Raw genomic sequence first — 144,179 nt, 5'->3', positions numbered from 1 at the left:
AGATGGTTTCAAACTTAACTCATTCAGCATTTGCCAAGTATTAAAACCTATACTAGCCAAGGGCGAGTCTCTTTAGGGCTAGGACTTAGGTTGATTAAGACCATTTATATGGCCAATTTATTTCAATATTAGTAAAGGAAATAAGTCCTTGGAAGAGATTCACGGTATAAAAGAAGTCATGGAAGAGACTGTCCTTCGTGCTTATTTAATAGATTTTTTTGCCTATAAATTTCATCTACAATCCCGGTTGATATCCCAGGTTTAACAATAACATCCAAATAGTACTGTGAATGATTCCCTCTCACAACTAAAGCCTAAATGAATGACGCCCACAAAAATAAAATCAAAACCATGAAAGCTACAATAAATAAATAAATAAATAACAATTCAAAATCCTGAAACAGAATCTCACAGTTCTTTCCATGGAAGAATGTCTTCTCTAGTCACTCCACCATAAGCCAAATAATTGCACATCAGTGGTGAATTATTTCATAGGTGTGCAAAGACCTCTATTATACAATTCCTCCTTATAAATATTCTAAAACATGCACACTGATTGGCCAGCCCAACCAGCGTGCCCGTTGTAACTCCCACAATATACCAATGGAAAAAGGTCCGGTCGCCCAGACTTTTTTCCGTTGGTATAAACTGCCCCAAAACATTTTTTTTTACAATTAAAAAAAAAAAAAGAGAGAGAGAGAGAGAGAGAAAACAGAGCAACGGAGACTTTCTTTTCTCCACTGCTTCTGTTTCAAAGCCTTGATGTACTGGGTATGCGTGGGAACGCAAGTCCCATACGCATGCGCAATACATCAAAAAGCAGACTCGGTATATCACAACCGGCGGAAGAACAGCAATCCGCCGTTATACAAACACATTATTTAAGAAAAGTATTTTTTTTCTTAAATAATGTCATTGTATAATAGCAATAACTGACTCCATGGTTGTGGTATACTGAAGATTTACCCACGGTTGCCTTTGTTTAATCACTTGGGCTTCGCCCTCGTGATTAAACTACACCAAACGTGGGTAAATCTTCAATATACCACACCACGTCGTCGGTTATTGTTTAAGTATTTGAGTGTCACTGAAAATTAAGTTCATGATGGTCTTTTATTTATATTTATTTATTTATTTATTGGCATTTGTTTACCAGGATGGTTCACTAGGCCAAGCAGATTCCATTTTCTGTGGAGGCCTGAGGTGAAAGCTCCACAAAAACATGATTAGAATATAACATGTACAAAAACTAAACAGATTAGAGATGTACAATTGGATATACACAGCACTCACTAGAGGCACAACATGGAAGCCACACCTGTACCAAGAAAAGTCTGGACACAACTGCCTTGGTGGTGGCATCTGATGTACTGATGGTAAATGCAGCATTGGAGATCTGAAGTAATGATGCACAATTATCACAATTTTTAAACATGCAGTTAAGGAGTAAGTGTTTTGCTCTCTGATAAAATAAATCTGTTTTGACACTACAGAGGAAGAAAAGGATTTGCGTATTGAACTAAAACAAAAGATAATCTCGTTTGCTGCTAATGGTCGGGTTGGAGGATAAAGCTCAACAAAGAAATTGTGTGTGACTAGAGTAAAAGAAAAAGGGGACTGTTTGAGTTTTTATTCAGAAAGTCTTATATATTTGTGAAGTATATGACATTAGATTTTACTTATATGGTATATGCACCATTATTAGGTCTTACAGCTGGTTGTCTGTGGAACAATCATGGTTTGGTAATAAAGTGCATTTCCATTTGTAGAGAAATGGTAAAGTGCTTTTGTTGTGGAATAACAAGGGTAGTTTTTCATACTGACTGTTGAATATTGAACCACTGTTTTGAGGTTATGAAAGAGTGTAAAAAGAACAAGTCGCAAATTGTATACTATTACCCTGACTTTAGTAACTAGGCTTCGGCAGTAAAATTAAGCAATGTTTCTCTAGCCACCTAAGCAAGTGCATGCATTGCACACACCGGAATGGTATGTATCAAGCACACAATCTAATACAGTGGGAGCAGCACAGGGATACATATTATGCCTGCAACTTTGCAATATCTAAAACAGCAAGCAGTCATATACCCAACAAAAATCATTCAATATGCTGATGAAGCAGCACTGTTCTAATCAGTCCCAGTCATTAATCAGCTACAAACTAGTCCACAAATCGGCATCAATCCCCTTTTCCCTCACTTTGTACATAGGGTCAGGCTGTCATATCAATAGTGACCATCACTTAGAGCCAATGTTGGAAGAGCTGGGTGGCTTGCAATACCTCATCTGCAAATGTCCTCTCAAATACTGAAATATGGCTAGAACAATCCGTATTGTTTCTAAATCCAAGAAAAAAAAATATTGCTTATTCAAGTACATCACAACCAAGTTCTAGCAACAAATAAAAGCACAACTGAAGTAGTACACAGCACAAAACTACTAGCTGTAAACATTGATCAACACCTAATATTCAGCGATCAAATTAAACTGTAGTGCAGAAGACATCAAAAGCAAGGAATGTCTCATAAAGCCAAACCCTAACTGACCAAGCATACGTCACTATAGCACAAACCTTTCTGCTCCCAACCCCCATGCATGCTTCACTTCTACTTCTAAATCTACAGACCTGTTAACTAATCAAATTTGTACAAATAATTAAATTGTAAAATTAGTAGTCCATCACTGCTTAGCTGAAAACACCAATACTGGATAGAGCCAACAAATATTGATACATATATATACACACATGCGCGCACGCACACACACACACGCATGCACACACACACACACACACACACACACACACACACACACACACACACACACACACACACACACACACACACACACATCTCAAAACGAACCATACCATCCTCTACAAACTTGAACAGTATCAGCAAAAAGCAAAACATTAAAAAGATGCATGCCACTCATGAACTCAAACAAATATGTAGTCCAAACAGAAAGATTAAATAACCAGACAGGAAATTCTCTATATGTCATACATGTAACATTATGGACCACAACTGCAACTTGCAGAAGAAAAAAATCATCCTGTAATCACTTCAGAACATCCTTAAAGGAGTACCTAACAAGGAAATGGAACAGTCAATGCTCTTAATCTTTACTCTAAATACACTACACAGAAATTACCATAAATTATTTACATACAAACACACACATTTCTGGCTATGAATTGTCAATTTGCTTCCTGTAGTCAAGGGCATAGGGTTTGATTCATTCTACCATCAGCTGCCTACTGTGCAACTCTAAGCAAGTCACTTAACCAGACTGTTACTCTAGGTCGCTTTTGAAAATGGACACTCGTGTCCAGCGCTGTTACCTAGTTAACTAAAAAAATATACTATTACTCCAGCCCAGTCTCACTAACTGATGCTACAGCCCTTTCCATATAACATACAAGTCTGCTAACTGCATACCCTACCAATCCCCATCTAACAAATTCTTTGTAAACCACATTAACTATAACCAGTTAAACTTAAATTCAAAGGTTGATGGGTTCATACTAGGCTGTTGAACCAGTGGAACGATTGTAGTCTAACAATCGCTCCCCTTTACCAAAACATGAATTAATACCAGACCCTGAGCTAGTTTTGGCCCCTTTCCATGAGGACTAAAGAGGCTAATCTGGGTATGTACACTCATGATTCCTCATCCAGGTTCCATTTAAAAAGGGTCATGGAACTACTCTGCTTAACACCTAAGGGGAGAGTATTCCGTAAAAGAGATATTCTCTGTGAAAGACATATATCCTGCCAACAGGTACTGTTGTGTTTCAGTGGAAGTTTAGGTCTCCTGATCTCATGCTTAGGGTGGTATTATGTGTATAGAGTTACACAGAACCAGATATTTTGAGACTCTACAGATAATGAAGAGATGTTCTCTGAATATCTGGTAAATTTATGGAAAAGAGCAACAGCACTTTCAGGTGGTCAGTGTAACTCAAGGAGGACATGCCCTTGTTTTTTTTTTTTTTTGCTAAGGAAATGTTGTGGTCTCTTGAGCTGGGTCATATGCTTAGGCAAGTACATACCAAATGGGGGCAAGTGTATTTTATTTCTGGTCTGATAAGGGGGAAGAAGATGAGGGCTATGATTTCCTTGGATCTAGAAAATATGCCCCTGGCAATATGTCTAGCTCTATAAAAGGATTTCCTAACAGTGGTAACAGGGTGATCAAAGGATAGATTATTGTCAAAGAAGATATCCAAGTCTCTAATGATACAGTCAGTTTTCACGGGGAGGTGTCACCTATGTGGCAGGAGTAGAAGTTTTTTGGCATTAAGTTTGAGGCAATGGTCCAAACAATACTTGTTAGCATGTGTTATGGGTTAGGACCTGCTAAAGAATACATAGGTCATCTGGAGTACTTATGACAGCTCCAAGTTTTCAGCTATCGTGAAACTTCTTCAGGCACAGGCCTTTGGTGTCTGCTTTAACATCAGAGAAGTAGACACCAAAGAGGAGTGGTCCCAGGGCAGTTCACCAAGAGGCACTACTAGCAACCACTCAGTCGAAATTGTACTTGCAACAGTAACAAAATAAGTTCTGTCACTGAACCTGTTTTCTATCCAGGGAGAAATATAGGTGTTTACATTTAATTGGGTTAGCTTATCAATGATGCCTGAGTGTGGAATTGGAATGGTATCAAAGACTTGGCCAAGTCCAGGTATGCAGAGTGAACTGACTTACCAGAGTCTAATGTTTTAATGACTTGTTCAAAAAAATCCACCGAGTTCAAGACACACATCTGCCTTTAACAAACCCAGTCTGAGGTCCATTGCATTACAGATAAGGTTAGTGAGACAGATTAAGTCTATAATTGCCCAAGTTAGTCACTGGTCCCCCACTGTGGAGTGGGATGACCGCAGCAGTTCTCAATACTTTTGATGCAAGTCTAGTGGAGAGGCTAACAGTGAACAGATATAATAACGGGGAACAATAATAGGCACCAGAATAGCTAACTTCACCTCTGCATTTTGTGCGTCTAACTAAGGAGTCACCTAGAACTAGAACATTGCCAGATTAACTAGCTTGGTCTTGCTGCCTTAAGGGCTTCCTTATGCTAGTTATGTAACCTCTGTTAGTGCCTTTACTTACTATAATGTCAGAGTGAGCTGTATATTGGATATGAGCCACTGATGATGGGTTGTGGGCAGAGGTAAATTTGAGGGTTTAGGCTGATGCCTAGTCTTTGGAGTTCTAGAAGACTTAGGTAAAAGATTTTTTAATGGCATCAGCATAAGAAGGCTTAGAGTTTGCAGTCAGTGGACATCACATAGGTGTGGGTGGGAGTAAGACAGTGTTGAGCTCACTGCATGCAGTAGGCTGAGACAGGGATGCTGCAGTTGAGTTAAATATTTACACCTCAAAGCAGTCCTTTGGGTTTGGTATAAATTTATCAGTAAATATGAGGCAGTTCATACTTACCAACAGGATTCCAAGTGCTATAACACTGGTAACAGAAGAAGGGTTTGTCTGCTGACTATCTAGGATGATGACTGCTGACAGATTTAAGATATGTGAGAATCTACATTGGAGCTGGGGAAAAAGTGTAGATGTGAAGGTTTATTGTGATATGTTCAGCATAAGCCTGTGCTGTATGTGCTCATCAATGCAGCTAATGAAGCTTGCACAACTCAATGTAAGCAGTTTAGAAAGAATAAGTAAACCACCGATGCTATAAGGTACCCTTCTTGTAGTACAAGAAGAGACAATTATACTTGCAAGTACTACACTCTATGGTAATAATACTATCACAGTAACATGCAGGAAATACAAGAGAAGACAACAACATGACAAATGAAAATTATGTGAAATCTGAGGCCCAACTCCTGTAAATGCAAACAGTAAACAAAAGCAAACACACACACACATTCTACAGTCCATCACACATATCAGCACACTCACATACACTCAAACTCCCACCCAAAACCCTTACAAAACACTCACTTACCTGACATAACACCTAAATCTACACATGGCACTGCACACCATCCACAAACAATCCTGGACATTACGTTGCATAAAGTCATAACCGCGAATTTGAGATATTCGAATTCACGATTATGACTTTCGCTATTTTCAAACTTCAACTTTATAGTCTCGAGATACTGAAATTCGACATTTCAGTATTTCAAGATTATAAAGTGTTTCCCTGCCAACTCATTACACTCCCAAAATATATGTTCCCAATTACTTCTTTCTTTCTCATCACACCTACATTTACATTCTACCTGAGGAAGAATTCTTTGGAGTCTGCTTGGAGTATAAAAATACCTATGCAAACACTTCCAAGCAAAGATCCTAAATCTTTTAGACTTTGTTGTATATTTGGGAGTCATAAATATATCCATTATATGTCCCCCATTGTTTCTTGTGAATTACTTATCTAATCTATCTTCCCAATCCTTTCCAACATCCTCTGATTCATCCTTAATAATTATCCCCTTTTTAACAGCAGCCTCTGTTCTACATTCTACTAAAAACTCTTCCAATGCTGGTCTTTCATTCAGTATCCCCCTACATCTTTCCCTTTGCCTATATTCTTGATATCAAGCCTTGATAGGGAAGGCAATCTTTAGCCTGCAGTCCAAATCAGTTCTTGGCCTCTTCCCATTCTTTAGCCTGCAGTCCAAATCAGTTCTTGGCCTCTTCCCATTCTATTATCTTTCCCTCTCTAATTATTTGCTCCTTGGCAAAAGACTTAAATTCTTTGCATGTGAAGTGAGGACCACTATCATACATAACCTGCTCTGGTATATCATTTTTAACAAAGACTGATTTCATTATAGTGATCACGGTTGTACTGCCTTGAATGAATCACTTCTATATATTTGTGTAGTATGTAACACAATAAAACATGAGTTTACTGTACCAAAATAAGTCAACATCTAGCTTTAAATAGTGCAATACACATATAACCACACTTGAGATTATCATGATTTGGCTTGTGCAGCATTTTTGACCATTATCCTTCTGCATTTAGCTTTGTCTCACTTAAAATTAATATAGAATAGCTAATGTTTTACTTATGCAACCTATTCAAGCTTGCATGGGCCACCACTGTCCAGACTTCCAAAGCAGACTGGGCTACTATAAAAGAACTACTAATCTAAGTAAAGCAGAGCACCACAGTAGTATGCATAATATACACTGAATGTCATACAAATATTTGTCCTTAGGAATGTACAAAAGAATGGAATATGTATCAGCAGTGAACTTAGGTATTTCACTCGGTTAAAAAAAAAAAATTCAAATAGACAAAATTTGCCCAGTGACAGCGGTATTGGGGTAAGGGATACTTATTAAAGTACAAGACAGCAGCCCTTTTTATTAAAAAGAAAAGAAAAACATCCACAGCTAATACTGATGTTCCAAATACCTAGTTCTATGTTAAAATATTAAGTAGCCCATACTTTGGCCCAGTGTTGCACATATAGGATGTCTGACCAGAGTTTAGGAATAGACTCATGTCAGTTCGGCCAAATGGGGGTAGGTGGCAAGGATGAAGTGTCCAACAGTCAGCTCTCCTATCCTAAGTAGTGCGTTTGGGGAAGTTCCATTGCCTATATGACTTCTGGTGGAGACCCAGAGTCTCATAAGTCATATTTTTAGACTATAGGGGCAGTGGCACCATCTCTGATGTCACTGCACTAGCCAGCCCCTAAGGTAAGGACTTTGACCAGCCACCCATAAAGATGATGGCTCCATGTTCTGTGAATATAGCTCCTTGATGCTTACAAGTGAGTTACTGCGAATGCAGACTTCCCAAGAAGTTAGTAGGCTTACAGAACAAATGTTCACACTTGGGAGTACCCAGACGTCACAATCAGGGAATCTGGGATTTAGATGGGCAAGGACATCAGAACAGCAGCTGAAGGTCAATATTGCACTGGCAGAGGAGAGGGATGCAAAAAAAAAAATCTAAGTCCCAATTCTGGGATAAATTTGTCACGCACCACTTTACTCATCTGTGGAACAAGCTTTCCCTGGATATTAGTGTAAAAATGTAGCATTATTCAAGCTTCAATTAGTTGAATGGATGGAATTCCAAAAATGTATATCAGGATTCACTGTCTACAGACTTCTAACTATACAACTAAACATTATTAGATCTCATCTGTTTTTCTATTCTTTCTCTGCTGCACTTTTTCCTTCATTTTCTCCAACTCTTCCCCATCTTCATTTCCTCTAAAATAATGCAAGCTGAAATTATTATTACATTTCTCAGATTATATCCTATTATCCTCTAAACTATTAGCTCATATTCCAGAGTTCATCATCTATGGCACTGTTGGCTAGGCGTGTAGTGGTTGACATACCACTGACTTAGTATAAACCTATGATCACTTATAAAGTTGATGTACCTTGTTGACAGGGAAGGCTGTGTACTCGAAAGCAAATAAGAATCTCAAGTCAACTAATCTAACATCCAACAGACTTTATAGAAAGAAATAAAAAAGACAGCTGGGTGTACAAGTCCCAGCATAAAAAAGTGTCCAATCCTGATAGGCGCAGTGGTACCAGGACTGAAAAAAAAGGCAGTGTACAATCTTCAAGACAGAGAACCATTCCTACAACTGGGTTAGACAACGCTCAGGGGGAGGATGACCCCCCCCCTGTTATAGAAGGAAGCAGTAGTCCACAAAAACAGAAAAAGTAACAAAAATGAGACATAAAGATGATACAATGGACTATTGAGGATAAGAAAGAAATTGGGTATTGTGAGTATTATGCAAGAAGTCCAGTACTTCCAGACACACACCTTCTTTATCATGGAAACTGGATATCCTTGTTCTTGAAACATGTTTCTTGTGCAGCTATTGCCAAGAGTTTGGTTTATATTATGTTCTTGTGAATGATTTTATTACTAATAGTAAATACATATTTTAGTAAGGTCAATGTGAGTTGTATGCAAATAAAATTATTGTAATGAGTTTTACTTCTGCTTCTTTAAATGACAGACTATTTAAAATTTAAAATCTGTTACAGTGATTTTATTGGTTATAAGTAACTATATAAGCACACAATGACATTTTTAACAGATTCTGATGAAGTCTGCAGTTTGCAGACAAAAGGGCTTAATGTGTGACTATTAAAGATTCTTATTAGTGGTGCTGCAGTAGCATTGTCACCTCACAGCAAGACGTTGTCCCGTTCGATTCTCAGCTAGAGCGTCTTCTGTGTGGAGGCATGCTTGAATGAGTGTGCCTTTGTTGAAGGTTGTGCGTCAGGGCTGGTAACTCAGCATGTAAAAATCCACTACCAAACATTAGCGGACCAGAGTTCCGCTGTGGTGACCCCTAACCGGGATAAGCCGAAAAACACAACAACAACAACAACATTTGCATAGTGAGTTTTGTTCACTTTGTTCAGGATTGCTGCAGAGGAGTACAGGTGCTATCTGCGTGGACGCAAAATTGTTTTATCTTGGTTTAGTTGTTTGGGAGCACAACATTATTTGTGTACTTTAGTAACTTTTGAGCACCATGGATTCCCTTGATGATATTCCTTCCATGTTTTCTCCTGTAAGGAAGGAGGATTTCAACAGGCTACATTCAGAGGTGGCCATTCTCAAAGGAGAACTGACAAGATTGATTGAGGTCTTTAGCCAACCAGAGATGCAGGCTGGATCCCAGCAATGGCGAATGAGGGTAGGTAATGCCTCAGTCGGAAGCGGAACCTTAGAGGAAGGAACAGTGCAGCAGGATAATGGCGTTCAGTGTGCTAGTCTAGGGACTAGCTTACTTTCTGTTAATCTTGGAGCTGCTGCTGTTGATTTACACAGTACTCTGGAGACAAACAACATTTTGGTTGGATTGGATAATATGAAGGTTAAAGAATATGAAAAATATGGGGCTAAGCCAAAAAGAACAGTCCCAAAGAAAACTTGTGCAGCTGTTGCTGATAAGGAGACTATTACTACAGGTACTGTTTCTAACTCTGTAAATATGCAATGTACATGTAAACGGAGTGTAGGTAAAGAAATGAAAAATAGCACACATGTTGCTATTGAGAAATATTTGGACAATATTTTTTTTGTTTTTTATTAATCCTGATGTACATAATAATAAGAAATAGCTCGAACATAATGAATCTTGTACTCTGAAGGACATGATTTATTTAATGGAAAAGAAATTAGATAAAATCAAATGTTTGCAAATTAACAACACTTACTTAAATTGTTGTACTGAGCTTGGGATAGTACCTGTGGGATTAAGGTTCTTTAAGGAACCATTGGGAATTAAACTAATTGAGGAAATTTGAAATGAATGTAACAAAATGTTTGATGGCTTTGGTTTTGAGTACATGAAATTTTTAATAAGACGTAATGATTTAAAGCTATGTACACAAACTGAAGAAGTGGAAAAGTTAAATGTTTCTATTACTAATGATTTATTATTTCCTGAATGGGAAAGAAGGTACAGGAATCAATTAGAATATATTGAGAAGAAATGTGACAAGATTATGCTGAAGAAGTGTAAAAAATTGATAGAGATTTAGGGCACTATAAAACAAATAATGCTTACCCCTGGAAGAAGGGGAATTTCACGGGGAATGATAGCAATAACAGCAAAAATAGTAAAAACAACTATAAGCAATATTATAGGAAAGACGACCAAAATGAAAATCAGGCTTTATATGACCAACAAAGAAGATATAGTGCTAACAATATATTTTTTTTGGCAGGGAGATCAAAGAAGGGGGAATTACCATCAGGACAGGAGAAGGTCAGGAAAGGAAATAAATTATTGAGATAAACAAGGCCCAGGATGGAAGCCGAGGTATTAGGGCAGGTACTGAGTGAGCAGCAAAATGAAGAAATAATACAAAAACAAGGGGTCATATATACCCTGTGTCGTTTTAATATTTACAATTATACTTCACTGAAGTTTGAAAAAGGAACACTTTGACCTATTTTCCATGGGTATGAAATATGTACTAGCCACTGAATTTAATTTACCAGACACTTTGGTGAAACTGAAACTGTATTTATGGAAGCTTAACTTAGCTATTTACTTCAAGGAACAGTCAAACCATAACACAAGTGTTGGGTTAAAGAATAAAAGTAAGTTTGACCCTCCTTTACATTCGAATTTGGTAACACTGGAAAGGGTTATTTCTAAAGAATTGTATGAATTACAGAAAAAGCATAAATATAACAGGTATAGGAATAACTTGAGCAACAATGAATGGAAGATTTTGAAACACGTTAGTAATGATAGTAATATACTTGTTATGAAACCAGATAAGGGTGGGGGGGGGTAGTGTTATATGACAGTGGAGAATATTATAATAAAATGTATGAAATTTTGAACAGTACAGGGACCTATGAAGTAATCTCAAAAAATGAGGTCAACATTGCTCATCATTGGATTGATTTACATCTGGAAGAGTTCTTATTGGAAAACAGAATTACGCAGGACATATATAATTTTGTGAAGGTAGAACATCCAATATTGGCCACTATCGTAGGTATACCTAAAATACATTAAAATGTAACAGATCCCCCACTTAGGCTCATTATATCTGGTAGTAAATCAAAAACTTGATCCCCCACTTAGGCTTATTATATCTGGTAGTAAATCAAAAACTTTTCCACTAGGGGTAATGATAGATAGGTCCTTGAAATATATTTATAGCAAGTACAATACTTAATCAAGGACTCTTGGGATTTCCTAAGTAGACTGAAAACTGAAATTTGGAATACGAATTTAATGTTTCTCACCACAGATGTCATAGACGTATTCTCCTGCATTCCGAAGGATGAAGGGCTTGAAAGCTTTTGCAACAGTATAAGAAAATATAGAGGTTTGGAATGGGAGAAAATTCAACTTCTAGTGGAATTCATGTCCTTGGTATTAGACAATAATTTTATTTTTTTTGAAGGCGAACTATATAAGCAAACAAAAGGTGTGGCGCCCCCATATTTACCAACCTTGTATTATTGGACTGGGAAGACAAGCTATTTTTAGTAATAGATTTATGCCTAATATTAGATGCTACATCCGGTTTTTGGACGATATTTTTGTCTTGTGGGATGGTACTAGTGATGGCATAGAACAATTTGTGAGCTATTTAACAAGTCCAGTATGTACTTAAAATTTATACACACCCACAGTGAAGAGGGTATAGCTTATTTAGACACCTATGGAGAACATTCTGGAACTGGATTTCAATCTAAAATTTATAAGAAAACTACATTTAGCAACTCCTATTTGGAGTACTCCAGCTGCCATCCATGGAAACAAAAAAAGAGCATCTTAAAAGGTCAATGCATAAGGGCAGCACGAATGACCTCAGAGAGTATGAGGATATGAAGAAAGAAATAGAATTTATAGGTAAAATGTTTCAAGAACGGGGATATCCAGTTTCCATGATAAAGGAGGTGTCTGAATACATTACTAGGGAGTGGGGTATTAAATATAAACCCCTACTAGGTGATGGTATGGATTACATACATGAAGGCACAAACAATAACAACTCATAACAGTCATCAAGCAGAGAAATTATGCTAGCAAATCCTTTTTTGCCAGCACCATTGCCAAAAAAAGGAGCAGTCTCCCAAGCCAAACAACCTCTACCACCTCCGCTCCTCAGTTTAAAAGACTCCTGAAAAAAATTTTCAGAATAATTGGCTATGCTCATGCCATTTACCAGGCTAACCCTTAAAAAGATAATACCTCTGTACCGCAGCTACTCACAGTCTGTCTCCTGAATACTAAAAGCTGCCGCTTTGATACTCTGTACCTCAATGTTTGATTATTGTATGAATTGTTAATTTAATTTATTCCACACTGTATGTTTCATCTCCTTTTTGTATATGCAATGAAAGTTCTCATGAAATGAAACGAATGTTCCATATAATTACCGTGTATTCTATGTGTTTTTGGAGCTCATCTCCCTGGGCCTCCGCTGAAAATGGACCTGCGTCCAGTCAGACTTTCCCGGTTAACAAATGTAAAATAAAAAAATGGGAGGGCCTTCATACTGGAATACAATCAGTCTGCTGAAGCCATAAAGAGTATTGTTCATCAAAACTGGGTATTGCTAAAGGGGGATATGGAAGTGTATAAGATCTTGGGAAAGAAGCCCACTTTTCTGTATAAAACAGGACGGAATTTAAAGCACAGATTTGAATACAAAGGAAACATTATAGATTATAGTAATAACTTGCAAGGAACTAAAAAATTTGGCAGCTGCAACCAATGCTATGCAATAAATGAGGATATAACATTGGTATTAGACAACATCCACAGAACAAGGGTACATTTTAGGAGAGGAAATTGCAACACCATGAGGGTGATATACTTGGCAAAATGTTGCAGCTGTTCCGCATTTTATGTAGTGCAAACTAACAGAGCTCTTAAGAATATAATCTATGAGCATTATTATTGTATTAGGAAAAAAGACAAAAATAATGCACTGTATGGGCATTTAGATTCTAGTAATGGATGTTCCAATTTTAAGTTTGCCATTCTGGAATGTGTTTATGTGAATCCCAGAGGAGGAGACATTAAATGCATTTTAAAAGAAAGAGAAGTCAGATGGCAGTTATTGTTAAATGCAGCTAGTTATCCAGGTATGAATTACAGTGTTACTATAACCCCAGTCTTAGAAATGAGACAATAGAAGATACAAAAGTCATATCCTTATCAGAATTATTTTTGTGGCTCAGAGGATAGAGCATTAGATTTTAGATCTGAGAACCAGGGTTCTATCCTGGGTTATGCCTTTTATGGAAATTTGCCATTTTACGCACTTTTTCATGTTTCTTGTGCAGATATTGGCAAGAGTTTGGTTTATATTATGTTCTTGTGAACAATTTTATTACTAACAGCAATACCCCTACCAGACTGCAACGGTATTTTGCCGGTATGTGCTGCATTTTCAGTATCCATCTGAGTAGTTCATGTTGAACAGTCTGTAACCATTATTCAAAGGAATATTTTTTGAACATGGTGTAGCTGTGATGGCTGGTTTTAGGGAAAGTAAAACAAGAAGCGCACACATAGCTGCAGCCGGCGCTGAACATTCTATTTACAATAATTTACAGTAAAACATGACTACGTGTTCTAAAGCTTTATTTTCCGCTTTTCCTGTCAGTTTAGAAGGGCATGAAACACTACTAGTGACATCTGCCCTTTTTTTTTGTCCCTGTAATATCACCTCTCCAAGTTATGCCTGACATGGACATAACCCTCTGGGACTTACCAGTAGATGAGCAGGCGGCTCTTACTTTCCTGCAGCAGAAAGGCATTGTGCACAAAGTCCGACTGTGCTCTCGAAATCACCAGATGAGGTTGAAATTCTCCAGTAACCCCAAGTGGTTATGTAGTCGTCAGCCCTGCCGGGAGGAGAAAGGTGTCCGGACAAACACCTGGTTTTACAGATCCCGGATCCCTTTCCTAACTGCTGTTCGGTTTATTTATCTGTGGACTTTGGAGTTAACATCTGTGCAGTTCTGTGAAGCACAGCTGTAGCTTAAGCATAACACAACTGTTGACTGGAGCAATACCTGAGAGAGGTATGTGCCCATGCCTTACTATCTCGTCCCAATGAAAAAATCGGTGGGCCAGACAGAGTGGTGGAGATAGTTGAGAGCCTGTTCACCCGAAGAAAGTCCAATGTAGGTCAGTTTCTGCCCCCACAGTGGGTGTTTGGCTGTGTGTGTCGTGAATCCAATAAGTGCTTCCTTGTGGCCATCCCTGACCGCTCTGCCAAAACTTTACTATCTGCAATCCAGGAACATGTGAAGGATGGAAGCACTATCCTCTCTGACTGCTGGAGAAGATATCAGTCAGAAGAGTTGGGGTTGGCAGGATACTGACATCTGACTGTCAATCATTCCTATAACTTTGTAGATCCTGACACTGGCTGCCATACCCAGAAAGTGGAGCGCCTGTGGGGTACTGCCAAGTGGCGCAATAAACGCCAAAGAGGGACTGCCCGACAGCATCTACAATCCTATCTGATTGAGTTTATGTGGCGCTGCATACATGACAAGAGAGAAATGTTCAGTAGCATCCTAAATGACATTGGGAGTTTCATGCTTGCTGAATAGAGTACTTCATGTGCCTTAAGCCGTTTTGAAAGTATTACAAGTGTTGTAAATATCTTCAGTATTCCTGTTGCATTCCTGCCACTTACAGTTCTTTGTGTTAATGATCCCTGTTCCTTCCACTGCATGTACTAAAAGTGTAAAAACTGCTGTTTTGTTTTCAACATCATTAAACCTGTTTACATGCACGAGAAGCATAGCATTCTGTTCTTTCGGTACTTCCTTGCACTACACACACTGTCAGTCCTCACGACTTACACAGTCAGCAAAGCAAACACATGGTAGGGGTTTAATGCATTTAAAAAAGCATGACACACATCCTCAATTTTTCCGTTATACACCTACCAGTCTGCAGTGCTGTAATTTGCCAGTGTTTCCTCACACAAGCAAGGAGTTGTATATCTGTCTCTTTTGCCGGTATTTCCTCACAAAATGAAAGAAGTTAGCATTTGTTCTGTATGTCATGCTTTCTTTAAATACGTTAAAATGTGATGAAATACCGGCAAAACAGACATGATATACAACTCCTTGCTTGTGTGAGGAAACACCGGCAAATTACAACACGACGGACAGCACACGCAGACTGGTAGGGGTATAATGGAACAGTACCCATATTTTAGTAAGGTCAATGTGAGTTGTATGCAAAGAAAATTATTGTAATGAGTTTTACTTCTGTTTCTTTAAAGAACAAAATATTTAAAATTTTAAATATAATTGTTAGAATTATTTTATTAGTTGTAAGTAACTATATAAGCACACTTAATGACATTTTTTAACAGATTCTGATGAAGTCTGCAGTTTGCAGATGAAAGCGCTTAAACTGTGTGTGACTATTAAAGATTCTTATCTGCATAGTGAGTTTGTTCACTTTGTTCAGGATTGTTGCAGGGGAGTACAGGTGCTATCTGCGTGGACCCTAAACTGTTTTATCTTGGTTTAGTTGTTTGGGAGCGTAAAGTGAAGAATTTAGTGCAGAAAGTCTAACAGAGGTTATATCACAGCATAATGGAACGAGTCCTCCAAGTAAGGAAAAACAAGACAAGTGTGAGACATCTGAAGAAGAAATATGGACATTGGAAAGAAAAAAAGATTTGACATGGTGCAATATTTATGCAAAGGAGAAAGCAAAACTAATCAATACAAAAAAGCAGCATCAAAGATATTTGAACAGAAATACAGTCAAGGCATTCGAATATGGACAATTTTAGAATACAAAAATACGAAAACAAAGAGGAACGTAGAAAAGAGGATTAGTAAAGTTAAAGAATTAGAAACTGAAGTTATGAGTTACCTGTGAAGTGAAGGATTTAGTGTAGAAAATCCAACTCTGGCAACATCACAGTATGACAGAACAATGAGTCCCCAAATAAGGAGAAACCGGTGGAATAGGAAGCATCTGATCAGTTGCCATATGAAAATACTTTGGAGCCTCTAGTAGGAAACCAGTGTAGAAGTTCAATTGCAGTTGCACAGCAAGGGAAGGAGCAGGAAACAGTGGCAACGATGATGCAGTCAATGTTGTGGAGTGATAGGCCAGTGAGTTCCCATATGAAACAGCAACAGGTGATTTAGGATGAAGCTGAAGAGCATATGTCAGAAGATGATGTTCTGGAACTTTCTGTAGAATGCTCACAGGAAAGACAGAAAGTACAGTTGTGTACCTACCATAAATGTAGATGTTCAAGTGTATTCACTGTTGCAGTCATTACACTTGGGTTATCCTGCTGGCAGGCTACCCGCAATCGTCCTGAATTCCAAAGTCCTGGTCCGGTGTCGGTTGCTGTCGCCTCTTCCCTGACGTCTGTGCACCAGGGGTATAAAAGATGCAGCCGACGCCATTTTCTTCAGTTTTTCTTGCCCCAGATGTCAGGTGCCCCCAAAAGTGTAGGCGTCTGGAGCATTTCTCCCCGGGCCTCCGCTGAAAACAGGATCTGTGGAACCTAGTCGGACTTTCCCGGTCAACAAATGTTAAATAAAAATAAATAAAATAAATAAACATTTCTGATCATAAAAAACATGCACATAACCTTCATCTACAAGCAAATACACCACATAGGTTGCATAGAATAGAGAAGTACAGATAAGTCCCAGCAATGAAAGGGGGATGGTGGGAGGGTAACCTGGACTGCAACAGTGAATACACTCGAACAGCTACATTTATGGTAGGTACACAACTGTACTATGTTCATCATGTTTCACTGTTGCAGTCATTACACTTAGGGTGAATCCCAAAGCAGAGGTTGGGTGGCTGGGCCTAAACAGAATTAAGAGTGGCTATGAGGCCCTGCAGAACTGCAGTGGCAAAGCCTGCTCTGGATTTAGAGTAAAGAGGTAAGTGGTAGTGCTTGGTAAAAGTTTGCACTGAAGTCCAGGTTGCAACCTCCAAAATGTCCTTGGTTGGTACTCCTCTGAGGAAGGCTGCTGAAGTGGCTGCTGCTCTGGTAGAATGTGGCCTAATGCCCTTAGGCACTGATTTGTCATGTTGTGAATAGCAGAAACGAATGCAGTGGCCTATCCATTTTGAAATAGTCTGCTTTGAAACAGCTTTTCCTTGCGATCCTGCAGCATATGCCACTAAGAGTTGCTCAGTCTTTCTGAAATCTTTAGTTTTGTCCAAGTAAAAGTGTAGCTGTCTGTGTATGTCCAAAGAATGCAGAAGTCTCTCCCCCTTATTCCGCGGGTTTGGATAAAAGGTAGGCAAATGTATGGTTTGGTTAAGAGCCACACTGGACACTACCTTAGGCATAAATGTTGGGTTTGTCCTTAGAGAAACCCTGTCAGGATGGAAAATAATAAAAGGTTCCACAGCCATTAGTGCCTGCAACTATGCGACTCTTCTTGCTGTAGTTATTTCTAGGAGGAGAGCTGTTTTCCATTATAAGTATTTTATCTCAGCTGTATTGGCTGGCTCAAAAGGAGGCAGTGTGAGTTTTTCCAAGACAAAATTGAGGTCCCATGCCGGTATTGGAGCTCTCCTTGGAGGTCTTATGTTTTTGGCCCCTCTGAGATACTGCCTTAGCAGTGGATGAGAAAAAATAGGTGGGTCCATATTGTAATGAGCTGAAATGGCAGAGCCATGGATCTTAATTGATGAGAAGGATAGGCCTTTGTCCAGCATCTCAGTTAGGTATTGTAAAATCTGAGGAATGTTTGGTACAAGCATGTCAATTCCTTGTGCCTGGTTCCAAGCACAGAATCTCTTCCATTTTTCTGCATAAGATTTTCTGGTGCTGGGCCTCCTGGCCTCCAAAATAACATCCATAACTGCTTTAGAGAGGTGTGTTCTGAATGGTTACATTATCCGCCATGCAGCCAGATTTAGGGTTCTGAGTTGGCTGTGTAGGATCTGATTGTTTTGTTGGGTCAGCAAATGAGGAATTTGAGGTAATGTCCAGGCTGGGCCTTGAGACAAGCTCTTTAGGATTGGGTACCAGTGCTGGCGTGGCCAGTCTGGGGCAATCAGGATCGTTTTTGGCTTCTCTTGTCTGACCTTTAGGAGTACCTTGGGGAGGAGAGGCAGAGGAGGGAAGGCATATACTGTGAGAGCTTTCCAGCTGAATGAAAGGGCATCCACTTTCCATGCTTGTTCGTGATAAGTCCGAGTGCAAAATCTCTGTAGCTGGCAGTTGTGACAGGAGGCAAATAGATCTATGTCTGGGCATCCCCATTTCCCTGTTATCAATCTAAAGATTTGTAGATCTAGTTTCCACTCGTGAGGATACATGAGGTTTCTGCTTAGTTTGTCTGCCAAAGTATTTGTCTTTCCTGGCAGGAATTGTGCTTGCAGGTGTACTTGATAAGTCAATGCTGCGTTCCACAAAGTCATGGCTTGTCTGCAGAGGGGGTAGGAATGTGTGCCTCCTTGCTTGTTTATGTACCACATGACTGTAGTATTGTCCGTCTTTATCAGCAATTGCCCTGGATGAAGTAGGTCCTTGAAGGCTGTCAGGGCATTCTGTACAGCTAGCATCTCTTTTTGATTGAAATGAAGATGCATTTGGCTTGTGGGCCATGTGCCCTGAATACCTTTTCCTGCCATATGTGCCCCCCTCAGGCATAATCTGATGCATCTGTTGTTAGTGTCTGCCTGGCTGTGGGTAAAGCGAATGACTGTCCCTTGTTGTGGTGACAGGCCTGTGCCCACCATCGAAACTCCTGTTGCAGGCAGGGAATGAGAGCAATTAATGTTTTCAGGCTGTAGCAATGTTGAGTCCAAACACTTTTTAGATACCATTGTAGTTTCCTCATATGCAGTCTTGCATATGGAATTAGTAGAATGCAGGATGCAATGTAGCCCAGAGCCTGCAGAATTTTTCTTGCAGAAAACTGGGTCTTTGTTGCCATGTTTTCGAAGTAAAAAGTCAGTTGCCTTTGTTTGTCTGGCATGAGATAAGCCATCTGGGCAGTTGTATTTAAGCTTGCACCCAGGAATATTATCTCTTGAGAGGGTAATAGTTTTGATTTATTTTCGTTTACTGTGTACCCTAGGCAAATTAGTAATCTTTTTACAAATGCCAGATGCTTTAGTAGAATGTCTTTGGTCTCTGCTTGAATAAGGCAGTTGTCCAAGTAGGGAAATATTTGAATTCCTCTTTGTCTGCAAAATGCAATTACTGGTGCCAGGCATTTTGTGAAGACCCTGGACGCAGTAGATAAGCCAAAGGGCAGTGCAGATAATTGGTAGTGCATTGAGCCAGCTATGAATCTGAGGTATCTTCTGCAAGATTGTCTGATTGGGACATGCAGGTATGCCTCTTTGAGGTCCAAAGTTATAAGCCAAGCCCTCTTGCCCAGCATGGGCAGAAGCTGTTGTAGAGTCAACATTTTGAATTTTGGAACATCCAGAAAAGTATTTAGAATAGACAGGTCCAGAACTGGTCTCCAGGCTTTGTCCTTTCTTGGTACTAAGAAAAGTCTTGAGTAAAATCCTTGTCCCTGCTCTTGTTGTGGCACTGGCTGAATAGCCCTCATGTCCCTGAGAGATGAAACTTGTTTTTGTGCCTCTGCCCATTGATTGTGTGGTAGGTCTGGCATACTTGTCGCCTTTGGAAGGGTGTGAAAGTGGAACCTGTAGCCCTGAGAGAATATATTTAAGACCCATTTGTCCTGGGTAATCTTGTGCCAATTTTGTGAAAAAAGTGCTAGCTTTCCCCCTAAGGGAGCTGCCAAAAGATAAGTGCTTGGCACTGACAGAGGGAAGTCATTGGGACTGTTTCCTATAAGGCTGTGATTTGTCTTCTCCGCTTTTGGAGGTAGAAGCACCCCATTGTTTGGGCCTGTATGAGCCCTGTGGCTGTTGCCTGCCTCTAGGGCATCGGAATCTGCCTCTTTGTGGCCTGTCTGACACTGGAAAGGACCAATTCTTAGAAGGCCAGGTCCTGCTAAATCTAGGTGGCTGTACCTGTAAGAAATCCTTTACGGTCTGCATAGATTTAGCTTTATCCTCCATTTTCTTCAACACCTCTTCTGCCTTAACACCAAACAAAATATCTTGCTGTAATGGAGCACGCAATAATTTTGCTTTAACATGATCAGGCAGAGTCTGTTCCTTTAACCAAGCATGCCTTCTAATAACAGAACCTGTAACAGCGGCCCTGCACGAGGCCTCCAGTGAATCATAACCACATTGCAAAATATGTTTTCCCACTTGTTCAACTGCATGCAATAAATCCTGCAAATCTTTGTTTTCAGAACATTCAGAATTTGTCAACATTTTTTGTTTTAACAAAGACATTAAGTATTGCTGATATTTGAGCATATGAAACTGACAATTTAAAGTCCTTATAGCCAAGGTGGCAGAAGTGTAGACTTTTTTCCCCCCATCTGTCCAGAGCCCTAGAATCTCTATCTGAGGGGGCAGTGTTTTTAGCAGTAGCATCCTTGACTCTTTGGGACCCTATGAGATAGTTTCTGGGTCCTCAGCGGGGTTTTTATATAAAAATATATGGGAATCTGGAACTCTGTAGTATCTGTCCGGCTTAACCGGTGCAGGAGGTAGAGAGTCTGGAGACAAGCCGGACTCTGAAAATAAATCATCTACTATGTCTAGAACAGGAGGGATTGCAAGAGATCTGTGCTGAGGAAGTAAAAGAAAGTCTCTAAGCCTTTTCTTAGAATCTGAATAATCTTGGCTCTCCCAGTGGAAATGCTCCCTCAAGGTATAGTACAGTTTTGTACCTACCATAAATGTAGATGTCCGATAGGAATGCATCTGCAGTCCTTACAAATGGGTTGTCCTGTCGTCAGGCAGCCCTTCGGTCGGCCGGATTCCAAAGTCTGGGTCTGGCTTCGGCTGGTGTCGCACTTCACCCGACGTCATAGCTGCAGTTCTTCGGGTATAAAGGCATCAGCCGACGCCATTTTCCTCAGTGTTTCTTGCCCCAGATGCCAGGTGCCCTCTTGGAAGGCTAAATTTGGATAAATGCCAATGTTTCCAAATAGTAGAGAGCAAACACAAAAAATAAGCATGTATGTACATATATACAAACAAATACACCATGAAAGATCCCCAGCTAGCTATAAGATGGGCAAATACCCTAGGAGTACCACAGAGGGAAGGCGGTGGTAATCCTGACTGCAGATGCATTCCTATCGGACATCTACATTTATGGTAGGTACAAAACTGTACTATGTCCTTCAAGGATGCATCTGCAGTCCTTACAAATGGGTAGAATACCATAGCCAAACTAGGGAGGAGAAAAGAGATAGATTATGGTGTAGTTAGGATCCCTTGCAAAACAGCAGTGGCAAAACCTGCTCGGGATCTAGAATATAAAGGTAAATTATAATGCTTGGCAAATGTATGCACGGAGGTCCAAGTAGCAGCCTCTATAATGTCCTTGGTGGCCACTCCTCGAAGAAAGCTGTGGTAGTGGCTGTAGCCCTTGTAGAGTGAGGCCTGATGTTCACTGGAGTTTTCTTTCCATGGTAGGAGTAACAAAATCTAATGCAATTTCCTATCCACTTGGAGATTGTTTGTTTTGAAATTGCTTTTCCTTCCCTTCCTGTTGCATATGCTACCAGTAGCTGGTCAGTTTTTCTATTGCCCTTGGTCCTGTCCAGGTAGTAGCGTAACTGTCTATGTACATCCAAGGTATGCAACAGTCTTTCTCCCCTGTTCTGTGGGTTTGGGAAGAATGTAGGTAGGTGGATAGCCTGATTTAAAGACACTCTGGATACCACCTTAGGCATAAATGTCAGATTTGTTCTCATGGACACTCTATCTTGATGGAAGATCAGGAAGGGTTGCACTGCCATTAATGCCTGTAGTTCAGAAACCCTTCTTGCTGAAGTGATTGCCAGCAGGAAAGCAGTCTTCCATGATAAGTATTGTAATTCTGCTGTTGCTGCTGGTTCGAAAGGGGGAAGTGTCAATTTTTCTAGCACATAGTTCAAGTCCCATGCTGGCAATGGTGGTTTCCTAGGAGGCTTTACATTTTTGATTCCTCTCAGAAACTGCCTGAGCAGCGGATGTGAGAAGACAGGAGGATCCAAGCTGTATTCTGCTGAAATGGCTGATGCATGTATCTTGATGGAGGAATAGGACAGGCCTGAGTGGAAGAGCTCTGCCAAGTATTCCAGGATGTTGGCTATGTTTACCCGTGACACATCTTCTCCCTTTGCAGTACTCCAAATGAGATATCTTTTCCATTTTGCTGCATAATTTTTCCTTGTAGAGGGTCTGCGAGCCTCAAGGATAATGTCTTTAACCCTTTGGGATAAATTTGGGTTAATTGATCTTATGTAATGTTCCAGGCAGTCAGCTGCAGAGTTTTCAGGTTTGGATGCAGGATGTTGTAATTGTTCTGTGTTAACAGCAGTGGAACCAGGGTAGTGTCCATATTTGTTCCCGAGACATGCTCCTTAGTAATGGGTACCAATGTTGCCTTGGCCAGTCTGGAGCTATCAGAATGATCCTTGGACGGTCCTCTTTGATCTTCAATAGCACCTTGTGCATCAAAGGAAGTGGTGGGAATGCATATGCTGTCAGGTTTTTCCAACTGAAGGATAGGGAGTCCACCTTCCAAGCAAGTGGGTGGTACGTCCTTGTGCAGAATTTCTTTAGCTGGTGATTGCGTGGGGATGCAAATAAGTCTATTTCTGGAAGGCCCCATTTTCTTGTGATGGCTTTGAATATGTCCGGATGCAGCATCCATTCGTGGGCATCGGTGGTAGTTCTGCTTAATATATCTGCTAGAATGTTTTGTTTTCCCGGTACAAAAATTGCTTGTAACTGAATGTTGTAGCTCAGAGCCACATTCCATAGGTCCAGTGCCATCCGGCATAGAGGGTATGAATGTGTGCCTCCCTGTTTGTTGATGTACCACATAACTGTGGTGTTGTCTGTTCTTATCATCAACTGCCCTTCTCGGAGAAATGGTCTGAATGTCTGGATTGCCAATTTTACTGCCAGCATTTCCTTTAGATTTATGTGCAGGTGCAGCTGGTCTTGAGTCCATAAGCCTTGTATGCACTTGTCCAGCATGTGGGCCCCCCAACCGAGGTCTGAGGCATCCGTAGTGATGGTTTGACTTGGTTGAATGCTGTAGAAGGGCAATCCTGTGTTTGATTGACAGGCCTGAGCCCACCATAGGAACTCTTGCTTCAGGCATGGGATTAGTGGAATTTTGGCTTCTAGGCTGTGTTTGTGTTGAGACCATAAATTCTTCAGGTACCACTGTAGCTTTCTCATATGCAGTCTGGCATGAGGGACCAGTATTATGCAGGATGCCATGAAGCCCAGGGCTTGCAGTACTTTTCGTGCTGTTAGATGGTTCTGCTTTGTTAATGCCAAGAAGTAGAGAGGAAGTTGTTCTTGCTTTTCTACAGTTAGGAATGCCATCTGCTTTGATGTGTCCAGCTCTGCACCCAAAAAGGTTATTCTTTGGGATGGTATTAGCCTTGACTTTTTTATATTGACTGTATATCCCAGGGCTTGCAGCAAGTAAATGACTCTTTGTAAGTCTTCTATTAGCTTGTTTTTGTTGTCCACTTGTATGAGGCAGTCGTCCAGGTAGGGATAAATTTGGATTCCCTGAAGTCTGCAATGAGCAATTACTGATGCCAGGCATTTCGTGAACACTCTGGGTGCAGTAGATAAGCCAAAGGGCAATGCTGAGAATTGATAATGCTCTGATCCTGCAAGAAATCTGAGGTATCTTCTGCAATTTGATCGTATGGGGACGTGCAGGTATGCCTCCTTGAGATCTAGAGTTACCAGCCAAGACTCCTTGCCCAGCATGGGAAGAAGCTGCTGTAGAGTCAGCATTTTGAATTTTGGAACAATGAGGAATGTGTTTAAAGCGGACAGGTCGAGAATAGGCCTCCATTTTTTCTCTTTTCTTGGTACCAGGAAGAGTCTGGAGTAAAATCCCTTTCCTTGTTCCATAGATGGTACCTTTTCCACAGCTCTCATCCTTACTAATTGAGCTATCTGTTTTAGAGCTTCTGCCTTTTGATTTGGTGGTAGGTTTGGCATTCCTCTTTTTCCTGGTAGAGTATGGAAATGAAACCTTGGTCTATAGTTTGCAAAATCCATTTGTCCCTTGTGATGTAATGCCAGTTCTTTGAAAATAAGGCTAGCTTTCCGCCTAAGGGTGCTTCTAGTTGTTCCCTGGTAGGCGGTGCCAGAGCCAAGTCACTGTGATTGTGCTGTTGCAGTGGTGGTGGCTGCGTCTGTGCCACGCTGGTTGTTGCCCTGCCACTGGCGTCCCCTGTAGGCACCCCTGGATTGGTTTCTGCCTCTTGAATGCCTATTCCTGTCTCTCTGTGCTTTGGAGGAGTCTGGAAAGGACCAATTTTTGGAGGGCCAATTCCTGCTAAACCTTGGAGGTTGGACCTGTAAGAAGTCTTTCACTGTTTGTACAGATTTTGCCTTCTCTTCCATTTTCTTCAGTACCTGCTGTGCAGGAGAACCAAATAAATTGACCTTGTCCATGGGAGCATCTAATAGTTTTGATTTGACATGGTCCGGTAAGGCCTGCTCTTTCAACCATGCATGCCTTCTGATAACTGTGCCAGTCATGGCTGATCTTAAGGAAGCCTCCAGTGCATCATAGCCGCATTTTAAAGAATGGTTACTAACTTGCTGAATGTTATGTACCATTTCCTGAACATATTTCTTATCTAAAGGTTCATCAGAGGACAGTTTTTTAGTTAACTGATCTAGCATAAACTCTTGATATTGGATCATATGAAATTGACAGTTCAAGGCCCTAGCTGACAGAGTAGCAGAGGTGTAAACTTTTTTACCCCATCTCTCTAAGGACCTGGATTCCCTTTCAGAGGGGAGGGGATTTTTAGCAGAGGTAGATGCTACAGCCTTAGGCCCCTGGGAGATAGTCTCGGGATCTGCAAAAGGAGCCTTGTATAAATGGTGATGTGTGTCCGGGACCCTGTAGAACCTATCGGGCTTAGCAGGGGCCGGAGGTAATGAATCAGGAGCAGTACAAGCATCATTAAATGCATCATCTACAACAGAAAGAACTGGAGGTATAGCTAAAGGCCTATGTTGTGGTAAATGCAAAAGGTTCTAAGCCTTTTCCTGGAGTCTGAGAAATCTTGGCCCTGCCACTGAAATTGTTCCCTCATAGCATGCAAGGTTTCCCCAAAGGAAAATTCCTCAGGAGGAGAGGCAGAAGGGATGGACTCTTCAGCATCAGAGTCTTCGTAAGGGGAATAAGGAGCCTCTGGAGGGTCTGTATTGTCTGAATCATCAGAAGAATCATTTGTGGACACTGGCTCAGGGGGCTCTGCTCTAGGTCTCTTCTCTGGAGGTGGATGAGAGGCCCTGTCTGGATGAGGTTGGGATCCCCTGATTAAAGAAATGAGATCCTCTGCCAGAGAAAGCATTTGGGAACTGGAGCTGGGCCTGTGAGAGGGGGTCTTAACAGGCACAGTCTTAGTAGCTTTAGCTGCTTTAGCCCTGGCAAAAGCCTTAATGGACATGGCTGCAGGAGGCCTAGCAGCTCCACGTGCAGGGGTTGAAATATCCAAGGGAATAGTGTCAGATAATTCCTGAGAAACCGCAACTGCAGGTTGGATTTCAGAAGCCGATTCTAGCAGGTTAGAAGAGGCCTCGGTAGAAGGCATGTTTTCGGCTGAAGAAAGAACCGCTTGCTCGGTTTTGGCCGAAACCGAGACACTCGTGGTTTGCTTAACCGCGGTTTCAGCCGAAACCACGGACTGCGAGTGTCGGTCCTTTTCCTTGTGTTTTTTGGATATTTGTGTAGTCGGAGGATCCGACGGCATAATATAAGCAAAATCAGAGCCGAAAAACTGCTCAGCAAATTCCGACCGACGTCTAAGCGTCCGTCGGTTAAAAGAAGCACAGGCTAGACAAGCTGCTACGTCGTGGTCTGGGCCTAAACAAGGTAAGCAGTAAGAGTGGAAATCTTTATGAGGTATTTGTTTCCCACAAGTTAAACAGTTATTCACTTTTTCTGACATCGGCTGAGGCAAGAAAGAGTCCCCAACGGGGTACTTAGCTTTTTAGAAGTCTTTGAAGTAGTATTCGGTAGTAGTAATCTCTGGTTCTGACCGACCGGCACTTGCGAACAGCTTCTGCTTCGGGCGCTACGCGGCAAGAAAGACTGAGGAAAACGGCGTCGGCTGATGCCTTTATACCCGAAGAACTGCAGCTATGACGTCGGGTGAAGTGCGACACCAGCCGAAGCCAGACCCAGACTTTGGAATCCGGCCGACCGAAGGGCTGCCTGACGACAGGACAACCCATTTGTAAGGACTGCAGATGCATCCTTGAAGGACATGCAGGGTTTCCCCAAATGAGTAATCCTCAGGAGGAGAAGCTGAAGGAATATAATCTTCAGCATCAGAATCCTCATAGGGAGGAATAGAATATCCCTGTTCTGAAGAGGAAATGGAAACCTGATCAGAGGAATCATATTCAGCATCTTGCCTAGGCCTCTTATCAGGAGGGGGATGGGAACCCCTGATCAAAGTAATTAGGCCTTCGGCCATTTTGAGCATCTGTTTCTTAGGCATAGAAGCTTGTCCTGGAGAATGCTGTACTTGTTTCCTTGTCTTTAAAACTGCTTTAGACTTTGTCTTGGATGCTGAAGTAGGCTTTATATAAAGTTGTGTAGGTCTGAAAACACCCTCAGAAGCCGATGCCTGCTCAGCGGCTCCGGACCCATCTGAGGGATTAATTTCCGAAGGGCCAATACCTTGAGTATCCATAGGCCTAGTTGTCTCCACGTGGGAATCGGAGGCGGCCTGTGGCTCTGAGGTAGTGGGAGTCAGGGGCTGCGAAAGCACCTCACTGAGCACCGGCGACTGGCCTAGAAGAAGCTTCATCATCGGTTTTGGACCTCAGATGCCTGTCCTTTTCTTTATCCTTGCGCTTTTTATGAATTCCGGTCGTCGGTTGTTCCGACAGCATTATATAGTTAAACCTTCGGCCAAAGTAATGAAAAGCAAAATCATAGCGACGCTTTATCGTGCGTTGGTTAAATCTAGCACAAAACCGACAACTAGCAATGTCGTGGTCAGGGCCTAGGCAAGGAATACAGTAAGAATGAAAATCCTTATGAGGTATTTGCTTCCCACAAGAAATACAATTGTTAACTTTTTCTGACATTGGTCTGGAGCAAGAAAAAAAGTTTCCCCAATGGGGTACTTAGCTTTATTGAAGACTTCGGGTCTGAAATTCAATTTCGAAAATCTCAGGAGTCGGCCGACCGGCACTTGCGAACTGCTTTTGCTTCGGGCACTGCGTGGCAAGAAAGACTGAAGAAAATGGCGTCAGCTGCATCTTTTATACCCCTGGCACACTGACGTCAGGGAAGAGGCGACCGCAACTGACGCCGGACCAGGACTTTGGAATTCGGGCAGACTGCGGGTAGCCTGCCAGCAGGATAACCCAAGTGTAATGACTGCAACAGTGAAACACGATGAACATCAAGAAAGGTGCCCTCAGTTTAGAAGAAAATGACGTAAGGGGGGAGTTGCTTGATTTAATAGGGGTAGATAGACATATTAAGATCAATGAAAGAAATAGATCAGAGAAAGTCAATTTGTTTGTGTCTTTCAGCTTTTCCCAGTTAGGGGTCGCCACAGCGGAACTCCGGTCCGCTAATGATTGGCAGTTGATTTTTACATACCGGCTTGCCAGGCCTGACGCACAACCTTCAACGAAGGTACGCCCATTCACGCATGTCTCCACGCAGAAGGCGCTCTAGCTGAGAATCGAACCGGACAGCGTCTTACTGTGAGGCAACAACGCTACCGCAGCACCACCACCACGGGTAGATCAGAGAAAGTCAATAAGACCCAAAAATTTAGAAGTCTGTTAAAACAAATGCACACAGTAATCAAGCCTACTCTCAGAAATTCATGTGACATAACAGAAGTAAATGGGATATATTAGTGTGCAGCTAGGACAGGAAGGAAAGAAATCAAATGCCATCATGGAAGTATCAAATAAAGAAAACTATAAAGCAATTAAAACAAGTGTCACTGTTAGAAGAGTACAAAAAAAGGAAAGAGATAAACAAAAGTACTTAGAAAGATGGACGTGATAAAAGCAACGTGCAGTATCAGAACAGATTGCTATCATACACTATTGCAAATAATAAAAGATATCAGCACAGGAAGAAAATCTTAGAAGATACGCAGATAAATATAGAGGAAAAGTACCAAATAAGCAATACACCGATGACCCAAAAAGTTTTATACACAACTGGGAAACAAGGCAAAAGGAAAAGGAATACCACCAAAGAAGAAGAAATAGATATATTTTGGAGAAATATCTACATAGACATTGTGGAACACAGCAATGATGCTGAATGGCTAGAAGTAAAAGAAACAGGAAGAAGTTCAAATGTACAAGATATGAAATGGAATGAAGTAATGGCTAGAGAAATAGAAACAAAATTAAGAAAAACTCTTAATTGGAAAAACCGCAGACCCAGATGCAATACCCAACATCTGGCTAAAAGTATTATTAGCATCTTTATACAAAGACTTAGCTCTGAACAGGAACTATTTATATGTGCATCCTGAACAGACACCAATCTGGTTAAAACAAGAAAAAACACAGTCTTCTTTAAGAGTGAACCAACAAGATATCCTAAAAAGTACAGACCAGTAACATGCCTTCCAGTGATGCATAAACTATTTATTTTATTTATTTTTATTTTACATTTGTTGACCGGGCTAGTCTAGCTGGATACATTTCCATTTTCAGTAGAGGCCCGGGGAGAAAAGCTCCACATAAATTTGAACAAAAAACGTTACAATAGACAAGCAAATGGACAAAATCATCATAGATGAAAAGACAAATAAAAAATATAGTACCCAATAACAGATATATACAAAGAGAGGATCACATTTCTAAAAATAACATTAAGTTGCTGAAATAACATCAAGAACAAGGCACAAAACAGAGAGCAAAATTGATTAATAATATTATAAAGAACTAATCTTAGTAACAGAAGGAGAAAGAGAAGCACTAAAATAGGAGAGGAGGAAGGAAGCAGTATAAGAAAAGAGAAGGGAAAGTTGTGAGAGATTAGCATAGAGGAAAGAAGAAACAAAATACTCTAAAAGGAGGTAGACTGAAGCAGATACAGTAAAGAGAGAGGGAAAGTAAAGTAGTAGGAAAGTGCAGAGTAGTAGGAAAGCAGAGGAGGTAAATGATTAGTCAGGTTTTGAACAGGAACAGAGCCAGTGGCTTTGGAAGTAATCTTTGATTTTGTGTTTAAAGAGAGGCAGAGATGTAGTAAGTGTTATGTCGCTAGGAAGCAGATTCCAGTTCCTTCCTACAGTATTATTGAAGAGAGAGTCACCGGCAGAATTATAAGTCTTTGTTATAGTAGCCATAAGTTTACTGGATGAGCGATGGGAGTTTAGGTTGTTATAAGGGATTAAAAGTTTAGAAAGAATAGGGTTTTGTTTGGTTGGTATAAGATTTTATGGGCAATAGTGAGTTGAGGGATTAACAGAAGGTTTTGTAGTTCAAGCCAGCCTAGAAGTTTCAGGTTAATACAGTGATGAGTTCTAAAAGGGTTACTAGTGGCAAAACGGGCAATGTTGTTGTAGCAAGTAGCCAGTTTGTTAAGGTTGGCTTTCTTAAGGTTAGTAAAAATTGGTGAGGCATAAAGAAGAGTAGACAAAAGATGAGAGTGGGCAATCTTGGCTCTGGATGATGATGTTAGGAAAGGTTTAATTCTATATAGGCTTCCTATTTTTCTATTGACTGTTTTAATGGTGTTGTTGATTGATGACAGTAGAGCTTATAATCATTTAGAAGGTTAATAAAAGAAAGTCATATGGAACAAATGATCACTTGTTGCTAAATAAAGTCATAATGGAAAACTGTAAAAAGGGGAAGAATTTAAGTACTGCATGGATATAATATAAAAAAAGCATTTGACAGCATCTCACATTACTGAATAAAGGAGTGCTTACAGATGTATACGATATACCCTACACTGATTGATTACATTACAGCAACCATGAAACAGTGGCAAACCACTCTGCAGTTAATCCATGATAAAGGACAAATTATTATCCCAGGGAGAGGGATATTCCAGGATGACTCTGTCACTGCTGCTCTGTTGTCCTGCCCTTAACTCTTTAAGCTGTCTACTTAATCGATTAGGTCATGGTTACAGTTTGGCTTCCAGAAAACAACAAAGTATAAAGGCTTTCCTTTTTGTGAAAGATTTATAACTGCATAGTTTAGCAAATGTGCAGCTGAAAGCACAACTGCAAGTGGTCAAGATTTTCTCAGATGATATAAGAATGTCATATAGTCTTGATAAATAAGCAAAATCAAACTTTAAAGAAGGAAAGTTGAAGCACCAAGAAAATATCAGTCTGGGACAGGAATGTGGTATAAAGGAACTTGAGCAAGAGGGAGTATATAAATATCTGGGAACTGATGAAAGATCAACAATAAAACATGAACATACATGAATAAAACTTAGTAAGGAATATTTTAGAAGACTAAAATTAATATTGAAAACAGCCTGGCATCTAGGAACAAAGTCCAAGCTAGAAACCAATTTTCTCTTCCTGTTCTAACTTACAGTTTTTTGGTGACTGACTGGCCCCAAAACGTACTGGATCAGTTAGACAGGAAAACAAGAAAAATACTTCACTCTTATCAAATGATATATAAAAATCAATGTATACCAATATTATACAATGCCCGTTCTGAAGGAGGTATAGGCCTCTTTGAAACTGATTTTATATATATATATATATATATATATATATATATATATATATATATATATATATATATATATATAGATCTGCAATTGCAGGACTGCATATGGATCTGCTGAGCTCACAAGATCCAAACACAGTAAATTTTTTAAAACATGAGGAAAACAAGTTAAGATGACTTCCCTGCTTAGTTTAGCAAATGCATATCGGTGTCAAGCGGAAATAAAAATCAAACCAGAAGTAGACAAAAATCAGGCAGCAACTGATGTGCCAAAAAACAAAAGAAAATAAGGTAAAGAATCAGAAAAGAAGGCAAGAGATGTGGAAAAGACATAAATGTCATTGCGAGGTTGGAAAAATGGAACCACCTCATGTTGATCAGGATCTGAAGCAGGAATGGTTAAGGAGAGGTGAATTTAAACCAAAAGACTAAAGGTTTCTACTGGTAGCCCGGGACAGTGGACTACATACACAGTTTACAAAGTCCATTGAACATGCTGGAGAAACAGACAAATGCAGATTCTGTAAAACAGAATTGGAAATATTTGCATATCTTGTTGCTGGATACAATACACTAACGGCAGAGGACTTGTATACTGAAAGGCACAATAATGTGGCAAGACAGTTGCATTGGGGATTATGCAAACCTTACAATACTGAAGCAGCTGAGAAGCATTGGCAACACGAGCCACAAAGCATTATAGAAAATAATGAAGTTTATATCACATGAGCTCATCCATTACCTACAGTTCAAAAAAACAGATGTGGAAACCAGATACAGTAGTCCATGAAAAGAAGAAAAAAACTAACATTGATCACTGAAATTGCTACCCCTCAAGAATGTATGTTAAAAATAGTTTATTCTATCATTTTACTTAAGCACACACTACTATTGGAGTCTTGTCTTTCTGTCTAACGGTAGGTGATGTAATTGGAATTAAGTCAGCAGTGGATCAATGACGTCAGTACCTTCCCTTACAAATCCTCTGTTGAGTACATTAGTCAGCAAACCAGTATTAGCTTGGTGATCTTCAAACAATTAAAGTCTAGACAAGTAAGTTTGCTTAATGCTTCAAAATAAAGTATGTAATCCTCTTACAGGCTGCCTCAAGTATGTATCTAGTTGGTGAGGTTATTTAGTAAATGGGAAGGACGTCAAAGTCTGAATAGAAAATCATGCTCTGCAGCTGTTTTACTAAACTTTGTTACAACAGCTTTTCCCTGTACATCTTGACATGTCCTAGAATACCTTCTGTTAGGATAGACTTTATACTGAGGTCATACTTGATTACGCTCTAAGATGACCTCAGGGAATTATGAAGATTTTGCAACCTGACTGGATAAGTGCTACAAGTAACAACCAACTCACAAATAGCTGTTGAAGATGTGTGTGTGTATGTATATGTATGTACGTATGTATATATATATATATATATATATATATATATATATATATATATATATAAAATGTATTATGCAGACATTAAGGTACATATCAGAGTTTGTCAATCAGACTTGGCCATAGTTAAATTCATGCTGAAACACACTGCCTGCACAGCAGACAGTCAGGATGAACAGAGAACACTAATGAATCATTGGGGTAGTGGTTTAAACTGGCAGCACCACAGTACCTACATATGTCATTCACAAAGACTGGAGAAATAAGAGGTCCAAGCAAATAGCCCTGTAGAATACTCAAAGTGACTAGCAGATGGGGGAGGTTATGTTATTCCATCTAACAGCTTGATAACTGCCTTCATGTTAGGTACTGGCCCATTTCACAGTATCAGCAGATAGCCCATTGTCTGATAAACCTGTTTAGAAGGAGTTGTTGTTTGACAGTATTAAGTGCCTTTGATGGGTCAGGTAGCAAAGCACAGAATTAAAGCTGTTATAGTTAACTTCAGTATGTATTTGTCATTGATTACTGGAAAAGTCCAATTGGGCAAAGCCCTTTTGCAATGAAGACCATGGGAAAAAAGTTCCACATTACATACATTGGCATGAGCTAACAGTAAAAATGTACTATAAAGCTTAATAGCTGATCACCACGTTGCATAAATTATATAGTATATGTAGCATTTACAGAATGTTAAGCAGAGACACGTCCTTAGAACATAGTATATGTAACGTGTTAAGGTCACACACATCAAAAGAACATTCTGCATTATTTTATAATGTATGCATGTACACCCATTGTAATTTTAGCACACGGACAACACAAGGCACACACATATTTTATCCAAACAGTTAAATTCAACTGAGACCTTAACCAGGTTAGCACAAATGTGAGAATTTTGAGACATTTGTTTAAACTGAATGTATGATGAGGGTGCTAAGTAACGGAGATGACACAAAAGCAGCTCTTTTTTACTGAGAAGTATACTTGTATATTATAGACAGGATAATATTTAGATTAAGAAGGGGGTCTTAATAATGGAATTGTTACAAGTGCAAGACTATTTTCTTGAGAGGTACATCTTAAAAAAAAGAAATTTTAAATTGTAGATAAGGTGAGATATTTCTGAAATCTGTAAGGATCATGCTCTACAGTTTAACAATGTATACAGTTTTAGATTTTTTTAAAGTGTACTAGGTGTTGATTTAGTGAAAGTAGTTCTCTGTAGGGTGTGTACTAGTTTAATAACTGGTTAATGACAGAGCATCTGTCTGGTTCTACAGGATGTTGTGGACAGTCTTAATATTACATGCGGTTAGAAGATTAAGGGAGAGACATGCCAGAAAGTGATGCATTCAGTTAATGTGGCTACTTGCAAATTTACAAATTTTATTATAAGATTGCGCCAGTTTGGCTAGCTTAGAGGACTGCAGGTTAGTAAAAAAATGATAAGGCATACAGAAGACTAGGGAGTACACAAGGTTAAGCTATAGTCTTGTGTGCATATTCTGTTAAAAAGTATTTCAAGATGGTTTCCAGAGCCTGGGAACTATACCTTCTTTGAGTGAGAGATTTCCAAGTACAGATGTAGGGTATGCAATGCCTTTTGCAGCTGTTTTGAGTGATTCTTCTAGTAGGTTATCAGCTACAAAAGGGGGAGTTTAAGTTTATTGTGGTGGTAGGAGTTGTGGTAAATTAGTGTCCATGTCTCTATGTGTTGGGTGCATTAGGGTTATTAAGTGAGTTAGCAATATTTATTATTCCTTAGCCTTTAGGATGGTATTTTTATTTAGGATTTGTAAATGTCAGCATTGTTGTTTATTTATTTATTTATTTATTTACATTTGCTTACCAGGAAAGTCTGACTGGGCCACGCAAAACCACTTTCAGTGGAGGCCCGGGAAGAAAGCTCCAGCAATACACACTAAATACAAAACATTACAGAAATAATAACAATACACAAATTTATCAAATAATAAAAAATAAGCAATTACTAAAAAATACACAGCAATATGGTAGAGTAGTAAGAATGAAATGAGTTGTATACAAAAAGGAGTTAAATAGTGAATAGAAAGGACAATTGGAAAATAGGTTAGGTTAGGCTACCGGGAGGATTAGCAAAAATGTAGCCTGAAATGAGTGTTGGGAGTTATGGAGAGAAATGGAAGACAATAGAAGATGTTAGGAAAGAAGTATGAGAGGGGAGGAGAGATTAGATGTGCATATTAATGGAGTTATTGTTAACAATTATGAGAGAGAGTAGGATGGGAGTCATAAGCAGATACAGTTATATACAGAGAAAGGAAGTGATGAAGGGGAAATACAGTGGATATAAAAAGTTTACACACCTCTGTTAAAATGCCAGGTTTTTGTGATATAAAAAATGAGACCACAATAAATCATTTCAAAACTTTTCCCACCTTTAATGTGACCTATAACCTGTACAATTCAATTGAAAAACAAACCAGTCTTAGTGGAAAAAAATATAAAAAGTAAAAAACATAGAATAAGCTGGTTGCATAAGTGTGCACGCTCTTAAACTAATACTTTTGTTGAAGCACCTTTTGATTTAATTACAAAATTCAGTCTTCTTGGGTAGGAGTCTATCAGCATGGCACATCTTGACTTGGCAATATTTGCTCACTCTTCCTTGCAAAAGTGCTCCAAATCTGTTAGATTGCAAGGGCATCTCTTGTGCACAGCCCTCTTCAGGCCACCCACAGATTTTTTAATGGATTTAGGTCTGGCTGCTGGCTAGGACATTTCAAAACTTTAATTTACTTCGGGTCAAGACATTTTTTTGTTGATTTGGATGTATGCTTGGGGTCATTGTTGTGTTGAAAGGTGAAATTCCTTTTCATCTTCAGATTTCTAGCAGATGCCTGAAGGTTTTGGGCCAAAAGTGACTGGTATTTGGAACTGTTCATAATTCCCTCCACCTTGACTAAAGCCCCATTTCCAGCTGAAGAAAAGCAACCCCAAAGCTTGATTTTGCCACCACCATGCTTCACCATGGGGATGGTGTTCTTTTGATGATGTGAAGTGTTGTTTTTGCGCCAAATGTACCTTTTGGAATTGTGGCCAAAAAGTTTAACCTTGGGCTCATCAGACCATAACACATTTTCCCACATGCTTTTGGGAGACTCTATGTATTATTTTGCAAATTTTAGCAGGGCCTGGATGTTTTTCTGTGTAAGAAAAGGCTTCCATCTTGTAACCCCACCCCATAGCCCCGACATATAGAGAATATGGGAGAATGTCTCATGTAGTACACAACCAGTACTTGCCAGAAATTCTTGCAGCTCCTTCAGTGTTGTTGTAGGTCTCTTGGCATCCTCCCTGATCATTTTTCATCTTGTCTTTTCATCAATTTTGGAAGGACGTCCAGTTCTTTGCAACGTCACTGTTGTCCATATTTTCTCCACTTTTTGATGACGGTCTTCACTGTGTTCCATGGTATATCCAATGCTGCGGAAATTTTTTTGTACCCTTCTCCTGACTGATACCTTTCAACAATGAGATCCCACTGATGCTTTGTAAGCTCTCTGCATACCATGACATTTGCTGTAGCAGGCAACTGAGTACATGTCAGGGAAATCCTGCTAGGACAGCTGAACTTTATTTGGGGTTAATCAGAGTCTCTTTAATTGATGGCTGGTGTGTACCCAAGAAGACTGAATCTGTAGTTAAATCAAAAGGTGCTTCAACAAAGTATTAGTTTAAGGGTGTGCACACTTATGCAACCAGCTTATTGTACATTTTCTATTTTTTACCCTAAAAGATTTGTTTGTTTTTCAATTGAATTGTACAGGTTACAGGTCACACTAAAGGTGGGAAACGTTTTTAAATGGTTTAATGTGGTCTCAGTTTTTTTATATCACAAAAACCTGGCATTTTAACAGGGGTGTGTAAACTTTTTGGGTCTATATTAGAACACCGAAGTCTTAAAACCTGGAATGTTCTAATATCGACCCCCTATTCAGTGCACGCTTAAAATATCGAACATGCAGAACAGCAATTTTTTTCCCAGGGAAAAAAATTTGCTGTTCCGAAACACATACAAACAACACAAGCACACCAAAAAAACAGCAATCCACACACATACACTTAAAATCCTACATCTAAATCTACACTAAACTATACATACACTACTATCTATCCACTTACCTTAACCCAAACCCTAACCCTAATTTCCGTCACTATCGCACACTCACCTCTCCCGCTCCCTAACCCTAACTCACCTACCCCACACCCTAACCCAAACATCTTTCAAAATCACACACTTATCTGACCCATGCCCTAACCCTAACTCGCCTATCTCGCCCTAACCCTCACGTCCACACAATCGCACACTTACCTAAACCCGACTCGTAACTTTCCACCACATTGCTGAAAATAGCGAAGTGGCAGAAATGGACAACGGAATTCTTTCCCTAGGAAACAATTCGGTGTTCTGCAGCTTTGCTATTTTTAGCGTTCGCTGAATAAGGCTCGATATTAGAACATTCGAAGTTTCAAGACTTCGATGTTCTAATATAGACCCAACTTTTTATATCCACTGTATATAGAGATGTACACATGACTGAAAAGATACAAGTGAGTAGCGTTTCAAAGAGGTGGTTATGGAAAAGAAAGTTAGCCTGGTGAGAGGAACATGGACAAAGCCAGTAATAGAATAAATAATCCTTTAGCTGAACTTTAAAATTAATAGTGGATGAAATTTCTCTAATATGAATTGGGAGAGAATATCATATGTTAAATATGTAGGAGTATAAGAAGTTATGTGATTTGTTTACAAGACTTGCATCTAATATGTATAAAGCTCTAGGAGATAAATACCAACATAGTAATTTATTCAGGGATGGACATTCTTCAGTAAAGTCGAGCAGGTTGAGAATATGTGTTAAAAAAACAAAAAATAACAGCCACAGACCCAATATAAAAACAAAAAGCTCCTTGAAGTAAACTTGCTGAGGCACTAGAGAGGTGATTAAAAGCATTTTGTTATTATATTGGGTCTGTGGCTGTTATTTATTTTTTACTTTCTTTTTTGAGTGCGGTTTTGAGAACAAGTATTAGTTGAGAATGGCTTGAACTACCAAATTACCTCATCCTGTTTGATTTTTTGAAGGCTAGGCAATGATGAGTTTGAAGAAGCATCTTAGTAGTGAACTTAGCAATTTTATTATAACATCAGTCTGACTGCTTTTATTTGTAATGTATAATACTTGTAAGAACTGGACATTCCTAGAGTAGACTAGGTAGTATGAAGGATGTTGCTGTAGTTTTATAAGAATATTTAGTTAGAAAGGAGGATACCCCATGAAAGAGTACCAACTTTTGATTTTTTAACTGCATGTTGTATGTTTGTCATGCCTGAGCTGATCATCAAGAGTAATGCATAGAAGTTTTCTATCAGAGACTAGTTCTAACTGAATAGTTTGAGTGGAGAAGATTGTGCAAATAATACTTTGGGGTAAAGAACATTAATTTACCTTTTATTTGGATTTAGAAGAGGACTACAGTTAGACAGCCACATCTTGATGGCAATAAAAGATGTTTTGTGTGACAGACTGTATTGCCGGTAATATTGATGCTGAGCAGATGAGAGCAGAATCATTTGCATTTTGAATGACAGTAACATAGGTTGATCACTGGATGCATCACTTCCTACTCAACAGGGAAGCAACTGAATGAAGACCTACTAAGAATCATTATCATATCAAAGATGTTGTCTTGTGACAGATTAACCTTTACAAATGTCAGAAAAGTGACATCGCAGGACTACATCTCAATTCCTAAAGATGCATTTATTAGCTAGCAACAGTATCAAAACTAACATAACAAGGCACATCCATCAAGCTTTAGTAATCTGATGTCAAGAGTAATTTATGGACAAATTAAATAGCAGAGGATCAAGTACAGAGCTTTGTGGGACATCAGTGGAAACTGGAAGGTAAGTAGAGAAGTCAAAGTTCCACTTCACTATTCTGTATGATCTTTAAGATAGCTAAAGAACAGTTACGGGAAGAAAACAAGAAGCATAAATATAAGAGTGTATGATGTAGTTTAGTGTGAGAGAAAGTATCAAAAAATTTTCAGAGTTCTAGAAAGACAGATTAAACAAGTCTTGTTTGCATTTCTACTTGTATTGATTTATTGAGGAAGGATACTAGGACTGTGTTGTACTTCGTTTAGGGCAAAAACCATGTTATGGACGACCAGATCACAGATGCATCCTTCCAAGATCCTGGATAGTGAAAAGAGTGCAATGATGATACTTAGACATTTCTAGGGCTCTACCTCACTTATGCAAGAGAAGAATAAAAGCTTGTTTCCATAATGTACGAATTCTGGCTGAAGATTATCCCCTTCTACAGTATGCATATATCGTGAGCATGAAGATGGGGAATAATACAACCCAGCATGTTATATCTTGGCTATTACTCTGACATTTAATGCTGTTATTTCTGTCTGCTTTGTACAAGTGACTGCATGAAGGATTCAGAGTATGGGAGTGGCTGAACTGGGATAAATAAGGCAACAACTCAGAATATACTTTGGTTCAAAATTAAAGGTACTATTGGAGGCCCATGGTTAAGCAAAGGAAATGTATTTAACAGAAGTCACAAAGTCTGTAAAGCTTTTTATTAATGTACTGCAACCCTGTGGAAAGCGATACTAGACTCACAAGGATGCAACCTTTCTCTGGCAGACTATCTCCAAACATATCTACTTTTATAGAAAAGGCTCTTGTGCTTATAATCATGAAGAGCAGAAGCAATGTTAATTAGTCATTAGTGCTGTGAGGGGGGGAAGGGATCAGGTTTGGCATGATATAAAAGCCTTCTCAGTAGCATGAGGACCCTAGGGGATCCTGCCACGCAGTACTTGCCTAATGAGGAAATGAATAAAACTCTGCAGGCATGTAAGGCAGCAGAATGAGAGGTAGGTAAGCAAGAAGAAAACATGCAAGAGCAAAATCTGATATTCATTATAATAAATGTACTTTTATATCAATGATTCTGATGTAATTTCTAGACAGCTTTTGCAGAGTTCACAATTAAGTATAAGATCTTATTTAGATTAAAACACAGGTTTTGAAACTGATAATGGGGTATTTTTAACAGTGAAGGGATTACTGGGAATTTTAGATCTAACAATGCAAACTACAGAATGCCAGGCAAGAAGTATATGTTGTCTTTAAGTGACAGCTAAAATCCATTTACATATTTGACAATGATCTGACTGAAACACAGGCCTGTAGATTTAACTTGAATGGGCTGACCCAAGAAAGCCTTCTACAACATACACAAATGTACACAAAAATATTACTCCAGTTAACTAAGAAAACAGAGACGTGAGTTTAAGAAGGGAAATACACTCAAAAGTATATAAGGAAGCATATGTTGAACTGCATCTTTACAAAGGTAAATTATTAATTTCATTTCAAGAGAAAGTACAGTTTTGTACCTACCATAAATGTAGATGTCCGATAGGTATGCATCTGCAGTCATCACATATGGGTTGTCCTGCCTCAGGCAGCCCTTTGGTCGGCCGGATTCCAAAGTCTGGGTCTGGCGTCGGCTGACGTCGCCCCTTCCCCGACGTCAGAGCACCTGGGGTATAAAAGCGTCAGCCGACGCCATCTTCCTCAGTGTTTCTTGCCCCAGATGCCAGGTGCCCTCAAAGGAAGGCTAATTTTGGATAAATGCAATAAATTCCAAACATGCACAGAAATATATATATATATATATATATATATATATATATATATATATATACAACAAATACACCATACTAGATATCCCCAGGTAGCTATGAGAGGGAAAAATACCCAATAAATACCAAAGAGGGGAAGGAGGGAGGGTAAACCTGACTGCAGATGCATACCTATCGGACATCTACATTTATGGTAGGTACAAAACTGTACTATGTCCTTCAAGGATGCATCTGCAGTCATCACATATGGGTAGAATACCATAGCCAATCTGGGGGTGGAGGATCTATGTAAAGGATGGTGTAGCTAAAATGCCCTGCAGGACTGCCGTAGCAAAGCCTGCTCTGGATCTGGAATACAAAGGTAAATTGTAATGCTTGGAAAATGTATGCACGGAGCTCCATGTAGCAGCTTCTAAAATGTCCTTGGTAGCCACCCCTCTTAAGAAGGCTGTGGAGGTGGCTGTGGCTCTGGTGGAATGAGGTCTAATGTTAGCTGGCACAGTTTTTCCATGGAAGGAATAACAGAAATGAATGCAATTCCCTATCCATTTTGAAATTGTCTGTTTGGAAATTGCTTTTCCTTGTGCACCAGCAGCATATGCTACCAACAGCTGGTCAGTTTTTCTGTAGCTTTTCGTTCTGTCCAAGTAGTAGCAACTGTCTGTGTATGTCCAGAGTGTGCAGAAGTTTCTCCCCTTTGTTTTGTGGATTTGGAAAGAAGGTAGGCAGGTGAATAGCTTGGTTTAATGAGACCCTGGATACCACCTTTGGCATAAATGAAGGATTGGTTCTCAATGAGACTCTGTCCTGATGAAAAATAAGAAATGGCTGTACTGCCATGAGGGCCTGTAACTCAGATACTCTTCTTGCTGAGGTTATGGCCAGAAGGAAGGCGGTCTTCCAAGACAGGAACTGTAGTTCTGCAGATGCTGCTGGTTCAAAGGGAGGGAGAGTTAGTTTTTCCAACACGAAGTTAAGGTCCCAAGTAGGCACTGGAGGTTTCCTTGGAGGATTGATGTTTTTAATTCCTCTTAGAAACTGTCTTAGGAGAGGATGAGAAAAAACAGGTGGATCAGTATTGTACTCTGCTGAAATTGCTGAAGCATGAATTTTAATGGAAGAGTAAGACAGGCCATTGTGGAGCATTTCTGCCAAGTATTCCAGGATATGTAGCATGTTCATCACTGTCGCATCTAGGCCCTTTGTGGTGTTCCAAATGTGAAATCTTTTCCATTTTGCTGAATATGCCTTTCTTGTGGAAGGCCTGCGAGCGTCCATGATGATATCCTTCACTCTCTTGGATAGTTTATCCTGAGGAGGAGTCAAAGTATTTTCCAGGCTGTTAGTCGCAAGGGTTTCAGGTTGGAATGCAGAGTTTTGTAATTGTGCTGTGTCAGGAGAAGTGGCCATTGAGGCAGAGGCCATGGTTTCGTGTGTGACATGCTCTTTAACAGTGGGTACCAGTGCTGTCTTGGCCAGTCTGGAGCTATCAGAATCACTTTTGGCTGCTCTGTCCTGATCTTCAGTAAGACCTTGGTTATTAATGGAAGAGGTGGAAATGCATAAACTGTTAGGGTTCTCCATCTGAAAGATAGGGCGTCCACTTTCCATGCTTGTGGGTGGTATGTCCTTGAGCAGAATTTCTTCAGCTGATGATTGTGGGGGGAGGCAAAAAGATCTTTGTCTGGCCTTCCCCATGATTGTGTTATCTGTAGGAAGATGTCTGGGTGCAACATCCATTCGTGTGCATCCATGATATTTCTGCTTAAGCTGTCCGCCAGTATATTGTCTTTTCCTGGCACAAACTGGGATTGCAGGTCTATATGGAGTTTCAAGGAAAGTTCCCATAGATTCATTGCCAGTCTGCAAAGAGGATAGGAATGGGTGCCTCCTTGCTTGCTTATGTACCACATAACTGTGGTGTTGTCTGTCCTTATTAACAAGTGGCCTTGATGCAGAAAAAGTTTGAAGGCCTCGATTGCATGTATCACTGCCAGCATTTCCTTTTGGTTTATGTGCATGCGTAGCTCCTTTTGTGACCATAGTCCTTGAATACATCTGCCCTCCATGTGTGCTCCCCAACCGTGGTCTGAAGCGTCCGTTGTAATAGTTTGGCTGGCTATTGGCTTGCTGAAGGGCAGACCCCTGTTTGATTGGCTTGCTTGAGCCCACCACAGAAATTCCTTTTGGAGACATGGAATGAGTGGGATCAAAGTTTCTAAGCTGTGGCTGTGCTGAGCCCATAAACTCCTTAGGTACCATTGTAGTTTCCTCATATGCAGCCTTGCTTGGGGAATGAGAAGAATGCAAGATGCCATGTAACCCAGGGCCTGCAGGATTTTCCTTGCAGTCAGCTGAGTTTGTCTTGTCAGATTCTTGAAGTAAGCCGGTAGTTGTCTTTGTTTTTCTTCTGTGAAAAAAGCCATTTGGGTGGTTGTGTCTAAATCCGCACCCAGAAAAGTTATTCTTTGGGATGGAACAAGTCTTGATTTGTGAAAGTTGACTGTATATCCCAATGCCAGCAGTATGTGGATGGCATAATTTAAGTCCTTTACCAAAGTTTGTTGGCTATCTGCTTGTATAAGGCAGTCGTCCAGATATGGGTATATTTGAATCCCCTGAAGTCTGCAGTGTGCAATTACTGATGCCAGGCATTTCGTGATTACTCCGGGCGCAGTAGATAAGCCAAAGGGCAATGCTGAGAATTGATAATGCTCTGAGCCTGCAAGAAATCTGAGGTGTCTTCTGCAACTTTGTCTGATAGGGACATGCAGGTATGCCTCCTTGAGGTCTAGAGTCACCAGCCAAGACCCCTTGCCCAGCATGGGAAGGAGTTGCTGTAGAGTCAGCATTTTGAATTTTGGCACAATGAGATAAGTATTCAGTGCGGACAAGTCGAGAATAGACCTCCATTGATTTTCTTTTCATGGAACAAGGAAAAGTCTGGAATAAAATCCTTGGCCTTGTTCTGAAAGAGGAACCTTTTCTATAGCTTTCATTTGCATTAAGTTGGAGATTTGTTTCAAAGCCTCTGCCCTTTGATTTGGTGGCAGGTCTGGCATGCCTTTTCTTTTTGGCAATGTATGAAAATGGAACCTGTATCCTCTGTCTATTATTTGCAGTGTCCATTTGTCTCTTGTAATAGTGTGCCAATTGTCTGAGAATAAAGAAAGCTTTCCGCCCAAAGGTGCTTCTAATTGAGCCCTGGTTGGCGGAATCAAAGCAAAGTCATTGAGTCTGTCCTTGTGCAGCAGTTGTAGGTCCTGCACTACCTCTCTGGTTGGGAGGCTGCCATTGACACCCTCTGTAGGAGCCTCTAGCTTGCCCTCTACCTCTGGCACGCCTGTTCTTGCCTCTCTGAAATCTTTCTGTGTCCGGAAAGGACCAATTCTTGGCAGACCAATTTCTGCTGAATCTTGGTGGTTGGACTTGTAGAAAATCTTTAACTGTTTGTACAGATTTTGCCTTTTCCTCAACCTTCCTTAAGACCTCCTGAGCAGTGGAGCCAAATAACGTTTGCTTTTCCAGGGGAGCATCCAGAAGCTTAGCTTTAACATGGTCTGGCAGAGATTGTTCCTTCAGCCAAGCATGCCTACGTATGACTGCACCTGTCATAGCTGACCTACATGAAGCTTCCAATGCATCATAACCACATTGTAAGAAATGGTTACTAACCTGCTGGGAGTTATGTACCAGATCCTGTAGTGATTTGCGATCTAGGGGTTCAGGTGAAGACAGTTTCTTATGCAATTCATCTAACAAATACTCTTGGTACTGTATCATATGAAATTGACAATTTAATGCCCTCATAGAAAGAGTAGCAAAAGTATACACTTTTTTACCCCATCTCTCTAAAGCCCTGGACTCCCTTTCAGAGGGGAGTGGATTTTTAGGTGGCAGCCGCAACCCCTTTAGGGCCCTAGGAAATAGTTTCTGGATCAGCAGAGTGGGCCTTGTAAAGAAAATGATGTGAGTCCGGGACCCTGTAGTACCTATCGGGTTTGACAGTGGCCGGGAGAAGTATCAGGGGTTATGCTAGACTCAAGAGTACACATCATCAATGACATTCAAAACAGGAGGAATAGCCAAAGGTCTATGCTGAGGTAAATGCAGAAAGGTTCTTAATCTTTTCCTGGAATCAGAAAATTCCTGGCCCTGCCATTTGAAATGCTCTCTCATAGTGTGAAGGGTCTCACCGAAGGATAGCTCTTCAGGAGGGGAGGCCGAGGGGATGGATTCCTCTGCATCAGAATCCTCGTAGGCCGAAACAGCCTTCTCCTGGTAGTCCGAGAGAGCAGAGCCATCAGAGGCCTCCTCTGAGGAGTGGGGATCAGAGGGCTCAACCCTGGGCCTTTTGTCTAGAGCCCCTGTCCGGATGAGGTTGAGATCCCCTAATCAAGGAAATAAGGTCCTCTGCTAAAGTAAGAATCTGTGAACTTGTAGAGGGTCCCTGAGGAATAACCCTGGGAGGCATAGCTTTTGTATGTTTAGCAACGTTAGCCCTGGTGAATGCCTTTATGGACATGGATACAGGAGGCCTAGCTGCACCACGTGCTGGAGTAGTTTTGTCTAGAGGAATGGTGTCGGAAGTTTCCAAAACACCAGTTTCTGAAGGAAATTCAATAACCGACTCAGCAGGGGCCTCCGGGGCCGAGGTTGTCGGTTGAGCGGTTTCGGGTGTCGGAACTATCAAGGACTCGGTTTCAGCCGAGACCGAGACACTCGCGGTAGGCCTGGCCGTGGTTTCAGCCAAAACCGCGGCCCGTGTGTGTCAGTCCTTGTCCTTCCGTTTCTTTATTAAATGTGAAGTTGGAGTCTCCGACGGCATTTTGTATGAAAAACTAGCCCCAAAAAATTCCTCTGCGAACTCCGCCCGATGTCTAAGAGTGCGTCGGTTGAAGGAAGCACAGGCTGAACAGGCCGAGACGTCGTGGTCTGGGCCTAGACAGAGGAGGCAGTAAGAGTGGAAATCCTTACGAGGTATTTGTTTCCCACAAGTTAAACAATTATTAACTTTATCTGACATCGGCTGAGGCAAGAAAGAGTCCCCAACTGGGTACTTAGCTTTTGAAGTCTTTGGTAGCTGAATTACAGGAGCTGGCCGACCGGCACTTGCGAACTGCTTCTGCTTCGGGCACCACGCGGCAAGAAAGACTGAGGAAGATGGCGTCGGCTGACGCTTTTATACCCCAGGCGCTCTGACGTTGGGGAAGGGGCGACGTCAGCCGACGCCAGACCCAGACTTTGGAATCCGGCCAACCGAAGGGCTGCCTGAGGCAGGACAACCCATATGTGATGACTGCAGATGCATCCTTGAAGGACATCAATTGTGATATTAGTATGACTGCTTTAATGAGTTGTGATACTTTTTCTTATGGCTTTCAAAATTCTTTTTCTGACTGTTCATACTATTCTTATGATCTTTCTCGGCTATTGTACAAAAACAACTTACTCCGTCTAGACCAAATTAGACAATGTAATTGTAAATCAAGTAAACAAAGTAATTGTGTTAGTTCTTAAGATCTGATTTTCTTCGAAAGATAGATCAAAGGCAAACCACAACACAATAGCTAAAAGTGTGACTTCATTTTTAATCATCATCTTCTTCTTCTTTCGGCTGTTCCCGTTACGGGTCGCGACAGCAGATCACCTGTTTCCATTTCTTCCTGTCCTCTGCATCTTGCTCTGTCACACCAACCACCTGCATGTCCTCTCTCACCACATCTATAAACCTTACCTTAGGCCTTCCTCTTTTCCTGTTACCTGGTAGCTTCATCCTTAGCATCTTTTTCCCCAATATACTCAGCATCACTCCTCAGCACATGTCCAAACCAACGTAATCGTGCCTCTCTGGCTTTGTCTCCAAACCTTCCAACCTGGGCTGACCCTATAATATACTTATTCCTAATCCTGTCCACCCTCGTCACACCCAGTGCAAACATCTTTAATTCTGCCATATCCAGCTCAAACTCCTGCCTTTTTGTCAATGCCACTGTCTCCAACCCATATAACATAGCTGGTCTCACTACCTTCTTGTAGACCTTCCCTTTCACTCTTACAGGTACTCGTCTGTCACAAATCACTCCTGACACTCTTCTCCACCCACTCCGTCCTGTCTGTACTCTCTTCTTCACCTCTCTTCCACACTCACCGTTACTCTGAACTATTGACCCCAAGTATTTAAACTCATCCACCTTTGCCACCTCTACTCCTTGCATCCTCACCATTCCTCTATCCTCCCTCTCATTCACACACATATATTCTGTCTTAGTCCTGCTGACCTTCATTCCTCTTCTCTATAGAGCATATCTCCATCTCTCCAGGGTCTCCTCCACCTGTTCCCTACTCTCACTACAGATCAGTTATAAAATACGAAGTAAGAGTTTTCATTACTATTTTCAATTTGGCATAGGTATCCCACGCAACAACTCTAGTTGTTGCTTGTAACAGCTAACCTACTACAAAACATTAGTGCTGCCACTCAGAGAGCTGTGAAATGGTTTTATAAGAAATTATAGATACAGGGGCTAAACAGACAGAAAATCAAGGCAGAATGTTCAATACACTTTTCCAGACAGGGCAATAATTATTACCAGGAGCAGCAGTGCATGCACAGCAGGAAGAGCACTGCTGGGAGGACCTATAGCTGCTGTGCATGTGATCATGCAAAAAGTGTACATGCAAACTGCTTCCTCTGAAAGAAGAGATTTCAGAGTATCAGTAATAAAGGTACTCAGTGTCTCTAACATATGCTGACACAGCTGGATGCATCACTTCCTACTCAACAGGGAAGCAGTTGAATGAAGACCTACTAAGAATCATTATCATAACAAAAATGTTGTCTTGTGACAGATTAACCTTTACAAATGTCAGACAAGTGACATTGCAGGACTACATGCCAACTGCTAAAGAGGCATTTACTAGCTAGCAACAACATTAAAACTAACATAACAAGGCACATCCATCTAGCTTTAGTACTCTGACGTCAAAAAGAAGCAAAATGAATAATGTTAAGGCAGAATGGCTACCACACCTACATTCCACTTAATTTTATGACACTAACATGGGTGGAGAACTTAATGCAAGCTACAGCTATGGAAAATATGGACTTAACCTGGATTTAGATATACAGAACATAAAGACCATCATTTAGATCTAAAGTACAGGCTCAGTAACTGATAATAAACTACTTTAACTGAAGAAGTATACTTCTATACAGAAGTTTACATCAAACAATGCTCATTAAAGGATGCCAAGAAATAAAGTGAAGTCACTTCACATAGCACAATATCCTTAATAGTTGAAACTCCACCCTGCTTTATACAACATAAAAAATAAATATCTTTGTTAAAAATAAATATCTTTGTTAACATGGGAAAGTCAGTAATTAGTCACTGCAACACAGGTAACACAAGGGCAACAAAAAAAAGGAGGCATCTAGTCACATTAGCTTTAGTAAAAATGAGAGCATTCTGACTCACTATTACAGGCCTGCCTAGCTGCATACACGCACATGCTGCCTCAAATAATATACTTTTCATTCTCAATAAACTTTGGAACATAACAGCAAAAGAAAAGAAGTCATGTACCTGCCATAATGTTACATGTTTTTTGTCCTTCTTGCCCTTCTTTTTTACTGGATGGGTTCCGAGCCGATCCTCAGCTCCGACTCGGCCAAATATACTAGCTCGAAGTCTTTCTCTTGGCTAATGGCTGAATACCTATCCCATCATGCATTGGACTAATCCCAGATCTTGTTTGCTGCTAGTCATAAATGTATGTATATTTCTTTACACATAACATGAAATATATATATATATACATATACATAAGAGGAAAAACAACCAATTTCAGAGGGACTCTCTCAGTAGGAGGAAAGAAAACTCTTATCTGAATCCTCTAGGAGCCTTGGCTGGGGGAAGGAGGGAGGGACGTAAGAAAGAAGGGCGAGAAGGACAACAAACATGGAACTTTATGGTAGGTACATGATTTCTTTATATTATGTTCTGCTTCTTGCCTTTCTTCTTACTGGATGGGACAGCATCCGTAGCACCATCTTCCTGGGTGGCTCACGCGAGTGCACCTTTGGGCACTGTGGACCCAAAAGAAGCTCTGTCTCTGGAGGCCAAATCTACCTTGTAATGAGTAGTAAATGTATGGGGCCTAGCCCATGTAGCAGCTGCACAAATACTATCCATACACAATGTGGCATGGTAAGCAGTGGATGTTGCTAGAGCTCTAGTTGAATGGCCTTTGACTTTGAAAGGTAAACTTCTATTGTTTGAAATGTATATAAAGGTAATACAACTGGAAAGACAATTTGAAAGTGTAACTTCTGAGACTGGCTTGCCTTGCTTTGCTTGAGAGAAGGAAATAAATAACTGGTCTGTTTTCCTGAAGTCTTTGGTTCTATGTAGATAAAATCTCAGTTGTCTATGTACATCCAGCTGATGTAGTCTGTATTCTGCCTTGCTGGTATGATTAGGAAAGAAAACTGGGAGGTCAATAGACTGGTTCAGATTGGTTTGTGAGCAGACTTTTGGCACAAAAGATGGATTAGTCCTCAAAGATACTCTATCCTTATGAAAATTTAGGTATGGTGGCTTAATTGATAGAGCTTGCAACTCTGAGACTCTTCATGCAGATGCAATAGCCACTAACAAGATTGTCTTCCAAGAGAGGAATTCTAGATTGCATGTAGAAGCAGGTTCAAAAGGGAGCAAAGTTAGGTAAGTAAGAACAAAATTTAGCTCCCAAGGGGAGAGAGGTTCTTTTATGGGAGGTCTCAACAAACAAGTTCCTTTTAAAAATGCTTTACACAGCCTGTGTGACATTAGATTAGGAGTGTATTCACAGATATGATAATTGGAAATTGCAGCTAATTGGACCTTGAGTGTAGGTGCAGCAGAGCCTTGCTGGAAAAGTTCTGGCAGAAATTCTAAAACTGAACTAATGGAAGCACAGAAAGGATCTAGGTCTCTCGTCCTTGCCCAGTAGGAGAACCTCTTCCATTTGCTGGAATATAATTTTCTGGTCAAAGCCTTACGAGAAGAGACCAAAATATGTTTAACTACTGGAGTACAATTTTGAAGCCTGACTATGTTTGGAAGTGGAGCAGCCAAGCTGTCAAATTGAGGGTCTGGAGAGAAGGATGAAGCGCACCTGACATACGAGTCAGAAGGTCTGGAACTAGGTCCAGAGCCCAAGGCTTTTCCTGAAGATGAGGCCAGAGGAAGGGGAACCAAATCTGATGAGGCTAATATGGGGCAATGATAATTAGCCTGCTTCCTAAGGCTTTGGCTTTCTGAATGACTTTGGGAATTAGAGGAAAGGGAGGAGAGGCATATAGTAGTCCCGTGGGCCAATCGTGGATGAGTGCGTCTCTTGTGTCTCCCCCTATGGGGGGATTAAGGCAAAGTAGCTGCTGCATTTGGTATTCAGGGGGTTTGCAAATAGATCTCAGCAAGGCTGGCCCCAAGTTCGGAAAATCGTGTCTGCTATGTTCTGTTTCAGAGACCACTCGTGAGGCATCAAGATCTCCCTGCTGAGCTTGTTGGCTATCATGCTGGATTTCCCCGGGATATGTGTTGCCACCAGAAAACATTAGGAAGAGATTGCCCACTGCCATACTCTCAGTGTTTCTCGACAAAGGGGGTATGATCTGGTTGCTCCTTGTTTGTTTATGTACCAGACTACAGACATATTATCTGACTGGATTGCAATTATTCCTAGTGGGAAAGAGTCCTGAAGTGCTTCCAGTGCCAGAAGCACGGCTCTCATCTCTAGAACACTGATGTGCAACTGAGCCTTGTGTTTTTGCCATGTGCCTTGGACTGTTCTTCCCCGATAATGCCCCCCCCCACCCTATCTGGGAAGCATCTATGGTCACAGTAGCAACATGTTGTTGTGAAACAAAGGTTCTTCTGATGATCACATGATCGGACTGAAGCCACCATGGAAGATCTCTCTCTTGCATGAATCTGTTATCCTTATCTGATGGGACATAGGAAGTTATTGTAGAGACCATTGTGCAAACAGAAGCCTCTGAAGGATTCTCATGTGCATCCTGGCTAGAGGGACAAAATTATGGTTCCAAGAAGTGTTAGACTACTTTCGCTTTTACCTTGCTCTTGAGAAGTAGGTCAACTATTTGTTGTCTGAGGACAGAAACTCTGTCGGGAGGAAGGCAAGCCATCATGGAGACGGTGTCTAGATCTGCACCTAGGAATGTAATGCATTGACATGGCAACAAGGCAGAGTTTTGAAAATTCACTGTTATGCCTAACTCAGCACAAATTTCCACTGTAGTGACCCTGGCCTGTAAAAGTAGATGCTTGGTGGTGGCAGTTAGGAGCCAGTCGTCCAGGTATGGAAACACTTGGAAATCTCAGGCATCTCAGGTGAGCCGTTACTACTGCCATGCATTTGGTGAACACTCTGGGCGCTGTAGTAAGACCAAAGCTCGAAACTGATAATGACTGGCTCCCAGCCGGAAGCATAGATAACTCCTTGATGCTCTGTCCATCTTTATATGTTAGTACGCATCTTGGAGGTCTATTGAACACATCCAATCGTCTTTCCCTAAAAAGGGAAGAATTAACTGCAGTCTCACCATACAGAGCTTGGACTTCTTTACAGATTCATTTAACTTGCTAAGATCCAAAATGGGTCTTCAGTCCCCTGTTCTTTTTGGTACTAAAACGAATCTTGAGTAAGTTCCGAATCCTATTTAGTCTGTGGGGACTTCTTGGATGACTCTTTTGTTTAGCAACTCTTGAATTGCTATGGTTGCTTGTTCCGTCAGACTGGGTGGAACATCTGGGATTCTTCTGATCTGTGGAATGGGCCAGCAAAAGGGAATGGAGTAACCTCTGGATATTATACTTTGTACCCACATGTCTCTTGTGATATCTTGTGATATCTCGCCAGGCTTCTGGGTACAAAGTTAATCACCTCCCGACTGCCTCCAGAGAAGAGCAGGCGGGCCTCCTTTCAGAAGCACTGATAGGGTCGGCCGTGAAAGGAATCGCGGTCACCCTGGTTTTGCAGGCCCCCCCCCTGCTACATGGGCAATATCTACCATTATTACCTCCCCCTCTGCCCCTGGGGAAGGGTTCACCTTGTGCATCTTGAAAAAAGTACAGTTGTGTACACTTACCATAAATGTAGATGTTTGAGTGTATTCACTGTTGCAGTCATCAAATTTGGGTTATCTGCTTGCAGTAGCCCTCAGTCGGCCTGATTAACAAAGTGTCAGGTCCAGCGTCGGTTGCTGTCCCTTCTTCTGTGATGTCAGGTCGTCAGGGGTATAAAACATGCAACCGACGTCATTACCTCAGTTTTTCTTGCCCCAGATGTCAGGTGCCTCCCTAATGGGAAGCAAATAAATCTATAAATATACAAGGTTATACCTCCAACAAAAAAGCAAATACACCAAAAGGCTTTTAAGCATAGTAAAGGAAAGTAGAGGTATAGCCAAAAGAAGTAAGGGGGCTGGAGGGAGGGTAACCAGGACTGCAACAGTGAATACACTCGAACATCTACATTTATGGTAAGTGTACACAACTGTACGTGTTTCACTGTTGCAGTCATCACATTTGGGTTGATTCCCAATGCTAATGATGGGAGGAGGAATTTAGATAGCAATAGGACCAGCTATAAGGCCCTGCAAGACTGCAGTGGCAAAGCCAGGTCTGGATTTAGAGAAAATTGACAGATGGTAATGTTTGGTGAAAGTATGTACAGAACTCCAGGTAGCAGCTTCTAGGATGACCCTGGTAGGGACGCCTCTGAGAATGGCTGTAGAGGTAGATGCAGCCCTGGTTGAGTGGGGTCTGGTCCCCTGTGGGATAGGTTTTCCATGGTGCTTGTAGCAGAAATTAATACAATGGCCTATCCGTCTGGAGATGGTTTGCTTTGAAATATACTTCCCCTCTGCCCCTGCAGCAAATGCCACCAGCAGTTGGTCAGATTTCCTTTGAGGTTTAGTCCTGTCCAAGTAGAATCTAAGTTGTCTGTGCACATCTAAGTAGTGCAGTATCCGTTCCCCTTTGTTCTGTGGATTAGGAAAAAAGGTTGGCAAATGAATGTACTGATTAAGGGCCACACTGGATACCACCTTGGGCATGAAGAAAGGATTGGTCCTGAGGGATACCCTATCCGCATCAAAGATGACGAAAGGCTCCACTGCCATGAGGGCCTGTAATTCAGATACCCTTCTTGCTGAAGTGATGGCTAAAAGAAAGGCTGTTTTCCAAGAAAGGAATTTTAAATCTGCACTAGCAGGGCTCGAAAGGAGGAAGAGTGAGTTTCTCCAATACAAAGTTAAGGTTCCAGGTTGGAGTTGGGGCTCTTCTGGTTGGTCTTAAATTTTTGGCCCCTCTGAGGAACTGCTTGAGCAGTGGATGCGAGAAGAGGGAAGGTTCTGTATTATAGTGAGCTAAAATGGCTGAGGGGTGAATTTTGATGGAGGAAAAAGGAAGTCCCTTGTGAAGCATCTCAGTTAAGTATTGTAAAATCTGAGGTAGGTTGGGCACTGCTGTGCTCATCCCTTGAGATTGGTTCCAGGCATAGAATCCTTTCCATTTTTCAGCATAAGATTTTCTAATACTAGGCCTCCTTGCCTCTAAAATGATATCATCAATGGTTTACTAAGGGATGGTAAGGGAGAGATTAGGTAACTGGCCAGGCTGCTAGGTTAATGGTTTGAAGCTGAGGGTGCAGAATCTGATACTACTGTTGAGACAACAGGGTTGGAGTCAGAGGCAGGTGCCATGGGACCAACAGTGACACACTGTGCAAGAGGGGGTACCAGTGTTGGTGAGGCCAGTCTGGTGCAATCAATATCGTCCTTGGTTTGTCCTATTTGATCTTTAGCAGTACTTTGGAGAGAAGAGGCAGAGGAGGAAAGGCATAGACTGAGGTTTTTCCAGCTGAAGGACAGGGCATCCACTTTCCAAGCCGGTTTGTGGGGAGTCCTTGTGCAAAATATCTCCAATTGGTAGTTCTGGGGGGAAGCAAACAGGTCTGTATCTGGGCTCCCCCATTTCTTTGTCAGCAAGTTGAAAATCTTTGGTTCCAATTTCCACTCATGTGGGTCCATGAGGTTTCTGCTCAGTCTGTCTGCCAGCATATTTAATTTTCCTGACAGGAATTGAGCTTGGACATGCACTTGGTAGCTCAAGGCTGTGTTCCACAATGCCATGGCTTGTCTGCAGAGGGGGTAAGAATGGATACCCCCCCTACTTGTTTATGTACCACATAACAGTGGTGTTGTCTGTCTTTACCATTAATTGTCCTGGAAGAATGTGGCCCTTGAAGGCTGTCAGAGCATTCTGGACAGCTAACATTTCTTTTTGATTGATATGCAAGTGCATTTGACTTCGGTTCCATTTGCCCTGAATGCACTTCCATGCCAGGTGAGACCCCCCCAAGCATGGTCTGATGCATTTGTTGTTAGGGTTTGGGCGGCAGGGGGTAGGGTGAATGGTAGTCCCTTGTTTAGGTGGCACGCCTCTGCCCACCAAAGAAATTCCAGGCGTAGGCAAGGTATGACAGGAATCATTGCTTCTAGATCCTGAGAATGTTGACACCATAGGCTTTTTAGGTACCATTGTAGTTTCCTCATATGCAGTCTTGCATATGGAATTAAAAGAATGCAGGAGGCCATGAACCCCAAGGCTTGCAATATTTGCCTTGCAGATAACAGGGTTTTCGTGGCCACTAGTTTGAAGTAGGTTATCAGATGAATTTGTTTCTCTGGCATGAGGAAAGCCATCTGGAAAGTTGTATTCAAGCTTGCTCCCAGAAATATAATTTGTTGACAGAGTACCAGGTGTGATTTCTTTTCATTTATAGTGTACCCCAGACAAGTTAGCACTCTTTGTACAAAAGCCAGATGATTCAAAAGTATGTCCTGGCTTTCTGCCTGAATTAGACAATCGTCCAGGTATGGGTATATTTGAATATTTATTTGCCTGTAAAATGCAATGACTGGGGCTAGACACTTTGTGAATACCCTGGGCACAGTAGATAAGCCAAAGGACAGTGCAGAGAACTGGTAGTGATTGTAGCCTGCTTTGAAGCATAGATATCTTCTGTAAGATTCCCTGATTGGGATGTGCAGGTATGCTTCCTTTAAATCGAGTGTTGCCATCCAGGCATCTTTTCCTAGCATGGGAAGCAACTGGTGAAGAGTCAGCATCTTGAATTTTGGAATCACCAAAAAGGTGCTTAGAGTAGACAGGTCCAGGATTGGACGCCATGAATTGTCTTTTCTGGGTACCAGGAAAAGTCTTGAATAGAAACCTTGTCCTTTTTCCTCTTCTGGTACAGTCTGAATAGCCTTTATGTTTAAAAGAAAGAACATTTGCTTTTGAGCCTCTGCCCAACTGCTGGATGTTGGCAATGTGTGAAAGTGAAATCTGTTTCCTTGGGACACTATATTTAAAACCCATTTGTCCTGGGTAATGAGTTCCCAGTTTTTGGCCTGCAGACCAATCTTTCCCCCTAAAGGAGCAGTCTGTTGAGAAGTGCTTGGAAGTTTTAAAGTCACGTCATTGAGACAGTTTTCCATAGGGGGGAGTCTTACTACTCCCAGATTTGGAAGCGGAATCCCCCCACTGCTTAGTCTTGAGCATACCCTGGGACTGAAACCTGGGGTTTCTGCTGGGTCTGGGTTTGGACTGAGAAAGCCTGGACGGAGTAGGAAAGGACCAACTCTTAGAGGGCCAATGCCTACTAAATCTTGGAGGCTGAACTTGAAAGAAATCTTTAACAGTTTGCACAGATTTAGCTTCATCTTCCATCTTTTTAAAAACTTCCTCAGCTTTATTGCCAAACAGGCGGTCCTGATTAAAGGGAGCATCCAACAGTTTAGCTTTAACATGATCAGGCAAAGATTGCTCCGTAAGCCAAGCATGCCTTCTGAGTACAGACCCAGTGACAGCAGCCCTGCAAGAGACCTCTAAAGAATCAAATCCACATTGCAAAGTATGTTTTCCAACCTGTTCAGCAGAATGCATCAAATCCTGTAAATCCTTATTTTCAGCACAGTCAGGAATCAACATCATTTTCTGTTTAAGCAATCCAATAATATGTTGTTGATATTTTAACATATGAAACTGACAGTTTAAGGCCCTAATGGCCAAAGTTACAGAAGTGTAAACCTTCTTATCCCATCTATCCAGTGCCCTGGAATCTCTATCAGAAGGGGTAGTATTTTTGGCAGTAGAAGCCTTAATGCCCTTGGGTCCCTGTGAAATAGTCTCTGGATCCGCAATAGGATTTTTAAGAACTTGTGTGAATCAGGAACCCTGTAATACCTGTCAGGTTTTCTGGAAGCAGGAGGCAAAGAATCAGGGGCCAAACTAGATTCCGAAAAGGCATCATCAACAATGTCTAAAACAGGAGGTACAGCTAAAGGCCTATGTTGAGGCAGGAGTATGAAGTCCCTAAGCCTCTTTTTGAATCAGAGAAATCCTGGCTTTACCAGTGGAAATGCTCCCTTAGAGTGTGCAAATTTTCACCAAAAGAGAAATCCTCTGGAGAAGAAGCAGAGGAAATAGAGTCCTCTGCATCAGAATCCTCATAAGTAGAGAAGGGTAAATCCAGATTATCAGAAGAATCAGAAAAATCAGAATCCTGGTCAGAAGATTCATAAACAAATTCAGTCCTAGGTGTCTCAGAAGAGGAAGGTTGGCTTCCCCTGATTAAAGTTATAAGGTCTTCAGCCATTCTTATCAATTGTTTTTAGGCATAGAGGCCTGAGCATGCGGCCTGGGCGTCGGTTTTCTAGGCAAGGTTCGAGGTTTAGGCCTTAAAGAAGAAGGAGGCATCAGTTTAATATGCAAGTCTGTAGGCCTGAATACACCCTCAGAAGCCAGTGCCTGCACAGCGGCTCTGGACCCATCCAAGGTAGAGACATTTGCAGGTTCCACAGTTGAAGCATCTCGTTACATACCGGACTCCGAATGGGTCTCACTAGAGGCCTGCGAATCAGAAGTAGCGGGTATCAGGGGCTGCAAAAGCGCCTCACTGAGTACCGGCGAACTGGCGACTGGCTTAGGAGAAGCATCATCGGCAGCTTTGGACCTAGGCGGCCTGTCTCTGTCTTTATCTTTGCGTTTTTTTGGAATGTCGGTAGTCGGATGGCTTACCAACAACATTTCTGGATAATTGAACCAAGAACCGAAATATTTAGAAGTGAAAATATACCGACGACGGATATTGCGTTGGTTAAATAAGGCACAAAACTGACAGTAAGGTACGTCGTGGTCAGGGCCTAGGCAAGGAATACAGTACAAATGAAAATCTTTGTGAGGTATTTGCTTTCCACAAATAATGCAATTGTTAACTTTTACTGACATCGGAGAGGAGCAAGAAAATGTTTCCACAAAGGGGTACTTAGCTTTAGTTGAAGACTTCGGTTCAGAAACTCGAAAACAAAAATTTCAGGAGTCAGCGGACCGTCACTTGCGAACTGCTTCTGCTTCAGGCACCACACGGCAAGAAAGACTGAGGTAATGACGTCAGCTGCATGTTTTATACCCCTGATGACCTGACGTTACGGAAGAAGTGACAGCAACCGACGCAGGGCCCAAGACTTTGTTAATCAGGCCGAATGAGGGTACTGCGAGCAGATAACCCAAATGTGATGACTGCAACAGTGAAACACAAAGAACATCTCCCTGGGATCACTTGAACCACATTTTTCCACTCTTGAGGTCTTTAGGATGGGGTCCTGAAGTTATGGAAAAACGTACTCTAACAGCAGAGAGAGTTTTCCTTCCTGCTCACATCTGGTGAGTGTGTCCTTGAATTTAGGTCCAAAGAGTGAGGAAACATCAAAAGGAGCATTGGTAAAGGTAGACTTGAAATGTTCTGCAAAATTACAAAAATGCATCCAGGAGTGTCTCCTAAGGGAAACTCCTGAAACGCAGCTCTACTCGCTCCATCTGCTGCATAGGAGATCAGTCTCATGGAAGAGTTGACTATGGAATTTAAGGTGGATAGCGGAGAGGTCACTTTTTCTGATACCCCTGCAGCTAATGAACCTTGTAGAGTATCTCCTAACTCCTTCAGGAGATCTCTTTGAAGTTTTGTAAAATGTGTGAGATAGTTCAGCGATCTAAGGGTGAAAGTTGCTGATGAGAAAACACACTTCCCGTATCTGTCCATCATTCTAGAATCCTTATTCGGCGGATGGACAGATGAGGACATCTCAGAGAGTTCCTTCTTGGTAGCTGCTGCCACTACCATAGCCTCTGCAGGTACACCTTTTAAAAGGAAATCCTTATCCGAAGGGGCCTCCAAGGGACTGGCTCCATAGTGTCTGGTGACTCCCATGCCTTTCGGCTAACCAAATCCATAAGCTCACTGAAAGGCGGAGACACCCAGGAGGCCAAAGGTTGAGATCCGAAGGCCTTCAGGTACACTGACACCTCATCAGAAGGGTTAATAGGCTTCCAGCCACTCCTCTGTTTTAGGATCTGTAGGATATCTGAGAAAGAGATATCTTCAGGGGACGACCGTGGGGACCCTTCTGCTTCCTCAAGGTCAGTGTCAAAAGGGATGGACTCATCAGGAGAGTCTAAATGCTTCCTCTTGCATGTTCTCTTCCAAGGGGGCTCTTCAGACGGGTAGTCTGGGGAGGTCTCAGAAGAGTGGGGCTCACCCAATGGGGCTTCCTGAGGCCCTGAATCTCTGCTGTCCTGTGGTTAGGATGGTGCTGAAGCAAACGCCAGTGCTTGAGGGGGGAGAATGCCAGTATCCTTGAGTAGAGCTACAGGAGGAGACAGCACACTCCTCATCACATCTAAGGCCGATCCTCCTGGTTCCAAGGACACCTCCGGTTCCGGGGAAACAGAGGATATCCCTGGCCCCAAGGAGAATGGCTCCAAGGCCAATGTAGGAGCCAAGCTCACCTATGCCGACACACCAAGGGGTAGACTCGGCACCTAAGAAACCCAGGTCTGAGAGTCCAGTTGGAGCTGACTGGAGAACTACGGCTCCTAGGCACTCTGGAAGGCACCGATAGTGTCGAAGCAGGCAACAGTTCCGAAGCTTCCAGAGAGGGTCTAGGAACAGAAGGAAGGATCTACCGCAAGAGATATCTGGCATTCTGGCTCCAAAGATCCAGCTTGGCTTGGAGAAGGAATAGTGGATGTAGTCGTGTTGGATAGCTCTGAAACCGGTGGGGTCATAGCCAAAAACAATTTAGCCAGCGCCGGCGACTTCAAAAGCCTGTGCACTACCTGTCCACGTCATCATCTGATAAGCTCCTAGAATACCTGGATGAGAAAGTAGGGGATCGAGACCTTTGAAGAGCAGGGGATCTCAAGGTCGGAGATACTGGTTCTAATTCAATGGACCGGCTCCAAGAAGTAGTCTCTATTGGTTCCGAAGTCTTTGGAACCGATGGACTTGATTTGTCTGCACCAAGTATTTTTTGCTGTTTTTTACCTGAAATACCTTCTCTTGTTTACCTTGAACAAGCTTAAACTGTTTTTTTAACTGTTTGTTGCATTATATATTATCTGCACTTAAAGTTTCATTTAGTCAAAAATTGGTCGAAAGTTGTTTGTTTGTTTGTTAATTTAACTGTTGAGGCTGCCCACTAAAGTGCGCTAGCCTGTGTAACTGATTTATTACTGTTTCCTGCATTTCTGTGTGCTTTCCATCTCAAAAAAAAAAAAAAAAAAAAAATATCCTTGCTTTCCCACCTCTCCTCGACTAGTTTAGACCAGTATACAGGTTTTGCTGTATTCTGGGCTGTGGTGTAGTTCCTGTGGTGTCCATTGCCTTACTTGGATAGAAGGAAGTTTCTTTGCTCACCAGTGGGAGTGGGGAGCCTTGAGCAGCCTATCTGTCCCTGAAGGAGTGACCTCAGCACAAGAGCTTGTAGTAATTGGTTGTTCTGGACCATTTCTAGCTCTTTTGAAGTTCCCTGTTTAAAATCCACCTCTGAGCGTTTTTTCTGGCTATACTACTCAGCAGCAGCTCCTCGTGGTCCTGCAGAGTGGTCCTAGCAGCAGAGAACTGAGAAAAGTGACTACTTTCCTGATTTAAGTATTTTTTGCTGTTTTTTACCTGAAATACCTTCTCTTGCTTACCAAAGTGTGCTAGCCTGTGTAACTGATTTATTACTGTTTCCTGCATTTCTGTGTGCTTTCTATTTCAAAAACAAAAAATATCCTTGTTTTCCCGCCTCTCCTTGACTAGTTTATACCAGTATACAGGCTTTGCTGTATTCTGGGCTGTGGTGTAGTTCCTGTGGTGTCCATTGCCTTACTTGGATAGAAGGAAGTTTCTTTGCTCACCAGTGGGAGTGGGGAGCCTTGAGCAGTCTATCTGTCCCTGAAGGAGTGACCTCAGCACAAGAGCTTGTAGTAATTGGTTGTTTTGGACCATTTCTAGCTCTTTTGAAGTTCCCTGTTTAAAATCCACGTTTGCACGGCTTTGCGCGGTTGTGCGCATATGGTTAAACAAGGTTAAACATTTTCTGGCTCCGCCAAGTCTGCTCTTCAAACTTTCCCTTAAGAAAGCTCTACTCTTATAATACTCTAGTCTAATCGCTTTATTATAAGCCTAGCACTTGTTCTCAAAACCTCTCTTCTAAGTAAGCACTCGCTAAATAAGCACTACATCCACCTACCTTCCCTGTGAGTACCCACTTCCCTTAAAGGCATAGCACTCCCATATAATATTCTAGCATGTCGAGTGGTAGATTGCTGGCATCCTCTCCGGTTCAGCTGGTTAATCTGGGAATCTTGAGACAATGCTACAATTGTGTCATGTACACAGACAACCCTCTCCTCCTCCCAACAAACACAAATATTTGTGAGAGATGCAACTATATAGCCAAACTGGAGGCTGAACTCTCTCAACTCAGGACTGGCAAGACCAGACAGGAGGAGAAGGTAACCACACACACAACAAACCCAGTCCCACATAGACCTACCACAACTGCAAACCAAACACATAAAAACACAAAGACATACCCGGAGGCTCTAACAAAAAACTTACCAAAACAACAGAGGCTCCCAAAACAGACACCCAAAAATCCACCACCTCAAAACATAACACATGCATCACATACTTCAATAAATCAGTGTGTCAAACAATCACAGCCCTTAAGGCCAAACACCATGCCTGATACACTAGTAATAGGTGACTCTATAGTCAGACACACTGACGTTCCGCTTACCAGGCTGAACAAGGAGAGGGTAACGGTGAGCTGCTTATCAGGAGCTAGGATCCACCACATAACACACGCACTCAGGTCACTCCAAAGCAAGTACAAATATGACTCTGTCATTGTCCATGCCGGCGTGAATGACCTGAGACGTACCTCCCTGGACTACATGAAAAGAGACATAGAGGAGCTCTCTGATTATGTAGCCCAGGCTGGTATGACCCTGACCCTGAGCAGCATCTTGCCCTCACCAAGAATGATGCCACAATACAAAGACAAGATGACCAGCTTTAATAATTGGCTCAAATACTGGTGTCATTCTAGGGGGATCCAATGTCTGTCTGCTTGGGATGACATGCTGGACAAGCCACGCTGCTTCGCAAGGGACGGCTTGCATCTGTCACAACTGGGCTTCCGGATATTGGCAAAGGCTCTTGCCTCCCCCATAGTGCCTTTTTTAGGCAAGGCTCAAAAGACAAACCCACCTCCTTAGAAAACAAAAATGGAAAAAAATTAAGGGTAATGCTGCTCAACGTCAGAAGTCTAACTCTCAAGATGCAGGCTCTCTAAGTACTCCTCAGTATGGAGGACATCGATGTCTGTGCAGTAACTGAAACCTGGTTCAAGGCTCCTGAGAGCACCCTAGCGCTACCAGGCTATACCTTGTATCATGTTTTCGGCCCCCAAACTCGGGCCAAACCAAAAACGGAGGGGGAGTGTCCATATTCATCAAGGACACCCACACCTCCAGGTTAGTGGCAACACATGAAGCATCAGAGACCATCCAGGTGCAACTAACCATAGGCAAAACTGCTATACAACTGGTAGCATGTTACAGACCACCCTCCCAATCTCAGGAACCCCACTCAGCCTTCCTGAAGACATCTCAGATGTCCAGGTGAGAACCGCCCTCAGCAAAGCTAAAAACACAGCATCAATGGGACCTGATGGTATCCCGGGTTGCGTGCTACGTGAACTCCAAGAGGAGCTAAACCCGCACATAAAAATGCTATTTAACCTTAGCCTCACCAAACACCATCATATTGGGAGACTTCAACTACCCTAACATAGACTGGGTGCATTATTCTAGCCCAAACACCCTAGCCCAAAGGTTCCTGGAATTCATAAATTCAAACGCAATGGAACAGCTAGTCACCTCTCCCACAAGGGGAGATAATATACTAGACCTGATCATCACAAACATGGGGACAAAGTGCTTCACACCGGAAGTATACCCTTCACTAGTGAGATCTGACCACAAACTAATCACCCTGGATATACATATCCCACCTCCACCCCCAACACAAAAGACTACAGTGAAAAACTTCTCAAAAGCCGACTTTACACTTCTTAAACCTGAGATGGTATTCCTTTAAGCCCACTGGGACAGTGGAAACCACATCCCACAATGCAGAATCCTTCACAAATGCTTTCTACGGACATCTCCAAGAATGCATGGATCATGCAATCCCAAATAAAACCAAGACCCTCTCCACCAAGGGCAGGCGTCCTGTCTGGTGGACCCCAGCCATAAACAAATTGTATAACAAAAGAAGGAAGCTACTGCACGACAAGGCATCTCTGATCAGCACTAGTAGAAAGCTACGTTCTCTCATAAAAACATCCAAGGCCAACTTTGAGAGAAAAATCGCTATGGACACTAAAGATAACCACAAGGCCTTCTTCAGCTATGTTAGAAACCTGGGCGGAAACCCTCAGATATGTTCAGAGTTAGTTCACAATGACAAAAAATACACAGAACCCACAGATATTGCCAACATTCTGGCAGACAGGTTCAGTGCAAATTTCTCCCCTCCCACACCCCCAAAAGAAGAAATACTTATCCCAGCTGAATGTAACCTCCCTGTCATCTCAGATGTCCAGGTGAGAACCGCCCTCAGCAAAGCTAAAAACACAGCATCAATGGGACCTGATGGTATCCCGGGTTGCGTGCTACGTGAACTCCAAGAGGAGCTAAACCCGCACATAAAAATGCTATTTAACCTTAGCCTTACTACAGGATATGTACCTGAAAACTGGCGTACAGCAACAGTAGTCCCACTCCACAAAGGAGGCACCTCTACTGACCCTGGTAACTACCACCCCATAAGCTTAACCAGCCTGGTCTGCAAAGCTATGGAAAGAATCATTATGGAACTAATAAACAGAGACATTGGGGACTTACAGACACTTGATCCCACCCAGTTTGGCTTTGTAAAAGGCAGATCCTGCCTTTTAAATCTGGTTGACTTTTTCGAAACAGTCACTAGAGCCACTGATGAGGGCAAAGCAGTCCATACAGCCTACCTGGACTTGGCTAAAGTTTTCGACACAATACCCCACTCTGGCATCATAGACAAGCTCAACAGCTTAAATGTAAATCCATATGTCACAAGATGGGTGGCAAACTGGCTAAAGGATAGAACTCAAAGTCAATATCGCTGGAGCCATGTCAGACTCAAAGCCAGTGACAAGTGGTGTCCCACAGGGCTCTATCCTGGGACCCCTCTTGTTCGGCATTTATTTCTCAGATGTGAAAGCAAACATGGGAGGGTTGTGGCTGACAAAGTTCGCAGATGACTGCAAACTAGGCGCCATAGTCGATACACCAGCTGACAAATACATCCTACAGAAAGGCCTCACTGAAACGGACAACTGGTGCCGGAGTCATGGCCTTAAACTAAATGCCAAAAATGTATAGTCATCCCCTTTGGGAAAAACAAAGTGCCCACAAATTATCAGATAGGCGGTAACCCACTGAGTACGGAAAAAGTAATGAGAGACCTGGGGACCCAAGTCGATAGTGACCTCTCATTTGACACCCATGTTGCCAAAGTGGTTAGAAAGACTTTCTACCTTGCCCACCTTATCATGAAGGGATTCACATCCAGATCAAAGGAGGTCATTGTGCCCCTGTACTCCTCCCTTATCAGGCCCATGATTGAGTACAATGCCCCATTTGGTATGTACCTCACCCGGCACTTGCAACAGCTAGAGAGACCCCAAAAGTACCTCACCAAGAGGATCAAGGGTCTACAACATATGTCATATGCTGCCAGACTAAAGAAACTCAAACTCTATTCAGTAGCATACTGCCTACTCAGAGGTGATCTGTGCCTGACGTACAAGGCCATGTCCAATCAGGAATTGATGGACATGCTCCACCCCAAAAAATCCAAATCCATCAGAACCACGAGAGCTAAAGATTTGAACCTCAGCACAAATATGAATAGGACATGCTGGAGAGACAGATTCATAACTCAGAGGCTTCCCATACTCTGAAACAGAATCCCAGTTCATGTTAGGCAGAGCCCCTCACTGACTCTCTTCAAGAGAAATCTTGACGAGTGGATGGGAGATCGTAGGTTTACCACAGGGGTCATCTCTGTGTCACTACTAGACAAAGGCACAGTATTCTAAATCTATTCTGTACACTTTTGTACCATTACATGGGGTGGCAAAAGCCACATCACTATGGCTAGGCTTATAAATGCCCCAGGGCAGACAGCCTAGTACCAAATTATGAAACTATAAAATGTCTCTGTCGATTCCGAAGGAGGTGGAGCCAAGGAGATAGACTTTTCAGTCAGTTTAGGAATTTTCTTTGGAGGCTCGGAATGAGCCGAAGAATAGGATGAAAAGGAAGGTCCCTTAGATTAGTATTTGGAGACTTAGATACTGGAGAAATTTGTAAAGCTTCATCAAAGCAGGCTTTATTAAACCTCTTAAAATCAATTTGTTTTTCCTCTTATGTAACACTCGAAAGCTGAAGAAGTGACAAAAACTGCAATATTCCTGAAGGTGAATAGCCCCTAAGCAGTACATGCACACACTGTGCCCATCAGTTATATACATTTTCTGAGAGCATTGTTGGCATTTCTTGAACCCAGAGGGCTTGTGGTCCTTATCTCTGGACTCTTTAGACATATTGTACAGCAAGAAATTTGAACTGCAATAAGAGGTATTGACACTAAAATATAACCTTAAGACAAATACACAACAAAGACCAGTACAGGGGAAAACACAGCAATACCCTCTAAGTTAAACAGGTGCTAGGCCCTCTAACTTAAACAGACCTAGCTGAGCTAACAGGAAACAGGTAACAACAAACGCTCTAACTTAAATGGGTTTACTTTTAGCTCTCTAACTCAAATGAGCTAAAAGGAAAATACACACAAACTACTACAAAGACTGACAGGGATAGGACAGGCCTAGTGGAAAAAAATTGATGGCCAACAAACAACAACACAACAGGCGATAAACAATGCACATTAAATACTTAGAGGAAGGATAAACAGCCCAAACTAGGATCTACAGCAACTCTAATAAGATTTTGGCAAAAAAATAACTATCAATAGTAAAACTGAAATCACTTAGCCACGGCCAAGGAGAGAGCATCCGAACTCGTCAAGCTGCAAATGAGATCTGGGGATTACTCCAATGCATGATGGGATAGGTATTCAGCCACGAGCCAAGTGAAAGACTTCGAGCTATTATATTTGGCCGGGTCGAAGCCAAGGATCGGCTCTGAACCCAACCAGTAAGAAAGAAGGCAAGAAGGACAACAAAACATCATATGTTAGCTCATGAAAGAGCTCACATCACTGATCTGCACAAATCACAAACTGATCACAACATGAAGGGTAATCCACAGAAAAAAGAAACTCAGGCATGATCACAACATGCAAAATGATAAAAGGCCAAGGCATGGCTTTAAAACAATATAAGATGGCTCAGTAAGTAAAAATAATAATAATAATAATAAACATAACAAATGCATATTTTAAAATGCATCAGTGTTTGATATTCTTTATTTGTTAACTACATAAAAATGCCCTGTGTTTGCATGGGTTTTCTCCCACATTTCAAAGACGTGCAGTAGATGGACTGGATACACTAAATTGGCCACAGGTGTAAAGTACAAGAACAGCGGCATGGCTGGTCATACAGAGGTGGGAATATTGGCTCTAGATAATTGTCACTGTTGAAGTGGCATCCAGACCCCATAAGCAAAAATGAGAAAAAAGAGTTGTACATGAATGGATCCTACAGAGTTATCTTAACAAAGAACTATGCCCTAAGCATAACATTTCCTTCCCCCAGAGTGCATTTTCGTTCATACAGAATTATTCCCATAATTCCACATATTAAAAATGCATGATTAAGCACTTTCTTCTCCTGTGTGGCATTTCTGTGCCATTCATTTTCCTTACTGTATGCTATGTTGGGACTGGATATAATCTCACAGGATCATAGGATCATGAGAGATTACTAGGAAATCGACCCGGAGGTCATTTTAAGCCTAGCCGTTTCAACCCAATGTAGTGCCATAGGGGTACTAGTCAATACTCAAGACTGCATTTAGTGATGACTGCCCATGCCCAGTAGCTTTGTGGGCGCTATCCCCAGTAAGAGTTTACAGTGCCCCATCCACTCACCTAGGTTCCTCTTGAACAGTGTCATAGAGGTTCTCTGTTTTGCATGAATTGGTAGCCTGTTTCAAAGATGTGGCGGTCGCTGGGAGATAAACAGGACATGCTGGAGGGACAGATTTAAGTCGCAGGCCATATTTAAGTCCCTGGAATGGGAAGCCTTAGACATATTTTATTTACAAGTATGCACTAAGTTCATTAGGTTTGGGTTTTGGGTTGCTCTGTAGACCAGGCATAGGTGTCCCCTAAAAAGTCTATATGATACAGATTACAGTGGCAGAGATTTTAGTCTGTATGTGTAAGGCACATGCTGGAGGCCCTTGATCTTTTTTGTTAGAAATCTCTGAGGTCTCTCTAATTGCTAAGGATGCTTAGTACTGTACATATCGACTGGGACGATATACTCAATTATGGGCCAGATAAGTGCCGAGTATAGGAGGATTATAACTTCTTTTGCTCTCAAGTTGATGCCTTTACTAATCAAGTGAGATACATGGAAAGCTTTCCTTAAAATGGTAAACACATGGTGGTCGAAGTTAAGGTCACGGTCAACCTGTGATCCCAGGTCCCTTACCACTTCAATGGTACTTGGGGTACTGTGTTATTGATTTGACAGTGTGAAGGGACGTTTGTGCCAAAGGGAATGATGATGCATTTCTTTGCATTCATTTTGAGACCATGACTAATACACCAGTCATTGGTCTGTGCAAGACCATCCTGGAGTATACGGACATCATTTGGGGATTCAGTGATTGCACCTAAGCTTGCAGTCATCTGCAAACTTGATCAGCTACAATCCTTTAGTTTTGACCTAAACTTTGGAAAAGTATATACCAAACAGTAGGGGGCCCAGCACTGACCCCTGTGGCACCCCACTGGTAACAGGTCTGCTGGTTGATGTGGAGTCACCCACTTTGATAGTGTGCGTCCTGTTTGAGACAGTTGGCAACCCATCTTACAATGAAGGGGTTTACATTCAGTCTGCTAAATTTACCAGCAATGCCTGAATGTGTCGAAGCCTTTGCCAAGTCAAGGTATGCTGTGTGCACAGATGTGCCCTCATCAATGGTCTTGGTCACACTTTCAAAGAAATCCACCAAATATACCAGGCAGGATCTGCCCTGCATGAAGCCAAATTGGGTAGGGTCCAGTGTTTGAAGGTCACCTATGTCTTAATTTATAAGGTTCATAATGATATGTTCCATGGCCTTACAGATGAGGCTCATCAGGCTTATGGGTCTATAATTCCCAGGGTCTGTTCCTAGGCCACCTTTACGGAAGGGAATAACTGTAGCTGTTCTCCATTCAGCAGGAACAAACCCTGTGGTTAGCCTATGATTGAACAGGGTACTTAGTGGTGATGCTAGTTCATGTTTTAGCCTGTTTTAGAAGACAGCCTAGGATGTCATCTGGTCCCACAGAGACCATGTTCTTCGCCTTGAACAAGGCTTTGAGGACCTGCTCTTCAGATATGTAAGGTGGGGGGGGGGGAGTTTGGGGGACAGCTTGTTGTAAGTTAGGAGGGGATAAGGGAGTGAAATGTTCACCAAACCTATCCTCTAGCAGGTTTGCTAACTCTGTGGGGGTCAGTGTGTGTGATACCGTTGTCCACCAGTTCTGCACATGCTTGGGCCCTACCCCTTAGGTTATATACATGGATGTAAAAGACCCTACGGTTATCCTTGGCAGTGCTTGCTAGGTTTCTCTCAAAGGAGCTCTTAGATGATTTGGCAAGTTGTCTTATTTGCCTGTTAAGGCTGAGGATGGTGCTTTTCCATTATTGTGTCCTTATCTTTGTTTTCTTGGACAGCAATTTTTTGCATTTATTGTAGAGTTTGTTGATGCTGGAAGTCCACCATGGCAACTTGATTTTACCTGAGGCTCTTGCTTTGATTCTATCTGATACAGCTGAGTTTATACAATTATACAAGTGATTATACAGGGTTTTAGTGTAAACTTTGGTGTAGTTGCCACTTTCAGCTTGGGGTGAGACTTGGAATGCATTTATATTGTCGCCTAGAAGGGTAAAGTTTGCCTTGGTGAAGTTTTTAGTCTGATTTTACCCTTTGTGAGTTCTGGTGTTACTGACAGTTCGAAGGTGACTGATTTCTGGTCAGTTTTAATTAATGAGGGTCCAACAGTTGCAGCAGTGCACCTGTTTGACATGTTGGTGAGGACCAGATATAGAATATTTGTTCCTTTTATTGGGGTATGGACAATTTGCTCTAGGGCATTTAAATTCACAAAGTGAAGGAACATTTGTGCTAGCGAGTTTGGGCTACAGTAGGTTTCCCACTTGATGGGGGGATAATTGAAATTCCCCATAACCAGTGTGTTCAGTAAAATTTGGATTGTCTTCAGTTTGATTAATAGGCTTTGTGGGTGTCATGACCCATGGAGGGGGATCTATAACTGGCTAGGACTTGAATGGGGGTCTTACTCACTATAACCTGGACCCGGAGTAACTCCATGGAGTTGTCCAGTCTAAGTAGACGTGATGTGAATTTATCTCTACTATAGACTGAAACACTGCCTCCTTTGGTTTTCACACATTCCTTTTGCAGTCTATAGGTAGGGAAGGCATTGTAGCCTTGCAGGTACTCTCTAAGTCCTTAAACCAGGTTTCTGTGACTGCTAGTGATAGAAGTGTTTCCAGGGAGAGCAGTTTGTGGTTAAAGCTCCTAGCATTTAGCAGCATGACCCTTATTTTGTTCTGATTGATTAATTTCACGTTGGTAATGTTGTTTTCAAGACCTTGCCTAAAAAAGGTACTATGGGGGAGGCAAGACCCTTTGCCAGCAGCCAAAAGCCTAGGGGTGCCAGGTGCAAACAGTGTCTGGCAAAGAAGCGAAATTTGTCAATTATCGCTTCCCAGGCAGACAGGAACTGGATCCCCTTGGAATGACACCAGAAAATAAGCCAATTATTGAAATCAATCATTTTTTGTTTATACTGTGGCATCATTCTAGGTGAGGGTGTTATACTGCCCAAGGCTAGGGACATACCTGCCTGGGATACATACTCAGAGAGCTCGACTAAGTCTCTCCTCATATAGTCCAGTGAGGTACGTCTCAGGTCATTCACACCAACATGAAGTATGACACAGTCATAACGGTACTTGTTGCTGAGAGACTTCCTTTTTTTTACATTTTCACACATCACATCTACAAGTTTATTCTCTTTTGATATTGACACCCACTAGAGTCATAAAACTTAGAATTCACAGCTCTACTGTTTCATAGCTGCATTCTTTTCTTCCCTTTGATACACAAACCTAGTAAATTTCTGTTAAGTTCTGAATATTACCTATACTTCCAAAATAATACATAATGTAAACATCGAGAATAACTGAAAAGTGGTTTATGGTTATAGAAAGTCGATACACATGCCACAAGGTACTGAGCTACTCAATGTTAAGAAGTCCTATACAAAATCACTTGACTTATGTAAATCTTTCTATGAAATAATTCAGTTAACTTGATTAAAAATGGTCACTATGTGCAAGCATATTTATGTAAGGACCAAATATACATTTGAAATTGTATTTTACTGGGTGCATTTACAAGCACACTGTGATCTATGTACACTCAGGATTCATAAATGCATTGCCTAATTTACTGTGAACATGCTGCAAAATCAGGCCACAAGTAAGAACAGAAATGAATGGTTTTGCTAGCAAGAACAGGCATAATCTTTTAAATATGTAGTGCCATTTACAACTGAATCAGAGAAGGAAAGTGGGGATTACCTGTCACAAGTCCTGAAGCTCAAGATTTTTTTAAAGGCTATGATATCTTACTTATTTGTTCAAACCTCACCAAGCAATTTCTAAAGAGAAGGTAGCACACATTTAGGAAAACAAATTGCTACAGAAAATCGATCACTGACAGTCTTACTAAGAATTATCACAAACGTTGCAGCATTTCTCACTGTTTCCATTCTTACTAGATGGAAATGTGATCTGACAGGTGATGCCATGGTATTACAGACTTGCCAGCTCTGCTCTCACATAGCATTATGGGCAAGAAATGACTTTCCATGAAACCAAGACCACATCAGCATGTCTGCCCAATGAGAATATTCAGGGTTAGAAAATGATAAAAATTAGTGATAAGTAGTTATTGTGCACTGTTGCCAGGTTTGGACTGTGCAGAATATCACACTAGACCAAAAAAAAAATTTTACATACACACACACACACACATATATATATATATATATATATATATATATATATATATATATATATATATATATATATATATATATATATATATATATATACATACATACATACATACACACACACACATACATATATATATATATATATATATATATTACCCACACACACACACACACACACACACACACACACACACACACACACACATATATATATATATATATATATATATATATATATTGCTCATAGGGGTCCTTTAAGAAATCAAAGCTTCCTTAAGAAGAATAGATGTCTAGTATTGTAATTTACACTTTACAGGCACTGTCACACTACCATACAGTGAAGGCTGGAACACACCCTAACATGCTAAAGCACACCTTCTGCGTTAAACAGGTATCCTGTAGACAACAGTGAAATCTCTCCAACATGAGTGATACAACAATTCAATCAACAAAAACAAAAGCAAACCATCTGCAGTTATGCTGTAATTGAATAAGCACCGACTTGAAAATCGCTGTTGGCTTGCCTAACGTCTGCTGTTAGTCGGCTACTGTGCCGAGTTCCCACAGCCTATTTCTCCATGTAGCCAGAATCATTTTTACTTCATGAATATAATTGTTTTTCTCCAAAAATTAGTATACCAGTGCATATCTCAAAATGCTTTTCTGTTTTACTATGAAGTCAAGTCAAGAAATAAAGTAATGAGATGTGGTGCTATCTCGTACATCTTCCATTTAAATGCATTAGTGATTCAATTAATCATTTGGACCAACTCAAAATCCTGACACTCTACTTGGTATCCTACAGACTGTTAAGAGGTGACCTGTGTCTGGCATACAAGACATCCTCTGACCCAATACTGATGGAGTTACTGCACATCAGCAAGTCAAATGGCATCTGAAATATTCTGTCTAGGGATATAAACCTCTTCTCCAACACCAACAGAATGGTTTGGAGGAACAGGTATATCTCACGGAGGATACCGCTACTCTGGAATAGACTCCCCATCCACATAAAACAAAGTTCATCCTTTTTCATATTCAAGCACAACTTGGATCTATGCATGGCAAACAGAAAATTTACCCCAGGAATTTCCCCTGTACTACTAATGGACAGAAGCAGTTCCTAAATGCTTTATCTCATGCATGTGTCCCCTCAAATTATCTACAGTACGATCCCAGTTATTCTCATTAGGAGTAATACATAATTACCGACCATGGGATAGGCAAGTCCAAGCTATAACCAAATCGAGCACAACAGGAGAAATTTGTTAGGCTGAAAATGGCCCTCAAGGGCAGCTAGCTTATACTTACCTATTAACTGCTGTGGAGCATAATGAGCATAACAGGGATTGCAATTTAGTGCTGTTAATACAGAGGATTATGACTGGGCTGCAAATAACTTGCTTATCATGTGTTTGAGACATGGATGCCATGAAATTCACCTCTTGAGCAAAGCATCCACTGGTATCCATGTCATGAACTCATAACTGAAGATTATGATTGAAAACCTAATCATAATTCTTTGTAGTGCATGGAGCTTTATCTGTTAGTTACAGTAAAAAAAGAAAAAAAAAAGTTGTGTTTTGCCAGCTTTCAAAACCATAAAGCACTTAGCAACTTCTGCCAGAAAATGAGTGTAACACAGTCCCTTAGATTTTCACTCACCTTGTCAAGCCTCTAAACTGTCCAGATTTTCACAGACTGTCCAGATTTTTTGCCTCATTTATTTGGTCTGTTTCTCATAAAGTCAGTAGATTTTAGACAAATCAAGGACAACTGAAGTCACTGAACACTGGCATACATTTGAGTTTCAGTTTGCAGTGTCAGTGGTGCAACAGGTAGCAAACTTGCCTTTGGTGCAGAAGGCTGTGGGTTTATTTCTCACACCAGGTACATTGCTTGCTGATACAGCAGTGTAGCATAAGGGCGTGCTGCACTCCTGAGTGCACAGTCCTTCAGATGAAATGTTAAACCGAGGCCCCATCTGCTTGAGTTGGTGGTAGTTCAGGTGGATGTAAAAGATCCCTTGGCATCTATTAAAAAAAGTAGGGGGAAGTTCCTTGATGCCCTGACCAAATTTCCCCCACCAGTATAAATACCACTTCGGGTCTCCCCTGAAAAGAGTCTAGGAGCATATTGGGACTAAACCATTCGATAAAGGATAAATTCAGAGAAAATGCAGGCAAACACACATTCTGTAATTCTAACTACTTTCTACGTTTGTAAGAGGAAGGGGCACCTTATCAGTACAGAGATCAGGCAGAACCAAATATGTTATTCTGGTCCTGTCATCTGCTGTTCAGTCTGTACTGGCAGATTTTACTTTACAGACCTGACCTTAACAACTTAAGCAGAGAAGTATTTAATAACATTTGTTAAGATTGGGTCTTGCTCCACTGTAGAGCTTAACTGATTTGTCTTTTTGTGACCATTGGAGGGTAATCACTGTGCTCCATGCACTACAATAATATTACTGTAATATATGGTTGTCTGCAATGCACTCAACCAACTTTGCTCTGACCCAAACATATGCCATATATAGTTTGGTAACCCAGCTGTACCTGTAGACAGTATAAAGGCGTTTACTGACTGCATACCCCCTAATAAAATAAACAGTTTCTATTCCTAGAGAATGAGAATTAGCATGTTCAAAATGTGGAATCCTGGTACTCAGTCGTAATTTGCTACTTCAGTTTTAACAATGTCCTTAAAGGCATAACTGCAGTAACTAGAACTAAACGGCACATAAGTGTTAGTACCCCACTCTGTTTACCTACTTAGCTTCAGCACTTCTAATTCTCTACAGAAATGCTGCCCACCCTTTAATACTGCATAAAGAATATTCTTAGCTTTGACCTACAATAAAGGCATCCCTCATTCCTTTCTACCAGATCAGCTCAGTATTTCCTCTTTTTTCTTTCAATCATCTTTTACCAACCACCTTTTCCTCTTCTTCTGTTACACTTATGCCTTTTCTCTCTAGCTTCTTTTTCATACTCACTCTCAGAAACAGTATGAAATAACTTCAATATAAAGACATTTCTGTGTTTTTCTGACTCTATATGTATTACTTTAATGATTTCTTGTATGTTTGCTATTAATTTTTTTTACAATATATGTATTAAAAACTCCATATATTTTTCAAATCATTTCTATTATGTTTGTTATTGTTTGTAAAATTAAGCAAATATTCAGAGGTGAGAAATGCTCAAACTGAATGAAATAAATCTCCATTAGAAATGCATTTCCACTACCACCCTCATAAACCCATTGGAATCATTTTTAAAATGTTGACTCTTGTCATTTTAATTGTCTGTAAAAATGGGACCACTCTAGAAAACAGCTGTGACTTGTAGGAGAGAGATATGCTTAATCCTCAACTAGACTACTTATTCCTCTGGAAAGAATGCTTTATTTTAGCTGTGGCCATGATCAGACGTTCTGAATAGTCATTTTTATTCCTAATCTTTTACTTTGTTCTGCAGACGGCTGTGGCTGCAGGTTGGGATACAAGGTCAGTGCTTCACGGATTTCATTGTCTTTTTGATGTATTTATAAATTATTACATGAATGTTAACGAAAACAAATTAAAATGAAAAGCATAAATAATCAGGGGTTACATGTTACATATCAGGATAAAGAACAAAAAAAATAAGACAGGAAGGAGAGAAGTCAGTCTTGACTAGGACTCAACCACCACCCTGAGCAATGATGGATCTCAAAGAGGAGTGGGTAAAGTCCTATCCTCCCTAAACACATATGCCAACCTGCAATGCAAGGTGTTAATTCATCCCCTACTGCAGAGGACCAATCCAGCAGCAAATGCAACCTAAGTCACATGTTGCCCAGGAGTGCTCCTGCATCCACACACCTAGAGAGAATGTTATCATTCTGCAGAGGAAAGGCAATAAGCACAGTGGGAAAAGATGTTTTTCAGTTAAAAAGCCCCAGAGCAAGAGCCCAGAGGTACTTAGAAGACAAGAACCCTAATATAAATGACTGCAATCAGAGCAGAAAAGGAGAATATTCTATGACAACCCATTCAAGTAGTACCAAAGCAGAGCAACTTGTCACCAAAGTCCCCACAGGGGGAATACTGAGGCGATCCTCTTCTATTCAGGCTTCACCCCACCCACACACCTCAAGTCAAAATGTGGAAAGACATCAGAGACTGAAGGACTTCAAAAGACTGCCAAATATGGCCAACCCAATTAAAGAATCAGCAGGCAGACAGACATCTCCTAGCATTTGTGTGGACAGCATCCCTGCAAACCTGACAAGACAGAGAGGCAGGAGCAACAAACACCCAGAAGAGAAAGAAGACAGACATACCTCCTTATCTAAAGGTTTAATCACCAGTCATGGCATTTTCATTCTTCTTGGAGATGGAATAGGTTTTTCTGGTATCCTACATGCATGACCAGGTGGCCTTCACCCTCCTCTACTGCTCCTTTGGCAAGACTTACTTAAGGGATCTGGGACAGTCTTCTTTCTGTGCCCCTGACTTCTTGAGGACAGCTTTATTGCTTCACATCCCCAGGAAATGCAGCTATAGAGAAATATCAGAAGAGAGCTGCTCTAGTACTCTTGCCCTCTCCCCACTCTTGGGTACCTGTTTCCTCCCTTCACCTCTGCTGATCATTGGGTACTATAGGCCAGACCTGGTCTTCATCATCTAAGAGACATTGATGGCTGCTTCTTTTATCAAGTAAGGAGGGAACTCTTTTCATCCTCAAACCAGAAAGGCTTTGTAGTCTTCACATTCCTACTTGGCTACAACAAACTGCATGGAGCTCTCTCTTTCAACTAAATTTTTAAAATGATCTTTCAACTAAACTTTTAAACTGCTCAATAACAGCTTAGAGTCTTAATTCTCTGTGCTAACTAAAAGAAAGTAATGGTCATATTTGCACCAAAGACTTCAGGAAATCATCTCTGTAATGTTTATTTTTTTTCAAAGTAAGATTCTTGAGGTATCTTACAACAGGTTCAAAGGCTTAGATGGACATATTAATGTTAATTAATAATGCCTTTTATTTTATATTCTATTTTTATCTTTTATTGTCCAGGTTAGTCCCGCTAGGCTAGTGGCCTCTTTAGGAAAGACCATAGGTGGTATTTCTTCTACTGGGAAAAACTTACATTGTGGAACTTCTCTCACTGAAAAGGCAGTTATGTTATAGGTCAGGGAAGGATAGACCAGCACTGACATCACAGAGACAAGGGACATATCCCTGTAAAAGTTGTAGTACGTGTAGCTACATTCATACAGGTATGAGGTTTTCACACCCACAGTCAGGTGTAACAGTTGAGTGCAAATTTTATGCCAACTGTACATCAAAGAACGTGGTATATTATAGTTTTTGTGTAGTTTGTAATTTATTTTATGTAGGTAAAACTAATCGTTCCCTTAGAGAACGTATTTTAGAACATTTGAGGGACATTAAGAATGGTAAAGAGGGAAATGCATTAGCACGGCATGTTAAACTCAGTGGGTCTCAGCATAAGTTTAGTTTTTTGTTTTGGAGATTGTGAAGGAGAGTATTAGATGGGACATTAGGAATACAACTGAGCTGACCAAGCAGAGGTGGATTTTGTTTCTTAATGCAGCAAAGTTACTGGGTATTAATGATATGGTTTCCATTAAACCTTTGGTGATATATAATAAAGTTTGTAACTGTACTTGTGCAGTATGTCAAGTTCTTCTACATACTTTAAGTGGTTTAGGTGTCTATGTTTTAAGGCATTTACATATCTGATTGGTTTTGGTTGATTGGTTGTGTTTTATTTAAATAGGGAGCATGTGTTTTTATTGTGAGAGTCTGATGAAGCAACTGTGAGATCGTGAAAGCCCTTACTCTATATAATAAAATACTTTGTCCTACAGTTGTGGTGATTCTGTCCATTTTTTTTGTTTTACATCATGGAACTCCCCCTACTCTTAGTAGTCGGGGGAAGAATTTGTGTGTTACACATCCTGACTTCCTGTTTCCTGTCCAGGCGCAGAGCTAGCTAGGAAGAACAGGGAGAAAACATGGCTGATTCAGCTTTTGCTGAAAGTGGAGTGAACATTGGTGAAAATGTAGCTGACATGGTAGAATTGCTACCATTAGTTTTTTCTGGTGATGTGGGTGCAGAAAACATCGGAAGAAAAGGAGATTATAGCTGAAACATAGATGGATTCAGAGGAAAACTTTCAGAAGAGATTGAAGGCGAGACAGTTACCTCAGAAAAATGCATAATTACAACTCTCCACTCGGGTGGGGGGGTGTTGCAGGTTGATTATTTGGAAGAAATGGTAAGTCAAAGTGAGCCAGAAAATAGAAAAAGAAGTTATGTTCTTACCATAACATTCCATCTGTGTTGTTTATCTTCATTCATTCATTACTGATGGGTGTCGGTTCCATCCTCGGAACTGAGTTGGCCTTATAACAAGCTCATGCCAGCCAAAAAACTTTCGATCTAAGCTTTTACGCATAGTGCCCCTCTCCCTGTTACCTCAGATCGAGTTTCCGCGTAATAAGGAAAGCAGAGGTGTTTTCTGAGCAGAAACCCTAAAGCGGGATTAGGACCCAATCTGATCCTCCAGGAGCCTCTGGAGGGGGAAGGTGGATTGGAAATGTACAAGAGATGCTCTCGCAATCGGACAGATTTGGAGCACTTTTGCAAGGAAGAGTGGGCAAATTTTGCCAAGTCAAGATGTACCATGCTGATTGAATACTGTAATTAAATCAAAAGGTTCTTCAACAAAGTATTAGTTTAAGGGTGTGCAAAATTATGCAACCAGCTTATTGTAGGTTTTTTATTTTTTATATTTTTCCCCTAACAGATTTGTTTGTTTTCAAATTGAATTCTACAGGTTACAGGTCACATTAAAGGTGGGAAAAGTTTTGAAATGATTTATTGTGATCTCATATTTTTATATCACAAAAACCTGGCAATTTAACAGGGGTGTGTACACTTTTTATATCTACTGTATGTCATGTTTTGGAGGCCCTGGATTCTCCTGGTCATAAATGTTTGTGTTTACTCCAGTTGCTACAGGTGTCTGGTGAGGTACAGACAGAAGGGAGCACTGCACTCAATCAGTGGTCTGATAAGGGTCGAGTAAAGTGAAGCTATGTCCTCCCTGGTCTTGGATGTGATGCCCTTATTTAGGAGGTGCACAATGTACAATGTGTGTCTCACCACTATGGACACATAGTGACTGAAGTTTAGATCGCTATCAACATGTGTTCCCAAGTCTCGCAACACTGCGTTTAAGCTTAGAGGAGTGCTATGTATATAATAATTATTTGCGATACTTCTTTGCCAAAAGGGAAAATGAGGCATTTTTCCTTTAAAGTTCAGTCCGTGCATTTGGCATCAATCATTTGTCTGTGTCAGTCCTTTCTGTAATATGTTAACATAATTTGGAGACTCTATATGATTGTGCCCAGTTGACAGTCATCTGCAAACGTTGTAAGCCACAGGCCAACTACCTTTGAAAGTGCAGAACACCATGTCCTTGAGATTGGCGCTAGTGTTTCAGGGAACATCAATCATATCCCAGGAGAAACTTCCAAGTAGGCTTTTGTATCTCAATTGTTAAAAAGAAGTTATGCTCTTACCATAACGTTTCATGTGAGTTGTTCATCTCGCCTTTGTTCTTACCCACGGGTTCGGAGCCGAACCCTTGGCTCCGAGTCGGCCACATTCCAAGCTCTGCGTCTAAGAGAAGCTCGAGGCACAGTCCCTATCCCATGATCCCCTGCTGCTACCCCTCAGATCTAGTTTGCAAAGAAACCAGGTAACAACATATATACCTGCCTACACAAGCATACGCACCAAAAATACCTATACACGTATATACCTAGAAGGTAAAGATAAATACAGGCAACTATGTTATACCTGTCTGACTACGCACGCATACATGGGCACAGGCAGTCACAGGGAACCATGAGAAGACGACCAGTCACGAGTTCACTTTGTAATGAGTAATAAATGTATGAGGTTTGGCCCAGGTAGCTGCTGCACAAATGGTATCTATAGGTAAGCGAGCCGCATGAGCCAGAGAAGTAGAAATGGCTCTAGTAGAGTGAGCTTTAATTTTGAGGGGAGTAGGCTGATTTGAAGATGAATAAACAAAGTTTATGCAGTCTGAGAGCTATTTGGATAGCGTGATTTTTGTGACTGCAAGTCCTTTCTTACTATCTGCATGAGACACAAATAGTTGTCCATGTAAAATCTCAGTTGTCTATGCACGTTCAATTTGTGAAGCATGTATTCCAGCTTATTGGTATGGTTTTTGAAAAAGGTGGGAAGCTCTATGGATTGATTAAGATTCGATTCTGAGCAGACTTTTGGCAGAAAAGATAGATTAGTACGTAAGGTGACCCTGTCTGGGTGAAATATCAGATATGGTGGTCTAATTGACAGTGTCTGCAGCTCTGAAACTCTGCAGGCCGAGGTGATTGCCACCAGAAATAGGGTTTTCCAAGAAAGGTATTTCAGTGGGCATGACGAAGCTGGTTCAAATGGCGATAGCATGAGTTGGGATAGCATCAGGTTTAAATTCCAAGGAAAGACTGGGCTCCGAATAGGTGGTCGGAGATGAAAAGTTCCCTTCATGAAAGCCCTACAAAGCCTGTGCGACATAATTGTCGCGCCTCCTTCTCCCACATGAAAATTAGATATGGCAGCCAGCTGTACCCTTATGGTGGATGTTGAAGCCCCCTGGTGAAAAAGAGTAGATAGAAATTCTAGGATCTTGTGAATAGGAGCAACCAAGGGATCTAAACCTTGTTTGGAGGCCCAACACGCGAAACATTTCCACTTGCTCTTATACAATTTTCTAGTGGAGGGTTTGTGGGAAGAAATCAGAATATGTTGTACTGCTGGAGATAAAAGATCCGACCTGGCTAAGCCGGGAAGTGGAGCAGCCATGCTGTCAGTTTGAGGGACGAGAGAAAGGGGTGAAGAACTTCTGACGAGTGGGTCAGCAGGTCTGGCACTGGGTCCAGAGTCCAAGGTTCCTCTATTTGGTGAGCTTGGAGGAAGGGGAACCAGATTTGTCAAGGCCAGAATGGTGTTATCAAGATGATCGTGCTTTCCAGACCTTTGGCTTTCTGCAGGAATCTCGAGATTAGTAGAACAGGGGGGAAGGCATATAGGAGACCCGGGGGCCAATCGTGTACAAGGCCCTGGGGCGCTCGAGGGGAAGTAGGGCGAAATAGCTTCTGCATTTGGCATTCAAGGGGGAAGCAAAAAGGTCGCAGCAAGGCTGGCCCCATCTGCGGAAAATTCTCTCCGCTACTTGATTTTTGAGGGACCACTCGTGAGGCAGCAGGACGGCTCTGCTCAACCTGTCCGCTATTATGTTGGATGTCCCCGGGATGTGTGTTGCTATGAGAAAGCGTCCGGTGGACACAGCCTATTGCCAGATCCTCAGGTCCTCTCTGCATAAGGGGTAAGACCTGGTTCCTCCTTGCTTGTTTATGTACCAGACCAATGACATGTTGTCTTTCTGAATTGCAACTGTTCCCTGAGGTAAGTAGTTGTGAAAGTGTTGCAATGCTAGGAACACTGCTCTTAACTCTGGGACATTGGTGTGCAGTTTGTACTCCATTTCCGACCACTCGCCTTGAACTGTTCTCCCCTGAAAAAGTCCCCCCCCCACCCTATCAGGGAAGCATCCGTGGTCACTGTGGCTAAAGGGGGAGGAAGAACAAACGGGCGGCCTATCGTAAGTTCCTGACTGTTCATCCACCAACGAAGGTCCCGTTGACAAGATTCCGTGAGTAGGATGTTGTGTGACAACGGTAGCTGTTGGTAAGACCACTGCACGAAGTGTAGCCATTGGAGAATCCTCATGTGCATTCTCCCTAGGGGGACCACGATAAGGGCTGCTGCCATCATACCTAAAACTTTCAAAACCTGTGCGGCTGGGACTCTTTTGTTTTCTAGGAGAATAGAAACCTGTTCCCTCAGGGTTGAGACTCTTGACTGGGGAAGTCTGATCAAGGATAAGGTAGTGTCTAATTCCGCTCCTATGAATGATATATGCTGTGAGGGCGATAAGACAGATTTTCCGAAGTTTAGAGTTATGCCTAAGTGGGAAAAGAGATTGATTGTATAGTCCCTGGCTTACAATAGGTGATGCCTGGTGGTGGCGGTTAGGAGCCAGTCATCTAAGTATGGAAACACCCATAATCCTAGTCGTCTCAGGTGGGACGCCACTACTGCCATGCACTTGGTGAACACCCTGGGGGCTGAGGTGAGGCCAAAGGGCAGAGCTCGAAACTGAAAATGACTGGCTCCCAGCCGGAAGCGCAGGTGATCTCTGGATGGCCTGGCCATTTTGATGTGGTAGTACGCATCCTTGAAATCTACAGAGCACATCCAATCGTTCATTTGAAGAAACGGAAGGATCGATTGTAGCGTGACCATCTGGAATTTTTCCTTCTTCACGAAGGTATTGAGTTTGCCGAGGTCCAGTATTGGCTTCCAGTCCCCTGTTTTCTTTGGAACTAAAAAGAACCTTGAGTAAGTTCCAGATCCTGTTTGGTCCGCCGGGACTGGCTGGATGACTCTTTTTTTCTAACAGCCTTTGTATTTCTATGGCTGCCTGATCCCTCAGATTGGGTGGAACATCTGGGAATATTTTTTGGATAGGAGGGTTGTTTAAGAAAGGGATATTGTATCCTCTGGTTATTATGCTTTTTACCCAGGAATCTGAAGTGAGATTTAGCCAAGCCTCTGGGTATAAAGCCAAACGACCCCCGACTGCCTCCAGAGCAGGACAGCCGGGCCTCCACTCAGGAGTGCTGAAAGGGCTTGCCAGGGAAGCTATCCCTGTCGCCCTAGTTCTGCGGACCCCCTCTGCCACCTGGGTGGCGTCTTCCATCCTCCCCCCTGCCTCTGGAGGGGGGTTCACTAGGTGTGGATTGGAAAGCTCCCTGAGTTCTTCTGAAACCACATTTTTCCACCTCTTTGCCCTTTGGGGTATGGTCTAGAAGGGGTGGAAAAACGGACCCCCTACGGCAGACAGGGTCTTTCCTTCTTGCTCACACCTAGTGAGTGTCTCCTTCACTTTGGGCCCAAACAAGAAGGAGCCATCAAAAGGGGCATTAGTAAAGGAAGACTTAAAGGCTTCTGCAAAGGAGCATAGGCGCATCCAGAATTGTCTCCTCAGAGCGATCGCTGAAGCTGCAGCCCTACTCGATCCTTTGGCTGCATAAGAAATGAGCCGCATGGATGAGTTCACTATAGAGTTTATGGGAATTGAGCTGTGCTGTCACCTTGTCTGAGACCACAGCATCTGTGGTACCCTGAAGAGTATCTCCCAACTCCTTGAGGAGATCTCTCTGAAGACAGGTAAAATGAGTGAGGTAAGTTCAGTGATCGCATGGAAAACGTCGCTGAACTAAAAATGTGCTTCCCGTACCTGTCCATCGTCCTGGAGTCCTTATTAGGAGGATGAACAGAGGAAGATGCTTCAGACATTTCCTTCTTGGTGGCTGCCACCACCCCCATAGCGTCAACTGGGACTCCCTTGGTCAGGTACGCCTTATCCTGTGGGCAGTGATGTACTAATTGGGCCTCCGAGGGACTGCTTCCACTGTGTCAGGGGACTCCCACTCACTTCGAGCTATTAAATCCATTAACTCGTCGAAGGGCGGAGTTACCCAGGAGGTGGAAGGTTGAGCCCCAAAAGCCTTCAGTAACACCGACTCATCCTCAGTGGGGGCAAGGGACTGCCAGTCACCCCTCTGCTTGAGAATTTTAAGGATGTCGGCGAACGAGACATCCTCCGAGGAGGACCGTGGGGACCCCACTGACTCATCCAAGTCAGTATCCGATGTCAGAGATTCCTGTGGGGAATCAATGTGCCTCCTCTTGCACAACCTCTTCCTCGGGACATCATCAGAGGGGGCATCTGGTGAAGCTTCCAAGGAGCAGGGTTCACCCTCTGGGGTTGACTGAGGCTTTTGGTCTCTATGCTTGGTGGGAACCAGTGGTGCAGAGACAGAACATGGACCCTTTGTGGAGGGAGAAGAAGAATCTGATGATGTGAAAGTCTTACCAGACAAGACCTTCCTCATGGCCTCGAAGGCACCAGGCCGAGGGTTACACCGGTTCCGAAGAAGACAGTAGCCTCCCCGGGCCCGGAACCACGGGCTCTGATCCAGAGGACGGAGCCGAACTAATCTGTGCCAAGGCACCGAGGGGAAGAGTCAGAACCGAAAGTTCAGTTCGACTCTCCCCCCCCCAGAACCGAGGAGAGATTGTCAGCTCCTAGACTCCTCGAAGGGTACCGAGGGTGTCGAGGTCAGTGGAGCCGAAAGCACTAAGGAAGGCTTCAGCCCCGGTGGATCAACGATCATCAGATCCTCGACTCCCGGCTCCGATGACTCGGCGGGTCTCTAAGGAGGATCAAGAGATGGGATAGGAAGGGTCTCAAGCTTCGAAACCAACTGGGATGAAACAGCAATCAGTTTGGATAAGGCCGTGTTCTCCATCAGTTTCTGCACCACTCGATCCACATCGGTGTCAGACAGTCTGGAGGAATGGGTCGAAGGGGCCGAAGAGGTCACCGAGCGAATGATCAATGAAGGGGGTACCTCTGATACTGGCTCCAAGACCTGGACCTTGACTCGAGGCAGCATCTCGGTGCTCGGCTCCAAGATCTGTGGAGCCAGCAACCGAATCTTAGAAGAGGTACACGGAGCCCATGGACCTGGGCTCTGATACCTTCGAAGACTTCGACCCCTTCGAAGACTTCGATGACTGGTCTACCTTGTCCAATGCCTCCTGAAACTCCAGCTTCAGGAGACCTCTCTCAACCAGTTTCCTGTGTCTCTCCATCATCACTCTGCCACTAAACGAGTGGCAGATGGAACAATCTTCTTGAAGATGGAGAGGACAGTACAGTTTTGTACCTACCATAAATGTAGATGTCCGATAGGCATGCATCTGCAGTCCTTACAAATGGGTTGTCCTGTCGTCAGGCAGCCCTTCGGTTGGCTGGATTCCAAAGTCTGGGTCTGGCCTCGGCTGGTGTCGCACTTCACCCGACGTCATAGCTGCAGTTCTTTGGGTATAAAGGCATCAGCCGACGCCATCTTCCTCAGTGTTTCTTGCCCCAGATGCCAGGTGCCCTCTAGGAAGGCTAAATTTGGATAAATGCAAATGGTTCCAAATAGTAGAGAGCAAACAAAAAATAAGCATGTATGTACATATATACAAACAAATACACCATAATAGATTCCCCCAGCTAGCTACAAGATGGGCAAATACCCTAGGAGTACCACAGAGGGGAAGGAGGGTGGGTAATCCTGACTGCAGATGCATGCCTATCGGACATCTACATTTATGGTAGGTACAAAACTGTACTATGTCCTTCAAGGATGCATCTGCAGTCCTTACAAATGGGTAGAATACCATAGCCAAACTGGGGGAGGAGGAGAAATAAGATTATGGTGTAGTTAAGATCCCTTGCAAAACAGCAGTAGCAAAACCTGCTCGGGATCTGGAGTATAAAGGTAAATTATAATGCTTGGCAAATGTATGCACGGAGCTCCAAGTAGCAGCCTCTAAAATGTCTTTGGTAGCCACTCCTCGTAAAAAAGCTGTGGTAGTGGCTGTAGCCCTTGTAGAGTGAGGCCTGATGTTTTCTGGAGTTTCCTTCCCATGGTAGGAATAACAAAATCTAATGCAATTTCCTATCCACTTAGAGATTGTCTGTTTCGAAATTGCTTTTCCTTCCATTCCTGTTGCATATGCTACCAGTAGCTGGTCAGTTTTTCTATTGCTCTTGGTCCTGTCCAGGTAGTAACGTAATTGTCTATGTACATCCAAGGTAAGCAACAGTCTTTCTCCCCTGTTCTGTGGGTTGGGGAAGAATGTAGGTAGGTGGATAGCTTGATTTAAAGATACCCTAGAGACCACCTTTGGCATAAAAGTAGGATTAGTTCTCATGGACACTCTATCTTGATGGAAGATCAGGAAGGGCTGTACTGCCATTAATGCCTGTAGCTCGGATACCCTTCTTGCTGAAGTGATTGCAAGCAGGAAAGCAGTTTTCCATGATAAGTACTGTAATTCTGCTGTTGCTGCTGGTTCGAAAGGAGGGAGTGTCAGCTTTTCTAGCACAAAGTTCAAGTCCCATGCTGGCAATGGTGGCTTCCTAGGTGGTTTTACGTTTTTAATTCCTCTCAGAAACTGCCTGAGTAGAGGATGTGAGAAGACTGGAGGATCCAAGTTGTATTCTGCTGAAATAGCTGATGCATGAATCTTAATGGAAGAATAGGACAGACCGTTGTGGAAGAGCTCTGCCAAGTATTCCAGGACGTTAGCTATGTTTACCAGTGCCACATTTTCTCCTTTTGCAGTACTCCAAATGAGATATCTTTTCCATTTTGCTGAATAATTTTTTCTTGTTGAGGGTCTGCGATCCTCCAAGATAATGTCTTTAACCCTTTGAGATAAATCTGGGTTATTTGGTCTTATGCAATGCTCCAGGCAGCCAGCTGCAGTGTTTTCAGGTTTGGATGTAGGGTTTTGAAGTTGTTCTGTGTTAACAGCAGGGGAACAAGGGGCAGAGGCCATATTTGTTCTCGAGACATGTTCCTCAGTAATGGGTACCAATGTTGCCTTGGCCAGTCTGGAGCTATCAGGATGATCCTTGGACGGTCTTCTTTGATCTTCAATAGCACCTTGTGCATCAAAGGAAGAGGTGGGAATGCATATGCTGTCAGGTTTTTCCAACTGAAGGATAGGAGTCCACTTTCCAAGCAAGTGGGTGGTACGTCCTTGTGCAGAATTTTTTCAGTTGGTGGTTGTGTGGGGATGCAAATAAGTCTATTTCTGGTAGTCCCCATTTCCCTGTAATGGTTTTGAAGATGTCCGGATGCAGCATCCATTCATGAGCATCCGTGGTAGTTCTGCTTAGGATGTCTGCTAGTATATTTTCTTTTCCTGGCACAAAAATTGCTTGTAACTGAATGTTGAAGCTCAGGGCCACATTCCAGAGGTCCATTGCCATCCGGCATAGAGGGTATGAATGTGTGCCTCCCTGTTTGTTGATGTACCACATAACTGTGGTGTTGTCCGTCCTTATCAGCAGTTGACCCTGTTGAAGAAATGGTCTGAATGCCTGAATTGCCAGTTTTACTGCCAGCATTTCCTTTTGATTTATGTGTAGGTGCAGCTGGTCTTGAGTCCATAAGCCTTGTATGCACTTGTCCAGCATGTGTGCCCCCCAACCGAGTTCTGAGGCGTCTGTTGTGATGGCCTGGCTTGGCTGAGTGTTGTGGAAGGGCAGTCCCTTGTTTAATTGACAGGCCTGAGCCCACCATTGGAATTCTTGCTTCAGGCATGGAATTATTGGAATTTGGGTTTCTAGGCTGTGCTTGTGCTGAGACCATAAATTCCTTAGGTACCACTGTAACTTTCTCATATGTAGTCTGGCATTTGGAACCAATATTATGCAGGATGCCATGTAACCGAGGGCTTGCAGGACTTTTCTTGCTGTTAGCTGGTTCTGCTTTGTCAATGCCATGAAGTAGAGAGGGAGTTGCTCCTGTTTTTCTACTGTCAGGAATGCCATTTGTTTTGATGTGTCCAGATCTGCACCCAAGAAGGTTATCCTTTGGGATGGTATCAGCCTTGACTTTTTTATATTGACTGTGTATCCCAGGGCTTGTAGTAGATGAATGACCCTTTCCAAATCTTTTGTTAATTTGTTTTTGTTGTCCGCTTGTAACAGGCAGTCGTCCAGGTAAGGGTAAATTTGAATTCCCTGAAGCCTGCAATGAGCAATTACTGATGCCAGGCATTTCGTGAATACTCTGGGCAGTAGATAAGCCAAAGGGCAATGCTGAGAATTGATAATGCTCTGATCCTGCAAGAAATCTGAGGTATCTTCTGCAATTTGGTCGTATGGGGACATGCAGGTATGCCTCCTTGAGATCTACAGTTACCAGCCAAGACTCCTTGCCCAGCATGGGAAGAAGCTGCTGTAGGGTCAGCATTTTGAATTTTGGAACAATGAGGTATGTGTTTAAAGCGGACAGGTCGAGAATAGGTCTCCATTGGTTTTCTTTTCTTGGTACCAGGAAGAGTCTGGAGTAAAATCCTCGCCCTTGTTCCATAGATGGTACCCTTTCTACAGCTCTCATCCTTATTAAGTGAGTTATTTGTTCTAGAGCTTCTGTCTTCTGATTTGGAGGTAGGTTTGGCATTCCTCTCTTCCTTGGTAGAGTATGGAAGTGAAACCTGTAACCTTGGTCTATTGTCTGTAAAATCCATTTGTCTCCTGTGATGTAATGCCAGTTTACTGAAAATAAGGCTAGCTTCCCGCCTAAGGGTGCTTCTAGTTGTTCCCTGGTAGGCGGTGCCAGAGCCAAGTCACTGTGATTGTCCTGTGGAAGTGGTGGTGGCTGGATCTGTGGCTGCACCTCGCTGGTTGTTATTTTGCCACTGACGTCCCCTGTAGGCACCTCTGGATTGACCCCTGCCTCTTGAGCACCTATTCCTGCCTCTCGGAGCTCTGGAGGTGTCTGGAAAGGACCAATTCTTGGAAGGCCAGTTCCTGCTAAACCTTGGAGGCTGGACCTGCAAGAAATCCTTGACTGTCAGGACAGATTTTGCTTTCTCTTCCACCTTTTTCAGCACCTGCTGTGCAGGGGAGACAAACAAATTGAGCTTATCCATGGGAGCATCTAGGAGCTTTGATTTAACATGGTCTGGTAAGGACTGCTCTTTTAACCATGCATGTCTTCTGATCACTGTGCCAGTCATGGCTGATCTAAAGGAAGCCTCCAGTGCATCATAGCCGCATTTTAATGAATGATTACTGACCTGCTGAATGTTATGTACCATTTCCTGTACAGATTTTTTATCTAATGGTTCATCAGAGGTTAGTTTTTTAGTTAACTGGTCTAACATAAATTCCTGATACTGACTCATGTGGAATTGGCAGTTCAAGGCCCTAGCTGAAAGAGTAGCAGAAGTGTAAACTTTTTTACCCCATCTCTAAGGCCCTAGATTCCCTTTCAGAGGGAGGGGTTTTGGCAGAGGTAGCTGCTACAGCCTTGGGTCCCTGGGAGATAGTTTCGGGATCTGCAAAAGGGCCTTATACAAATGATAATGTGTGTCCGAACCCTGTAGTACCTATTGGGCTTAGCCGGGCCGGAGGTAGAGAATCAGGAGCAGTACAAGCATCATTAAATGCATCATCCACAACAGTAAGTACTGGAGGAATGGCTAAAGGCCTATGCTGTGGCAAATGCAAAAAGGTTCTAAGCCTTTTCCTAGAGTCTGAAAAATCCTGGCCCTGCCATTGAAATTGTTCCCTCATAGCATGCAAGGTTTCCCCAAAAGAAAATTCCTCAGGCGGAGAGGCAGAAGGAATGGACTCTTCTGCATCAGAGTCCTCATAAGGAGAAAAGGGGCCCTCTGGAGGGTTTGAATTATCTGAATCATCAGAGAAGTCATCTGAAGAAACTGGCTCAGGGGGCTCTACTCTAGTCCTCTTCTCTGGATGTGGGTGAGAGGCCCTGTCTGGATGTGGTTGGGATCCCCGGATCAAAGAAATGAGATCCTCTGCTAGACTAAGCATTTGTGAACTAGAGCTAGGCCTGTGAGAGGGGGTCTTAGCAGGCACAGTTTTGGTAGTTTTTGCTGCTTTAGCCCTGGCAAAGGCCTTAATCGACATGGATGCAGGAGGCCTAGCAGCTCCACGTGCAGGGGTGGATATATCCAAAGGGATAGTGTCAGATAAATCCTGTGAACCTGCAAGAGCAGGTGGGATTTCAGTAGCAGATTCAGCCAAGCTAGATGAGGCCTCGGTAAGAGGTAAGTTTTCGGCCGAAGGAAGAACCGTGGACTCGGTTTCAGCCGAAACCGAGACACTCGCGGTTGGCTTAACCGCGGTTTCGGCCGGAACCACGGACCGCGAGTGTCGGTCCTTTTCCTTGCGCTTTTTAGAAATTTGCGTAGTCGGAGTATCCGACGGCATAATGTAAGCAAAAGCGGAGCCGAAAAACTCTTCAGCAAATTCCGACTGACGTCTAAGCGTCCGTCGGTTGAAAGAAGCACAGGCTAGACAAGCTGCTACGTCGTGGTCTGGGCCTAAGCAAGGTAAGCAGTAAGAGTGGAAATCTTTATGAGGTATTTGTTTCCCACAAGTTAAACCGTTATTCACTTTTTCTGACATCGGCTGAGGCAAGAAAGAGTCCCCAACGAGGGGACTTAGCTTTTTAGAAGTCTTCTGATAATGCTCTGATCCTGAGTAGTAGTAATCTCTGGTTCTGACCGACCGGCACTTGCGAACAGCTTCTGCTTCGGGCGCCACGCGGCAAGAAAGACTGAGGAAGATGGCGTCGGCTGATGCCTTTATACCCGAAGAACTGCAGCTATGACGTCGGGTGAAGTGCGACACCAGCCGAGGCCAGACCCAGACTTTGGAATCCGGCCGACCGAAGGGCTGCCTGACGACAGGACAACCCATTTGTAAGGACTGCAGATGCATCCTTGAAGGACATCCAGACAGTAGACGCAGGAAACATGGTTGTCAGTTATGGACATTTTACAACATTTTACAATTTACATCAGTGCGTTAGTTCTGTTTAACAAGAATTTTTTTTTTTTTTTTGTAGGGGGGTGATGATGGTTGGTACAGTTAACAACACATTCTGATTGATTACACATGGGCTTAGATTAGACTTGTCATCCAAGTTCTTGTTGAAAATATAGTTAATGGACATATAAAGGGGAAAAAGTTTTACCCCCTGTGTTACAGTTAACTGTTGTCCTTACCTTTTGTTTAGCTTCTTCCAAGACCATCCGGCATAGGAAGCATACTATCATCTGCACATGGTAAGCTAAACATTTTTGTCAGTACTGATGAACAGTTCAAAGAAATATTTTAGTGTTATGTTAATGTCAGGACTGTTGTTTGTATTGGTGTACTGACTAGTATGTGGCACCACTGTTATTCATTTATATTGGACTGTAGTAGTGTTAATTGTTCCTGTTTTTGTTGCTTATTATCACAGGTGATCCTGAGAGTGGAAGTGTGGGACTTCTACCACCTGATGTTAGAGTATCAGCAGACTCTGATGATGATGACGGTGGCCAAACAGAGGCACAGTCAGGGGGGGGGTGCAGACTTTGAATGACACTGAGGTTGACATACAGCCATCCCCTGAAGTTCCATCAGGCACAGCTAGTAGGCCTATGCCTGCCCATTCCAGTATGCCCACAAATATTGGGCAGGTGGAGAGCAAGACAATCAATCAGGAAAGTGTGGTTACTGTGGCTTCAGTGCTGTGCTGACTCCGGCCGTACCCAAAGTGGGTGAGGTGCCACGCAGGAGGGTTGTTGGAAGTGCTCTGAGGAGGCCTGCTGTCCATCCTCCATCTGATCCAGGTGTCTCTTCCCATGCCACTCAATGTATGGTTTAGGGCCGACATGGAGGCACAGTCATGTTCCACAGGTCCTCCAGAGAAATGCTTAGGGTTGTGGATGAAGCACAGCCTGACATGCATGACTGTCTACACCGCGTTGCAGATTTAATGGATCAGATTAATGACATGTTAGAATGGGCAGTGTCTGTGATGGAACATCTGCTGGTAGGGGGATGGCATCCTTGTAGGTGTAAGGTCAGCCACATCTAGGTCAGCCACATCATCTGCTGTTAGCCAATACACCCATGCCTGGTCACGCTCCCATAGTGGCTGTACTTCCACTGCTCCATCAGTGGTTGTGCTGTCATCATCCAGATGTGGCAGATCATGGGGTCGTGGTCCTGGTCATCCTCCACGAGGGCAGCTTATCCAGCAGACATCAGCCATCTTCAGGAAGCAGCAGTGCATCTGACCATGGTAATGGACATGCCAATGCAACTCCTGCAAAGCCAGTTCTCTTGGTTTGTTATGACAATGATGAACTGTCACCTCTACCATGCATGGCTCACACCTATCCAATATACCAAAATGTAGAGGTAGCACATAGCTTGGCTGTGTTCATGCAGACACACACCAATTTCACCTGGAGAACCCATACAGACAGACACACACACACACACACACACACACACACACACACACACACACACACACACACACACACACACACACACACACACCAGTTACATGGTTCAGCTGGGTAGCTTAAAACTCATTTTGTCTCAGTGACCATTTGTTACTTTATCCAAATATCTGCCTGCTTCTCTTTCTTACTCTCACATACTCACCAACCTTTTTTGTCAGCCTAGGTTTCCTGCCTCCTCACACAACACTCTGCAAGTTATAACTGTGCCATATCCCTGTTTTCTATCTTTTGGATTCAGGAATATATAAGCTTAGTGTCTGATGCTCAGGGTGCATAGCTGATGTAGTGCTTAGTACATCTGTATTTGTAATGTTGAACTGGTAATTGTGCCTTTGACTTATATTGTTCTTAGAAAGTTAGACCATTGATAGCATCAACATTTTTCCATCTTTATTGTTACTGATCTTATGAGAGTTGTGAAGTCTGAAACTGAAATGTGTATCATTACTTCTCTCTAATGATCTTCCAGTACAAATGTATGGTACTAAACTGAGGGCATGCAGTGACCATCACTACCTCTGAGAGGTAGGACTGTGTGAATCTTTGATGCCTGAGGTCTAAAACTTAATAATGGACACATATAAGTCAAATAAATCTCTGCTGTCACATGTTAAGGTAATTTCTGTACAAATATCCCACCTTTTACTTGCTTACACTACCAAGTAACAACATGCAAGTATATGCCAATCATTCATATACCAGTTATTTATATTATTACACAATACACTCCAGGTTCAGGTCTTGCCATGTAAATGCAGCAGTTGACACACTTAGTTCAGGGCTGACTCTGTCTGACGCAAGCAGTGCAAGCCATTACATGGGTAGGTAAATGTTGTGAACATTGCCTGGCATCAATGTTACTATACGTATGACTTGTTGGAACATGAGCTAAATTCTTGGCTAGGCTTGTATGGGTCTCAGGGTCAATTGCCTAGTAACTTCCTATGATCCTATATGCATAGAACAAAGGTTTTAGGCCCTTAGGTTGTGAGTGAGTGTGTTATGTGTGGTCTCTTAGCCAATATGAGGGCATATTGATCATGCCTACACCTGCCTACACCCACAGCAGCTGCTGGTTTCCCCTCTGACTCATCACCTGCATGTGACTTTGCCACGGTTGGTGGGATGTATGCCTCTTCCCCTTGTTGATCCTGTTGAAGCTGTTTTCTCAGGATGATGATGTGTAGCATGGAACATAATGTGAAAATTACAGTACATGTCCATGGATTATGCTGCAGGTCTCCCCCAGATGTATCTAGTAAATGAAACCATGACTCAAGCAGCCAAAGCACACTCTCTATGATATTTCTGGTTTGAGTGTGTACCTCATTATGGCATTCTTCAGCACATGTGTGTGCATTTCTGATGGGTGTCATCAGTCACGCTTCCAGTACATAACCTGAATCCCCCAGTAAATGACAATGTGGAATATCCCCCCAGTGAACATCTGATACATTTGGGACGTGTGCCAGATATGTGTGGTAACTGCCTGGGTTGTCAGCACAAATGTGCAAGATGACTGCCTTGACATTACACACAACTTGGCAATTAATAGAGTGGTAGCCCCTTCTGTCAATGTAGAGCCTTACCTGTTCCCCAGGTGGTGCCTTAAGTTCTACATGCATGCAATCTATGGCACCCAGTACTTCAGGGTAGTGTGCTGCAGGGTAGAACTTCTGCATATTTCTGGCCCTATCTTCATGAGTACAGGGAAAATATATGTGGTCACTAGCATGTTGTAGCACAGCATTCAGGAACTCATGGAGAATCCTGAAATCTGATGCCTGTGACACCCAGAGCATGTCCCCTACTGGTCTCTGAAAGGTACCTGTAGCTAGAATTCTAAGTGCTACACATACCTTTGTCTCCACTGGGATGGGTTCCCCTCGGTTTGCCCTGGCTCTGAGTTGAGGGTGACAGAGGTTGCAGAGTTCCTGTAGTGTGTCTCTATCCACCCTGCAGTGCTCTACAATTTCCACATTATGCAGATTGTGATTAGTTACCCAGGCTCTGAAAACTCTTCTCCTTCTTGGCCATGATCTATTAGCAGAAGCAACAGCATAGACTTCAGCCTGTTGCACATACATGTGAATTTCGGCCTGTTCCACATACATGTGAATTAAAGCAACAGCAACCGCTAACATTGTTTCTGTGTAGACTCCTTTCCGTGGATGTACTCTAGTAGGTTTTGGAATTCAGAGGGAAAACCAGCACTAAGTCTAGACGGTTGCTTTATAGCTTGTTGCTCCTTCATCTTGGATTGGCTGATTAGCATACAATTCATCTGCTTATGCTGTAATCTGCATTCCATGGTGTTTATCTTGTTTGTGTGGCTATGCACAGATCTACACACCATGTAGAGTCGCTTATTGAATCCAAAATAGTACCCTACCATGTGCGTGTTGCGACAGTGTAAACTGACCATGTATGCTTTACTGAATACGACCTAGTGTTACTTATTAATGGAGTTTGAAAATACCTCAAACAATTGCACATACTTAGCACTGAGCCTTAAACAAATGTCAGAGGGATCTTTTGCAAAGTAAGGGATAAAAACTTCGGGAAATACTGGAGTTTTTGCCAAACACCATGAAGAACTTTACTTGGGGTCCCAGCTAAAAAAAAAAAAAGTGTAACACAGGAACTTCTTGGATAAAATTAAACTCCCTAGTTTATGACAAGATTACCAAATGTCTTTGCTAGCTACTTTTACCATAACAGAAGTGGATCTGGCACTAAAGTAATTGAAAGCAAAGACAGTGCAATCAGATGGGCTGACTCTTGACACCTTAATGAAGGGGAAGGAAATGTTTCTGGCAAATTATACTATTTTGGCTTATGTACTTATGACAGGCTGTGTATCACTATCTTGAAAGCAGGCCATAAAAGCAGAAATACATATGAATGGGAAATGTCCTGCTTTTCTGGAATCACATAGATCAATATCCATCTTAAACCATCACTATAGATTAGTTACAGATCTTATAACTAAAAGACAGGACAATGTACTTATGACAGGCTGTGTATCACTATCTTGAAAGCAGGCCTTAAAAGCAGAAATACATATGAATGGGAAATGTCCTGCTTTTCTGGAATCACATAGATCAATATCCATCTTAAACAATCACTATAGATTAGTTACAGATCTTATAACTAAAAGACAGGACAATTTCTCCCTTTTTCAATACACTCCAGCAAAAATGTCTTTTGCCCCTGGGTGAACTACCTTTAATAATTTAATCAAGCTTCACTGTTAAATTGGAAATGCTACTCAACATGATCCAAATGGAGAGATGACATCAGAAATCAGCAAGTAAAGGAAAGTAGTACTGCTGGAACTAAATTCATCCTCAAGTCTTGGTGAATAACTTCACATGGTAGACACTGTTTTTACAAAATCTTACCAAGACTACACTGATATATACACTGCATTTTTAAAGCATATATCATGGAAAAAGGTTAAAAAAAAGCCAGCTGGGCACACAGGTCCCACTAAATAAGTGCCAAATCCTAGAGTACACACTGGTGCCATGACTGAAAAAAATGTAGAATCTTCAGGACATGGAAACATTCCTACAACAGGGTTAGGCCAGACTCAGGGAAAAGATGGCCTCCCTACTGTAAAAGAAAGTAAAAGTCCACAAAAAACACAAAAACCGGCAGGCCAAAAAAGAGCCATAAAGAAGATAAACTGGACTACTTTGGATAAGAAATAAATTATGTACTGTTACAATTATGGTAGAAGCCCAAAATTTTCAGACAGCAGATACTTAGAAAGATAAATAGATAAATTAAAGGATAGAAAAATACTTGCACAAGAAAAGCTGTTAAAGGCTTCAAAGGGAAATTTATATTCACTAATACAAAAGATTTATGAAAAGGATTACACAGATGAACAAACTCTGGGTCACCTTGGAAAAAGAAGCGACAGGGGTTCTATGAAAATATAAAGAGCAAAACCCAGAGATTTTTGAAAGGTGTAAAAAAAGAAACATGGACATATGAAAGAAAGAAACATCTGGTGCAGTTCAAGCCTTTATAATGTTAAAACAGATCAGTGCAATTGAATAATAACTTAATTAATAGGTCTAGCAAGTACCAAAGTGTTAAAACCACAACAAATATGTGTAACTAGATCTTAAAATATGTAAACACATATAAAGCAAGACAATTTGAATACAAAAAACAAACATAAATTTATTATGAAAAAGTATGTATAAGAAATTGTTTGAATAAAAATCATGTTTTTGTGTTTAAAAGAAACTTGTAAAGTTTCTGAAAGGTATAAAACCATTAAAACAAACCAAACATATTGAATGACCACTGAAAAGAAACTGTTAGAATAGAGAATTTTTAACATAGGGGTTATTTAAAATAATGTGCATAAATCTAACTACGGTCTTTTAAAAATTTTAACTATGTGAATGTGGAATAATGTTGTGTGTTTAAAAGTTTATAACTCTAAGGCTTTCTTTAAGACAGGTACCACAGAGGTGTATTCGTTTATGCCAGGGGTACGAGTCAAATCTAATTTGAGCTACCAAGTTAGCTCTCTAAGTTTGATGTGGTCCTTCCAAGGCCTCCCCTAAGGTTGTTATTTTTTATTTACTATTTTCTTAGCTAATTTAGATCCTTTGTTATATTGTATGGTAAGTACTCTAGAATATGTACCAGTCCTGTTAATACCACTGGCAGAGTCCTTTCTTGGAATCAACATTACTTGAGCTGTCTAATGGCTCCATAGTGTCTAGCTCAGGAGTTATCTGATTTTCTAAACCCACCCCCAGTAATGGAGGATATGTTTCCCAACTTCTAAATATATCATCACTAATGGATTTTAGCATTGTTGTGGGATATTGTCTTTCAATATTTTTTCTAATATTGCCCTTTCTTTGTTGAATGTATCTTTGTCTGAAATCATCTGTGCAAATCTGATAAACTGGCCCCTTACTAAACCTTTCTTTAGTGTGTATGAATGTCAACTACTGTAACGCAGGTAACTATTACAAAATGTAATTTTCCTACAGATGCTGGAGTAGAACCAGTTGGAAGTTTTTATAATGGTGGTGTCCAAAGAGTTGATAAAGTCAGAATCAGTTTGATAGGCGAACTTTAAAAATGTTGTAGTCAGATTGATAAACTCAATAAACTAAGTATGATGTCTGTATTTCCTGACTATAAAATAAACGTCATTCAAATACCTGAGATACAGTTAATGACCACATTAAACAAATGAAGCCTATACTCTCCTTTATTTGAAACATTTGGAAAGAAAACCAGTAGACTGATGATTTGGTTAAGTGAGATCTCCATAGCTACCTTAGGTATGAAGGATGGATTCATCCATAAGGACACCCTATCTTTGTAAAAGATAATGCATGGAAGTTTGCATGACAAGAGCTTGAAGTGAACACACTCTCAGAGCTTAAGTAATAGCAACCAGAAAGAGTGTTTTCAAAGTCAAATTTTTAATGTTCAGCTCCACAGTAGGTTCAATGGGTGGCTAGATTAAAGCTTGGGGTAAAATGGCCATATCCCAAGGAGGGGTAGGATCCTGAAGGGGGGGGGGTCTAAGAAGGAAGGCACCTCTAAGGAGAGCGTTACAAATTTTGAGGGAAGCTAATGTAGCATGGTTCTCTCTAACATAAAAATTTGAAATCATTTTGATGTCCCTATGCCATGCCAGTAATCAAGGAGCCTGAATCCTCACCACTACTGACACTGGAGAGGGATGTTCACTTGGAAAACAAATGGATACACACTCAGTATTTCCAGATGCAGACCTCTCTGCATCAAGCACAATTTCCATTAAAAGCACACAGGGAACACTCTCAGTATGGGAGCTGGTTCTTCTCTTTCTCTCGCCAGACCCTCAGTAAGACTACCCCCTGGCACAGCTTTAGAGTTAGGTCCCCAGCCAGGTTCCCAAGCCAAGTCCTCCAACACCCTCTCTGTGAAACCAGTGCCTTGTGTCCCTGCTCCAAGCAACTGACACGCACACTCTGAGATTTGATTTGCATACACACACATACACATGAGAAAGGCTGGCACAGAGTCACCTGCTGTGCCCCCTTCTGCCCAGAATAAAAGGTAGTTATCACTCCACCAGAACCCATGCCAGCTACTATAAGGCCCTTGAAAGGCTATCCAATTATACTGAGTGAAGTAAATATTAATACAAATGGTAATGCTGACCAAGCAGCAAGGCTTTCAGGAGTGGCCAGAGTTATCACCAAATGTGCAAATACTCTCAAAACTTAAATATTTTCTAAAAAGGATCAGCCACAATGAAAAGTTTAAATATATTTAATAGTAAATAATAAAAGAACAAGAAAATACTAAATATTTATTTACAGTAAACACCAGAATTTCAATCACAGGAATATTAAAACTAATGCTGAGGGAAAGTTTCACACAGTTATAGAAAAACAGAATTTAGTTAGTCTCACTATCTGTTCCTGTTTGACTAAAAGAATTACTGCTCCTACTTACCGAATAGAGCAAAGCAAAATGGGTGAGTGGTCCTTGTTACAGCCAAGAGAAAATACAGAATGCTGCTGAGACTATTAAAACATTATTTCTGTGCAGAATGACTTTACACACATCTTATCATCTGATTCTGTTTCCCACACTATCCCCCATCACTAGAAGCTACCAGGGTTTAGCGGCTATGTGCTACAATACACACAGATAGAGCATTCCTCAGATGTGGTGCAGCTGCTGGAAGTCATAAAACCATTTAGCTCTTCTTACAACAGCTACTAACTATTCTCTAGCAGAGACATTACGTCTCTGACTCCATTCAGAACTGTGGGATACCATCTTTATGGCTTAACCCATAAAGTAATTTAATTTCAGATATATTTTGCAAAGTCAAGTGGATTAAAATTAACCACTTCACTTCCAGTATATGCTGTTATAATGTATACATTTAAACAATTACAACAATGCATGTATTTTTCTTTTTCTTTCAGCAGGGCACACTGTTGATACATTTTAACACAAGCAAACCTCATAAATACATTTTCAGCACAAGCATCTGTACAAATCAGTTTGATATACAAATAACATATAATTATTTACAAAATTCCAGCTAGCTTTGCTGGCATATGTTACAAATCCACTGCCCTGTTTCTTTTTTGGCATAGCTGGCAGTATATCCTATCATCACAATAACTACTAACTGTAACTTAATAGTAGAGTAACTAGATCCATCAAAAAAATGGAAACTAGGAAGTCTAAAATTGCTGGAATAGGTGCCAAAAAGGTATCAGAGATTCTTTTGGGAGGCCCAAACAGAAAATCTTCTCTACTTACTATTATCAATTTTTTTCTGGTAGAAGTGAGAATGTAGATCACTTGGGAAGAGAGCCTGGACTGACTAGCCATCAGGGAAGTTGAGAAATCAAGCAGTTAGCCTGAGGGCTTGAATGTTTGGATGAGACATTCTGGAGGGGTGAGAAAGAAGGCCTGGACTGGGGTTCAGTATTCAAGATGGGTATATCAAATGAAGCTGGGAGAAGGGAACACTCAAGTGATGAGGCCAGGAAAGGGCAATGAGGATAATCATGATCAGCCTCTGGTGTGCTTTCTCTAGAAATTTCAGGATTAGTGGGGTAAAAGGAAAGTCACAGAGAAGTTGGGGTGCTAAGCATGTGTCAGAGCATCCGTCAGTGACTCCCCCTCAGGGGGGATCATAGCAAAAAACCTGATGCATTTGGAGTTGATGGGAGAGGCAAAAAGACTGCGGCACGACTGGCACCATTGAGAAAAAATTTGTTCCACCACTTTTGGATCAAGGGAATGCTTATGAGGTAGCAGGACTGATCTACTCAACCTGTCCAGTAAAACACTGGATTTCCCTGGGATATGCACTGCTATCAGAAAGGGTTGGAAAATATTGCCCACTGCCACACTGTCATCACTTTATGATACAAAAGGTCAGAGCTTCTTCCCCCTTGTTTGTTTTTGCACCAGACTATGAACATGATGGCCGTCTGGAGAGAAATCATCTGTAGAGGATGGACAGCCTAAAAGACCAGCAACACTAGGAGGACTGCCCTCATCTCTATGGCACAGATGTGAAGCCTGGCCTTGGACAGAGACCACATGCTTTGGACCATTCTTCCCATTTAATGCCCCCCCCCCCCAGTTGGGGAGCATCCATAGCCACCATGGCTTTCAGAGGAGAAGGAACAAATAGATGACCTTGGGGAACCTCGGAAGACTGAATCCACCACTCTATGACAGTCCTACATTTTTTTCTCCAAACACCTTTACTGATTTATCACTTGTGACATAGGAAAACTTATATTCATATAATAGTAATCAAACTATATTAACATAATAAACATTATACTTCACATGTTCATAGGTTGGTACTAGACTATCAGCCCTAGGGCCTATAGAAGCCTAGCCATAACAATTCCCTGGCTATTTCTTCCCACATTATTTACTTTTCTGGACCCCTGTCTAGCAGGGCGACTGACGTGATCCCTGGGGTGAATTTCCTTTCTCCCATCCAATCGTCAAGGTTCCTCTTGAAGAGGTCCAAAGAGGCACTCTGCTTGACATGTATGGGCAATCTATTCCAGAGTCTGAGGAGTCTCTGGGTCAGGAACCTATCCCTCCAGCATGTTTTGTTTATTGTGATGACAAGGTTTAGATCCCTGGAGCGTGTAGCTCTGAGGGATTGGGATTTCTTTAAGTGTAGCATGTCCAACAGCTCTGGGTTTGACATGGCCTTGTATGTTAAGCAGAGATCGCCTCTGAGTAGACGATATGCGACAGAGTATAGCTAGAGTTTTTTAAGGCGGTCAGCGTAGGGCAGCTGCTTTAGGCCTGTGATTCTTTTAGTGAGGTATTTCTGAGGCCTTTCCAGTTGTTGCAGATGTCTTGAGAGGTACATACCAAATGGGGCGTTGTATTCTATAATGGGTCTAATGAGGGATGAGTACAGTGGGACAATGACTTCCTTTTTTCTGGATGAAAAGCCCTTCGTGATGAGGTGTGCCACATAGAAGGATTTCCTGACTGTTGTGGCGATGTGGTTATCGAAGGTGAGACCACTGTCCACCTGTGTCCCTAAGTCTCTTATCACACTTTCTGTGTTTAGTGTACTGCCACCTATATGGTAATTCATGGACACATGTTTTTTTTCCCAAAGGGGATAACAATACATTTCTTGGCAATGAGCTTGAGCCCATGGCTCTGGCACCAAGCATCTGTTTCTGTAAAGCCCTTTTGTAGAGTATCCACATCATTTGGGGATTCAATAATGGCTCCCAGTTTGCAGTCATCTGCAAACTTTGTTAGCCAGAGTTCCTTAGTGTTGACCTGTACTTCAGAGAAGTAGATGCCAAACAAGAGCGGCCCCAGGACTGAACCCTGAGGTACTCCACTTGTCACTTGTCTGGAGCTGGATTTGGAGTCGGCTACTTTTACAGTGTGGGTTCTATCAGTAAGCCATTTAGCAACCCATTGGGTGACATAGGGATTAATGCCCAACTTAGTAAGTTTATCTATGATTCCAGAGTGGGGGATGGTGTCAAAGGCCTTGGCAAGGTCTAGATAGGCTGTGTGGACCACCTTACCCTTGCCCATGGCTCTCGAGACTGATTCAAAGAAGTCAATCAGGTTCAGGAGACAAGATTGGCCCTTCACAAACCCAAACTGGGTGGGGTCCAGTGTTTGAAGGTTGCCAATGTCTTTGTTTATAAGTTCCATGATAATACGCTCCATGGCCTTGCAGATAAGGCTTGTCAGACTGATGGGATGGTAGTTTCCGGGATCCAAGGTGGATCCCCCCTTGTGGATTGGGATAACTGTAGCTCTGTGCCACTCAGTGGGCACGAAACCTGAGGTGAGGCTATGATTAAACATACATTGCTATATATCATATAACCTAAGCATTATTACATAAATCACTCAATTCCTGCCTTTTTTTTAAACAAGAAACATCTTTATTAAACCATAAGTTACTATATAGGGCAATCATACATTTTATAAATGAAAACAAACCACACTGACACAATCCTAGTTGCAAACATTTTACATGACAAACCATACTGACACACTCCTAGTTGCAAACCTTATATATCACTTATAATCCACACAATTTTTCTCACTCAAACATTACATAGCTCATTTAACTCCTGCTGCCTTTTAAACCTCATTCCTTCCTTGTACGTATTGCTCCCACAATTCCCATTTTTTCCTATGTAGTTTGCTCCTACACCTTTCTAAAGATGTCAATTCCAGTTGTTTTATCTCTTTTACTATATTCACTACTTCCAGTATAGTTGGTTAGATTTTGATTTCCATTTTCTAGTAATTGCTTTTTTGGCAGCCATCATTATTGGACACAGCAACATTTGTCAAATAATCCCTAAAGGCCATGGGTTAGTATCTGATGGACCACTGAACTGCAAGTGTCCACTGATGTGTTCCTGTAATAGCTTGCTAAGGGATCCTGAGACCAATCCTGTTGACATTTGGCAGCATAGAGGTTGTACGGCCTGGTTGTGCAGGGTGGACAGTCTGGTCACTGGCAGCTTTGCTATCTGTGTGGTGGTATTTAAGTCAGCTCCTATAAGCTGTAAAGTCCGTACCAGAGAAAAAATTATTTGTCCTGATTCACTGTAATGCCCAACTTAGAGCAAAGATGAAGCAGGTAGTTTCTGGTGCAAACTAGAACAGATCTGCTAGGAGTGTTGATGAGCAAGTCATCCAGGTAAGGTGAACACTTGGAACCCTTGCAGTCTGAGATAAGCTGAAACCACTGCCATACACATGATAAACTTGGGGGGGGGGGGGTATTTTAAGAGACCAAACGACACGGCTCTGAACTGGAAGTGACTGGCTCCCAGATGGAAGTGGATAAACCTTCTGGGCCAACTGTCCCTCATGATGTGATACTATACATCCTGAAAGTCTATCAAGCGCATCCAATGGTTCTTTCTCAACAGATGGGGGCTGGACTGTACCATGACTATCCCAAACTTTGTGTTTTGGACACAAAGATTGAGATGGTTGAAATCCAAAATTGGCCCGAGGTCCCTGTTCTTTTTTTTGGCATTAAAAAGAATCTTGAGCAAGTTCTGAACCCTTGTTGGTCTGGCATGTCCTCCTGGATAACTCATTTGTCTAGCAACTTTTTTTTTTATTTCTATAGCTGCTGCTTTTCTTTGTGAGGATGTAGCATTAGAAAGTTTCTTTAGTGATGGAGGTGGGCAAATAAAAGGAATGGAATAGCCTCTGGTCATGACTGTCTGCACCAAAACATTTTTGGTGATGGCTGTCTAAGGTTCTTGATGCAGAAATAAGCACCCCCCAGACTGCACACAAAGTGCAGCAGTTAGCAATCATTCAAGAGCACTGATAAGGCTTCTTGGAGAAGGGACCCCTGAAGACTTGATTTTGTGGGTCTTCTTTAATTAAACGAAAGCGGAATCCATTGAATATGAATCCATCAACATGTAAACAGCGAAACACGGAAACGTCGAAAGCACTAAATAGCGAAATTGGAAATGTTGAATTGTCATAGTTGGCACATCTGCGGTAAAGCTCAGTAAGGTAAGTGTGTGACAGTTATGGACCTTAGGGTTAGGGTGCGGGTTAAGGGTAATGCATAGATAGTTGTGTATGTGTTACAAGTGGGGTTTGGTGCTTTAATTCAGGGTTAGTAGTAGGGTTTTGGTTAGTGTATGTATGTGTTTTTTGTTGTTGTGTTTGCATAGGTAGTATGTTACGGGCGGTGGGGTTGGCCGACTATTGCGGTTTCGATGTTTAAATTTTGCGGTTTTGCATGTTCAACATTATCGCGTTTTGCTGTTTATGTGTCAACGGATTCGTATTCGACGGATTCCGCTTTCGTTTAATTAAAGTAGACCCGATTTTGTAGACCTCTTTTGCCACATGGACAATGTCCACCATTAGAATTCTCCACCCTTTGCCATGGAGGAATCTATCTCCAGAAGTGCCTGGAAAGAACCTTTGAGACCTCCAGTTTAACAGCTTCTTTCCCCCCTTCTGGTCTCCACGGAAGGTTCAGGGGGGATAGAAGACCGTATTCCTACAGTAGAAGTGTTTTCCGATCTAGAAGTCTCTTAGAGAATGCATGAATAACTTTGGGTCCAAAAAGGGCTGAACTATCAAAGGAGGCATTTATAAAGGACATCAAGAAAGGCTCCAAAAAAATCACACAAGTGCATCCAAACATGTCTCTTTATTGTAATGCATGTACCTGCATCTCTCACTTCAGTCTCACTGAACATCAGACGCATATAGACATTTGATACAGGCTGAAGGCTATGAGTCCATGGTTATCCTATCTTCTGCAGATATGGACCCTGAGAGAGACCTGGAGAGCTGCTTGGTCAAATTCCTCTGAAAACCTTGTAATGTGTGTCAATTAGTTCAATGACCTCAACACAAATGAAGCTGAAGTGTAAACTTGCTTACCAAACCTTTGTAAAGCTTTAGACTCTCTATTAGATGGATGGACAGATGAGGTCTCTTCCACAAGCTCCTTTATGGTGGCTGCCACTAATATCATGGGGGCCACTGCCAGACCCTTGCTCCAGTACTACTGGTCTTTTGGAACAATAAGATATTTATCTGTTTTTCTAGGTACTGGTTCTGCCACATCTGTCTCTTTCCATGCCAGTAGGGATATCAAATCCACCATCTCATTTGTAGGACAGACTGGATCCAAAAGCCTCAAAAACCCGATTCCTCTTTTGAGGGGGCTTTTGAAGATCAACCACCTTTCTATCTCAGAAGTTTGAGGATCTTCCTGAATGAGGTGTCATAAAGTGGTTATCTGGGGGACCACTGCCCTTCATCAAAATCAGTGTCTTCAGTAAGTGACTCCAGGGGGAGCGATGCATCTCATCTTACACAAATATTTCCGAGGAACTTCAGAGAGGACTCTCAAAACCGATGGGTGTCCTGGAAATAGAACATCTCAAGGCTAGAAGGAACCGACTGTTCTGATAGGGTAGAATGAATAGGATCAGGACCAAAGACTTTTCACTGAAGGGAGAATGGAACCAATGGGGGGGGGGGGGAGTCCATTCACTAGCACTGGAGCAAGCTCTCTCAACTGCCTTCAAAGCAAAAGTTAATGGGGAAGACACACACCACCCCAATAGGGGCTGAAGCAACCACAAATGGACAGCCAAGGGAACCAACTCGATTCCACTCAAAGACTGACAGCATAGCAGAGTTATTTAATGCTGAAACTCCGAGAGGAAAGGATGGCTCAGACAACTTCAGAGTTGGTATCCTACCCCCAAAACAAACAAGGAAGTTTCAGCTCAGAGATCCTTCTGGATCCAAGGAACTCAGAACCGGTAGAATCATAGAAGTCGCCAGGGTTGAAGATGACCACATCTTCAGATCTAGAGTAGACAACTTTTGTGGAAATCTCGGATCCAGTATCCTTGAAGGAGAAGGGCACCTTGGGGTAGGAGCAATCACTGGTAAAGCTGAAGGGCCAAAGCTCACCAGTCTGATGAGAGACAGCCAGGAGAACCCCCAGCTGAATTTGGGTCCTGAGAAACTTCATCATTATATATACAGTTGCTTCTGTCAAACTTCTGGTGGACCTACGAGACCTTAGAGAGGAAGATGTAGAAGGGAGTCTAGATGACATCTGCACCAGTCTCTCTTGAAGAAATGGGAAATTCAGTCTAGCAGAGACCAGCTATTGGGATAGTCTGGGCTCCAGTAAGGGTGGAGTCCTGGATCTTACAGTCATGAGATCCAATGAAAGAGCAGGATCTGATTATCTGGGCCTTGTAGAGGCCAGAACTGAAAATGGTAAAGGAGAAGACAGCAACCAGAGGAGCGCTTCCTTGTCTCCTTGCCCCTTTCCCTGAGCTTATCACTCTTCTCCCTTCTAAGCTTGTCTGAGGATTTTTTTGCCAGATGGCAAAGTTCCAGAAAAAGAAGTCACAGACTTGGGCAATTCTTCCACAGAGGCAGTGAGAAGTCCTTTCAGAACAGTTTGTTTTTATATTCAAACACAGCTAGGTGGCCAAGGACCATACAGATAGAGCAGTCCTTATCAAGGCAGGCAGCAGTCAAACAATAAACACACTTTTGGTATCCATCTGAATTTGGAAGTTTGCAGCTGCAAGCCACACATTTTTTATAACCTGATGTTTTGTCAAACATGGCAAATCTATGTAGAAAAGAAGGAAACTTCACACACAAAAAAAAAACCCTACCACAAACAGGTTAGTACAAACATTTTTAATGCAAAATACCAAGAATGGTAATATGATAACTTGTAGAGAGATACTAGTACTCTAAGAGAAGGTACGAAAAGGATGGTGCCAAAAGTGCGTGACAAGAGAAAATATCTGTATATATAGATATATATATATATATATATATATATATATATATATATATATATATATATATATATATATATATATATATATAAAATTAGAAGTTATATACTTGGGCATGTTGTGCCAAGTTATGGTAAATACACAACTTCTAAATCTGATGTTGTCCTTTTCATTCTTCCTCATGAATGGGTCAGAGTCCCCAGCTAATTAACTCTCAGGAGGCTCTCAAGGAAATACACACCAGAGCACTGTTGAACCAAAGAAAGCGAGACAATGTCTAATTTATAATGTGTAACAAAGGTATGAGTCTTTGACCAAGTGGCTGCAGCACAGATATCATCAATGGAAATTCTTGATGAGAAGACAGAAGAAGTAGCCATAGATCTAGTGGAATGAGGACAAGGCAATTCCAAACCTTGAGAGATGTGATCAGTAATCTATTTAGCCTCTAGGTTTGAAAACTGCGGGACATAAGCGGTTAGTGGAAAGGAAACAAACAGCTGATCAGTAAAATTTGGAAAGAAAACTGGCAATTATATGGACTGCTTAATGTTAGCCTCCATGGCCACTTTAGGTAGAAAAGAAGAATTGGTTCATAGTGACACCCTATGTTTATGGAAGATAATGTAAGGATGCCTAGTTGATAATGCCTGGAGTACAGACATTCTTTTTTCTGAGGTAATAGCTACCAGAAAGATTATTTTCCAAAAAAGAAACTTATTATCACATTTGTCCGCCAGCTCAAAGCGTTTCTGAGTCAAACCCTGAAGGACCAAGGAGGAGAGGGATCCTTTATTGGGGTGCAAGGAGAAAAATACCCTTCATGAAAGCCTTAATAATCTGGAAGATGCCAGAGCCAAAAGACTCAATTCCAGCATGAAAGTTGGATATGGCTGCTAAGTGAAGTTTAATGGTAGAAAAACTTGCTCCTTCCTTAAAAAGAGTAGTGAAGAAAAGAAGTATGACTGAAGTAGGAGCTGAGACAAGGTCAAAATTCTCTTTGGAAATCCATACAGAAAATATTTTCTATTAGATTTTGCAGACTTTCTTTACTGTTTTCTGCATGTATGATTTGGCAAAATTTTACACCAGATGCCCTTCCTGACGCAACCCTCCCCATTTATCCGGGCTTGGGACCGGCACAAAGAAATGCACTGGCTTGTGCATCCCCAGTGGCCGAAGGAGGAGAAGAGGAGAAGAGGAGAAGAGGCGGAAGGTATGCCCGAAGGCAGGTAAAGGCTAGGACTGTGATAGTGAGAGTCGGAACTTTGAATGTTGGCAGTATGACTGGTATAGGGAGAGAGCTAGCTGATATGATGGCCCGAAGGACGGTTGGTATATTGTGTGTGCAAGAGACCAGATGGAAGAGGAGCAAGGCTAGGTGTATCGGAGGCGGTTTCTAATTGTTTTATCATGGTGTGGATGGGAGGAGAAATGGCATAGGCATCATCCTGAAGGAACAGTATGCTAAGAGCGTTTTGGAGGTGAAAGAGTGTTGGATAGAGTGATGTTTATGAAGCTGGAAATTGATGGTGTAATGATGAATGTTGTTAGTTGATAAGCTCCACAAGCTGGGTGTGCGATGGATGAGAAAGAACATTTTTGGAGTGAGTTAGATGAAGTGGTGACGACTGTACCCAAGGGTGAGAGACTGGTGATTGGAGCAGATTTCAATGGGCATGTTGGTGAAGGGAACAGAGGGGATGAGGAAGTGATGGTTAGGCATGGTGTTAAGCAAAGGAATGCAGAAGGTCAGATGGTAGTGGATTTTGCGAAAAGGATGGACATGGCTGTGATGAATACATATTTTGACAAGAGGGAGGAGCATAGGGTGACATACAAGAGTGGAGGAAGATGACACAGGTGGATTATATCTTATGTAGAAGGGCCAATCTGAAGGAGATTGGAGAATGTAAAGTGGTGACAGGGGAAAGTGTAGTTAGGCAGCATAGGATGGTGGTTTGTAGGATGACATTGGTGATCAAGAAGAGGAGGATGAGTGTGAGGGCAGCACCAAGGATCAAATGGTGGAAATTGAAAAAGGGTAATTGTGAGGTGATGTTCAGGGAAGAGTTAAGACAGGCACTGGGTGGCAGTAAAGAGATACCGAATAGCTGGGTAACTACAGCAGAGCTAGTAAGAGAGATGGCTAGAAAGGTGCTTGGTGTGACATCTGGAAAGAGGAAGGAGGACAAGGAGACCTGATGGTGGAATGAAGAAGTACAGGAGAGTATACAGAGAAAGAGGTTGGTGAAGAAGAAGTGGGATTGTCAAAGAGATGAAGAATGTAGACAAGAGTATAAGGAGATGAGGTGCATGGCAAAGAGAGAGGTGGCGAAGGCTAAGGATAAGGCGTATGAAGAGTTGTATAAAAGGTTGGACACTAAGGAGGGATAAAAGGCTAGACAGAGGAACTGAGCTAGTAAAGATGTGCAGCAGGTAAGGGTGATAAAGGATAATGAGGGAAACATACTCACAAGCAAGGAGAATGTGTTGAGCAGATGGAAAGAGTACTTTGAGGGGTTGATGAATGAAGAGAATGAGAGGGAGAGAAGGTTGGATGATGTGCGAATACTGAATCATGAAGTGCAGTGGATTAGCAAGGAGGAAGTAAGGACAGCTATGAAGAGGATGAAGAACGGAAAGGCTGTTGGTCCCAATGACATACCTGTGAAGCATGGAGGTGTATAGGTGAAATGGCAGTGGAGTTTGTAGCTAGATTGTTTAATGAAATCTTGGAAAGTGAGAGGATGCCTGAGGAATGGAGAAAAAGTGTTTTGATACCAATTTTTAAAAATAAGGGTGATGTGCAGAGCTGTAGTAACTACAGAGGGATTAAACTGATCAGTCACAGCATGAAGTTATGGGAAAGAGTAGTGGAAGCTAGGTTAAGAAGGGAGGTGATGATTAGTGATCAGCAGCATGGTTTCATGCCAGGAAAGAGCACTACAAATGCGATGTTTGCTCTGAGAGTGTTGATGGAGAAGTACAGAGAAGGTCAGAAGAAGTTGCACTGTGTCTTTGTGGATTTAGAGAAAGCATATGACAGGGTGCCTAGAGAGGAGTTGTGGTATTGTATGAGGAAGTTGGGAGTGTCAGAGAAGTATGTAAGAGTGGTACAGGATATGTACGAGGGTAGTGTGAAAGTGGTGAGGTCTGCGGTGGGAGTGACAGATGCATTTAAGGTGGAGATGGGATTACATGAAGGATCAGCTCTGAGCCCTTTCTTATTTGCAATGGTGATGGATAGGTTGACAGACGAGATCAGACAGGAGATCCCATGGACTATGATGTTTGCAGATGACATTGTGATCTGTAGTGAGATTAGGGAACAGGTGGAGGAGACCCTGGAGAGGTGGAGATATGCTCTAGAGAGAAGAGGAATGAAGGTTAGCAGGACTAAGATAGAATATATGCGTGTGAATGAGAGGGAGGATAGAGGAATGGTGAGAATGCAGGGAGTAGAGGTGGCAAAGGTGAATGAGTTTAAGTACTTGGGATCAACAGTTCAGAGTAATGGTGAGTGTGGAAGAGAGGTGAAGAAGAGAGTACAGGCAGGATGGAGTGGGTGGAGAAGAGTGTCAGGAGTGATTTGTGACAGACGAGTACCAGTAACAGTGAACGCGAAGGTCTACAAGAGGGTAGTGAGACCAACTATGTTATATGGGTTGGAGACAGTGGCATTGACAAAAAGGCAGGAGTCAGAGCTTGACATGGCAAGAGTTGAAGATGTTAAGATTTGCAGTGGGTGTGACGAGGATGGACATGATTAGGAATAAGTATATTAGAGGGTCAGCCCAGGTTGGAAGGTTTGGAGACAAAGCCAGAGAGGCAAGATTACGTTGGTTTGGACATGTGCTGAGAAGGGATGCAGAGTATATTGGGAAAAAAGATGCTAAGGGAGAAGCTGCCAGGTAATAGGAAAAGAAGAAGGCCTAAGATAAGGTTTATGGATGTGGTGATAGAGGACATGCAGATGGTTGGTGTGACAGAGCAAGATGCAGAGGTCAGGAAGAAATGGAAACAGTTGATCTGCTGTGGCGACCCCTAACAGGAGCAGCCGAAAGAAGAAGAAGAAGAATAAGACTTTCTTTGTGGAAGCCTTCTGGGAAGCCAAGATAATGTCATGCACTGGGTAAGTGAGTCTGGACCATCTTACTATCACTGGAATGAAGAAACCATGCAGTCACAGTTTGAGGGCGTAAAGGTTTGGATGTTGAATTTCTAATGGGTGAGAGAAGAGACCCTGAGTGGGCTCCAGTATCCATGGAGGATATTACAAGCGAGACCAGAGGAAGGGGAACCATACCTGTTGATGCCAGAAGGGGGCAATGTGGATAACTGAGCTCTTCAGCCAGCCTGCTTTCTAAAGTAACTTTGGGATCAGTTGAAGAGGGGGGTAGGCATACAGGAGACCCGGGAACCAATCATGAATCACAGCATCCCTGGGTGACTCCTCCAGAGGGGGAAGTAGAGCGAAGTACTTCCTGTGCTTGTTGAGGGGAGATGCAAAGAGGTCACAGCAAGGTTGGACCCAACAGCTGAAAACCATGTTCACTACTGATTAACTGAGAGACCTCTTATGAGGAATCAGAATGGACCTGTTGAGTCTGTCTGCCAGTGCATTGGTTTTCCCCAGTATGTGTATTGCAATTAGAAAGCAGTATGAAGAGATCGCCCATTCCCAGACCCTCATGGCCTCTCTGCACAATGGATAGGAAAGGGTTCCTCCTCCTTTGCTGATGTAGCAGACTACTGACATATTGTCTGTGTGTACTGTAATGGTGCCTAGGGGGAAAAACGTCCTGAAAGGTTTGCAACATTAGAAGGACTGCTCTCATCTCCAGGACACTAATATGCAACTTGTTCTCCAAGGAAGATAACATGCCTTGGACCATCTTTCCCTTGAAATGCTCCCTCCACCCCAGTTGGGAAGTGTCCGTGGTCACTGTAGCTACTGGGAGAGGAAAAGAGAACAGCCTGCCCAAAAACAGGTTGCCTGACTGAATCCACCAGTGAATATGACATATGCAAGTCGGAGTGAGTTTTACGGAAACAGGGAGAGGTTGATAAAGAATAGACTACTATACTGCCAAAGTCCACTGGAGCAATCACATAAAGAATCTTGCTGGGGGGACTAGAATAATGGCAGCTAACACTGACCCAAAAGCCTACAACACTAGTTTCGACAGAGGAGATGGATAAGACAACAAGTTCCACACCAGATTTCTCAAGGAAGTAATGCGAGGAAGAGGTAATGATGCCACTTGAGTCATAGGATCCAGTAGAGTTCCGATAAATGTCAGAGTCTGTACAGGAGTCAGCTTCAATATGGCAATGTTCATCATAATGCCCAGGGAATTGGATATCTGAAGCAAGTAATACCTGTCTTGTAGAATTTGATGCCTGGTAGGAGCAGTGAGAAGCCTGTCATCTAAATATGGAAACATCTGGAATCCTTTGATCCTAAGGTGAGCTGCCACAACTGCCATGCATTTGGTAAACATCCTGTGGGCCTTGGTGAGTCCAAAGTGCAGTGCTCTGAATTGGTAATGAGTGGCTCCCAACTGAAAGCACAGATGTCTCCTGGACTGCCTGTCTATTTTGATATTACAGTAGGCATCCTGGAGATCTATAGAGCACATCCAATTATCCTTGAGCAGAAGAGATAAGATAAACTGAAATGTAACCATTCGGAACTTCGACTTCTTTACATACTGATTCAGAGTGCTTAGATCCAGAACTGGTCTCAGGTCCACTGTTTTCTTTGACACTAAAAAGAAATGGGAGGAAGTTCTGACTCCTATTTGTTCAGTTGGGACCTCCTGGATGAATCTTTTTGCAACAACTATTGAACCTATTGAGCTGCGCACTCCCTCTGACTGGGTGGAATGTCGGGAAGTTTCTTCCATGAGACAGGAGGATGAAAGGAAAAGGGAATGTAGTAACCTCTGAATATTATACTTAGCACCCAGGTACTGTCTGTCAGATTGGTCCAGATGGAAGGAAACATGACCCCTGACTGTCTCCAGAGATAGACAGTCAGTTAGCTCCCCGGAGTGCTGATTGGCCCTATCAGAGAAGGAGTCTCTAAACCCCTGACTTTGCTGACCCCTTCTGCCTCTGGAGCAACATCTGCCACTGAAACCTCCTCCTCCTCCTCCTCTGCCTCTGGAGAAAGCATCCCCACACGAGTCCTGGAAAGGACCCTGAGATTTCCGGAACCACATTTTCTTACCACTTCGCTGATTCCTAGAAAAAGAGCGTTGAAGGGTAGAAAACTTGATTCCCGTGGCAGACGAGGTCTTTCCCTTCCTGCTTGTTGCAGGTAAGTGTATCCTTCACTGACGGCCCAAACAAGAAGAAGCCATAAAAGGGGGTATTAACAGATGATGTCTTGAAGGGTTCTGCAAAGTCACATAGCCTCATCCAGGCATGTCTCCTAATGGCAGTGCCTGAACCAGCTGCTTGTGAGGAGCCTTCCAATGTGTGGGAGATCAGCCTCATCAATAAATTGGCAATAGATGAAAGAGTTGCCAACTGAGGAGAAACCTTCATCAGATCCTCCACAGACATGGACTCCTTGATCTAACCTCTCTGTAATCAAGCAAAATGTGCCAGGTAATTTAATGACCTCAGTGTGAACATAGCTGAGGCATAGATGCACTTTCCAAATCTGTCCATCACTGTGTACTCCCTGTTCGGTAGATGGGTAGAGGATCTCTGTTCGGCTAGCTCCTTCTTAGTGGCTGCTATCACAACTATGGCATCAACAGGGACACCCTTACTCCAATGGGGTCTGTCTGATGGGGGAACTAAAAATTTATCTGAGCATTTGGAGATAGGTGCGACAGTCCTCAGTTCCTTCCAAGCCCAGCGGGAAACCAGATCAACAAGTTCATCTGCCGGAGTGGTCACCAGACATAGATGGGCCAACCCCAAAAACCTCCAGGAACATTGCCTCTTCAGAAGAAGGAACTTGGCAAGCCCAGCCACCCTTAAGTTTAAGAATTTCCGGGATGTCTCCAAAGGAGACTACATCCATTGTTGATTTGTTGATTGGGGGGATCCTTCTCCCTCATCAAAGTCAGTGTCTTCAGTGAGAGACTCCAAAGGTGAGTCTATACACCTCCTTTTGCACATTTTCTTCTGTGGTACCTCTTCCATGGGATGTTTGGGAGAGGTGTCAGAAGAAGGGGGGAATCCCTCTGGGGAAAAATTGTGAAGGCTTCTAGAAGTTGGCTGACCCTAAAGAGCAGAAATGATGGACTCAGAGCTCGGACTTGATGAGGGACAAGGTGTAGGACCCGAGACATGAGAGGACAGCTCTCTATGCATACAGAAGACCCTTTTTACTACATGGAAGGCTGACGGACCCGGGGACAACTCTTCTCCCTCCTTGAAGCCATGGAAGACAAGGATGAGAATTTGGGGCCCCGAGCCCTCCAGAGAGGATCAGACCTGAGCTGCCAATAGCCAAGGCGCCAAGTGGAAGAGATGGATCTAACAAAGTAGATGCCAAACCCAACCCCTCGGACCTGGCGCCAATCTCTTGGATCCAAGACCTGCTCTGATCCAATGGCATCGGAGCAGGGCCTGTCAGGGAACCCATCAGAGTAGAGGAAAGGAGCTTCCTAAGATCTGACACTGACCCTCTAGGGGATCTTGGATCATGGGACTCTGAGACTACAGGTCTGATCAGAGAAGGGGACAGTATTGGTTGGTCAGATGCTCTCATGGATTTGAGAAGGGACGGAGTTGGCAGAACCCCCACATGGATCTGAGTTCTTAGAAATTTCTGCATCATCCTGTCCATATCTGCCTCGGTAAAGCTCCTAAAGGATCTGGTTGATGTTACGGATGCAGGCCCGGAATGCTTCTTAGAGGTTTCAAACAACTTTGAGGGCAAACTCAGAGAAACCTGCTTCAAAACAAATTCAAGACATCACCTCCTAGTCAATGGATGTGAAGGTCTGGTATCCATGCAGTAGGTGGATGGCACAGGAGACCTAGTGATAGTAATTAGTCTTGTTGGATCCGAAGAGGGCTGTGGTTCCAACGGAGATGGCACTATCTTCAAATCAGAGGAGGTCTGATACACAATCTTAATTTTTTGAGGAGGCTCTGGTGAAGCCCTCAGCGACTTCTGTAGTTATTGCTTTTTTGATTCTGTGGAGCCATGGTGTGATTTAGAGGGGGGTTTGAGCCCCAGGTGAAGAAGATGAAGAGGCTGGGGGTAAACCTCTTCATGGAATAGTTTATTACAGTGATCGGAGATGGTCCTGGGATTAAAAGGAGCACATATCTCTGATGCTCAGGCCTCAAGGTGTAGACGCAAAGACGCACATCTTTTGGGCATTGAATTGAGGATTTTGTGCCCACAAGAAGTGCATCTTTTAAAAACAGAGTTTTTTTTCTGACATGACACAACAACAAAAAAGAACTGTATCAAAGGCATAGCAGGTTCTAAGAATTATGAGTCTAACAGCTACATGCTCTTCAGTACCACAAAAACACTATAGATACTATAAGCACTATAAAATAGCTTAAACACTCTAAACTATATATATATATATATATATATATATATATATATATATATATATATATATATATTACTAACAAACAGGGATAAAAAACGTGCCAAAGGCACTGGAAAGTAGAGAAGAAAAGCACACCCTAACACCTGCAAACTTCTAAAATATCAAAAAGGGAGGAGGATAGACAAAAAGTAATAACTATGCTAGCTAACTATAAGAAATAACCTCAGTTAACACTAAGTTTAAAGGCAAAAAATCACTCTCACAACTTGAGACCGGATCTGCATCTTGACACGAAGGTGGCAAATGAGATCTGAGGAGTTAGGGATGGCATTGAGCACTACGGGTAGAGGAAGGAGCTCGAGATTCCAATCCAGGTCTTGTGTATGCTGCTGAGTCGGGTCCAATGATTGGATCCTAGACCCATTCGTGAGGAAGAATGAAAAGGATAACATCAGATCTTTTTTTTTTGGGTAGGGAAGAATGATATAAGAGAAAGGAACAATGCCATAAAAAGAAGCAATGAAGAACCTATCAAAAACAGTATTAATGATGATGATGGTAATAACAACTTAGCTGAGGTGAGCCTGACCAGAGCCGACCGTCCATTCTCCATGATCAGCCAAAGAAATCTGAGTTAATCATGGGGACAGGAGGGGACTGTGAGTAAGGGGAAAAGCCTGAGATGTGGATCCTAAAGTGTGAAAGTGCCCGAAGTTGGATCTGAAGAACCATCCACTGAGGAACGAATGGAACAGAAAACATCAAAAGGGTTACACAACAAAGTCATATGGAATAAAGGATCATTTGTTGCTAAATAAAGCTATAATAGATACTTCCAAAAAGGGGAATAATCTAAGTATGACATGGTAGATTACAAAAATGCATCTGACAGCATTCCACTTTCATAGATAAGGAATGCTTATAGTTGTACAAGATACACCCTGCATTGAAACAATGGCAAACCACTTTGCAATTGAGCCATAACAAAAAGCAAATTATTCCAGGGATAAAATTTAAAGGGGGATATTCCATGGTGATTCTCTGTCACCACAGCTGTTTTGTCTTGCCCTTAACCCATTAAGTTATTTATTAAACAGATTAGGCCATGGTTACAATTTGCCTCCCAAAAAACAACTTTGTTTAAAGACGTCTCATCTACTTTTCGGGGATGATTTAAAATTCTAGAGTTCATAAGAAAAGGAACTGAAATTAAAAAAAAGCAAATGGTTAAACTTCTCTCAAATGATATAAAAATGTCATTTGGTCTTGAAAAATGTGCAAAAACAACATTTAAAATAGGAAAGCTGCATCACCAAGAAAATATTAAACCAAGACAAGAATGTGACATAAAAGAACTTGAGCAGAAAGCAGTTTATAAATATCTGGGAACAGATGAATGATCTGCAATAAACATGAACAAATAAGAATAAGAGTCAGTAAAGAATACTTCAGAACACAAAAACTAATACTGAAAATTGCCTTGATATCTAGAAATAAAGTCCAAGCTATAAACCAAATTGTTACTCCTGTTCTAACTTAATTCTGGTGTGACTGACTGGCCCCAAAAAGTATTGGATCAGTCAGACAGGAAAACAAGAAAAATGATTCATGCTTATCAAATGATGTATAAAAATCAGTATATAATAAGATTATACATTCACTGCTTTGAAGGAGATATGGGCCTCCATGAAACTGACTACATGTATAGATCAGCAATTGTGAGACTGCATAGATATCTGCTGACCTCCAAATCTAAGCATAGTGAACGTTTTAAAACATGAGCAAAAGAAGTCTAAGATGACATTCTTGCTTAGTTTAGCAGAAGAGTTTCATTGTGAAATGGGAATGGAAATCAAACTAGATTTAGACAAAAATCAGACTGCAAATGAATGCACCAAAAATGAAAGATAATAAGGAAAAGTATCAGATGAGAAGGAGCAAAAATTGGAAAATCCAGAAATATAGTGGCAAGTAGAGAGATCTCCTGGAACAACCTCATGTTGACCAAGGATTGATGCAGGAATGGTTAAGGAGAGGTGAAATAAAACCAAAAGATTAAAGGGTAATAATGGCGGCTCCGAATAGTGGGCTACATACACATTGGTTTACAAAGTCCATTGAATAAATGGGAGAAACAGATAAATACAGGTTCTATAAAAAAGAACTGGAAACAGTCACACATTTTGTTGCCAGGTGTGATACACTCATGGCAGAGGGCCTGTATACTGAAAGGCACAATAATATGGCAAGACTATAGCATTGGGGATTGTGTAAATGCAACAATATAGAAGTAGCAGAAAAGCATTAGAAACATGAACAAAAAAGCATTATTGACAATGATGAAGTTTATATCACGTGGGACCACCTATTACCAACAGTTAAAAGTAAATAAATAAATAAAAAGATGCGAGAAAATCAGATACAGCAGTCCATGAAAAAAAGACAAAAGTAACTGATTATTGAAACTGCTACTCTAAAGTCACTACGTGTCTTACATACAGAGAAACACAATGTCATAAAATACTAGGATTTGCAGGCAGAAGTGAGAGCGAAGTGGAAGAAAGATACCAAGTCAGTTCCAACAGTTGTAGGAATAAAAGGCCTAATGTTGTTTGTCTCTTGGCTTTTCACGGTAAGGGGTTGCCACAGCAGAACTCCGGTCCGTTAAAGATTGGCAGTAGATTTTTACAAAACACTGAGGTGCCAGCTCGATGCCCAACCTTCAACGAAGGCACGCCCATTTACGCAGGCATGTCTTTCGAACGCTACCCAACTGCGGGGAGGACATGCAGACTCCACAAAGAAGGCACTTCCAAGCCCAGCCGAGAATCGAACGGGAGAACCTCTTGCTGTGAGGTAACAACACTACCGCCGTACCACCGCGGCATGAATAACAGGCCTAATAAAAAAAGAATTTACATTCGCACTTAGACATGCCACCAATCCTTATAATTCCACATAAATTACTGAAGGAGTCAGTTCTGGGCACAATGCTGGTGCTGAGAAGAGCATTTTTGGCTAATACTCAAGATTGGAACAATACTAATTTCGTGAACTTTAATAGTGCCCTGATTTAGGAATGAGGTCCATTCCTATCGTGGCATTAGAAACCCTAAAGACTTGGGGAAATTAAACAGGGTTATCCATTAACCCTATAAAGTACAGAGGTGGAAGAAAGCATCCAAACATGTTAGATGGCTTTATCAATTCAAACTGCTTCAGCGTTATAGGCTCCAGACTAAATTTGTGAAGTAGATTTGGTTGCTCTATCAGGGTACAACTGTACAAAAAGGTCACTGCATTATAATTTTCTCATAATAAATTTCATTACAGGTACCAGAATAGGTCATCCACTTTTCCTGTTTCTGTTTATAATTTTAACTGGAAGCTCTAGCAGACAATGTTGACAGACATTCATTTTTCTGTTGTATCATATCCCTGGGCACTTAATTAAGCAATCCTTCCATGCAGATTATTTAATGATTAATTTACTTTTTATGTTATTTCACTTTATTTTAAATCAGTCTAGTTTTGACCCCTATGTTCCACTCACTGCTGATGTCTGCCCATGTCTTCATGAACCTGTTCATTCCTCCCAACATCCTGTAATCACCAGATAAGTCCTAGTCAAGTTTTGTTTGACCATGCAGGTGAGTCGTCCCTCTCCAGGGAGAGAAAGACTTAATGTCTGTGTCCCCTAAGGTGGCCATTTCCCCTTCCTGCATCCACTTTGGCAATCAAAGAGGAGTGGAAGAATTCTGACATGCCCTGCCTCTCCAGGGACAGAATCTTGCAGTTTGTAGCCTCAAAGACAGCCACTACTTCCATTCAGTAAAAGGTGAGATCATATGCACAGCTCAGGATTCTATGGGAAGGAAGCACCTTACTGAATGGAGTAAGCATGATGCAGGCATCACTACCCACATTAGCTCACTCATGCCACCCTTCTTGCTATTTTAACTAGCCTGCCTTGCAACTAGGAAGCCACTACTGGTCTCAATCATGGCACATCGCTGGCTGCACTCATCTTGCCCTGTCCCAAGGATAGGCACATTCATCCTCCCTACCTGTGCTGTTAAGCACCTGAGTCACTACTCAATCCAGGGCTGCCTGGCCCATAGGAAGACTCCATCTCTCATGAAGATTTACAGAGAGTCTTCCAGAAGATAAAATATATGGTAAAGACACTAGAGATCCCAAAAATAAAGCAATTAGAAAAAATAGTCTCCAGTCTTGAAATGGTCAAGGCCTTTCATGTTTTGAAGGATTATTCTCCATTAACATGTTTAGTTTTGAACCCGCAGAGGTGGTGCTGCGGTAGTGTTGTCACCTCACAGTAAGACGCTGTCCGGTTCGATTCTCAGCTAGAGCGTCTTCTGCATGGAGACATGCGTGAATGGGCGTACCTTCGTCGAAGGTTGTGCGTCAGGTCTGGCAAGCCGGTACATAAAAATCAACTGCCAATCATTAGCGGACCAGAGTTCCGCTGTGGCGACCCCTAACGGGGAAAAGCCGAAAGACACAAACAAACATGTTTAGTTTTGAAGTCAGCTAAGCTTATTTTTGATGAAATACAAAAATGGTTAAAGGAGAGGCTGCTGGATTTCACCCAAAGGAATAAAGCACTAACATAGTTTTTTTTTTTTCCTGTGGTTGCACTGCTGCTGTAGGTTGCCCAGAGTTTAGCAAGTTACAGTCCTGTGGATTTCCTGAAAAATGTTATGGAAAGGCAGCTGATTTTTTTTTTTTCTGGCAGGAGACACTCACAAAGTCAGATGGGTGCTTCTGACTCTCCCTCCCAACTGGGTGGTTTGGAGTGTCTTTACTTTGAAATGTGTACAAAGGCAAACATACAAGTTGTTAAATGATACCCCAGTATAAGGCTGTTATCCCACCTGGAAATCAATATAATACAAGGATTTAAGAGGAATATAGGAACTGTACTGTAACTTCAGAAGAAGAAGAAAGAGGGATCTTAAGAGCAACTATAACATCACAGGAAAGTTGATAGATTTAGCAAAGGTGGTCTTTAGGCAAACAGGGATACATAGATGGATTGATGATTTATTGCCAATAAGACAATCAAAAATGCTGAGAACGAGTTTTAATATACTACATTAGATGCTGAATAGATACAAAGGTGTAAAGCACTGGGAACAATTACTTGATGTTGGGAATCTGGTAACTTGGACCTATTTTGCTCATGCATGTGAGATGGAAGGAGATCTTAGAGGTAGACTTGAAAACAAACCTAAATCTAGATCACTTTGGGCAGGCTGGTTGTTAGAAACATGCATATATTCTAAACTAAAAACAGTAATGCTACCACTAGAGAGCTCTGACACACTACTTAGAAAACACACACACACATACATACAGACCACTAAATATACCCCCTTATTTAGTCCTTAGTCTAACCCTACTCTGCAAACACATACACATACACACACCCTTAATGAAAACAGTCTATGGAGCCAGTCTTTCTGGTTAACTCATTAGGCTAATTAATCCCCTTGCTTCCTGAAGTCTTTTAAACTAAGAAACTACTTGCTTCCTGAGAAGTTTACTTCAAAGTCCTCTATTAAGAGCACTCTTCATATAATTTGCAATATCTCACAAAGTGTACGAGTTAAAAAAGATTGCAAAACACAAAAACTGTTTGTTACATATTAGGCTACCCACTTTTAACATCAAAAGAAAACCTGATGACACTGAAATTATACTGCAAATTTACAAAATAAATATAGTATTTACTTGTCAAAATAAGTATTATTATTATTATTATTACTATTATTACTATGGTCATACAAAAAAGTTATATTTCTCTAAGCATGCAAGACAATCCCAGTATATCAGTAAGTGAATTGTCTGAGGACTTTCCAGTAATGTATGAAAAGACTGCCTAGCATACAGTCATTGTGGTTTATTGTACAATGAACACAAATTATGTGCATCATATTTATACAATATTTCAAAACAACATTAATCTACAAAACTGTGCATGTTAGATGACAACTATGAATGGCAAAAGTGTGTCCATAATGCAGTGTATAAGATGGCAGCACTTGTTTGCCTGCATACCATACAGCTTTTATAATATTAATTATGATGTGAAAATACAGCAAATATTCATAACTTATTTACCAAACATTTACAAATATGGAAGTCTTCAAATTACCCGCCATGTTTTAATATCAAGTTTTAACCAGCAGTCAAAGCTTGCAAATGCCACTCCCACTATAACAGTATTGCACTCCTTTTCTTCATAATTAGTGAAAACATGGAAATGTATTTTTTTCTTATACTCCCTAGTAACTACAGCCCTGTATACCCATATCAGCTTTTAAACTGCTCCTTGGCCCATCATGCATGATCTACCATTTATGAGATAATAGTCTCAATATTAGAATATTAATATTAATACAGTGTGCCTCAAACAAATACTTATACCTGCATTTATCCTGCCCAAGTATGGCTGTTATTATTTTTCTTCTAACACCCATTACTTTTGTACGACTCCAGCATGACTGTATCACATTCCATTTTTGTTTTAGTAATGTAAATATACAAAGAATTTTATATGTTTTCATAACCTCTTAAAGACACCATTAATTCAACTTGTGGACATCCATAGGTTCTTAGCATTTATGAACCTTTGGTTGTGAATATCTATAGGTTCATAGATAAATACTATGTTATCAGTCTGAAGACTATGACAAGCCTAGCCAGTAACCAAACCTTATACCTTGTATCTCTTAAGTAAAGACCAAACCATTATACCAGCCCCACTGCACCATTATGCCAGCCCTCCCACAGCAATGTTTCCATTAAAGTTACCAACTACATCCTGTCAGCATGCAGATGCCTCCTTTCTGCTTAACATATTACTTAACTTTTCCTAAGATATTAGAGTCAAGATTAAGACAATGTTAGTTCTAATACAGTGAATTTTTTGAAATAACTACATCTTTAGCTGTATTTCTATTGCCAATGTGTGCCTAGCATAATTTATTTTCACACACACACACACACACACACACACACACACACACACACACATACACACACACGCACACATACACACACGCACACATACACACACTGTTTGCATAGCTCACCCCTGTAATGTGGCAATATAACACTCTATTTCTAATTTATTAATGCAAATACGAGACATATTCCATAATTCATGTAACCTTCTGCAAACACTCTTTGTTAACTCAAGTACTGTACATCCCACAGTGATGTTTTCACTGGGATGCCTACCATTTCCTACCAGTCTGCAGATGCCATCTTAAATGGTATTTTACAAATTAGGTAGCAAGATATTAGTCTGTACATTAAAATACAGTTAAAATTATATATATATATATATATATATATATATATATATATATATATATATATATATATATGTGTGTGTATATATATGGGTTACCTTAATTTACAGCTCATTTCACTGAAAAGCAAGGCCAGTTCACTGACGACTCATTTCACTGAAACTCATTACGTCGACAGTTATATATGGCCTGTTCCCCACTGTAGTGCGATCTTGGAGTTAGAATATATAGTGGGGGGGCAAAGCCCCCACATTTTATAAACGTTTTTAAACTATAAAGATGAATACTTACAAGTGCAATGGATAACTGTTTTGCAGAAAACAATATACAACCAAAGTATGTGGGGGGGGGGCTTCGCCTGCCATACCCCTCCCAATGTGGGGGGCTGTGTCCCCACACCCCCCCTTACTGGCTCCCAGTTTGCAATCATCTGCGAACTTGGTCAGCCAGAGTCCCTGTGTGTTGGGTTGAACTTCAGAGAAGTAGATGCCAAACAGGAGAAGACCTAGGACTGATCTCTGTGGGACACCAGTTGTAACTGATCGGTAATCAGATTAGGAGTCCGCTACTTTCATAGTGTGGGTTCTACCAGTGAGCCAGTTGGCAACCCATCTTATGACATAGGGGTTTATGCCTAGTTTAGTGAGTCCATCTATGACTCCCGAGTGAGGGATGGTGTTGAAAGGCCTTGGCAAGATCTAGGTAGGCTGTGTGAACTACCTTTCCCTCATCCACAGCTCTCGTGACAGACTCAAAGAAGTCTATCAGGTTAACCAGGCATGATCTGCCTTTCACAAACCCAAGCTGCGTGGGGTCCAGAGTTTGGAGATTCCCTGTGTCCTTATTTATAAGGTCCATGATGATGTGCTCCATAGCCTTACATATCAGACTCATCAGGATAATGGGGCAGTAGTTCCCAAGGTCTGCAGTCAGTCCCCCTTTGTGGAGTGGGATGACCATAGCAGTGTGCCATTCGGTAGGAACAAAGCATGAAATGAGGCTGTGACTGAACAAGATACTCAGGTGTGGTGCCAATTCACTTTGTAATTCATGTACAATACAGCCAGGGATATTATCAGTTCCCATGGAAGCTGTATTCTTGGCTTTGGACAGTGCATTTTTCACCTGTGTAGCCATGATAATAGGAACTTGGCATTCCTCAGCTATTGTTACAGGCCCTTTAGGGGGTGAAAGGGGGGGGGTGGGGTTCACATTGAACCTGTCGCCCAATATGTTGGCAATATCAGTTGGTTCTGTATATGTATTGTCATTGTGCTGCAACTCAGAGTAGATCTGAGTATTGCCATGTAGATCTTTGACATAACTATAGAATGCCTTGTAGTTGTCTTTAGAATCTGCAGCAATTTTGTTTTCGTAGCTAGCTTTAGAGGATTTGATGATGGATCTCAGTTTTTTTGCTGAGGCTGACAAGAGAGTTTTTCCAGTCAAGGGACTTCACCCTTTTCTGCAACAGTTTTTTCCTTCTGTTGTACAGTTTGTTTATGGTGGGGGATCACCAGATTGGCTTCTTTTTTTGGAGGAGAGCATCTTGGTTCTGTTTGGTACGGCCCGTTCCATGTACTTGTGTATGTGTTCATACAGTGCATTGGTGTATGATTCAGTCATGCACCTATTTCCCATTTGCATGGGTGTCGTGAAGTTAGCCACCTCTGTTTTTAGAGGTCCAAAATTTGGAACACTACGGAATACCGAAATTCTACAATCCCAAGACTCTAAATCCCAAGGACCAAAATCAATAGGCCTCAATGTGTCTCTTTTTTTCCCAACACACATTGCTTTCCCAGGACCCCCTCGGATGTCACGTTATGTAATGCAGAATCCACTATTGTTGAAGAAGATTAACAGTGATATCAGAATAGTAAAATTAATCAATTATACACAAAACAAGCAGTTATCCATTTGATATGTTTATCTTACATAACCTTTATTATTCTCCTTTTTCGCCCAACAGCTACTGCTTGCAAAGACCTCCCTGACTGGACACTACCAAACTCAATGTTTGCCCTATTAATGAAAATATGGAATATTTCATAAATTTGTTTAACCGACAGCAAACTCTGCTTGATCAATGGAAAGCTGCAAGTCATCCTATTCACAAAGTAACCAGACCCACCAAGACTAAAGACTTCCGTTGGATCACAGTACTGCTTATAAGAAAAAGAAATCCATCCTTCCCTTCACTGGTACCAAGCCAGCACCCCAGTGCCTTATCCAAGTTACATCTACCAGGTATTTCCTTGACTCTCATGGACTTATTTCAGTATTACTGGGGCCAGTAGTGGAATTTTAGGCATCCCAGAGGCTCAACATGTCTTTGCATCCATTGGGGGGGGTTACTGTATGAACTACCCGTTCCCCCCTTCCTCACGACAACATGGTTCACTCCAAGCTGGGCGTGCAATGTCAGCAAGCATCATATCTTCCTGCCTCCATAGTAGCTCAGGCAGGTTCATCTACCACTTTGTAGGCCACGCCTCCTTCCAGTGCCATCCCCAACCTCCAATACGGATTTTCGCAAAGAGAAGCCCACGTACAGCACTCCCCAAGACAGGCACACCCATCTCTGTCACTCTACAAGTCGCCCAATGCCACTAATCAAACCCAATTCACCTTGGCCATAATTTGGGCTTTATCCCTCTACTCCACAGGAGCAGCTAATACTGGTAATGTTTGACAAACTAATAAAAAAATAATACACAACAGAGTTACAGAATACAAACCTACAAAAATTCTTTCACAGCACCACTTTGGCATCTGGTCAGTCAGAAGCACCACAACTACACTATGCATACCTATAGATAATATTCTACAAAACATGAATAAGTGACTATTAAGAGGGTCCATCTTCATTTTCTTGAAAGGGTTTTTACCTGGTTGACCACACCCTACTCAAAAGCAAAATCAGCCTCACAAAAGACTCCCTAACTCACACACACTTAAAAGATCATCTTTATCCTTTTTCCCCACAGAGTCCTACAAAGATCAGTCCTGTCACCAATACTGTGATGCAGGTGAGGCTACTGTTTTCCAGTCACAGTCCTGGTTGATAATCTAAGAGTACTACCTCCACAAACCAAAAGACTGCATTTTAGCCCATGACCTAGAGCCATATGTTGACACTGTCATGTCATTCGTCACACTACAGGATGTGAAAACCTGGCTTACTGCACTGAAGTCATACCACTCAACCTGCAAACACTGAACTACAGGAACATGAAAGTAGGAACATCCGGTTTAAAATCCGGACTTCTAATTTGGGTAAAAATTGAATACCTTAAAGAACATAGCTCTTCTTGATTCCAGTAAGGATGTTGGGTACTACTCAAGAATAAGTTTAAAAAACAGAGACACAAAAATAATGGAAAATTATATTATCGAAGACACGGTAAAATCCTTGCACTTTAATAAGCTATACTGCAAAATTCTATCAGACAATGTCATTTATTTTGATTTGTGTCTTCTTCCTTTAAATTACTGTTGCCAGTAGTGTATTGATCACATAGTGCAGTTTTCTGTGTACTAAACAGCCTTCAAAAATCACATATGGTGGAGGTGGGGAGGTGCAGAAGTTGTGCGAAGGGGGAGAATAATACTCAAAAATAAGGACATACCTCCAAAAACACAGAAATCTTGCACAAAGTAAATCAGGACCGAAAACATGAAAATTCCTTCAAAACAGGGACAGTTGAGAGGTCTGACTGAAGTGTACATTAGAAATGGCAAAACGCAGAATAAAGCAATAAGCATTCCTGCTACAAGGACAGACCACTGCAGTTACTGGTCAATGTGGGTAACCATGAAGGCCTTTCTGATGTGACAAGAGTCTGACCACACAGCTTGTATTGTCACTACCCATACTGTTTTCTGCCATATGGTCTAGACCAAAAATGTAAATCACTTAGGTACATGCTGGCAGAATCTGGGGTCATAAATCAGGTAAAAAAAAAAAGTTTTACAAGTATCAAAAGCTTTTCATTAAAAGCTGCCAAAAATACATAGAAAAGACTACATTATTTTGCAAATACTGACCCATTGTTTTGTAGTTGCCATTAAGTTATATCAATACCGAGTTTCTCAGCTGCAGTCCCATCTCTTATCTCATCAGCTGTAAAGAGGCAGAAACACAGCAACAGCAACTGCAAAAAAGATTGAGCTTAATAGCAGGATGGAAGGATGCCATTCAAATCCTTTTTTGTGAGTGACAGAGAGACCTAGCACTTCCAAAGGAGGTACAGGGCAGGTTTAACTTCAGCTAGCACACAAGGAAATTCAAGCGCAGTAACTTTCCTTATTTCATGAAGAAAAGTAAGCCTAAGGAAAAGTTAATTTCATTCCAAGAACTGACTAAAACTGAGTGCATGAGCAGCATTAAAAAGAAGTTATGTACTTACCATAACGTTCCATATGAGTTGTTCATCTCGCCTTCATTCTTTACTGATGGGTTCAGAGCCAATCCCTCGCTCAGATATCACCAATTGCAAAGCTCGAGGTCTTCAAATAGCTCGAGGCCAAGTCCCTATCCCATGATGCGCCTGGAATTACCTCATATCTTGTTTGCTGCGCCTAACAATACCATATGTCATTCTTTCACTCCCAAGAGAAAGGAACAGGAGGACTGAGTAACCAGGATGGGTCCAGCAACTCGGTCATCTATCAGCCCAGGAGGGGGTAAAGAGGGAGGGACGTAAGAATGAAGGCGAGATGAACAACTCACATGGAACATTATGGTAAGCACATAACTTCTTTATGTGAAGTTGTTCAATCTCACCGTTCATTCTTTACTGGTGGGTAACATATCAAGCACCATCAATCTCGGGTGGCTAACGGGAGTATATTTCTCAGGACCGTGGATCCAAAGGAGGCCCTGTCCCTGGAGGCCCTGTCAACTTTGTAATGAGTGATAAAGGTACGAGGTTTTGACCACGTGGCTGCTGCACAAATGTTATCAATGGGAAGTCTGGTAGAAACTGCTCTGGTTGAGTGAGCTTTAATCTTATGTTGCAAGGGCATATTGGCAGCTGAATAGACAAAGATGATACAATCAGATAACCATTTAGAGAGAGTTGTTTTAGCCACTAGTTTCCCCTTCCTGGAGTCTGAAAATGAAACAAAAAGCTGGTCTGATTTTCTGAAATCTTTTGTTCTATCCAAATAAAATCAGAGCTGTCTGTGAACATCAAATTTGTAAAGCACATAGTCTAAATTGGTAGAATGGTTGGGGAAGAAGACTAGCAAACCATAAACGTGGTTGAGATTGGTTTCAGTGCAAACTTTGGGCAAGAATGAGGGATTTGTTCTAAGTGAGACTCTGTCAGCATGGATATCAAACAGGGAGGCTTGATGGATAAAGCCTGAAGCTCTGACACTCTGCGGGCAGAAGTAACAGCTACCAGAAAGATGGTCTTCCAAGACAAAAAATTGAGATCACAAGAAGAAGCTGGTTCAAATGGTGGAAGAATTATGTGAGAAAGCATACAATTTAGATTCCATGGCAAATAGGGAGATTTCACAGGTGGTCTAATATAAAAAGTCCCTTTGAGAAAGGTATTGGATAACTTATGAGACATGATATTCAATCCTTCAAATCCAAGATGAAAATTAGAAACAGCAGCCAACTGAACCCGAACTGTTGCTGCTGCAGTTCCTTTGTTAAAAATCATAGTCAAGAACTCTAAGATGGATGCCATAGAGGCTTGGTAAGGAACAATATTATTTTTAGAGGCCCATACAGAAAAATGTTTCCATTTGCTAAGATATAGCTTCCTAGTAGAAGATTTATGAGAAGACAAAAGTATCTATTTTGTCCCACTGGAGAGGTTATGAAACCTGGCTATGATGGGAACTGGAGCAGCCAAGCTGTCAGCTTCAGGGACTGCAGAGAGGGATGAAGATCCCCCGGCGGGTGCGTCAGAAGGTCCAGAACTGGGTCCAGAATCCACAGATCCTCCAAAAGATGAAGTCAAAGGAAAGGGAACCAAATCTGATGAGGCCAATGAGGGGCTATTAGAATGATGGTCCTTCCCAGGGTTTTTGCTTTCTGTAGAACCTTGGGTATCAACGGCATTGGTGGAAATGCATAGAGGAGATCTGGAGGCCAATCGTGTACAAGTGCGTCCCTTGGGGCTTCTCCCGGAAGGGGAATCAGGGCAAAGTAGCTTCTGCATTTAGTGTTCATGTGACTGGCAAAAAGGTCGCAGAAAGGCTGGCCCCACCTGTGGAATATTCCGTCCGCTATTTCTTTCTTGAGGGACCACTCATGGGGCAACAAGGTTGCCCTGCTCAATTTGTCTGCTATCACGTTGGATTTCCCCAGGATGTGCATAGCCAACAGAAAGCGCTGGGTGGAAACATCCCACTGCCAAACTCTGAAAGCCTCGTGACAAAGGGGGTAAGACCTGGTTCCTCCTTGTTTGTTCAAGTACCAGACCACAGACATGCTGTCTGTTTGAATTGCAATTTTACCCAGAGGAAGAGAGTCCTGAAAGTACTGCAATGCCAAAAGTACTGCTCTCATCTCCAGGATATTTATATGCAGCTGTGTCTCTTGAAGGGTCCATGTGCCTTGGGCAGTCCTTCCCTGAAAATGCCCCCCCCCCACCCTATCAGGGAAACGTCCGTGGTCACTGTGGCTGCTGGCAGGGTAGCACAAATGGGCGTTCTATTGTGACATGAAGTGAGGTTAACCACCACTGAAGGTCCTTTCTGCAAGAATTTGTGATCATTTTAGTGTGAGTCATGGGGAGCTCTTGGTAAGACTATTGAGTGAACAACAGCCATTGTAGTATCTGCATGTGCATGCGAGCTAGTGGGATGGCTAGAATTGCTCCTGCCATCATGCCTAATCATTTCAGAACTTCTGATGCTGGTGCTCTGTCTTTTGATATCACAATGTTGACATGTTGATGAAGAAGGGAGACTATTTTCTATTGGAAACCTTAGTGTGGTGGTGGTGGTGGTGGTGTCCAACTCTGCCCCAATAAAAATGATGTGCTGCGATGGTGACAAGGCAGATTTTTCTGAGTAATGATTGCAGAGTGAAAGAGTTGACTTCATGGCCTGAATGAGTGGATGCCTGGTGGTGGCAGTAAGGAGCCAATAGTCTAGGTACGGAAACACCTGGAATCCTAGACGCCTCAGGTGAGCTGTGACCACTGCCATGCATTTGGTGAACACTCTGGGGGCTGCAGTGAGACCAAAGGGCAGGGCTTGAAACTGGTAATGACTGGCTCCCAGCCGGAAGCGCAGGTGATCCCTGGATGGTCTGGCCATTTTTATGTGGTAGTTCGCATCCTTGAGATCTATCGAGCACATCCAATTGTCTTTCCCTAAGAAGGGAAGTATATACTGAAGCGTGACCATCTGAAACTTCTCTTTCTTTACGTATTGGTTCAGTCTGCTGAGGTCCAATATGGGTCTCCAAGTCCCCCGTCTTCTTTGGAACCAAAAAAAATCTTGAGTAAGTTCAGGATCCTGTCTGGTCTGCTGGGCCTGGTTGGATGACTCTTTCTTAGCATCATTTGGACCTCTACTGTTGCCTGTTCCCTGTAACTGGGTGGAACATCCGGGATTTTTCTTATGATTGGGGGGGTGGAAATGGAATGAAGTACCCTCTGGAAATGATACTTTGTACCAGCTGTCTTTTGTTATTTTGAGCCAGGCATCTGGGTACAAAGATAAGCGACCCCCGACTACCTCCAGAGCAGGACAGTCAGGCCTCCTCTCAGGGGTGCTGGTAGGGCTTCCCAGAGAAGTGATCCCTGTTGCACTGGTGTTGTGGAGCCCCCTCAGCCACGAGGGTGGCATCTTCCATTATTGCCCCCCTCTGCCCCTGGAGGGGGGGGGGTTCACCACGTGTGTCCTGAAAGGCTCCTTGGGCTTTTCAGAACCACATTTTTCCTCCCCTTTGACCTTTAGGGTAGGGTCAGGTAGGGGTGCAAAAATGGACCCCGACGGCAGACAGAGTATTTCCGTCCTGTTCACAGCTGGTTAAGGTTTCCTTCACTTTAGCCCCAAAAAGGGGATGAGCCATCAAAGGGAGTGTTCACGAAGGATGACTTGAAGGGCTCCGCAAAGGAACACAAGCATAACCAGGAATGTCTCCTAAGAGCAACTCCTGTACCTGCTGCCCTACTCATTCCATCAGCTGCATAAGAGATGAGGTGCATGGATGAGTTTACAATAGAATTTAGGGTAGCAAGCTGGGCAGCAACTTTATCGGAAGCTCCTGCAGCTACTGTACCCTGAAGATCATCTCTTAACTCTTTAAAGAGATCTCTTTGCAACCTAGTAAACTGGGTTAAATAGTTCAGTGAACAGAGAGCAAAGGTCGCTGAACTAAACATGAGCTTTCCAAATCTATCCATAATCCTGGAGTCTCTGTTAGGAGGATGGATAGACAAGGAAGTCTCAGACATTTCCTTTTTGGTGGCTGCCGCCACCACCATGGCATCAACTGGAACACCTTTTGTTAAAAATGTTTTGTCAAGGAGAGCAGAAATTAATTTATTAGGCCTCCTAGGGACAGGCTCCATAGTATCCAGAGACTTCCACGGCCTTCGTGAGACCACCTGCATCAGCTCATCGAAGGGCGGTGACACCCAAGAGGTGGAGGGCTGAGACCCGAAAGCCTTCATGAGAAAGTACTGTTGTGTACACTTACCATAAATGTAGATGTTCGAGTGTATTCACTGTTGCAGTCATTACATTTGGGTTATCTGCCTGCAGGTAGCCTTCAGCCGGCCTGAATACCAGAGTCTTGGATTCCTGCATCAGATGCTGTCCCTCCTTTCAAAAGACGTCAGGTTGTCAGGGGTATAAAACATGCAGCCGACGCCATTCCATCAGTTTTTTCTTGCCCCAGATGTCAGGTGCCCCCATAATGGAAAGCAATTATATGTTATGTTACACCTCCAACTAAAAGCAAATACACCAAACAAGAAGGAAAGGTATAGCCAAGAGAAGTCAGGGGGCTGGAGGGAGGGTAACCAGGACTGCAATAGTGAATACACTCGAACATCTACATTTATAGTACATGTACACAACTGTACTATGTTCTTCGTGTTTCACTGTTGCAGTCATTACATTTGGCTAGATTCCCAAAGCTAAGGAAGGGAGGAGGAAGTTAGAGAGCATTAGGACCAGCTATTAAGCCCTGCAATACTGCAGTGGCAAAACCAACTCTGGATTTAGAAAAAAATAGGCATGTGGTAATGCTTGGTGAAGGTATGAACAGAGCTCCAGGTAGCAGCTTCTAGGATGTCCCTGGTAGGAACCCATCTGAGAAAAGCTGTAGAGGTAGATGCAGCCCTGGTAGAATGTGATCTTCTCCCCTGTGGGGTAGGTTTTCCATGGAGCTTATAGCAGAAATTAATGCAATGGGCTATCCATTTAGAAATGGTTTGCTTTGAAATGGCCTTCCCCTCTGCCCCTGCAGCAAAGCCAACTAGTATCTGTTCAGATTTTCTGAGAGGCTTAGTCCTGTCCAAATAAAGTCTAAGTTGTCTGTGCACGTCCAAAGAGTGCAGAATTCGTTCTCCTTTGTTTTGTGGATTAGGAAAAAAGGAAGGCAAATGAATGGACTGATTTAGGGCCACACTAGACACCACCTTGGGCATAAAGGAAGGACTGGTCCTGAGGGAAACCCTGTCTGCATGGAAGATAATGAAGGGCTCCACTGCCATGAGGGCCTGTAATTCAGACACTCTTCTTGCTGAAGTGATGGCTAGAAGGGAGACTGTTTTCCAAGAAAGGAATTTCAACTCTGCAGTTGCAGCTGGTTCAAATGGAGGGATAGTGAGCTTTTCCAATACAAAGTTAAGGTCCCAGGCTGGAGTAGGGGCTCGCCTGGGGGGTCTTAAATTTTTAGCCCCTCTGAGGAATTGCTTTAACATGGGGTGAGAGAAGAGGGGTGGTTCAGTATTATAATGTGCTAAAATTGCAGAGGCATGAATTTTAATTGACGACCAGGATAGTAGAGCATTTCTGTTAAGTACTGAAGAATATGAGGTAAACTGGGCACTGTAGTGCTCATACCCTGGATCCAGGAACAGTATCTTTTCCACTTTTCAGCATAGGATTTTCTAGTACTAGGTATCCTAGCTTCCAGAATTATGTCTAGCACCTGCTTACTGAGGGATGCTATTGGAGAGTTCAAGGAATTAGCCAGGCTGCAAGGTTCAGGGTTTGAAGCTGAGGGTGCAGAATGTGGCCCACCTGATGTGACAGCAGGGAAGGTGTCTGAGGTAGGTGCCATGGATCCAGCAGTATCATGCTGCGCAAGATGGCGTACCACTACTGGCAAGGCCAGTCAGGTGCAATAATTATCATCCTTGGTCTGTTCTGTTTGATCTTTAGCAGAACCTTTGAGAGGAGAGATGGGGGGGGGGCATAAAATGAGAGGCTTTCCCAGGTGAAGGACAGGGCATCCACTTTCCAACTTGACTGTGGGGAGTCCTTGTGCAGAATTTGTCCAAATGGTAGTTCTGGGGGGAGGCAAATAGGTCTATCTCTGGAGTCTCCCATTTGTTCCTCAAGAGGTTGAATATTTTTGGTTCCAGTTTCCATTCGTATGGGTCTATGAGATTTCTCCATTTGTATGGGTCTATGAGATTTCTGCTTAGGTTGTCTGCCAGTGAATTTAGCTTGCCTGGCAGGAATTGTGCTTGTAGGTGCACTTGGTGGCTCAGGGCTGTGTTCCGCAGAGCCATGGCTAGTCTGCAGAGAGGGTACGAGTGGGCTCCCCCCTGCTTATTTATGTACCACATAACGGTGGTGTTGTCTGTCTTTACCAATAATTGGAAGAATGTGGTCCTTGAAGGCTGTCAGGGAATTCTGTACAGCTAACATTTCTTTTTGGTTGATATGCAGGTGCATCTGACTCGGGTTCCATTTGCTCTGAATGCACTGCCCTGCCAAGTGAGCCCCTCATGCATAGTCTGATGCATTTGTAGTCAGGGTTTGGGAGGCAGGGGGTAGATTGTAAGGGAGCCCCTTGTTGAGATGGCAGGCCTCTGCTCACCAAAGGAAGGAATGATAGGAATCATTGATTCCAAATCCTGAGAATGTTGACACCATAGCTTTTTAGATACCACTGTAGTTTCCTCATATGCAGTCTTGCATATGGAATTAGTAGAATGCAAAAGGCCATGAACCCCAGGGCTTGCAAAATTTTCCTTGCAGATAGCTGGGTCTTTGTGGCCAGTAGTTTGAAGTAGGCTGTCAAATAAACTTGTTTCTCTGGCGTGAGGTGAGCCATCTGGGAAGTTATGCTCAAGCTTGCTCCCAGGAATACAATATGTTGGCGGGTACCAGATGAGAATTCTTTTTGTTTATGGTGTACCCCAGCGAGGTTAGAAGTTTCTTTACAAATCCCAGATGTTTTAATAGCATGTCCTGGCTTTCTGCCTGAATTAGACAATTGTCCAGGTATGGGTATATTTGAATATTTCTCTGCCTGCAAAATGCAATGGCTGGAGCTAGACACTTTGTGAATACACTGGGCGCAGTAGATAAGCCAAAGGGAAGTGTAGAGAATTGATAGTGCATGGAGCCTGCTCTGAAGTGTAGGTATTTCCTGCAAGATTCCCTTATTGAAATGTGCAGGTAAGCTTCCTTTAAGTATAAGGTTGCCAACCAGGCATCTTTGCCTAGCATAGGAAGCAGCTGTTGAAGTGTTAGCATTCTGAATTTTCGGATTACCAAAAAGGTGTTTAGAATACAGAGGTCCAGGATAGGACACCAGGAGCCGTCTTTTCTGGGTACCAGGAAAAGTTCTGAGTAAAAACCTTGCCCCCTTTCTTCTGCTGGGACAGGCTGAATAGCCCTGATACTTAGAAGCGAGAACCTGCTGTTGAGCCTCTGCCCACTGATTTGGGGGTAGGTCTGGCCAACCGTTTGGGGTTGGTAAGGTGTGGAAGTGGAATCTGTATCCTTGGAACACTATATTTAAAACCCATTTGTCCAGGGTAATGAGTTCCCAGTTTTTTTGCATGCAGAGCGAGCTTTCCTCCTTAGGGAGCACGCAGTTGAGCAGAGCTTGGAAGGGTTAAGTTTAAGTCATTGTGACATTTTTCCATAGGGTGGTGTCTTACTACTTCCAGCTTTGGAAGTGGGAGCCCCCCACTGCTTAGGCCTGTGTGTAGCCTGAGACTGTAACCTAGGTGGTCTGCTGTTCCTGGGTTTGGACTGAGAAGGCCTGGAAGAGACTGGAAAGGACCAATTCTTAGAAGGCCAATGCTTACTAAATCTGGGAGGCTGTACTTGCAGGACATCTTTAACAGTTTGCATAGATTTAGCTTTTTCCTCCATCTTTTTAAGGAGTTCTTTTGCCTTGTTGCCAAAAGTACAGTTTTGTACCTACCATAAATGTAGATGTTCGAGGATCCACATTGCTGCAGTCCTAACTATTGGGTAGTCCGCTGTCCAGTCGGCCCGAATACCAAAGTATATGGCTGACGTCGGTCAGGGCGCATTAGACTGACGTCAGAACGTCAGGGTACTAATGCGCATGACCGACGTCATATCCTCAGTCTTTTCTTGCCCCAGATGTCAGAAGACCCTGAAAAGATAAGGCCAAAAACCAAACACTCCCAACATACCTGCATCAAAATATATACATATATGTACAGAATATACAAAAATAGCAGAATATAACCTCACCTACACAACCACCCCTAAACACAGAGGGGAAGGAGGGAGGGTAAATTGGACTGCAGCAATGTGGATCCTCGAACATCTACATTTATGGTAGGTACAAAACTGTACTATGTTCTTCATTCCACATTGCTGCAGTCCTAACTATTGGGTAGAATCCCAAAGCAGAGGTAAGGGAGGCTGGCAAATCATAAGGAAGCAGGAACTGACAACATGCCTTGCAAAATAGCAGTGGCAAAACCAGCCCTAGACTTAGAGTAGAGAGGAAGGTGATAATGCTTAGAGAAAGTATGCACTGAACTCCAAGTAGCTGCCTCCAAAATATCCTTAGTTGCCACCCCTTAGAAATGCTGTTGAAGTGGCAGTAGCCCTAGTGGAATGAGGCCTAATCCCAGCTGGAATTTCCTTGCCATGATGGGAATAACAAAATGAAATGCAACACCCAATCCATCTAGAAATAGTTTGTTTTGACACAGGCTTGCCCTGAGAACTCAAAGCAAAAGAAATAAACAACTGCTGAGACTGCCTAAAATCTTTAGTCCTGCTCAAATAATAACGCAATTGCCTGTGTACATCTAAAGTGTGCAAAATCTTTTCCCCTTTACTTTGGGGATCTGCATAAAAAGTAGGCAAATGAATAGTTTGGTTTAAAGCCACACTAGAAACCACCTTAGGCATAAAGGAAGGGTTAGTACGTAAAGATACCCTATCCTTATGAAAAATCAAAAAAGGTTCCACCGCCATAAGGGCCTGTAACTCAGAAACCCTTCTTGCAGAAGTAATGGCCAACAAAAAAGCAGTCTTCCAAGACAAGTATTTCAATTCAGCAGTAGCCGCAGGCTCAAAAGGTTGTAGAGTAAGTTTCTCCAACACAAAATTGAGATCCCAAGCAGGAGTAGGAGCTCTACGTGGGGGTCTTATATTCTTTGCCCCTCTAAGAAATTGCTTGAACAAAGGATGCGAAAACAATGGTGGGTCACAATCATAGTGAGCTGAAATTGCTGCAGCATGAATCTTAATGGAAGAGAAAGACAAACCTTTGTCCAATAACTCAGTAAGATATTGAAGAGCCACACTCAAATTTGGCTCCGAAATCTTCAAATTGTTTGCTGCACTCCAAAATAAAAATCTCTTCCATTTCTCTGCGTACACTTTTCTTGTACTAGGTCTCCTGGCTTCCATAATCACATTTAAAACTTGTTGAGGAAGTTGAGACCTGCTGCCTTTCAAAACAGAATATGCCAGGCTGTTAGATGAAGAGAGTGAAGTTTGACATTGAGCAGGTGACCTTCTCTCTGAGACAACAGGTGTGGAATCAAGGGTAAAGGCCATGGAGGCTTCTTTACCAGACTCCTCAGTAATGGGTACCAGTGCTGCCGAGGCCAATCTGGAGCTATTAAAATCATCCTTGGCTTGTCTTGTCTGACTTTAGAAGCACTTTTGGAAGAAGAGGCAGAGGTGGAAACGCATACACATGAAGATTTTTCCAACTGAAAGAAAGAGCGTCCACTTTCCAAGCTGTGTGATGAAACTTCTTTGTGCAAAACTTTGGCAGCTGGTGGTTTAGTGGAGAAGCGAACAGATCTATGTCTGGAGTTCCCCATGACACTGTCAATTTTTGAAATACATGAAGATCCAGTTTCCACTCGTGGGGATCCATGATTTGTCTGCTTAACACATCTGCTAAGGAGTTCTGTGCTCCCGGCAGAAACCTTGCCTGAAGAGTTAGTTGCAAGCTGAGCGCAGTCTCCCATAAAATCATTGCTTGCCTGCACAATGGGTAAGAATGTGTTCCCCCTTGTTTGTTGATGTACCACATGACAGTTGTGTTGTCTGTTAGAATCAACACCTGCCCTGGAAGAAGTAACTCCTTTAAAGCCATTAATGCAAACTGAACTGCTAACATCTCTTTCATGTTGATATGTAGATGCTGTAGTCTGGCAGGCCACTTGTCTTGTATCCACTTTCCATTTAGATGAGCTCCCCAAGCAATGTCTGAGGCATCTGTCGTTAGAATCTGACTCGCCTCTGGCCGGGTCACAGAGAGTCCCTTGTTTAGGTGACATTCCTGAGCCCACCACAAAAATTCCTTTTGAATGCAAGGTATTATTTGAATGACAGTGTCCAAATCCTGGCAGTGCTGTGTCCATACATTTTGAGATACCACTGTAGCTTCCTCATATGCAGTTTGGCATTGGGAAGCACCAGAATACAAGATGCCATGAACCCTAAGGCTTGAAGGACTGTCCTTGCAGTCAGCCCGGACTGAAGAGATAGTTGATGGAAGTAACTGGAAAGATTCTTTTGTTTGTCCGGGGTTAAAAAGGCCATCTGGGCTGCTGTATTCAGTCTCACACCCAGAAAGCACATGTCTTGAGAGGGTACTAGACTGGACTTTATTTCGTTCACAGAATACCCTAGGCATCTTAGCACTGCTATGACATATTCCAGATGCTGTAGAAGGTCTTCCTTTTCATGAGCCAGAATCAGGCAATCGTCCAAGTAAGGGTAGATTTGAATCCCTTTTAGCCTGAAGTAAGCTATCACTGGAGCCAGAACCTTCGTGAATACTCTGGGCAGTAGATAAGCCAAAGGGCAATGCAGAGAACTGATAATGAGAACTTCCAGCTCGAAAAGCAGATACTTTCTGCAACTTAATCTTATAGGCACATGAAGGTAAGCTTCCTTGAGATCTAAAGTTACCATCCAGTGATCTTTGCCCAGTAAAGGTAAAAGCTGTTGTAACGTCAACATTTTGAACTTGGGAATGTCTAGATAAGTGTTGAGGATAGATAAATCCAAAATTGGTCTCCACGTGTTCCCCTTCTTTGGTACTAGGAACAGGCGAGAATAAAATCCTAGGCCCCTTTCTGGCACAGGAACTGGCTGAATGGCCCCTATTTGGAGTAACAGAGAAATTTGCTTGTGCGCCTCTTGTCTTTGTAGAGGAGGAATGTCTGGCATGCCTTTGAAAGGAGGCAAGGTATGGAAATAAAACCTGTAACCGTGGTGAATGATATCCAGAACCCATCTGTCTTGGGTAATTAAATCCCAATTTTCTTTGAAAAGAGACAGCCTTCCTCCCAACGGTGCTGCCAGGCGAGAATGAACTGGCAGCTGAAAAGGCAGGTCATTGGGTCTGCTTACGAAAGGACTGACCCCTGCCCTCACCAGAAGTCTGAGCAGGTGAACTCCTGTCCTAGGCCTAAAGGAACCCTGAGCTCTGCCCCTACCACGTCTAGACCTACCCCTAGACTGGGAATCATAAGCAGGATAAGTCCAACCCTTAGCAGGCCAATTTCTACTAAACTTGAGGCTGTACCTGCAAAAATCTTTAACAGTTTGCATAGATTTAGCCTTGTCCTCCATTTTCTTCAAAACTGCTTCCACAGGCGAACCAAACAACACATCAGATTGCAAAGGAGCATCCAAAATTCTTGTCTTAACATGCTCAGCTAAATTCTGATCTCTCAACCAGGCGTGCCTACGAAGAACAGAACCAGTGGCAGCCACCCTGGAGGAGGCCTGTACAGCATCAAAACCACATTGCAAGGAATGTTTACCCACTTGTTCAGACACATGAACTAAATCCTGCAACTCGTTACAGTCAATACCTTCCGCTAGAGCATCCACCTTAGATTTCAACTGTGAAAGAAGATAATTCTGATATTTTAACATGTGGAACTGGCAATTCAACGCCCTCATGGCTAAAGTGGAAGAAGTATACACTTTCTTTCCCCATCTATCCAAAGCCCTTGCCTCTTTATCAGGAGGGACAGGATTTTTAACAACTGAGGCCTTTACACCTTTAGGCCCCTGAGAGACAGTTTCCGGGTCTGCCCTAGGACTCTTAAAAAGATACTTATGAGCTTCAGGCACCCTATAATATCTATCCGGTTTAACAGGGGCAGGAGGCAAAGAATCAGGATTCAGGGAAGCCTCTGCAAAAACATCTTCCACCACATTCAAAACAGGAGGAATAACTAAAGGCCTATGCTGGGGTAAAAACAAGAACTCCCTGAGCCTTTTCCTGGAGTCAGAGAAATCTTGGCCTTCCCATTTAAAATGCTCCCTCATGGAATGCAAAGTCTCTGAAAATGAAAAATCCTCAGGAGGAGAAGCTGACGGAGTAGAATCATCCACATCAGAATCAGAATAAGGAGGGAACTCCTGCAAGTCTTCAGCCGAAGACTCAGAAGCCTCCGAGCATTGCTCAAAACTCTCAAGCTCAGGTTCCACCCTAGGCCTCTTATCAGGAGGGGGCATAGAACCCCTTATCATAGTAATCAAATCCTCTGCCATTTTAAGCATATGTTTCTTAGGCAAAGACCCTGAAGCAGTAGGAGAAACCCCCACTGAAGCAAAACTTGGCCTGCCCCTTAAGGAAGCCTTGGAAACAGAAGGGGAGGCCCTAACCACCTTAGGAAGTGAGGGAAGAACAGCCACCTGAGAAGCCCCCTCAGCCTGGCCTACTTCCTGAGAGGAAACATCCTGTAACAGTAAAGTCTCTCCCTGAGACTCTAAAGAAACACCTGGCAAAACCTCCGGCTCCACTGAGCCCTCTAAAGAACCGACGTCTGGGACTGTCGGTTCTTCCCCTCTAGGCTTTGCTGTTTTGTCCTTGCGTTTTTTAGCCGAAGCCGGCGTCGGAACATCCGACGGCATTTTATAGTTACAACGCTTCCCAAACACTAACCTGGCACAGTCTAACCTTCTCTTAATAGTGCGTTTGTTAAATCTAGCACAAGAACGGCATCCAACAATGTCGTGCTCAGGCCCTAAACAAGGTATACACAAAGTATGGTAATCCCTATGAGGTATCTGTTTCCCACAAGAAATACAGTTATTCACTTTTTCTGACATCCGGTTAAATACTGAGGCAAGAAAAAACCAAAATATTCCCCAACGGGGTACTTAGCCAACTTTGATTCGGTCTGAAACTCTGGCTTCAGAAATTTTCAGAACGCCAACCTGCACTCGCAAAATTGCTTCTGCATCGGACCATGCGGCAAAAAAGACTGAGGATATGACGTCGGTCATGCGCATTAGTACCCTGACGTTCTGACGTCAGTCTAATGCGCCCTGACCGACGTCAGCCATATACTTTGGTATTCGGGCCGACTGGACAGCGGACTACCCAATAGTTAGGACTGCAGCAATGTGGAATGAAGAACATCAGGCAGTCTTGGTTTAAGGGAGCATCCAGTAATTTAGCTTTAACATGATCTGGCAAGTTTTGCTCCTTAACTCAAGCATGCCTTCTAAGTACAGACCCAGTCACAGCAGCCCTGCAAGATGCTTCTAGAGTCAAAACCACATTGCAAAGTATGTTTACCAACTTGTTCAGCAGAACGCATTAAATCCTGTAATTATTTATGTTCAGCACAGTCAGGAATCAACATAATTTTCTGTTTAAGTAGTCCCATAATATGCTGCTGATACTTTAACATATGAAACTGGCAATTTAAGGCCCTAATGGCCAAAGTAGCAGAAGTGTATACCTTCTTACCCCATCTGTCCAAGGCCCTGGAATCTCTATTAGAGGGGGTAGGGTTTTTGGCAGCAGTAGCCTTAATGCCCTTTGGTCCTTGGGAAATGGTCTCTGGATCTGCAGTACGACTCTTGAAGAGGAACTTGTGAGAGTCAGGTACTCTTTAATACCTGTCAGGTTTTCTGGGAGCTGGAAGTAAAGTGTCTGGGGCCAGACTAGATTCCAAGAAGGCATCATCTACAATGTCCAGAACAGGAGGGACAGCTAAAGGCCTGTGTTGAGGGAGGAGTAAGAATTCCCTAAGCCTCTTTTGGGAGTCAGAGTAATCCTGGCTTTCCCAGCGGAAATGCTCCCTAAGAGTGAGCAAGTTTTCACCACAAAGAAAAATCTTCTGGAGGGGAAGCAGAGGGAATTGAATCCTCTGCATCAGAATCCTCATAGGTAGATAAGAGCAAATCCTGGTAATCAGAAGAAACAGAAATTTCAGAATCCTGATCAGAAGAATCAGAAGGAAAATCAGTTCTAGGTCTCTTAGAGGGGGAAGGCTGGCTTTCCCTAATTAAAGTAATAAGGTCTTATGCCATTCTAAGCATTTTTTTTTTTAGGCATATGGGCCTGACCATGCAGTTTGGACGTCATTTTTCTAGGTGTGGTTCGAGTTCTTGATGGAGAAGAAGGTGTCGGTTTAAAATGCAAATCTGTATGCCTGAATACACCCTCAGAAGCCGGTGCCTGCACAGCGGCTCCAGACCCATCCAAGGTAGAGACATCTGCAGGTTCCATAGTCGAAGAAGCATCTCGCGGCATACTGGGACTCAGTAGAGGTCTGTGAATCTGAAGTAGCTGATATCAGGGGCTGTGAAAGCGCCTCACTGAGTACCGGCGAACTGGCGACTAGCTTAATGGAAGCGTTGTCGGCAGTTTTGGATCTATGCGGTCTGTCTCAGTCTTTATCCTTATGTTTTTTTGGAATATCGGTAGTCGGATGGCTTACCAAAGCCATTTCTGGATAGTTAAACAGAGTACCAAAATAATTTGCTGCGAAAATAGACAGACGAAGAATAGTTTGGGGGTTGAATAAGGCACAAAACCGACAGCGAGGGACATCGTGGTCTGAGCCTAAGCAAGGAATGCAGTACAAATGAAAATTTTTATGAGTTATTTGCTTTCCACAGGTAAGACAATTGTTAACTTTTACTGACATTGGTTAAGATGAAGAGAAAGGATCCCCAACGGGGTACTTAGCTTTTTTTGAAGACTTCGGTTCTGAAACTCGAAAACAAAAATTTCAGGAGTCAGACAACCGGAACTTGCAAACTCCTTCTGCTTCGGGCACCATGCAGCAAGAAAGACTGATGTAATGGTGTCAGCTGCATGTTTTATACCCCTGACGACCAGACGTCATGGAAGGAGGGACAGCATCCGATGCAGGAATCCAAGACTCTGGTATTCAGGCCGGCTGAGGGCTAGCTGCAGGCAGATAACCCAAATGTAATCACTGCAGCAGTGAAACACGAATAACATCTGACTCATCCTCAGTAGGGCTTTTGGACTGCCAGTCACCCCTCTGCCTAAGGATCTCAAGTATCTCAGCGAAGGAGATATCCTCAGAGGGGGACCGTGGGGACTCTTCTAACTCATCTAAGTCAGTGTCCGATGTAAGAGACTCCTGTGGGGAGTCTAGGTGTTTCCTCTTACACAATCTCTTCCTGGGAACCTCATCTGTGGGAGCTTCTGGTGAGGTCTCGCAAGAGCAGGGGCCACCCAATGGGGCTTCCAGAGGCTCTGGGTCTCTACGCTTGGTCATTATGTGTGAGGCAGAAGCAGACACAGGCCCTTTAGGGTAGGAGGAAGGCAGTCGAGGATGTCCTAGGAGACATGACTCTCCTCATGGCATCGAAAGCACCTCTGCTCCGATGCGAGGGAGTCGACGGATCCAAAGGAACCATGGACACCCCCAGCATGGGGACAGCAGGTTCCAAGCCCGAGGTAGGATTCGAGCTCATACGAGCTGAGGCCCCAAGAGGCAAAGTCAGAACTGACAAGTCGGTCAGACTGTCCTCCCCAGACCCGACCAGAGAGTGTCGGCTCCTAGAGTCTTTGATCGGCACCGAGGACGTCAAGAGTACATGGAGCCGAAGACACTGGAGCAGGTGTCGGCTCCGAGGGTTCCACTAACATCAGGTCTGCCTCCTCCAGCTCTGAAGGACCAGCATGGCTCGGAGGAGGAATAGTTATAGTTGGTGCAAGGGTCGAAGACGATAACATTTTTGCTAATGCCATTTGGGTCGAAGCCAATAACATTTTTGCTAATGCCAGTGCCAATAACAGCTTCTGTACCACACGATCCACATGCAGATCCGACAGGCTGATAGATGATCGAGAGGAGCGTACCGAAGATGGTACCGAGTGGAAAAGTGGACTCTTCGGTGCTTCGGACACCAGTTCCAAGACTGGGGACCGGCTCCCAAAGGTAAAGTCTGTCGGCTCCGATGGCAGTGGAGCCGAAGTCAAAGTCTTTTTTTGATTTCTTCGAGTCCGATGTCTTGGAAGACTTTGAGGACTTGCTGGATCCATCTTGGTAACTCAAAGCTTCCTGAAACAAAGGCTTCAACAACCCTCTATCAATGAGTTTCCTCTTCCGTTCCTGCAGGGCCCTTGAGGAGAACTGTCTTGCAAATGCAGAGCCCCTAGACAGTAAACACAATTAACGTGGCTGTCTGTAACAAACATCTTTTGGCCACACTTTGGGCACTTTTTGAAGCCACACTTTGGGTGCTTATCTTGGTCAGCCATAATAATGTCAGGACTTACTCCAAAAAAACTACAACAGTAATTATTCACAGAAGCCTGAAATAAAAGCAGGCTAAATTACACAATAGTAAAACTCCACACAAGCCTTAGGTAAATCACACACACACGGTAATACAAGTATAAATATGATATCACACAATAAAAAATTCCAAGCAGACTATGCAAAAGGAAGGAGATACCTGCTAAGAAACAACAATCTTATCTAATTATTTAGCTTACTGTAAACTTCAACAATAATAAAGTACTAAGCCTTATCTATAAAAATGCAGAAGACGAGACAGACCACACAACAATGACTAACTATCTAAGAAATTGTGACAAAAGGTCACTGAATAACACACTGCAAGCTGAGAAACAAACAATAACCTTATCTAAATTATTAAGGTTTACTGTACTAAGCCTTATCTATAAAAATGCAGAAGACCAGACAGACTACACCAAGTAGAGAAACAACTACTAAACTAGGCCTAAAAGAGGCCAACTAGAAATTTATTAAAGCACACTAAATGGGAAGGGAAAACACATTGAAAAGCTGAAGAGCTTTATCAACAATCCTAAAATATCTAACTATTCTAAGTAGCAGCAATTTGCAATAAGAAAATTATGAAAAAGCAGCTTAACTGGCCCGAGCAAAATCAGAATCTCCAATCTGTTGCAGCTGCAAACTAGATCTATGGTAATTCCAGGTGCATCATGGGATAGGGACTTGACCTCGAGCTATTTGAAGACCTCAAGCTTTGCAATTGGCCATATCGGAGCTGAGATATCAGCTCCAAACCCATCAGTAAAGCATGAACAGCGAGACTGAACAACTTCACATCACAATGTTCTTTCCTTCTCCATCTCCCTAATTTGACAACTCAGTGTAGACATTCTACATAGTTAAGTCCTGCAATTGCAAGGGGTACTTAACTAATGATGATATTAATTTAAAAGCAAGAAAGAAAAAACGTGGCTATAAAAACCCTTCATGGGAATTACTATTAATACCAGCAGGTGACACACAGTTAAACCTTAGAAAGAACACTTAACAAGAGGGTGGGAGGTTGGCACAATGGTTAAGGTGTTTACCTTATAGACACAAGGTGCACAGTTTGATTCACACATGGGGTAATTGGCTAGGCTTAAAATGGCCCACAAGGGCAGTTAGCCTAATACTAATCTATGAACATATGAACCTATGATGCAATATGAATATCTGCAATGTAAGCATATGCCTCCAGTTAGAAGTATGGCTAAAACAATACAACTTAAACATGCTTAGAATAATACAGTCCTGGATGGAATAAAAGTGTTCGATACCTCCAGACATCATAAAAGATTTCTTCATATTTAGTTGTTCCAGTGGTCTAGAAGGATAAAGCCCTGACTACAACCCAGCCTATCTGGGTTCAATTAGTGGCTCAGGAAAAAGATGGAGCGGCAGGAAAGGACAGCAGTTAGATAAGCACTCCTCTCGGAAACCCCTAGTGGAGGCTGGAGACATCATCTTGTGGGGGGCATTGTCTAAAAGAGGAGAAAAGGTGATGAGCCTGACTGAGCTACTGCATAGGCATGGCAATACACTGCATGCTCAACCTTTTGAAGGCACCGCAAAGGCCAAAATTGGAAGTGGAAGTAATGGGCTAGGCCTAAAAACTTTAAAACAAGCTGATGGTGGCATCCAAGACTCCAGGATGCTCTTTGGTTCATGACTGGCACCAGCTAAAGTAGAGTTATTTGGTGGGGGTACAGAGAGCCTGGCAGACTAAGCAGGGATGTGCAGAACTGGGTAGGAAGACTGTAGGGTGACACATGGCAGCAAAAGTGGTCAAAATTTTTTTTCTTCACATTCAGTGACAACAGACAGGGGTTACTGTACTAATGTTAGTAAGGAAGACAGCGGCTTATCCTTAATACTCATAGTTAAATGTAATACGAAGATAGTACTCAGTTGGGTTTGTTATCTAATTTACACCATCATAGTTGGCCACATAAAAGTACTAATTGCTGCTTGTTACATTTTACGTCCGCATCTATTAATATCTTCAACACTCTACTAGACAAAACCTTAGCCTTTCAAAACACCATAAACTTATAATGATTGAGAATATTAACCTTGAATTGGAATGGCCCACTCAAAACACAACTCAATCTTCTGTTATCCAGAAATCTCTCATAAAATACCTCAAGAGGGCACCGGACACAGCACAACGCAATTAACAGTGACAAATTCTACATTTCCTACAAATAGACATTCATAGGTTCATAGATAAATACTAGGTTAGCTGACCTTGTGGGCAATTTTAAGTCTGGTCAATTTCTCTCAAAGGTGAGAATCAAACTTTGTACTTTCTGTCTGTAAGGTAAACACTTTAACCATTATGTCAGTCCCTTGCCAAACATTTTCACCAATATCCCAGAAAAGCTAAAAATACACAAATTCCCAATTCACTCAGAGGTCACGTTTATTACAACTCACTGGTCTCTAAAAGCAGCAACAACAAAACAATCCTGTACAACTACCAGAAAAACAAACACATCCTTTGAAGACACTTTTCAATGAGCATACACCCTTGACTGGACTCCCATTTATATAGCTGCAGAGATCCAGAAACTACTCTCACAGTATTTTTCAATGAGCTTATACCACTAAAAGAGAAAATA

This window comes from Protopterus annectens, chromosome 8.part1 (assembly GCF_019279795.1).
Source record: "Protopterus annectens isolate FY-2018-M chromosome 8.part1, PAN1.0, whole genome shotgun sequence".
NCBI classification, from domain to species: Eukaryota; Metazoa; Chordata; order Ceratodontiformes; family Protopteridae; genus Protopterus; species Protopterus annectens.
Note: the sequence above shows the minus strand (reverse complement) of the source record.